Source organism: Hemiscyllium ocellatum, chromosome 19 (genome assembly GCF_020745735.1).
Source record: "Hemiscyllium ocellatum isolate sHemOce1 chromosome 19, sHemOce1.pat.X.cur, whole genome shotgun sequence".
NCBI lineage: Eukaryota > Metazoa > Chordata > Chondrichthyes > Orectolobiformes > Hemiscylliidae > Hemiscyllium > Hemiscyllium ocellatum.
In genome coordinates, this window is record NC_083419.1 from 21,305,622 (window position 1) to 21,449,800 (window position 144,179).

Sequence of the window (144,179 nt, forward strand, 5' to 3'; positions counted from 1 at the left end):
TATTCTATAAGCATTGTTTGTAATTCTGTAGGAGAACTAGACAGCGTGTTGGCTGCAAGAGAGCTAGGTGAAAGGGAGTACTGCAGATGCTGGAGATTAGAGTCAAGTTTAGAGTAGTGCTGGAAAAGCACAGCAGGTCAGGCAGCATCTGAGGAGCAGGAAAATTGACATTTCAGGCAAAAACCCTTCATCAAGAATTTTGACGAAGGGCTTTTGCCCAAAATGTCAATTTTCCTGTTCCTTGATGCTGCCTGACCTGCTGTGCTTTTCCAGCGTTACTCTAATCTTGGCTCCAAGAAAGCTATTCTTTTTGGAATGAAATGAGAAATAAATAATTTCTCATTGTCTTTGACAAAACATTGTTGCCAACAAGATTTATTCATAGCAGGATGTCCAAAGTCAAAACTTGAGAAAGAAGTTGAGAGAATTGAAAGATGTGGGTGCCAGGCCCAGTACACATTGATCTGCTGGATTCGTTTGCTTATTTACAGTAATCAGATTGTGCAAATTCTCACCCCAGAGCCAGCTTGCTAGCCCCTGACCAATGTAACAATGAACATCTTAGGGCAGAAGCACTTGTGTGGGGATGGGGAGTGGTTGAGGTGGGTGGATATAAGGTGCAGGGTCAAATATAGCTGATGGTGTACCACAGTCTTAAAGTATCAGGCAGATAGATCAGGGTATGTTTTTGATTGTATGAAGTTAAATGCAGTGGCTGTCCAAAGAGACTTGGTATTCAGGTGCGTAGATACTTGAAAGATCATGAACAGTGCAGAAGATTTAGATGGTTATGAGGTGATCTGATCAAAGTCTTCAGTATGTTAACAGGAACATAGAACGTGACAGTGCAGGAGCATAAACAAATTTTGCAAAGAGTGTCAGGTAGTGCACTTTTAAAAAGTGTAGCAATAATTTCACGATCCTCAGTTTTTAAAAACAGTCCTTTTCATATTTTAGTCCACATGATTAATAAGACAGAAAAATAAAAAAGATACAATCTTTACGCAGAGATAAGAAAAAGGCATAATAAAGGAAGTGTAATTGTGAAAAGCAGGATGATCATCAACAGCTATCATCGGAAAAAAACAGAGTCAAAGGTTCTGAACTCATGATGAGCTTGGAAGGAAGAGAGGTGGTGGCATAATATGTCACTGGATTTGATTTCCAGGACTCTACGCTAATGATCTGGAAATAAAGCTTCAAATCTCATCAGAGTCATGGAGACGTACAGTACAAAAACAGACCCTTCGGTCCAATTTGTCCATGCCAACCAGATATCCTAACCTAATCTATTCCTACTTGCCAGCACTTGGCCCACATCCCTCCAAACCCTTCTGATTCATATATCCATCCAGGTGCTTTTTAAATGCTGCAATTGCATCAGCCTCCATCATTTCCTCTGGCAGCTCATTCCATATAGGCACCATTCCTCCATGTGAAAAAGTTGCCCCTTAGCCTCTTCAAACCTGCAAACTGTGCTAACTGGAAGAACAAAGAGAGCAGATAAACGGGAACATTACTACTTGCAAGTTCCATTCCAGGTCGCATGACATTTGACTTGCAATTATTTTGCCATTCCTCCATTGTTGCTGGGTGAAACTCCACAAACTCTCTTAATAGCACGGTGGATGCATTGTATAGTCACTGAACCCGACCTTGGCAAAAGTGAGGACTGCAGATGCTGGAAACCAGAGTTTAGATCAGCGTGGCGCTGGAAAAGCACAGCAGGTCAGGCAGCATCCGAGGAGCAGGAAAATCGACGTTTCGGGCAAAAGCCCTTCATCAGGAATACAGCCTCTATTCCTGATGAAGGACTTTTGCCCGAAACGTCGACTTTCCTGCTCTTCGGATGCTGCCTGACCTTGTTGAGAACATGTGTGGTAAACACAGACCTTTTCAGCAATGCTTACATCCCAGTAATGAATGAAAAAACTACTCTGCTATCTGCTTTTCAGGCCAAATCCTTCTTGTGTGTGTTATTTAAATAACACTGGAAGTACCCATATATTGTCCTGTTGCAGACCTTTTTATCTTCAATCGATTTCTTTGCATTGATTCTTTTGTTAAATGGATGCCAGTCCACAATATATATTTTTTTCAAAAATTCTAACACTGCATCAACTGCTACCTTTCATTATTTCTAAGGGTTGATAATTTAGTCCTGGCACTATGTTGGTTGGATGGTTCTCTTTGATCATTGCATGAACTTGCAGTACATTAAGCTTCAGCTCAAGTGTGTAATTTAACTTGTCTCCTGGTACATAGTCCAGGAACTATGTAGAGTGCACTATCCTTCCTGAGCTCTTAAAATGATGCTCAATTTCCCTGGCAGTAATCTGACATTAAGCCAGTCTGTCTGCAACCTCGATATTGCACTTAATCCTCTAATTGATGGCTTTTTTGCACTTCCAATTTTAAATGTGCATCATTAGTGGCCATACCTTAAGTAGCCTGTGTCCCCAAGCTCTGAAATTCCTTCTCTGTCTGTTTACCTTGTATTCCTCCTTTAAGACATTACTTAAAAACTATTTCTTTAACTAAACTTTAGATCTTCTAACTCAATATCTGTTTAAATGGTTTGGTGGTTGTTTTTTGACACCCTGAGATATTTTATTCTGTATCAATATACAATATTATTGTACTTGCTGTCACAGCTGAAGATTCCAGTTGCTGATCAGTCAGAATCATGATTTGGAGATGCTGGTGTTGGACTGGGGTGCACAAAGTTCAAAATCACACAACACCAGGTTATAGTCCAACAGGTTTAATTGAAAGCACTAGCTTTTGGAGCGCCGCTCCTTCATCAGGTGGCTCCTGATGAAGGAGCAATGCTCCGAAAGCTAGTGTGCTTCCAATTAAACCTGTTGGGCTATAACCTGGTGTTGTGTGATTTTTAAATCAGAATCATTGCAGCGAAACCTGAACAAATGAAGCAATGTCGTGCTGCTGCTTCGTGAGGTCCTGCAGAGAAGGGCAAGGGTTTTATGGTTCTGAAAATAAATTGGCCAGTCAAAAGCAGAACTTGGGCAGTATGGATGTGAGAGACATTTATTCGCAGTTGCTGTGTGACCTGAAAGGCCTTTTTTGTATTGACTGGATTAGATCAGTCCAACTCACGTTTCAGGATTCTGTTATACATTACATATGTGTTTGGTGCTGAGCTGGTCTTTATACTTATTTATCCATATGTCGTGTCAGTTCAACCTCCCATCTTACCTCCTAATGCTCATTTAGTAATCAATCGCTGTAGTACTTATTCAGTCCCGTCCACCAAATACTTTTGTATGTGGTGAACCTGGAATTCCTTTATAAACGGAATGCACGAATCTATTATGGAAGTCACAAGGAGTTTCTGACATGCATATAAGCTTTTTAGTCCATTCATCTTTGCTTTTAATTCAATCTCAATTTACTTCTGTAATTCTGTGTACCTGCACCTACAAAAATATATAAAAACTTTAGCCTCCTCTCATCAGCACTCTCCCCTGGCTGTATAAGATTGAATATACACATTACACGTTCCTTACGCTTGCCCATTTAACTCTTCTCCAAACCTCATATTTTAATAAACCTTCTTCCTCCTTAAACTAAATTTGCATTTTGGGTGGACTTATTTTTGGGTGGTTTAATTTAAATAAGAGGAGAAAGTGAGGACTGCAGATGCTGGAGATCAGAGCTGAAAATATGTTGCTGGAAAAGCGCAGCAGGTCAGGCAGCATCCAAGGAGCAGGAGAATCGATGTTTCGGGCATAAGCCCTTCTTCAGGAATCGAAGAGCTCCTTCCTGAAGAAGGGCCCATGCCCGAAACATCGATTCTCCTGCTCCTTGGATGCTACCTGACCTGCTGCGCTTTTCCAGCAACACATTTTCAGCAGCTAATTTAAATAAGAGCAAAGTAAGAGGGTCAGGTGAATTGGCCATGCTAAATTGCCCGTAGTGTTAGGTAATGGGTAATGTAGGGGTATGGGTGGGTTGCGCTTCGGCGGGTCGGTGTGGACTTGTTGGGCCGAAGGGCCTGTTTCCACACTGTAAGTAATCTAATCTAATCTAATCTAATCTACTGTGGATGCTGGAAATCTGAAACAAACACAGATTGCTGGAGAAACTCAGCAGGTTTGGCAGCATCTGTAGAGAGAGAAACAGAATTGACATTTCAAGCCCAGAGTGATTCTACGTCAGAACAGTAAATTAGTTTAATATATCTGGTCTACTTTCCCTAACATTACATGTTCAACTTCCATTGTTTACAGGATTTATATTTACTATGATTTACTATATTTATTGTAAGTTCTGTGACCTATGATCCTGCCCCACTATCTACCTGATGAAGGAGCAGTGCTCTGAAAGTGTGTCCTTCCAAATAAACCTGTTGAACTATAATCTGATGTTGTGTGATTTTTAAACTGGTTTCAAGATAAAAATTGTACCATCCATATTTTGTCCTTTTCATGGCACTTGCCTACTATGGCGTTAATGTACTAAAATGTTATTTTTAAAAAATCTAGTGGCAACAGATTAACAAGTGAATAGTTTCTTCCAAATTAACCAGACTAATACTTCCATTACAAAGTAGGCAAAGCAAATACCTATGAACATTTTAAGAGCTCAGAGCTAATTATTTGTAAAATGCAAGTCTAAAGTCCGTGAGCCATATTGTAGGATCTCAGATTACAAGTTTTGACAAGAGTTTCATGCTTGCAGCTAATGTCATGATATGGACCCTTCGATCATTTCTCTAGGGTGTAGGTTTGCTCGCTGAGCTATAGGTTTGATATCATCAGTGGCGACCTCCAAGTGAAGTGAAGCTATTGTCTCCTGCTTTCTATTTATATCTTTCTCCTGGATGGGGTTCCTTGGGTTTGTGGTGATGTCATTTCCTGTTTGTTTTCTGAGGGGTTGATAGATGGCATCTAGATCTATGTGTTTGTTTATGGCGTTGTGGTTGGAGTGCCAGGCCTCTAGGAATTCTCTGACATGTCTTTGCTTAGCCTGTCCCAAGATAGACATGCCAGAGAATTCCTAGAGGCCTGGCATTCCAACCACAATGCCATAAACAAGCATATAGATCTAGATACCATCTATCAACCCCTCAGAAAATGAACAGGAAATGACATCACCACAAACCCCAGGAACCCCATCCAGGAGAAAGATATAAATAGAAAGCAGGAGACAACAGCTTCACTTCATTTGGAGGTCGCCACTGATGATGTTACCGAGCCAGGTAAAGAAACATCTGGATATCAAACCTATAGCTCAGTGAGCAAACCTGCACCCTAAACCTCGACCTGAGTTCCAAACCTTGCGATCATTTCTCTATTGGCAAACATAGATGAAGGGACAAGATCTGTAAAAAGTTTGGACAAATCTAAGAGTAATTTTGGAAGACAAATCCCAGTCTGCATCATATGCCTTATGTGGCATTGCAAAACCTTGCTGCACCAAGATAAAACAAGAGAATCCCACATAACAATAGTCCCACACTGGAAGCCAACACCATGATAAATATTTAATATTTTGGATTTCTTTTTTGATTCCGAACCATTCGTGTTATTTTTCACTGTCTTGTAGTACAGTAGAATCTACTCAAGGATAATTAAAGTTGGACAGCAGTGCTGCTCACAATGATGTCTTTTTCCAAAAACATGAAGATAATGTAATGGAAAATCTTTCTCTTCTATAACTTCCAAACTTCAATGGGTAGGAGTGGAATATGCTGTATTTCTTTTGAACTTGTTAGTGAATGTTTTGCTAAAAGCAGTCCAAGTGGAACGAGTGGCCTGTACACAGTTTAAGATTTTGTACATTTCACAGACAATTTTCTGCTTCTTTTCCCCTTTTATTAAACAGCTTTGATTTCCACCTCCCTGCACGGCCAAATATCCCACCCTTTTAAAACTGTGTTTGGCGACACTCGGCACTCACCGGGAAGTGTCACTGAAGCGTCATTGACCCTGAACGAGGGCTCGAATGATGCAGCCACAGTATCCCTACTTCTGGGTCAGGAGACCTGGGTTCAAGACCCACCTACTGTAGAGGTCTGTAGTATTAGCTCCGAACAGATTGATTGGGGAAAATATCAGAATAGAAGGGAGATCTCTGAGCACTTGTGTGAAACTGACTCCTATATAAGGTACAGACAAGGAAATTCATAAAGGTATTATCAATGTATAAAAGAGGAAAGCTATAAATGGGTTAGTTTACAAACCCCGGTGTAACTTTGCAGTTCCATCCTCCCTATGTGTTTTGTTAAATATTTTACAACATGGAGACCAATTGCAAACTATAGAAATTGAGTGGCATTAGCAGTTTCTTTTGAAGTCTTTCTCTCGAGAGGCTTTAATTCCCGCTATTGCTGGGAGGTGGCAGTTCTCTGAAGATACACAAGCGGCAGCAGGTTTGTAATTGCAGTAACAAATGGAGCTAGTGGAGAGTGTGGGAGGAAGCGAGGAATGAGCCCTGGCTGCTGAAGGTGGGAGAGGCGGATCAGTGACGCTGCTGGCTCTCAAGTGTTCGGGCAGCAGGCGGCAGCAGCGAGCTCCAGTGAAAACTGAGCGAAGCAGCCGGCACTGCCAGCAGCCAGCGGGAAACTTGCTGTAGCTGTACAGCCTGCTCCATCCAGTCCCTTCACAACCTGGCACACACTCGCTTTCTTCCAATTGTGCGGAGGTCTCCACGCCGCAACGGTGAACCAGTGTGTTTGAGAGTTTTCTAAAAGTATGTACAATGTATATTTTCCATGTATTTTGATTTTTTTTGCCCTCAGGGTTGTTTATAAATCTGTGTTCTGATGTTTGCAAAACAACTGAGGAATTCAGAGACACAGGGAGCAGACTTTGGAATCCCAAGAACACAATCCTGGGACGGTATATCTTGTTTGCTTTGCTACATCTTGGCTGTTTGGTAGGGCCATCTTTCTCACCAGTGTGTTCATGTGCACAGGGCTTAATACTAGCCAGCAGGTTTTTAATGATTTCATTGCTATTATGGTTTATTTTAATGATTTGATGTGCATTTTAATAAGGTACAACAGTCGTATCCATTACAGATGTGTTCACAGAATTGTGATCATGATTATTCATCAACTATTTACTATTTCTCTTCAGTTTTGGTTTAGGAGTCAAGGCTATAGGAGTGCTGATTGAAGTTAAAGTGAGGATCGCTGATTTACTATTAAACATGGGCATGACCAACAAATAGGGTTAGTACCAACCTGTAGCAAGATGACAGTCACGTTTTGTTTGATTATGCCAGATTTTCACAGTCGTGCTCTTAATTGAATCTCCTTTCTCTAACAGGTTGCAGAGACGTGAAAGTTGTTGCTTTGGTGGTCTGCACTTCTCTGCGAGGCTTGTCCAGGACTGTGACATTTTGAGTATTCTCTCCCAAAATGGTGATTTGCCAGTGCCAAGATCTGTCACCTGTATCCACTGGAACAGCCAGATCTTTCCATTTGAAATACTGAGATGGAAATATCAGAAAACATGGACTTGCAGGAGACAAGTGGAATGTAATCTGTTGTCTGACAAACAGCATTTCTTTAAACCCCTTTTCCATTATTGATTTTCAGACCAATATTAGTTGCAATCAAACAAAACCTTCACTGACAGAAGATTGGATTTTTCTCTTCGTCAGTGCAAAGATCTCCTTGCCTTCAGTGCAACTGAATAAGACTGTGAACCAAGGAAGCACTGTTTGCTCCCTTTTCTTCCTTGTAATCTGCACCTTATAAAGACTAGAAGCAGTGAATGTGATGGCATTGGAGGATAAACGAGACAAAAGCATGTCTTTCACACAGATGGTAATTGAAGAAGACTCCATGAGGAATGGACGGGGGCTGTCCGATCAGTGGGCCGACTCTGTGATGGTTCGACCCAGGACCACTGAAAGACACATCACAGTGCATAGGAGGCTTGTACTGGGCTTTGCCATTTCCATCTTGGGTCTCATCATAGTCACAATTATAGCCGTGCTTCTGAGTGTCAAGTTTGAAGAGTGCTCAAATGATGGCAGCACCAAGGTAGGGAATGCTACTATTTACAGTGGGGCCAAGTTCAACCAGACTCGAGAGAGCCTCAGCAATCCCAATCCTAGTAAAATTGCTGAAAAGCCATGGACACAGCTGAGACTGCCCACTTCAATAAAACCCTATCATTATGATCTGAACTTAACTGCTTTCATGGATAACTTTACTTTTACTGGAGAAATCTGCATTTGGATGCACTGTGTGAACCCTACAAAATACATAGTGCTGCATGCAGACAAGCTGCCAGTTGAAGGGGTTGAGGTCACTGTTGCAAATACCTCTGAACACCTTGGGATTAGAAAATATTTCCTATATCCACAGAATCAAGTTTTAGTGATTATGTTGACCAGGGAGCTGAAAGCACAGAAACACTACACTGCGACAATAAAATACAGTGCCAAAATAGCAGATGAATTACTTGGCTTCTTTCGGAGCTCCTACGTGACAAATGGAGAGAGAAGGTATGTTTGCCAAAAGTTAACTAGTTACTGAGCATTTTAGGTGATTAGAAAACATAACATAAATGTGAATTGAAGTGTTGAGCAATTTCATTACTCTTTAGCTTTTACGAAAAAGTGATTATCATACCAGATGATTGTAAAATCACAGAAAAGCTTAAAAGTGCAGATGGAATATAGAAACTAATTGAAATCAGCTTTTGAATATATTATGTAATCTTTAAAAAAAACTTTGGGATGACCCATTTTCTCAGTCATTGAGTTCAAGATTTGAAGGAAAACTGGTGGATTTTTCAATGATCCTAATTAGCACTACTTTGGATGTTTAACTATTATTCTTCAATTATTTAAAAGTTATTGTAATTTTGGATTGTTGTTGTTAATAGCAGGTGTGTTTTTTTAAACTCATTGGCATTTGCTAGATACAGACTCTCAACACATTCCATTAGTTTATCTGCACCAAGGAGAAATATCCCACATTCAGACTTGTTGTGTACCAGTGGTGTTACAACAAGACCATGTGTAGGTCTGTTGAAGATTAATCATTAGAGATTAATGGTTCAGAAACATTTCCATAACCACTGTACCATGCAAATACATTACTATAAAAAGACAAACTAAAAGGACCTGGGATCTCTTGGCTAATAATTCCTGTTAATTTGTTAACATTGTGCCAGTAGGGGCTGCTGTAATCATGTTTGTATATACTAGGGAACGTTGGGAAACCACAGATCCACAGAACTCTGCTATGATGACTTATCCTCCTGGTAATATTTCTAATTGTTGAATAGAATCAATGGGATAATTGAACCACAACATATTTTTTAAAAAACTTTTTTTATCATAATGGATTTATGCTGTGCACTGGCTATGGAGCTAATGAGGCAACAGTGCCTTCTCTGGATGGCCCTGTTGTTGATGCCAGATTCTCGTTTCTACAAAGTAAACAGCAGAGTTCTACTGCATATTTGTCATTAATATTGGTGTGAAAGATCAGGTTACACAAATGCCAAATGTGTATCATAAGGAGAAATGCATTGTTCTGCTTGAGGCTGATTTACAATTAGATTCAGGAATAATCATAGAGCCATAAAAATGTTTTAAAAAGTATTGATAGAAAACATAGTTAAATAAATTGGCAACTAATATATGTAGAATCTTCTGTTTGCACTTCAGATGCAGCAGTGCTGTACAGCAAGAACACAAAGTGTGCAAACAGTCTAGTGTTTATATTAAAAAGTTGCTGAGTTATTAGGTTAGCTTCCATTCAAATGGTTTAAATATGAATTATTACCAAGTTCCAATTTATTCTGCAATTGGTACAGCTGCAAGAGAAGTACAAATTTGGTAAATAATCATCCGAGACAAAGCAGACCACTTGATTGGCACCACACAAACATTCACTCTGTCCACCACCAACATACAGTAGCAACAGTGCGTACCATCTACAAGATGCATTGCGGAAATTCAGCAAGGCAGTGCCTTCCTAATTCATGACCACTAACATCCAGAAGGACAAAAGTAGCAGATACTTGGGGACACCACCACTTGCATATTTCCCTCCAGGTCACTCCCTCCTGACTTGGAAATGTATCACTGCTCCTGCAGTATTACTAGGTCAACATCCTGGAACTCCCTCCATAATGGCATCATGGATGTCCCTATGGCAAATGGATTGCAGTAGTTTAAGAAGGCAGGTCATCACCAGCCTCTCAAGAGTACTACAGATGGGTATTAAATGCTGGCCCAGCCAACAAAATTCACATCTCCAGAATGAATTTAAAAAAGTCCATCCTTTCCAAAAAATACCACAAATCATTTCATGACAGTAAGGAAAGAGAACATTGTAGGTTGAGCTCAATTGTGCTGATTTTTTTCGCAAAGATTGTTCAGATTTTGATTCCTGTTCGGTTTGATAGTCCAATTCTTCTGTCTGGAATTGGGTTTGACAAAATCAACTTTCCTTTGTGGATCATTTCATAAAATTGACCAGAAAGAATTGCTAAGTAATAACAATATTACATTCTAACTCTGACGGTCTGGAGTGTAGACCTGAAGAATTCATACTGACACTTCAAAGGTTTACTTTAAATAAAACGGACTCATCTTAATAACTCATTGTTTGCACTGTAATACTAACACTCAGGAAACCCCACAACCCCACATGGAGTTCTGCTTTAATGAACAGTCTCACGGTAACTTTCCCAAACATGTTAGAAGATAGCAATATTTTTCAACGACGAATAGAATTAAGGGAGTTTTACTAAACATCAGATTACAGCATATTAGACCTGGGAGTAGGTATGATTAATATTAAGGAAATAGTAAGGACTGCCAATGCAGGAAGTCAGAATTGACAAAATGTGAAGCTGGAAAAACACAGCAGCACTGGTGGAGCAGGATAGTTGACATTTCAGGTTTGTTATAATTAATAGGAATGCCGAAAATGAAAAATCCAAGTTTGCTTCCCGACTATTTTATGCAAAAGTTGTCTTACATTAATGCGGTATCTGAGGAGACTTTTTTTGAAGAGGAATTGGCAGTTTGCTCTGCATACTTTAATAAAAGCCAAAATACAGCAGGCGCTGGAAATCTGAAACAAGCACCGAGAATGCTGCAGACATTCATTACATCCGGCAGCTATTCCTGTCTCCACAGATGCTACCAGGCCTGAGTTTCTCCAGCATTCTCTGTGTTTGGGTCAACATAAATCATTCTTGCGGCTACCGGGAGAGATTAACAAATCAACTCATTTACTATTCGTGGGATTTTGCTGTGTACAAATTTGCCACAGCGTGTGATTAGAAAATACCAGTGACCATACTTGTAAAAAATCTGTTTGGTTTTGAAGCACTTTGGGAGGCCTTGAGGGAGTCAAATTCACTTTATATATGGAAACTATTTCTTTTAGCCATGCAGCATTAGCTCCAATTTTCTTCCTTTTCATGGAATGGGCTATTTATTGATCTTCTATATTAGTCATGGAAAAGTGCACTGATGCAATGAAAACAGTACTCTGATCTATGTGACTTTTCTAAATTTGCAAGCATCAAGAGAAGTGAAATATAAAGTATGCAAAACTTAACCGCAAGAGATCTGACTACAGGAGTAATAAAGAGGTGCTTATATATATTAAACTGGCTAAATGTAAGTTGGGTGAGTTAAAAAACTTTGTGAATCTCCTTGTGGAACACGCAGTGCCTGAGTTGTGCAGCAGTGCAGAATGTGCAAAGTTCAGCTAAATGGTTGTTTGATGGAGATCGAGCAGGAGTTACTTGTTGTGTAAGAGTGAATGTAAAACAAATGGCACAACCAGATGCATATATTTTAAAAGCAGAATAATGTGGATGCTGGTAATCTGAAATAGAGAGAAAATGCTAGAAATAATCAACTGGTCAGGCAGGTGAAAAGAAATCGAGTTAATGTTTAAGTAATGAAAGGTCATCAATCTGAAATGTTCCATGGATACTGAATATGCTTGCTGAATATGTCTTGCTGAATAAGTCTTGCTGAATATGTACAGCATTTTAAAAACTGAAGGAATTGCAGATGCTGTAAATCAGAAACAAAAAAACCCAGAAATTGCTGGAAAAGCTCAGCAGAACTGGCAGCATCTGTGGAGAGAAATCAGAGTTAATGTTTCAGGTCAAATGATCCTTCCACATATGCTGGCAGACCTGCTGAGTTTTTCCAGAAATTTCTGTTTTTGTGTATACACAGCATTTTCCTATTTTTGTTTCAGAATACACTTCAATTCTACTCTTTAGATGTAACTTTATTCAGATCTGAGTGTGAGCTGCCTTTAGTGATGAGATTTAAGGTTGCTTTGATCGATTTGGTTAGAGTCTATAATGTCAGCAAAGACTGAGTGGCATCTTCAGTAACAGTGAGGCTGGGTTAGTTTCAACGCATGCTTTTAACAGGAAGTGAGTTACCAATAGAGACATGGCCACAATGCAACCTCTTTCATAGGTCTGCTGTTTGCATCATTTAGTCAAGTTTTGTCATCTTTTGTATCCTCAGCATTGCTCTCAGATCTGCTGTGAGAAAATAGTAGAATTGTCTTTGACAATACATGATGAACTCTTTGTGCTTCTAAGCACGTCTCTACTAGACATGGCAATGATTTCTTTGCCTCCTTTTCTGTAATACCTTGCTTTGGGTTAAAACATCAGTATAGGTCAATAATGACAAAAAAAAAGTTCATTTCTCACTTGGACCAATGCTCATTTATTTAAACGTGTTTATGTTGATGCGGATATGAATTGTTATTGTTGTCTATGGGAAAATGTTAATAAGCAAAAATAACCCATTTAGCATTGAGGGAAAAATTCTATTCTCACTTCGTTTAGAGTCAGACTCAGAGAGATATACAGGATGGAAACAGACCCAACATGTCCATGCTGACCAGATATCCTAAATAAATCTAGTCCCATTTGCCCCATATCCCTCTAAACCCTTGCTATTTATATATCCATCCAGATGCCTTTTAAAAGTTGTAATTGTACCAACCTCCACCACTTCCTCTGGCAGCTCATTCCATACATGCGCCATCCTCTGCATGAAAAAGTTGCCTATTAGATCCTTTTTAAATCTTTGCCGTCTAACCTTAAACCTATGTCCTCTAGTTTTGGATGCCCCCACCCTGTGGAAAAGACTTAGCCTATTTACCTTATCTATGCCCCTCATGATTTTATAAACCTTTATAAGGTCACCCATCAGCCTCTGAAGCTCTGGGGAAAGTAGCCCCAGTCTGTTCAGCCTCTCCCTACAGCTCAAATCCTATAACCCTGGCAACATCCTTGTAAATCTTTTCTGAACCCTTTCAAGGACAAGTTACCAATGTATGCATTCTTACAGCATGTCTTGGTTTCAACCCCTCATTTTATCTTGGTGTGTTAATGATACATTGTCCATGATTTTTTTTGTCTCATGCATTTATCAGATTTTGTAGGGCTGATCACACAAAACAGCATTTACTATCCCTCTATAATTTGAAACAAAGGCCTGAGTCTTTTGATCTATCTAATTTGAAGTTATCCACTTTGTTAGGAAGAACAGATGTGGAGAATACTTTTTCAGTGCTAAGAGGTTGAAGAGAGGAGATGTACAGAGGAATCTGTGTCCTTGTTAGTAAGTGACTGAACGTTTAACATGCAGGTACACAAGCTATTAGGAAAGCTAATGTAACATTAGACTTAACCGCAAGAGGATCTGACTACAGGAGTAGTGAAATCTTGCTTCGATTGTATAGAAGTTAGGTTAGACCACACCTAGTGTAATGTGTGCAATTTTGGTCTCCATATCTCAGGAAGGATATTATTGCCATACAGGCAATGCAGTGAACATGTACCAGACTTGTTGTCCCATAAAGAGATTGAAAAATCTAAGCCTGTATTCTCTAGAGTTTTGAACAGATTATCTCATTGGAACCAATAAATGTTTAAAGGGGTAGACAGGGCAGATCCAGGTAAGATCAGGGAGTCTGAAACCAGGGAGAGCAGTTTGAAAGTATGGCTGATGCCACCTTAGGACTGAGATGAGGAGAAACCATTTAGTTAGAAACCTGTAAATTTTTGGGATTGTTTACCCAAAGAGCTGCGGCAGCTCAGTCTTTGAGAATGTTTGAAGTAGAGATTAAGGAATGCTGATTTATCAGTAGCAGAACAGGTTATGGGGATAGTGTGGATGAAAGGCGTTGAAGTGTTCGATCAACTCTGAGCATCTTAATTTGTGGAGCAGCAATGATGGGCTGAATGGCCTATTTTCCTTTGCTCCTATATGCTCAGCACACCTGAAAGCAGCCAGTCAGCTTACCATGCATTCAGAGTCTGCATGAGGGCATGCTTATTAAAGCACTCTATATTGTCTGTATTTCAGATCCGCAGTTCCTATTTGGAACATGGAAGCCCTATCTATGTAAGGATATTTTTTTCCATAATGGTCTTCCACAAGGGCCAGCTTTTTGTTTATGTTTTTGTGAATTTTAGCCTCAGCGGACAACCTTCTGAAGTTTGCCTCCAAACTTCCTCCCTTCACTCAACCCCAAAAATACGTCTTGCCAAAGTACTTGCAGAAAATGCAAAAGCTGTTTGCTCTGAAAGTCCCACCCTCCCATGAATCTGATTTTCTTTCAGCATGCACTTTGCAATGCGCTGAGATCCAAATGTAAAATGATACAGAGCTGATGGAACGACATTTAATAATTTTTAAGTAGCTTCAATTGAATGAGTATGGAGAAAGGCTCATTGGTCATTGCAAGTGTGTAATTAATGATCAGCTTGACTTCATGTCACCTGAAGATCATCCTTAAAAGGAGAAAAGAGAGGTAACCCAATGAGTGACAAGGATTGGTTGTTAACAATTGTCCTCAATTCTGTGGTTCTCAGGTTGTGTCTGTACCTCTGGACCAGGAGGCAAGAGAACACATTCACCCAGGCAGAGGAAGGTGATAGTAGATGGACTTTTGTTCAAGAAAGTAGCAGTGAACGTACACACTAACCTGGTAAGGAATGGCAGTGTAGAGAGATTGGATAATCATAACGAGGAGGAAGCAGTTTGATTATGGCAAGGAAACCGAAAATTAGTGAAATAACTTAAGTTGTCAGAAGAGTTACAAATATAAGTTGGAAGAGACTGGACAAGGGGAGAAAGAAATACATTCAGTTGGCCTGAAATAGCATTATCCTCGTATAATGCTATTTATGAATTTTAGAAGGAGACAGATATAGGAGGTAAATGCTGATCTTGCTGAAACACCCACATCCCATGGCATAATGAAAACAAGTGTTGGACATTATTGAGGAAGCCATATTTTCTGGTTTTCATCTGCAGGAACTGAAGTTAATACGATTCCAACAGCTCAGTAATTCAATGTCCTGTTTATGCTGTTGGCAAATATTTAAATTGCTCATTGCATTTTTTGTAACTGAACTACTTAAATGGACTATTAAGGACAACACTCAATTGATATGTTCTATTTACTGCAATGGAAAATATTGTGGGTTTAAATCAATTTGCTTACAGTAATTAGTCCAACAGTTCTATTATCATTTTGTTTCACAAATGACATGTGGAATGACAATTGAGGAATTGGTGTGGAATGGTGATGGGCAATTAAGGTATTAACTTTCATCAGAGATCAATATATAGATGTGTTCCTGACTGAAAATATAAACAGAAATTGCTGAAAATATTCAGGTCAGGTGCCACCCGTGGAGAGAGAAATAGTTGATCTTTCAAGTGCAAGTGACTAGTCAGTTACTGAAATAGTCCATGTCCAAGTCTGTGGCCAAACAAATACCAGGTAATGACTGTCTCCAATGTGACAGAATCCTACCTTCAACCCTTGATATTGAATGGCATTACCTTTGTTGAATCCTCATTTATCTATGTCGTAGGGTGGTCACTATTGAAAGGAGACAGAAGTGGGTACTGCAGATGCTGGAGATTAGAGTCAAGATTGGAGTGGTACTGGAAAAGCACAGCAGGTCAGGCAGCATCCGAGGAGCAGGAAAATCACCTTCAGGATCTTTGCCCGAAATGTCAATTTTCCTCGGATACTGCCTGACCTGCTGTGCTTTTCCATACCACTCTAATCTTGACCATTGATAGGAACTGAGCTGGACCAGTCTTAAGTGCTGAAGCTAAGAGAGCAAGTCATAGACTGGAAATTTTGCAACGAGTAACTCACTGCCTGTGTCCACAAAGCCTGTTCGTCACCTGCAGGCGCAAGTCGGAAGTCGGGCATGAGATAGAATAGTTAAGCTGAAGCATTGGAAAGTCAGTCATGATTTAAATTCACTCCCACTTCCCTTTTGTTTGTGGCATTATACAGCATTTTCCAAATCTGTGACCTTTATCAACGAGAAGGACAGAGCAGTAGATGCACAGAATGCCATCACCTGCAGGTTGCAAGTCAAACACCATCCTGTCTTAGAATTCTGTCACTCACTTCACAGTCTATGGGTCAAAATCCTCCCTAATGGCATTACAGGTCTACCTATACCATGTACAGTGACTCAAGAAGGAAGCTCACCATCCCCTTCTCAATGGAAACTAGGGATGGACAATAAATCCTATCTTGGCCAGAGATAACTGATGATGTTTGTGCAAATTTGGCAGAAAAGACTGAGAGGATAAGTGTTTTACATGCTAATGAGTTAAGCTTTGATGGTTGTTTCCACATAAAATATATTCTAATGAAAGGCAATGATGGTAGCAATCAATTTATGCCCACTGTATTGGGATGCGATGATTCTGCTCTTTCAGAGTATGAAAAACCAGAGAAGGAAGTACAGTCAAGCTTTCAACACAGAATTATTAAATATCATTCAGGCTTGGAAGGAGAACGCCAGTAGTTACTTTGTTCAAGAAGACAATCATGATCCAATGCTTATTCTGTGTTTGTACAAAGAGGAGCTCTATTGAATGAGTGTGGTCATATCTAAATATTCACTTGCGATAAAATTAGATGGTTTACTTATTCAGAATCGGCCTTGTCATACTACATTTTTCAGGTAACCACTTAAAAAGTCACCAGGAAGTCAATGGTTACATGTACACATCGCCAGAGTCCGAGGATTGCTCTCTCATTAAGGAGACAGGTGGTGGCTTAACCTGAGGGTTATCATACCTCCGGGGCAGGGAAAAGTTTGAGGAGGAATGCCCTTCTCATCCAGTGCGGAAATTGAATTCACACTGTTGGCATCCATCCAGCCAAACCCATAAGTTACATTATTATTTAATAGAAAGATGAATTATGACATGAGATCTGTCTACAAGCGTGATTGATGTTAAAAATATGCCTATGGAAAGCCTGCATTTGTAAATATGTGAAGATGCATATTACTTGCGCCTATTATTTAACACACAGAGAATAGGGGTTCCAATTACTCTAAGTACAGATACTAACAAATAAATGTTTAAGAAAAAAGATCAATTGTTTATTTTTAAGGACAACAAATAAAACCTGTAGAGCATGAAGAACACATTCTAGGTGTCTCTAATTAATTCCTCTATTCAGCAAACTGAATAGGCATTATAACCTGCCATGTTATTTACTAATTGACATTTTCCATTTTACGAATTCATGAATCAACTATTTATGTTCTTTTAGATCAGTCCAATAAGTGACACAAAATGGATGAAATCGTTATCTCCTCCCCGCTCCATGGCATCTCTTTCTAATAGCATGCAAAGTTAATGTGCAGGCCACATCATAAAGTTTTAAAATTTGCCTTTGTTTTTGATTTTGGCCCCTTATAATCGAGGGACATGCAATAAGTGGTTATGAGTTGCCTTTGATTTGGTCTGGCTCTGTGAGTGTAGCTTTACTACAAGTAATCCGGAGTTCTCGACTATATATGCTGAAAATTAGGTGGTTGGAGACGGGATAGTCATTTGCAAGATCCATTGAGTAGTTTTTTGAGGACAGGGCTGATGGTGACAGATTTAATGAAGGTCAGGATAATACCTGAAGAGAGAGATTACTATTTTGAATATCGACTAATGTTGGGACAAGCAGTGGGAATGGGATCGCAGGATCAGGAGGTGGGTCTTATGAACAAGTTGAGTCAGGGAGGACTTCAGAAGTGAAACAAAGGAAAGATACAAATTGAGGACTAGAGTGAAGGAAGCATTGAAGGAATTTTAGTGATGGATAGAATTCACTCCACCAACCTACTTATGTCTAGTGCCAATTCTCTGGTTCATCCTTTGATGCCATCTTCAATTTTTGTCCCAATTCTTCATTTTGTTCTCAGTCTGAGTAGAGAAACTAACTAATTAATACTGCTGAATTCTTTTCAAAGCATGATTTAGAACTGTTCTTGAGCTCTGTATGATGTCTCAACATCTTTATCATTGCATATTATCCATTTAATTGAGTTTTATAGTATTCATTATTTGTGTGTTACAGAATCTCAGCTAGAACCATTCTCCACTGATTTTTCCTGATAGTCACATTTATCAGGGCCTTGGTTGAGCACCTCACTGAAAGGGAGTGTTTTTTGTTTTAGTGCAGTGTGCCCTCAACATTGTAATAGATTACCAACTTTGATTTTTATGCTTGAGCCCTGGAGTGAGACTTGAACCCAAAACCTGTGTGTCTCAAAGGCAAAAGTGCAACCAACTGAGGTACAATGAGACTAAAAATATCCCAAACATTTGAAGACCTACATTTCAGGTCGTATTAATGGAAGAAGATTTGGGTATAGAGTATTCCCTGGACTTGCTTTTGCACTATCACCATATCTTTGATTTGTGTGTAGCAGAAATCCATTGATACATTTGAGCTTGATTAGTGCTGCACTTCTGACTGAATAACAGCAGCTCCAGCTAAATTCCTGGCCCTGATCATATGCCTATCTCACGAACCCATTTTCAACTGAGGAATAAGGTAGTCTTCCTCATTTTAAATTCTGGTCTTGGAATAATGATGGGAATAAAACATTTAGTGAAGATAGTGGTCATGTTACTGGACTGGTAATCTACATGCTTGAATTTATTAAGATTAGATTACTTACAGTGTGGAAACAGGCCCTTCGGCCCAACAAGTCCACACCGACCCGCCGAAGCGCAACCCACCCATACCCCTACATTTACCCCTTACCTAACACTACGGGCAATTTAGCATGGCCAATTCACCTGACCCGCACATCTTTGGACTGTGGGAGGAAACCGGAGCACCCGGAGGAAACCCACGCAGACACGGGGAGAACGTGCAAACTCCACACAGTCTGTCGCCTGAGGCGGGAATTGAACCCGGGTCTCAGGTGCTGTGAGGCAGCAGTGCTAACCACTGTGCCACCATGCCGCCCACTATGTTCTGGGTACCTTACTTCAAATCCTACCACAGCAGTTGGTGGAATTTAAATTCAATTAACTAATCTGGTTAGAGGGCTTGTTTAAGTAACCCTAACTACTATCATCAACTGTTGGAAAAAAACATTTGTTCAGTAGTTCTCTTTCGGGAAGAAAATCTGCAGTCCTAACCCAGCCTGATCTGCATATGGTTCCAAGGTGCAGACAGACTGGAGCAGCAAGGGATTGTTTCCAAGTGAAGCTGGTTGGTTTGTGGACTAGGGAACAGTTATCCATGACAATGAATCTATATCTGCCAATAGCAACATGATTGGTTGTCAATTAACTGAACACCTTGGGCAGTAAACAAGACAGAGAAAACCAGTCAGATCAAAACAGGTCTGCAGCAGATAGAAATTCTGCTTCTCAGTTCTCAGCAGCAAGCCACTTTAAACTTGAAGAAAACCAGTTTACCTTATTAATAAAAGTTGCAACTTGTGTGTAGGGATAAGGATAGATTAGGATAAACCAGAGATCTTTCAGAAATGAAACAACCAACCTGTGCCAAGACACTGGAAGGTGTGTGTGTGTGTGTGTGTGTATGTAAGGAGGAGTTTATAAAGAGTTTGGCGTTTTAATCTGTAGAGGTTACTTAATTTAGCTTAATATGATTACCTGTAATGACTAGTGATTGTTGCGAAGCACAGAATCCTGGTCCATGTGTTCTATCAATTTGAATCTGAAAATCAGTTTGGGGGTGGGTTTTGCATAATTCTTTTAAAAATGTTAACTTTTAACATGACTCTGACAACAGTGGGACTTGATAACGCTGTGAGTTGTAACAAATAATAGTCAGGATTTTTATCAAACGTTTTTCTGTTTCGCTTGTGAAGGCTGATATTCTGGCTCCGCATTTCTGATACATTTTCTTTTTTTTTGTCTCAAGTGCTAAAATTCTGGGTATTTCTTTTCATCCCTATTGTTAGGGATCATTACCGGCCAACTTCTCACAGATTCCTGGACTGCCAACTTGTATTGAAAGCAATCCCCTCCAGAATAATGCAGCGCTTTAACATGGCTGCATTTTCATGACTAAAGTTACAACGTTTTCTTGTATCTTTTAACTTTGATTAGATTTTAATAATTTATCAATTTGTATGCTGTCTGTCATTGTTCAGACAAAAATGTGTTGGCTTCCAAATGATAAATGCTCAGAAGTGATCAGCTGATGTCCTAAACTAGCCAAATTAGATGTAAATAATGCAATACTCTTGCAAGAATTTTGTTACAGTCATCAATCTTTTCATGCAAATTCCTTAATGCTTAGATAAAGTGGAGCTCAGAGTCCAACAAAGTGTAAGTGAATAGATTAAGTAACAGGGAGCATTATCAAAATTCTAATTCTACTCCAGAATTCAGATGAAAGTTTGTTCTTTTGGATATCAACTGGCAATGTATTCACTGCAGGACTGTGTTTATTCATGTTCATTGCTTTCATGCCTTGTGTGACCCAAGCTTTGAGTATTGTGCTCTTCCATCCTGAGATGTGTGCCCAGATTTGGAAATAACACTGCACTCCAGATGGGGTCTGAACAGGATTCTGTACTACTGAAGCTAAGCTTCCTCTCCATTGTATCTAAGCCCCCCTTGATTAAAAGACCAACCTTTCATTAACCATTTTAATTATATTTTCTACAAGTGCACTAACTTCTAATGAGTTATACCCAAATGCTTTTTCTTCTCTACAGTTCCGAGTTCTTAGTCCCTAAAAATACTATATTTGTCATGTTTTGTCACTTTTTAAATCGTTGTCAAAATTCCCAGTGCTGGTTTGATAATGAATCACAAATAATCAGATTAATTGCCCAATTAGCATCGTGAATCTTTTCTATTCCTGACCTGTAAATTAGATACTTCCTTCTCCTTCTGCTCACTGCAGCCAATATTTCTTTCTTAGTTTGCTTTCTAATTTCTCTGTCTCTTCGTCCAGAATGTTCCCACGGGTTTTGGAACCCCATCATCATTCTGACGTTGCTGGGGTGGATCCTGAGCCAGCAGTTCTTGATAGTGAGGCAGGCTTTGCAACTTTCCGTGACTCGCTCTGCATGGCTGCCTCCAAACTCACCGTCCTAACAAGGACACCAGGTGGATTATTGACTCTGTGAGTTCAATCCGAGTACAAACAGGCCTAGAAACACAGCAGGCCCCATTGCAGCGGCAGGGGATAGGGGATGGCAGTGGGGGACAATTGATACAGGCCCGTGACTGTGTGCCCACATGGTGCCCTTTGCTGGTCTGCCCATTGTACTTAAAAAGCCGAGACATCATCTGGAAGTGATTTCTGGTGGAGTAGAAACCCAGGCAATACCCCATTAGTTTTGGCCATTACTGTAGCCTTTGTTTAGTTCAGGTCCTCTTTGTGGTGCCTGGTCTGTTATACAGTGGCCACCCCCACTCAGCTGGTGGTCTCTGATAGGCACTCTGCTCATGGCGGACAGGCTGAAAAATTGCCCCTACAGAGCTTCTAAGCAAGCTAGGTGCCTCCATAGATCAATAAGCTGACTTGCTTCATGCACTAGGAAAGGTTCCCTTTGTTGGGAGTATGTCAGTGCAGCTCCCTGTTATTTCCCAGTCACCCATCCATAACCTTGGTGCCAGGATAGATCATTCTTTCCCCCTCTATCAGAATGTAGACAATAAGAAAAACTTAAACTTGAGCAGCCATTTATGTACTGTAATGTAAAGGGTGAATGAGAATACATGATGTTTACACCATTGGTCAAGCCAGCAATGCCCATGATGTTTTGAACAATCATTGGGAGGTGATGTCAGATCACTTGACTACTAAGTGATACTTCTGTCTTGCAGCCATGCTGCAAACCTTCAGTCTGTCTGTGACCAGTTATTAACACAACGTTTCTTTTTATAAACAACAAAAAAACAATTTTTTGGTTATTATTAGTGATTTTTGTGGGATTTGTATGGACAATTTGGCTTCTAAGTTCCTTGAGCTGAAACTTTAACTGCAGTTCTAAAGATTTTTGGTGCACCTGAGATCAGGGACAGTTGTTGTGTCTTCTTTCTTTTCTACTTTGTATATTAAAACGAAGGGACAGGATTGATTCTTTTTACAATTTGGGGACTCATGAAAAGTTCTCACTCAGTTAATTGACTGAGAAGAGATGGTGGTGGTTTTACCATTCTCAGCTAGATCGAGGTGAAACATACTCATTCATGGTTGGCATTGTTTACAATAATTGTACAGAGCCACTTCATTTATATTAACCTGTGGTTATTACTCTGAGAATTAATTCTGAGAATGTTCAATTGGGAAGGTATTATTACATTTCAGACAAATCACTTTGACCAGCACTATTATTATTCCTTATTCCTCGTTTGCTATTTTTAGAAGATAGTAAGGGGAATATTTTAGCAAAAACAGGCAGCTTGTAGTTGAGGAAGGGTTTTGGTGGAGCTACAGCCTTAAAAATCAGATTCTCAATCTAAACCCACCTCCAATCTATCCATCACTGGCTTTACCTGAGGCAGGTGACAAGCCAGCTCCAAGAAGGTAGTTCAGGATGTTGTGAAACTCGAAAGGGTTCAGACCAGAGTTACAAGGATGTTGCTGGGATTGGAGGGTTTGAGCTATTGGGAGAGGCAGAATAGGCTAGGGCTGTTTTCCCTATAGCGTCGGAGGCTGAGGGTTGACCTTATCGAGGTTTATAAAATCATGAGGGTCATGGATAGGATAAATAGACAAGGTCTTATCCCTGGAATAGGGGAGTCCAAAACTAGAGGGCATTAGGTTTAAGGTGAGAGGGGAAAGACTTGAAAAGGATCTAAGCGGCAACAGTTTCAAGCAGAGGGTGGTGCGTGTATGGAATGAGCTGCCAGAGGAAATGATGGAAGCTGACACAATTGCAGTATTTACAAGGCATCAAGATGGGTATATGAATAGGAAGGGTTTAGAGAGATATGGGCCAAATACTGGCAAATGGGACTAGATTAATTTAGGATATCCGGTTGGTGTGGACAAGTTGGATTAAAGGATCTGTTTCCGTGTTTTACAGCTCTATGACTCTATAACTCTGGTACTTTAAACACAGTGAGATGGCTGGGACTGATTTCCCATTCGGAATATTTTAGAAATGATGAAGAGTGAAGGCAGGCTGGTGATTTGACATCATATCTGAGTTCTATAATTCAGGACAGCCCTCTGTGATATTGCAGGAAATGATAAATTATATGTGTATGTCATTTTCATATGTTGTCATGCAGAAGGAGGTTCTTTGGCCCATTGTGTCTGCACCAGCTCTCTCAGCATCTTGTCTTAATGCCAAACCCCTACCATTTCCCTGCAGCTGTTTGGTTCTATTTAAGCAAAGCATCAATTTGCCCTCTGAATGCCTCCATTGATTCTGCCTCCAGCACTTTTCCAGGTAGTGCATCCCGTACCCTAATCATTTGTGATGTGTAAAGGTTTTTTTGTCATCTTGCGTTTGCTTCTTTAGCAAAACCCTTTAAATCTGTGCCGTCTGGCACTTAATCTATTTATAAGAAGTAAATAACTCCCTATTCACTGTCCAGACCCTCATGCGTTTGAAAACTTCTGTCACATCTTCTCTTAGTTTGTTCTACTCTAAGGAAAACAGTCTCAGCTTCTCCAATCATTCTGCATTATTGAAGTGTCTCATCTTTGGAAGCATATTTGCAGATCTCTTCTGCACTCTCCCCTGTATAATCACATCCTTTCCAGAAATGTACACAATACTCCAGCTGGGGTCTGACCAGTATCATATAAGTTCATCATAATCTTCCTGCTTTTGAACAAAAGTCTGCTACTTATGAAGCTTAGAATACTGTCTACATTATTAACAGATCTCTCGACCTGTCCTACTAACTTTAATGACTTACAATACATACAGAGTGGAGTGTCTAATGCTGGAAAAGCACAGCAGGTCAGGCAGCATCTGAGGAGCAGGAGAGTCAATGTTGAGGGCATAAACCCTTCATCAGGACCATTCCTGATGAAGGTCTTATGCCCTGAACGCTAATTCTCCTTCTCCTTAGATGCTGCCTGACCTGCTGTGCTTTTCCAGCACCATATTTTCGACTCTGATCTCCAGAATCTGCAATTCTGATGTTCTCCATATAATACATAGATCTAGTCACTCACTCTTACACACCATTTATGATAAAAATCCTTCCTTTTGTACTGTCCATGTTCTTTGTACTAAAGTGCATCACCTTACACTTCTCTGCTTTAAATTTTGCCTGCTATCTAACGACCCACGCCACCAATTTGTCCTTTTGAAGTTTCGCACAGTTTACAGTTCTTCCGTGTCTTCTGTTGACTACAATCTTTTAAACTGTCCTGTGAAAACCAAGTTTCCCAATATGAATCCCTTGGAAAGTCCATTACAAAAATTTCTCCAACCTGAAAATATCCATTAACTATTAAATTCGGTTTCCTATTATTCAGCCAATCTTGTTGCTGTTGTCCATTTTATTCCATGACATGATAAGTTTCCTCACAAATCTGTTGAATGATATTGTCTCAAATATTTTGTATTGGAATTCACTAATACCTTGTCAGAGTCAATGCTTAGTAGCTGTCTTTGCTGCTTTCCATTTCAACCAACCAGAAGGTTTCTGCCAGGTGTCAAAAGAAAACATTTTTAAGTATATAACAATTTGAAGGAAAGAAAATCATGTAAAAGTAAAGGTCACCATAGTGTGTTTTCTCTCTCTCTCTCTCTCTCTCTCTCTCGAGAGAGAGACAGAGAGAGACAGAGAGAGAGAGCTGGTGGAAGGTTTAACCTGAGGGTCACCTTAACTCAGATAAGGGATCCTCATGGTGACCTCAGCTAGCCTGGAAAATGAACTCCATTGTAAGTATTGTCTGCATTGTAAACCAGTTATCCAACTAATCAGCCCTCTGTTAATTCAGGAACAACTTCATGCAGTTTCTCTAAACCTAAATGAAAATAGAATCACCTGAAGAGCATAGAGATGGTGAAAAAGTAAATTTGATCTGAGTATTTCCCCCACTCAACTTCTTCAGAAACTTAGAAGTGTCTGAAAGGATCTCTGAGATTTCAGATTTTTTTATTGGATTTGTAACAGATTTATGTATTAGGTCTAGGTCATCTATTTGAAGTATCTTGTTTTTTCTTTTCCTAATTCTGTGTATCTTTATAACAGGAAAGTAAATCTGTTCAAGTACTTTTTAACCTGTCTTACAGTATATTCATGTTTTTGCTTTTGAATGAGGCAGGAGAATGCGATGATATATTTTTTAAGAAGCAGTAGTAGATGCTAAACTAAATGTGGCATGTGCAAGAGCACTTGGCCTATTTGTGGACGCTGTCTTTCTATTAGAGAACCCAGGTTCTTGTGAGATGGATGATAGAATTAGATGCGGTAATACAAGATAGTTGAAGGCATTGATTGTCTGAAGAAGAGTTAGATTTACCAGATTATAGAATAGTTACTGTGAACAGTGGAGAAGAGAAAAATCAATATTCATCTAATTATTTGTAAGTTGAAGATACTATGCTAGGGTAATCTCAGTGAAGCAAAAGTATATTTATATTGAGAATTTTTGATTTACATAGCTAACCCTAGTTTAATTCTAAGGAGGTCATAAAGGAATCTGGGCAAGGGACATGGTTTGTTAGCATCTATTTCCAAGACTGATTCCGCAGTGAGGTAGCACACTTAATGGTGAATTGCATTGGATATCATGCAGTGCAGACTTGAGTGTGCACATCGTGAGTATGGACCAGTATACAGAGTAGGCAGATCCCAACATCAGTCTGTGTGCAAAGCTCATTTTACAACAGTGATGCCATTTTGAAGTGCAGCCCTTTAGCCAATCCCCCTCTCTTAACCTCGCACAACTGACCAGACATTTAGCAGCAGGAATACCCCTGACAAGTGCTGCTTAAAGTGATCATCATTATTTATTAGTTACTTAGAGTCATAGAGATGTACAGGATGGAAACAGACCCTTCAGTCCAAGTCACTCAGATATCCTAACCTAGTCTAGTCCCATTTGCCTCCACTTGGACCATGTCCCTCTAAACCCTTCCTGTTCATATACCCATCCAGGTGCCTTTTAAATGCTGTGGTTGTACTAGCCGCCACCATTTCCTCTGGCAGCACATTCAATACACACACCAGCCTCTGCGTGAAAAAGTTGCCCCTTAGGGCCCTTTTAAATTTTCCCCCTCTCCCTCTAGTTCTGGACTCACATACCCCAGGGAAAAGACCTTATCTATTTATCCTATCCATGACCCTCATTATTTTATAAAGCCCTTATTATTTATTCCATAAGGTCACCCCTTCAGCATCTAGTGCTCCAGGGAAAATGATCCCTGCCTATGAAGCCTTTCTCTGTATCTCAAACCCTCCAACCCTGTCAACATCCTGGTAAATCTTTTCTGCACCCTTTGAAGTTTCATAACATATTTCCGACAGGAGGGAGACCAGAACTGCACACAACATTCCAAAAGTGGCCTAACCAATGTCCTGTACAGCCGCAACATGACCTCCCAGCTCCTATACTCAATGCTCTGACCAATAAAGGAAAGCATACCAAATGCCTTCTTCACTATCCTATCTACCTGTGACTCTACTTTCAAGGAATTATGAACCTTCACTCCAAGGTCTCATTGTTCAGCAACACTCCTCAGGACCTTACCATTAAGTGTATAAGTCCTGCAGCGATTTGCCTTTCCAAAATGTAGCATCTCACATTTATCTAAATTAACTTTATCTGTTGATTGATTTCTTCTGGCTGTTGATACAATTCAACAGAGGTCTAATGCTTTCTGTGATTGTTCCTATGGGAACTAATAATTTTTACAAGGAATGATGTGGCAGGGGCTGGAAGGACCTTATGCGAGCCACTCCTAGTACTGAACATTGTGCGCAATGGTAGCCGTACAACATGAAGCAGTCCTGCAGTCTGCGTTGTGATCTCTGTGATCCCCTCACCAGATCTTGAAGCTATATGTTTTAGCTCCTTTGTGTTCTGCCAGCAGTAACGTGTACATCCAATTATACAGTCAGTAACCAGAACACAGCGGAATCAATAAAATCTGTACAAGATCACTTATTGAGACAGTACTCTAAATGAACATCGCAAGGCTTTTCTTCAGTTACAGTGAAATAACCTTTACAAATTGAGACACATGATACTTGTGCAACGTACTACAAATTTACATAATCCAGTTAGACTATTTGTCATTTTTTAAGCACCCTGTTTACAGTTATTAATCCTAATATTTTTAATTATTGATCCTAATTATCTTTGAATTTTGGTGCATTAGGCTTTCCAATACTGTCTTCACAGGCTAAAGAGCTAAATCAGCTTCATTCTAAGGGCATTTTTATGCCAGGTTAATCAATCTGTTTGTGATCTCTTGACTTTAGAATCTGAAACTTTGAAAATATCAATTCCTTTTAAAATAAATCTTCAGTTTGGTGGTGCTGTTAAATCCCATGGGAGGTACCTAATAAACTTATTCTACTTTCTTCCAGCTACCTTGCAGTGACACAGTTTTCTCCAACGCATGCCCGTAAGACATTTCCATGTTTGGATGAACCAGTGTACAAAGCCACATTTAAAATCGCCATCAAACACCAAGAATCTTACTTGGCACTATCTAATATGCCAGTCGATGCCATAATTCATGAGGAAGATGGATGGATCACAGAACAATTTTCACCAACACCTCGAATGTCCACGTACTATCTGGCTTGGGCAATTTGCAACTTCACATATAAGGAGACAGTTACCAAAAGTGGCATTACTGTAAGTTTGTGTTAGCATTTTAATAAGAGAGCTCATATCACTATTAAATAACATAATGGTATGATAGAAATCAAAAATGCTGGAAATTTGTAATAAAAACAAATATAAAATGTCATAATATGTGATGGTTTATAGAGATAAACAAGAATTTACTGGAAATCTGTATTAAAACAAATATAAATTATCATACTATGTGATGGTATATAGAGACAAAACAAAAATGCTGAAAATAGAGTCATAAAAACATGGAGAACAGAAAAATTCCCTTTAGCCCATCATTCCGTACCATTCAAAAACAGCTTCCTAACCATTCCAATTCCGTTTTCCAGTGCTTGGCCATAGCCCTGTATGCTGTGGCATCACAATTGTACATCTTAACATTATTTGAATGTTATGAGGGTTTCTGCCTCTCCCACCCTTACAGGCAGTGTGTTCCAGATTTCCACCACCCTCTGAGTAAAAAAAGCTTTTCCTCTAATCTTCTCTCACTGCTTTGCCCCTTACTTTAAATCTGTACCCGCTGGTCATTGATTCCTCTATCAAGGGATATAGTCTCTTCCTGTCTACACCATCTGTACCCCTCAAGACTCTATACATCACAATCATGTCCCCTTTGCAATAAAAACAAAAGGGAAATACTAAAATTATTCAGTATTCCCAACAGCATTGGGAAAACGGGAAACGTTTAAATATTGGCGAGTTGAGTTCTGCTGAAAGTCCTTCACTTAAACCAAAATTATTTGATTGCTAGCTACTGATGAATTGGTTATACATTTCTGTTCATGCCTGTCTTTTGATGGAAAAGAATCCCACTTTACACCATGAACATTGATTGGTTTCATTCCAGTTTTAGTCATTCTCTTTTGCACCTTTTCTTATCATGTTTTGATTTTTTTGGGGGTTATGAATATTGACAGTGAAATTACTTGGACCCAGACTGTCAACATATCAGTGAGTGCAGTTGAGGTCTGTGAGTGTGCCACAATATTGAGGGTCACTGCAGGACCAACAGACAGTCATGTGATGGAGAGGTATCTCTGCCAGTGCTGTTGCAGTGGAAGGGAAACAGCTGCCTTAGATGGGCGATGAGCTTGATTACTAAATACCAATGGATTTGCAGTTAAATGTCTTTAGAGGAAGGCCAGTGGGAGTAATTAGACAGAGAGAAATGGAATTTTCTGCTGAAGTTGATAAATAATGCAGATGGAACAGAAAGTACAGGCACTGTGTGGCATGTTGGTTTCCTGACACCATTCCAAAGCTGGCTGTTCTGGGCAAATTGGGTTTGAGGCCCAGCTGCCCATTTTATGGAGATGTGCAGCAAATTAGGTTTATTAAACATCATTACAGCCACTTAAAGGAGGCGGAATTGGTTTCTCCATCTCCTGTAGATTTGCCTGCGTGAAGGTGCAGCCAAACATCACACTGGAGATGGATTTTGCATTCACCCACTTTAGAGGTGGGCTAGCTTTGTTGCATATTTGATTGTTTAAAGAAGTGAGTGAGTGGGCACCTTAAATGTTGAAGCACCCCCTCTGCGAGTTACCCCCTACTGTAGGCTGTCGGCCAATTAAACTTCATTGGGTTTTAATTCATCGAGGAGAAAGTGAGGTCTGCAGATGCTGGAGATCAGAGCTGAAAATGTGTTGCTGGAAAAGCGCAGCAGGTCAAGCAGCATTCAAGGAACAGGAGATTCGACGTTTTGGGCATAAGCCCTTCTTCAGGAATCGTCGAATCTCCTGTTCCTTGGATGCTGCGTGACCTGCTGCGCTTTTCCAGCAACACATTTTCAGTTGGGTTTTAATTCACCCTTAAATGATTGGGAACACCTGTCACCATACTAATCAAGAGGGAACCCAGACAAAATCGAAATAAGTTACTGCTTCCACTAAGGGTGAAGTTTGGACCCAGATACGCCCCTGGCTCTTATTTCCCAGATCCAAAATGGAGATATTGGTGGCCCCTTGGCTGACCTACAACCCCAGTAGCAGAAATACCAGAATCAAGTACAACTTTAATGTAGGCATTCGTTGCAGCCATTTTTGTCCTGTTGACATGAAGGACCCAATTTGAGTTACTTGTTCCAAACTGTTGTATGAATATGGTGGCCTGGTGCCAGAATTCCAACGTTTCTATGTCTCACAGATTTTTGTCCTTTGTTGGGCCCTTTGTGCCTGACCTTTTCCAGGAATCTGCCATTGAGCTTGAGGAGCTTTAGCTCCATTTTGCATCAGTATAAGTGTCTCGTGTAAAGCATGTGTTTGTGGAGCTCTACATCTTAACAGTGTCATCGTGACTCAAAAGCTTTCACATTCTCACATTTCACATCTACTTTAGACAAAACAGGAGAGAGAAACAAAGATGTTTAATTCATTAATGCTGGCTGGCTGAACTATCCCATTGACCTAATACAAGGTCATTGTCAAGCACTAAATAATAAGAAAAGCTATCCATCAGCAACTAAACGAGCACCACACAGTCTCCCAATCAAATAACTTCCATTTTATTTCCATCATCAATATCTGGAATGAGCAGCCTCCACAAAACTATCTGCTTTTTCAAACTGCTTCCCACTGTTTTGTCAGTGTACAGAGTAATTGAATAAACAATCTAATTCTTTTTAATCATGAGCTGTGATGCCCCAGTGGAATTCTAAAGCTACTGTCACACTCTTCTCAACCAAGTAGGGGATTGCACCAGCTTGATTAAAACACGGAACAGAGTTGTAAAGAACAAGCATACTCAATTATATGTGTGAATTTTCTAAATGAGAAGCAGACAATGAAAAATATGCTCAGGGAGTTAAATGGGAATTTTTCTTGACATTTTTATTACTTTCATTCCCTGTGTCTTTCAGTAACTGGGAATTGTACAAGAAACACCTGAGGTATTTCTCTGCACTGTCTGAGCAGGAGAAAAACCCGACATCAGTCCAATGACAGCTGGGCTTGGACAGACACCAAGGGAAAGTTCTGCTTGGTGTGCGATAGTTTTAGTGAAATATCATAGCCACAACCAAGTTTTCAGAAAGGATATGTCATTGCATAGACATCAACCTTACAGAAAACATAGGTGGTCCAGCATATACTTCAATTTTCTATGATGGTAGTTTGAGTCCACCATGGAGAAAAATAAATGGAAATATCACAATGTGGTAGTTTATTGGAAATCCAGAAAAAAATAAAAAAATAAGACTTTTTGTCTTGGTTTCACTGAAAATTAGAGATTATTTAGATGGGCTGATTGGAGGAACAGATTGAGTTTGGAAATATATGACTCACTTGGTATGAAGTGGCAGGAACTGGAAATGTAACCCATATTGAAATAGTAATGATTGAAGAATTTGAAAGCATTATGCACTTGATCTGTCCCAGTGAAAATGTGAGGCTTTATCATTTCTCTTTATGCCAGTTCATTAGCCAACTTTTTATTTATATTGCTGTTCTCTCCCATGTGTCCTGTTCTGACACAACAAACAGTTGAGTGACACATTAAAGATAAGGTGAAACATTACACGACATACCAGTGCAGGTTCATAGTTCCTTGAAAGTGGAGTCGCTGGTAGATAGGATAGTGAAGAAGGCATTTGGTGGCTTTCCTTTATTGGTCAGAGCATCAAGTAGAGGAATTGGGAGGTCATATTGCGGCTGTACAGGACGTTGGTTAGGCCACTTTTGGAATGTTGTGTGCAGTTCTGGTCTCCCTCCTATCAGAAGGCTGTCATGAAATTTGAAAGGGTTCAGAAACGATTTACTGGGATGTTGCCAGGGTTGGAGGGTTTGAGAAACAGGGAGAGGCTGAATAAGCTGGGGTTATTTTCCCTGGAGCATTGGAGGCTGAGGGATGACCTTATAGAGGTTTATAAAATCATGAGGGGCATGAGTAGGGTAAATGGATAAGGTCTTTTCCCTGGGTCGGGAGAGTCCAGAACTAGAGGGCATAGATTTAGGGTGAGAGGGACCTAAGTGGCAACTTTTTCATGAGGATGGTGCGTGTATGGAATGAGCTGCCAGAAGAAGGGGTGGAGGCTGGTACAATTACAACATTTAAAAGGCATCAGGATGGGTAGATGAATAGGAAGGTTTTCAAAGGATATGGACCAAATGCTGGCAAATGGGATTAGATTAGGTTGGGATATCTGTTCGGCATGGGTGAGTTGGACAGAAGGGTCTGTTTCCCTGCTGTACATCTCTATGACTCTATGCCCATGTTATAGTCAACAGGTTTATTTGAAAACATGAGCTTTTGGAGTTCTGCTCCTTCCTTGGGCCAAGTTTTAGGGTAGCTATCTTTCTGCTTATAAATTTTGTGTCCGTGTTCCTTCCCTCTTCCGTACAACTCCTGAGGAAGGAGCAGAGCTCGGAAAGCTTCCATTTTCAAATAAATCTGTTGGGCTATAGCTTGGTGTTGTGTGGTGCTTGATCCTGTCCAACCCAGTCTAACACTGGCACCTCCACACACAGTATAGACAGAGCAACAGCATCAGTTTTATTCTCTTGTTTGATGTATAAATAATCAGCTATTTTTCACTTATCTATCAGTCTCATGGGATACACTTGTACTTTTCAAGGCAATAACGGTATAGCTGAATACTTCACAGTTTTAAAGGTTAAGCAACACAGAATACATTTAGAATCCTTAATGCTTTTGGGGAAAAAGTGTGCCCTGACTTCAGCAAGGAGGAAAAAACACATTCACCTGACTATTGTTTTGTCCCTACATTATTGTACCTCCCGATCTCTGGGACTGGAGGTGACCCTCAGTTATCTGTGAAGGGTCCGAGAATGTTTTGAATCTGAAATAGCTTTCCATCGCCTGCTTGTTTTGATCCACATTTCTACAGAGTACTGGTTCCAAACGGAATTATAATGATTGCTGATAGAGCTGATTTTTAACTGCAGTATCACTCTTGGTCCTATTTGAATTTGGTGTCAATGCCTCCTGTTTGTGTTCTGACCAGTGCAATGCTGGATGACAGGATTGCAGTCTTTTCTGATCTGCTTAGATCACCTATTTTCAATTGAACTTGAAACACTGAATGATAACCTGACCAGTTAACTGAACATTGGACAGACATACCAATCAGTGATTATGTCCTGTACTTGTTATCTCAAGTATTCACCTAAAACATTCTATCTCAGTCTGTTTCACTATGTATGCATGGATGGATAAGGAACAGTTTTATGTGGATTATCATTTTGTTCAATATTCTTTCAGTATGATTAATTCCGACTACCTTGACTAATTATTGTTCTTCTGTGAAGGTGAGACTGTATGCCAGGCCAGATGCTATTCAAAGAGGATCAGGCGACTATGCTTTGAATATAACAAAGCGGCTGCTGGAATTTTATGAAGATTACTTTAATGTCAGCTACTCTCTGCCAAAATTAGGTATGTTACATAACTACATTTCTTCAATTATAACACTAGTCAGTTGAATATGCTCTGGATCTCTTAAAAGGCTGTCTTCGGTAAAAGCTTCATGTCGTTTGTAATCTGTAGTGATGTAATCTGACTGAAATGTATAATTGTGTCACACAAACATTGGAATAGCACTTATACATTGTGTCATTGTAATAATGTACAAGCCGGTGGTCTTTTCAAGTGCTCAGAATAGTGTTATTTTAATAGGAGAATGGAGCTGTGCCAGGGGTCTGGATTTGACTGTCTGCGTGGAGTTTGCACGTTTACCCTTAACTCTGGGTACTCCAGTTTCCTTTTGTAGTCCAAAGGTGTGTAGGTTAGGTGGATTTGCCAATGCTAAATTGCTCTGGTGGTATCCACCGGTTTGTAGGTTAGATGGATTAACCATGGGAAATGTGAGGTTATGGAGATGTGGTAGGGGTCTGGGTCTGGGTCTGGGTCTGGGTGGGATGCTCTTTGGAGGGTCAGTGTGGACTTGATGGGCTGAACGGTCGGTAGGGATTCTGTGATTTAATTTATTCCCTGACAGAATTTAAGAATCCATAGACAGGGGACGAAACGTCTGCAACACAAATTCCCAGCTCGGCGAACAGAACCACAACAACGAGCACCCGAGCTACAAATCTTCTCACAAACTTTGAAATCCATAGAGCGTTAGCCTCACTTCTGATGTTAGTTCTGCATGGGATATTCACTTAGTTCTGCAGTGGAGATTTTAAATAATTATATCTTTTGTACAATGTTAAGCCTTTACAAACTTCAGTTTGTTGCTGTAGGTATACAGAAGGCCTCAGAGCAGGAGGGTGTGGGAAAAGATGCTGAGAGATGAAGGAATGAGAAAGGGGAGAGAGAGAAGTAAACGAAAATGGGGGGTGGAGAGGTGCAGGAGAAAAGGAAGAATTGAAAAAGATTCCACAAAGTGAAGTGAGATTCTGAGCAATGGAGGAGGATGCGAAGAAAAGTGAGGAGTGAAGGAAGAGAGTGAGAAATATATCAAAACAAAAGAGAGCAGGAAATACAAAGTAGGAGATGGTGAGCAATGAAATCAAGAATAGCCAGAAGTTGAAGAGACAAGAACTAAGTAACTCAGACTTAGAAACAGAGGGAAGTTACCTGGAATAAAAATTGTGTTGATGTAGCACCTTTTATGATCGCGGAATGTTCCAATGTGCTTTGCAGCTGAAGAAGAAACTTGGAATTGAAAGTCCCTTGTTCTGTCATGTAATTCCCAGAAGCCTAAAGTAGTCACATTGTATGACACAACGTGTGAGAGCTTCACTGCGTGGATTTCTTGCTATTCTATGTATGTACCTGGTGGACTTTGTTTGCGGCAACTGGCTGTGGTCTGACATTAAACAATGGCACCCTGAATGCGCATTCTCAAAACGATCAGTTCCTACCTTTTACAAACAATGTAACAAAATAACACCGAGCCTTTTTGAAGGACGGGTGGAGAATTTGGTTGGGATGGAGGCAGTAATTCTGTTTTTCAACCGTGGGTTAAAACTTCCCGTTACATTCTTTTTGACTTTCTCATCCTTCACGATGTTTTGCATGAATCAACAAGTAAAGTATACTCATGAGCACCCCAGTCCACTGTAGTTACTACCATGGAGGCCATTGCTTTTGGCAAAAACAAGAAGCAAGTGTATTGACAAAGCTGACATAGATAAGGCATGTAACTAGTAAGGTAGACGCTTTCCTGTAACATCTTCACTTACTTTGTACTTTCATAATTAAAGTTGCTTACTGTTAGAGGTGAAGCTTCTCCATGTACTTCAGCTCATGAGAGGTTTCAGTTGTGTGCAGTCAGGCTTGTTGTTAAACACTTAGTGTTATGAGCGAAGCCTGACTGGGCCAACAAGCCCAGTGACAGAACTAACATCAGAAGTGAGGCTACCGATCTATGGATTCTTAAATTCTGTCAAGGAATAAACTAATCACCTGATACATGCTCTGGAGGTGTCGACCACACACACCATTTGCAAATGATATTATAAGAAGAATATTAAACAGGGGAGGGTTCAGAAGAGATTTACCAGGATGTTACTGAGAATGGAGGATTTGAGTTATAAGGAGAGGTTGGAAAGGCTAGACTTGTTTCACGGGAGCGTAGGAGGTTGAGGGTGACCTTATAGAGATTTATAAAGCCATATGGGATATAAATAAGGTGAATGGAAGGTGTCTTGTCTCTAGAGTGGTGGATTTCAAGGCTGGCGACATTTTTTAAGGTGAGAGGAGAAAGATTTAAAAGAGACATCAGAGGCAATTTTTTTTAACGCAGAGTGTGGTTTGTGTGTGGAATGAATTTCCAGAAGATGTAGTTGTTGTGGGTACAATTACACTATTAAAAGACATTAAGCTACATACATAGATGAAAAATATTTGGAGGAATGTGAGCCAAGCGCAGACAGATGGGACTAATTTAGATTGGGATTCTGATTGGCATGAACTGGTCCAACTGAAAGGTCTGTTTTCTGTGCTGTATGAGCCTGGCTCTGATTGTAAGTGACATTGTGCAGTGGTGTTAGGGTGATAAAAGCAGGATGAAGATTTGAATATTGATGCATATAATTATCTATTACAAATAGATACGCACTCTTGTTTTATTTACCATTCCTCGTAACGACCGTAACTCTGATCCATTTGTTTACAGTATTGAAAATACTGGAGAAACTCAGCAGTCTGACAGCAACTGAGAAGAGAGAAAAACAGAGTTAAAATTTTGAGTCTGATATCGCTATTTTTCAGCACTCGATACCATAATTCAAAACGTTAACTTTGTTTCTCACTGCAAAGATGTTGCCGTCCCTGCTGAGTTTCTGTGTCTGTTTCAGATTTACAACGTCTGCAGTATTTTGCTTTTGGAACCAAGAATTAAGAAAATTTACAGCTCAGGAACAGGCCCTTCAGCCCTCCAAGCCAGAGCCGATCCAAATCCACTGTCTAATCCTATTGCCCAGTTCCTAAGCATCTGTATCCTTGTGCTCCCCCCGCTACTCATGCATCTGTCCAGACCCACCTTAAATGAATCTACCGTGCCTGTCTCTACTACCTTTGCTGGCAACACGTTCCAGGCACCTATCACCCTCTGCGTAAAGTACTTTCATGTGTATCCCCTTAAACTTTTCTCCTCTCAGCTTGAATGCATGACCTCTCGTTACTAAATTCCTCACCCTGGGAAAAAGCTTTTTCTATTCACCCTGTCCATACCTTTCATGATTTTGTAAACCTCAATCAGCAGCACCCCCCCACCTCCTTTTTGCTAATGGAAACAATCCTAAACTACTCAACCTCTCTTCATAGCTAGCATCTTCCATACTAGACAACATCCTCATAAACCTTCTCTGCACCCTCTCCAAAGTGTTCACATCCTTTTGGTAATGTGGTGACCAGAACTGTACACTGTATTCTAAACATGGTCGAACCAAAGTCTTGTATAATTTTAACATGAATTGCCTGTTTAGATTAGATTACTTACAGTGTGGAAACAGGCCCTTCGGCCCAACAAGTCCACACCGACCTGCCGAAGCGCAACCCACCCATACCCCTTACCTAACACTACGGGCAATTTAGCATGGCCAATTCACCTGACCCGCACATCTTTGGACTGTGGGAGGAAACCGGAGCACCCGGAGGAAACCCACGCAGACACGGGGAGAACGTGCAAACTCCACACAGACAGTCGCCTGAGGCGGGAATTGAACCCAGGTCCCTGGCGCTGTGAGGCAGCAGTGCTAACCACTGTGCCACCGTGCCACCCTTGTTCTTATACTCAATACCCTGTCCGATGAAGGCAAGCATGCCATATGCCTTCTTGACCGCTCTATGCAGCCACCTTCAGGGTACAATAGACCTGACCTCCCAGATCTCTCTGCTCATCAACTTTACCCAAGGCTCTTCTGTTTACAGTATAGTTTGCTCGAGAATTAGACCTTCCAAAATGCATCACCTCACATTTGCTCAGATGGAACTCCATCTGCCAACTCTCCAGTCTATCTATATTCTCCTGTATTCTTTGACAGTCCCCTATGCTTTCTGCTACTCCACCAATCTTCGTGTCATCTGCAAACTTGCTGATCATGCTAACAGTGCCCTCTTCCAGATCATTTATATGTATCACAAACAACAGTGGCCCCAGCACTGACCCCTGTGGAACACCACTGGTCACCTTTCTCCATTTCAAGAAACTCCCTTCAACTACTACCCTCTGTCTCCTGTTGCTTAACTAGTTCTTTATCCACCTAGCTAGAACATCCTGCACACCATGTGACTTCACTTTCTCTATTAGTTTACTGTGGGGAATCTTATCAAATGCCTTACTAAAGCCCATGTATATGACATCAATAGCCCTTCCTTCATCTATCAACTTGGTCATTTCCTCAAAGAACTCTATTAAGTTGGTAAGGCATGATCTCCCCTGCACAAACCCATGTTGCCTATCACTGATAACCCCATTTTCTTCCAAATATAAATTGATCATATCCCTCAGTACCTTCTCCAGCAACTTTCCCACCACTGACGTCAGGCTCACTGGTCTGTAGTTACCTGGAATATCCCTACTACCCTTCTTGAACAGGGGACAACATTAGCAACTCTCCAGTCCTCTGGCACCTCACTTGTGTTTACGGATGCAACAGAGATATCTGTCAGGGCCCCAGTTATTTTCTCTGTCTTTTATTCCTCTTGTTTAATTTGATTACTAGTTTGGGACATGGCATCTTTGGAACATAATTGCGATGTCATTGTGTAGGCCAGTTCACTACATTGTCATCTGTTTGGGTACTTCTGCTGTACACAGTTCCTGGAACAGGTCGGAACAATCTGTGCAACGGATTCCATCATACTGGCTGGCAAAGTGTGAATGTGTGAATAGACCAAAATCAGAGCCAATTTTCAATGGTGTGATAAAACATGGAACAGTAAAGTCAGTCATTAATATTGACTGCTGTAAATATGAAAAAATGCTTGCTGAAACAAAATCAACAGTTAAGTGCATCTGTACCAATGTTTTGCACTGAATGATGAAGAAATTTCAAAAACAGACTTCCAGGTTTCTGTATGTGTTACAAACTCCTAAATGTGAATAGATATTGAGGGAACTTCCCAGGCTGTTTTGCATGCGCCTGGAGAGTTAAAACCCCTCAAAATTAGGTCGAGGTCAGAATTTCAAAAACATGCCATCTTTTTCTGGCTCTAATTAGGCAAGTTTGAAGGTGAACGGAAATCAGCTCCATAAGTCTGTTGGGTAAGCAATTAAATATTCAGAAGTACATTAAGTTGTGTTTTAAAGAACCCAGTATTGATTCACCAGGGTAACGGCAGTGCGTGCACGGCAGTGAATGCTTTCTGAGTGAATAGGACAGACGGGGGAGCCTTTAAATAGTGAAACCGAAAAGTGGTGACAACGGCTAGGTAGGTAAGAGGTTGCTGTTCGTTGCACTCATTATTAGAGAATGTTTCTTGAAGTCATTTTTCCATTTTTTGATTTAGGTGTTGGACATTTATCTGTTGGTGAAAGAGTGTTGAAGTTTATTGTTGAATCATAGGTATCAATAACGTTCCACCATATGCCATGATACGAAATATTAACTGAAATCTTCTGGGCAAGTTAATAAATTGGAGCTAATTAAGATACTCACTCAAAACTAATATTTTTGTCACATGACATGCATTTTATTAGTTAACCAAGAGTAACTTATAGCTGTTACGTTAGCATATGTACATTTTGAATCCATTCAATCTGGCCTAAGATGAATATTTTCTCTTCTTAACAAAGGGAAATTAATTTGAGTGAGATTTTGCTGCCAAGGTTATCTAGAACCAGAAGAACTTTATGACAAATCAGACAATGTAATGGAAGAAGTTTTGATCAAGATTAAATTGACATAAAGTTCCAACTTAAAATTATGTCTTTTTACCCCATGATGTTCAGTTTTTGGGCACTTATAATGGCCAGTTTCCATCAATTCAATGTTTGCCCAAGCCCACTCATATCCTCATCTGTGGCTGGTATCCATGATGTGCAAGAGCTGATGTTGGACTGGAGTGGATAAAGTCATAAGTCACATGACATCAGGTTATAGTTCAACAGGTTTAGTGACTTCACCTGACAGAGGAGCAGCGCTCCGAAAGCTTGTGATTTCAAATAAATTTGGACTATAACTTGGTGTCATGTGACTTCTGACTGTGGCTGGGATGGAACAGCAAGTGTGTCAGTCGAGATTTTCTTGCTCAGATTTCTCACTTTCCTATTTATTATGTAGCAATCTTAAAATAATAAGGTGCTTACAAAGTAAGGGGCATATGTTGAAAATGAAGACCCAGTCAAACCGATTGAAGTAATATTTTCATGAGTATATTGGAGCAGGTGGTAAAGTTTGGGTCTGAGGATGTACTTTTTGCTACTTTTGTTTGATGAATTCAGGGATGCAGACGCTTTTAATATTTTCAATCAACCTGTTTTAGCAGGCAAATTATGCGAATCAATTTGAGGAAACAGGTGCAGCAAAATGTCTGTCCCTTTAATTCATGTTTAACTCTGTGACAAATCCTTAAGCTTAAAAAGAAATTCAGATTAAACTTGTAAAAATTAAATGAAAAGTGAAGAGTTCTTAATTCTTCCTGTTGAAGGGCTTTTGCAGAAAACGTTGATTCTCCTGTTCATCGGATGCTGCCTGATCTGCTGTGCTTTTCCAGCACCACACTCTCGACTCTAATCTCTAGCATCTGCAGTCTCACTTTCGCCTAGTTCTTAATTCTTCTCTCAGTTTGTAATGAGATTCAGATTTTTGTTCGATCTGCTTGTTTGGCTTCAACAAGCATCTGAAAATGTTATTAGAATGTTGTTTTCAAGCTCATTGAAAATGTGCTTAAAAAATGAAATTTCTTATATTCATAGTAAGTGTTTCAACAAAATCTTATAAGAAATTTAAAACTTAGACATTCAGCAATACATGATCAAATTTACTCATAATATTCACTCCTTAAACAGTCTTTTGTATCTTTGATGTCTTCCGATCTTTGCTTAAAGATCTTTGCCTCTCCCAAAAGCTCGGGCTTATGTCACTTGAGGCATTACTGTTGAGCCAAGCTTTAGTACAGTCGGTAGAGTGGGGCAATGTTAGGAGTGGGAGGGTTGGGGGAGTAGGTGTGTAATGGTTGGTGAGGGGAATTTAGGAGAGAGATGTTGGGAAACTGAAAAGGACATGAAGGGAGAGAGGGCTGAGGTTAACAACAACCGCATTCGAATTGAATTGAATTGAATTCATTGTCACGTGTACTGAGACACAGTGAAAAGCTTTGTCTTGCGAGCAATACAGGCAGATCACAGAGTTAAGCAGATGGATAAATAAATAATAGGTAAGCAGCGGCAAAAACAAAAACACAGGTACAGACGAATGTTAAGAGTTTGTGAATCCATTCAGTATTTTAACAACAGTAGGGTAAAAACTATTCGAAACCGGCTGGTGCGTGTGTTCAGGCTTCTGTACCTTCTCCCCTATGGTAGAGGTTGTAGAAAAACATTGCCAGGGTGGGATAAATCTTTGAGAATGCAGGCAGCTTTTCCTTGACAGCGGGTCTGGTAGATGTATTCTGTAGTTGGGAAGTTGGCCTTTGTGATTGTCCAGGCCAAGTTCACCACTCTCTGTAACCATCTCCAATCTTGAATGGTACAGTTGCCATACCAGGGAGTGATACATCCAGACAGAATGCTTTCAATGGCACACCTATAAAAGTTGGCAAGGGTATTCACTGTCATATTAAATTTTCTCAGCTGCCTGAGGAAGAAGAGCTGTTGTTGGGCCTTTGTAACCAGTGCGGCCACATGAAGAGTCCAAGAAAGCTTATTGTGGATGACCACTCCCAGGAGCTTGACAGTCTCCACTCGTTCCACCTCTGTGCTGTTAATGTGTAAGGAGGCATGAGTAACATCCTACTGAAAGTCAATAATGAGTTCCTTGGTTTTGTCTACGTTGAGAGCTAAGTTGTTCTCAGTGCGCCAATCTTCCAGGTCTTTCACCTCCCCTGTTTCATTGCCATCTGAGATTCGACAGACTATAGTGGTGTCATCAGCGAACTTGTAAATGGCATTAGTCTGGTATTTGGCGACGCAGTCATGTGTATTCAGTGAGTACAGTAGGGGCTGAGTATGCACCCTTGGGGGGCTCTCGTATTGAGTGTTACTTCTCTGCCAAAATTCTGCTCGAAGCAAGTGTAGAAGGTGTTGAGACAATCTGAGGGGGAATGTGTCATCACCTGCTATCTTGCACTGTCTCTTTTTAGAACCTGTCTTGTCATTCAGTCCTTGCCATCGTTGCTGGGTGTCTGTCTGGGTCTCTAGTTTGTGTCGGTATTGGTCCTTGGCTGTCTTAATGGCTCTGTGAAGGTCATACTTGGATTCTAATATTTGAGTGGGTCCCCTGATCTGAACGCCTCACGCCTGGTTTTTAGCAGGTTGTGATGTCCTGATTCATCCACGGTTTCCTGTTGGGGAACACCCGGATTGACTTCCTTGGTTTGCAGTCCTCCACACACTTGCTGATAAAGTCTGTGACGGTAGTGGTGTACTCGTCCAAGGTACCTGCAGACTGTTTGAACATGGCCCAGTCAGCCGATTCCCGGCAGCATTGGAGTAGATCCTCTGCCTCCTCTGACCAGTACTGGACCTGTATCCACGAGGGGGTCTCCTGCTTGAGCTTTTGCCTGTGAGCTGGGAGTAGAAGCACAGCATTGTGGTCGCAGTTCCCGAATTTAGAGCACAGCATTACCCCAAAGGCAGCCACTGCGCTGGTGGCTCTTTTCTCTGCTTTGTCATGTTATACCAAATCCCCAAAAATGAGACAAGGGAGAATATATGTGGGGAGAGCAGCCCAAGAGAATGGAATGATAGATAGGAAAGTGGAAAGGTGAAACAAATGGCAACACAAAGCCATCAGAGACTTTTAAGAGAATGATCATACACTCAGATTTACCAGGTGCAACATCATAGGAGATCAATAAACAGATGATAATTTATTCTCAAATACGCCTTCATTGTTCTATAAATAAAATAAACGTTGCTTAGAAATAGCTCTGTTTCATTACTGATGACAGTGCGTTGCACTTTGATCATCTCTTTTAACTATGAATCTGTATTGTCTCAGTAACTCGAGGGGCTCATACATTACTGCACTTGTTTTTATTTTATTCCCTGCATTACGATTTGGCAATCTCACAAAGCAGTGTTGATGATTATTCTCATGGTGCAGATTAATGATACTCTTGAGTGCTTCATGCTCTTGTGAGTTCAGGAGACCTGGTTGCAAGCTGCTGTGTAATCTGTGGGCTCCATGGGATATTTTATGCTGGCTTGTTTACATTTTAAATAGTGTTCCTGCTGTAGGTTGAATTAGCCTCTCGGGAAAACCGTACTTTCAAAGCAAATTGATGAACCCAAGAGCACATGGTGTTAACACAGTCTCTCTTGATTGCATTTTTATCAATTCATTAATAATTAAAAATATTCTACAGCTCCAGAGCTATGAGAAATATAAGCATGACTGTTCACTAAATTAAGGTGTCTTTTAAACTAAGCTATCCATTGTAGCCTCATCCAATTTTTTTTACCTCACACTATTGATTTGAGGGAAATATATCAATTTGTGTATGGGCAGATAGCAAGTTGCATTATTGTAGATTAACACAGTATGTATTAATTCACCAAAGAATGTATAACACTCGGAGTTGACTAAAGATTAAATTAGATTCCCTACAGTGTGTTAAATGATAGTTCCATAAGGAGTTAGTGGGTTTCAGTTTCACTTAAGCTTTTTGCTCAGTATGAAAGAGGTCACAAAGAGATCACCTCAGTCCTTGATAAAGCAAATGTGCGAACAACCAAGAACAACTTGCTGTTAAAATACAAGACATCTTACAATAGGAACTACATTTGCTGCTGGGTCACCGGCAGAATTAGCTCTAACATGTCATCTTCTTTTCCTCCAGAAATTAAATAGGTAGCTGCAGATCAGCGCGATGATATAACAATGTGATCACACAATGTACTGTCAATGGACTGTCCTTTCCTTTCCAACTCATGTCTCAGTTGATACTTTTACTCCTTTAAGGGAACTTCATGGAACTGACAGAACTTGTTTGATGGTGGGGTGAGGGAGAGGTGCATCTAATATACGAAGAGACAAACACAGAGCAGGACTAGGCCATTCAGCCCTTCAGATCTCCTCCACATGGCTGATCTGATAGTAACCTCAAATGCACATTCTTGATTATCCCAGTAACCTTGATCTTGTTGCTTATCAAGATTCTGTCTACTTCTGCCAGAAAACTACTAGGCTCTGCTTTCACTGCCTTTTTTAGGAAGAGCGTTCCAATGTCTCATGACCCTCTGAGAGAAAGAAAATCGCCTCATCTCTGATTTATTTTTGAGTAGTGACCACTAGTTGTAGAGAAGAGGAAATATCTTTTCCACAGGAGAGCCCAGAGGACATTTACATGCTTCAGTCAAGTCATTTATTAGACTTCTAAACTCTAACAAGTTGTAAGCCTAGTCTGTCTGACCTTTCCTCATAAGGCAACTTACCTATTTCCAGATATTAGTTTGATAAACCTTCTCTGAACTGCATCCAATGCATTTGCTTTGTTCCTTAAATAAGGTGACCAGTATTGTTCACAGAGTACCAGATGTCCTAGGGAGTGTTGCTGAACAAAGAGACCTTGGAGTACAGATTCATAGCTTCTTGAAAATGGAGTCATAGGTAGTAAGGATAGTGAAGAAGGTGTTTGGTATGCTTTCCTTTATTGGTCAGAGTATTGAGTACAGGAGTTGGGAGGTCATGTTGCAGCTGTACAGGACATTGGTTAGGCCAGCTTTGGAATATTACATGCAATTTTAGTCTCCTTCCTATTGGAAAGATTTTGTGAAACCTGAAAGAATTCAGAAAAGATTTACAAGGATGTTGCCAGGGTTGGAGGATTTGAGCTATATGGAGAGGTTGAATAGGCAGGGGCTGTTTTCCCTGGAACATTGGAGGCTGAGGGGTGACTTTATAGAGGTTTATAACATCATGAGGGGCATGGATAGGATAAATAGACAAAATATTTTCCCTGGGGTGGGGAGTCCAGGACTAGAGGGTATAAGTTTAGGGTGAGTGGGGAAAGACATAAAAGAGACCTAAGGGGCAACGTTTTCACGCAGAGGGTAGTATATGTATGGAATGAGCTGCCACAGGAAGTGGTGGAGGCTGGTACAATTGCAACATTTCAAAAGTATCTGGATAGGAATATGAATAGAAAAGGTTGAGAGAGATATGGGGTGGATGCTGGCAGGTGGGACTAAATTGGGTTGGGATATCTGGTCACCATGGATGAGTTGAACTGAAGCGTCTGTTTTCATGCTGTACAACCCTATGACTCTATATGGTCTCAGTAGTGACCTGATGGGAAGGTGCATGGATAGACTTCCCAGCTCCCTGCAAATTAAAGCATTGGACAGCACAAGCCTTCTCTAGGACCTCAGACTCCAGGTGGTAGCCCTGCTCACTGAGGGCCTCCAGTCATTCAGAGGATAGGTATTCCTTCCCGTTGTCAAGTCCACCTGTCAGACAACAAGTGCTGCTCCTGGCATGCCATCCTGCACTTTGCATTGAACCAGCAGTATCATTTGACAGAAATTGTCAAATGAGGTTACATTAGGTAATGAGGTTTCAGATTGTGATTGAATACATTTCTATGCTGCTGATGGCCCTGAATGACATGACTGTACAGCTTTGATTTACTAGATCTGTTCCCATTTAATACTGTCACTCAAGATGAAGTTAGGACTTTATCTCCACAGGACTGTGCAGTGGTTATTCCTTTTGATACAGTCATGGACAGTTGCATCTGTGACAGATAAATTAATGAAGATGACATCAAGGAAGTTATTCTCTCTTGTTGCCTCCCCCCTCCCACCTGTTGCAGGTCCATTCTAGCAGCAGTGCTCATTAGGGCTTAGTCAGTAGTGGTGCTCCTGAGCCAGTCTTAGTGATGGACATTGAAGTTGCCCAACTAGCCTACTTTTCCTCAGTGCTTCGTCCAAGTAGTTTTCAATATTGAGGAGAAGTGACGTCAGTGGGTTGTAGGGGAAGTGGGGATCAGCAGGGCAAGTTTCATTGTCGTGTTTGATTTGGTACGATGAGAGTTCTTGGGATCCAGAGACACTGGGGCAGCTCCCTCCTGACTATACCACTGTGCCGCCACCGCTGTTGGGTCTGTCCTGCTGAGGGGACCGGACTTAGAGCGGGCTAGTGATGGGATGGAGATGTTGTATTTAAGGTATGATTCCAGGACTATGTTGATGTTGAGCTGTTACTTTATTAGTCCTTGGTACAGCTTTCCACTTCTGGCAATAGCCCTCCAGATGGTTGTAAGGATGATTTGACAGGGTTGGGCCTGACATTGTTATTTCTGGTGCCTAGCTCAAAGGCAGGTGGTTTGTTTAGTTTCATTCCTTTCTTTAGACTATGCAGTAATTTTCAAACAAATTAGTGGCTTGCTACACCATTTTAGGGGCCAATTGAGTGTAATCCACATTGCTGTGAGTCTGGACTCACAGGTAGGTCAGACCAAGTAAGGATCGACGTAGGGGGAAACTAAGTGGATTTTTATGACAATGAACAATGATTACATGTTTGTCATTAACTGGTTTGAATTCCAGATTTTATTAAATTCAAATTTCACCATCTGCTCTGGTGGATTTCAAAACCCATGCCTCCAGACATTAGCTTGGGGTTCTGGATGACTAGCCTAGTGCTTTACCACAATGCCACATTGGTTATTCTTTAAAGTAAAACCCCTCACACTGTATTTCTAAACACTGCTGTTGCTGCTATTCTGTTCATTTGAAACCCATGACCTTTGCTGCAAATTGTCCAGCTCAAGAGTGTTTCAAGAATGCTGAAGTTCAAGCAGACAATTTGCACCTTGCGTCTGGAAAATTCCTTCATAGAAACCATTATCAAAGTATAAATCGCAAGGGAGTTAATTTTACTGATCAATGGCTGTAAAATGCTGTGGATTTGTTAGAAATGCCAGTCGTATAGTTTGACCTTCGGTGGCACTTCTGAGCAGCTTAATAAAGAATAATTCTACAGTCCTCGCATTTGTGAACTTATGCTTTTGGTCTATGCTTCACAGACAACATATGTTTTACTCAAGGAACTTCATTCTGCTATAGAGTCATAGCATAGCAACAGGCCCACCATGTCAGTGCCAACCAACGAACACTAAACTACGCTGATCCCATTTATGTGCACTTGGTCCATAGCCTGCAATATCCGAGCATTTTAAATGCTCATCCAGATGCTTCTTAACAGTGATGAGAGTACTTGCCTCCAACCCCCTGTCAGGCAGCACGTTCCATTTTTCTGCCACTCTCTGGTCCTAGAAATGTCTGCAACTGGGAAGAGATTCTCATGATCTATTTACATTAAACCTGTACCATGTGATTTCATATGCCACAGAGTGCTTTCATCAGCAGAATCCCCAAGACCAAATTGATATCGAATAGTTCCTGCTTTAGACTTTATTCTAAGTTTTTTTTGGACAGTAATGGTGTACAGAGATATTGGGAAAAGGCAGGATATTAGCACTATACAATAAAGCTAGTACAGGCAAGATGGACCAAATGGCCTCCTCCTCCATCTTAATAATTTTTGCAAATTCTGTGAATTTTTCCTACCAACCTGTCCCAGCAATGTTTACTACTTGCTCCGATAGTCAGTCATCTGTAAGGTTGTGGTTCCATTCCCCCTCTGAGTTACTGCCTCTCATTAACCAAGGGGCAGCACAGTGGCTCAGTGGTTAGCACTGCTGCCTCACAGCGCCAGGGACCCGGGTTTGATTCCTGCCTTGGGCGACTGTCTGTGTGGAGTTTGCACATTCTCCCTGTGTCTATGTGGGTTTCCTCCAGGTGCTCCGGTTTCCTCCCACAGTCCAAGATGTGCAAGTCAGGTGAATTGGCCATGATAAATTGTCCATAGTGTTAGATGCATTAGTCAGGGGTAAATATAGGGTAGGTAAATGGGCCTGGGTGGGTTACGTTTCGGAGGGTTGATGTGGACTTGTTGGGCCAAAGGGCCTGATTCCATCTAATCTAATCTAACCATCCTTCTCCTGTGCCTGTGTGCCATTGCCCAGCTGTTACAAGTGCTTCCATACAACATTACTCCTTTACCTCTTCTTTTAAAGCAGCAACATCAAAGGAATCATATTCATCATGCCCATCACAGACTCTGCACTGAGGTGAAAAGGCTTTTATTAATTATGTTGGTGCAATTTTATCAAAACCTCTGATTCTTGATTTCAGAGACCTTGGGAATTCAACTCAAGTTGAATTAGAGAGGAAAATAATAAAGGCTGTTCAGTACATCTTTTGTACTTTTTATTGAAAGTCCTTACCCATCAGCCAAGGAAACTTCACCTTCTTTGTCAAATCTATAAATTCAAATGGCTAAAATCATTCAATCAATTACTTCTCATGTATGCGATGCTCAGTTGTCATATCACTGTGCTGGTTCTTACAATAGGACCCATACTCCAGGCTAATGTCCTAGGGAATGTTGTCGAGCAAAGAAACTTTGGGGTGCAGGTTCATAGTTCCTTGAAAGTGAAATTGCAGGTAAACAGGGTGGTGAAAAAGGCATTTGGTATGCTTGCCTTTATTGGTCAGTGCATTGAGTATCGGAGTTGGGTGGTCATGTTGTAGCTCGACAGGACATTGTTTAGGCCACTTTTGGAATACGGTTTCCCTGCTATAGAAAAGATGATGTGAAACTTGAAAGGGTTTAGAAAAGATCGACAAATTTGTTGCCAGTGTTGGAGGGTTTGAGTTATAAGGAGAGGCTGGATAGGCTGAGTGGTAACCTTCAATAAATTTATAAAACCACGAGGGGGATGGATAGGATGAATATCCAAGGTCTTTTCCTCAGAGCAGGGGAATCCAAAACTAGAGAGGATAGGTCTAAGGTGAAAGGGGGAAGTTTTAAAAGGGACCTGGAGGGCGACTTTTTCACACAGGGGGTGGATACACACAATACATTGCCAGAGGAGGTGATGAAGGCTGGTGCAATTACAACATTTAAAAGGCATCTGGATGGGTACATGAATAGGAAGGGTTTCGAGGGATATGAGCCAACTGCTAGCAAATGGGACTAGATTAATTTAGGATATCTGGTTAGTGTGGACAAGTTTGACCAAAGGTCGGTTTCGTGCTGTACATTTCTATAACTCTATAACTGGAATCATACGGTGTCTGAAATGGGTGCTGTGCACAGATTGCAAGATGGGTGAGTCTGACCAACAGTTGATCCTTGGGGCTAATACTAACATTATTTGGGTGGGCCTCAGTCATCTATTGTGGGCTCGCCATTTTATAAGATGCTTGTTGGGTGGTTTGTTGTGTTGGTAGCAGGGTTAAAAGTGAGTTCAGAAGTGGAGCCAGGGTAACAGTGACCCTTGAAAATGCTATGGTTCATGATGCAGCTTTCCTGTTCCTGCTGGCTCCACACTCAACTTTTTTCAAAAAAAGAGTCACAGATTTGGTGGCAGTCACATGGCATGTTTAGGAAAGCTGAGTGGAACAGCTTAAGGACAGCTAATTTCCTGTAAGATTCTAAAGCCAGAGTTAGGCCCTTCTTAGCATATGTATGGGCTTGAACTGTGTAGAAAACTTGACAAATAGGACAATCCAGCACTGAGTTGATTGCTCTCATATGTTAGTATGTGAAATTCGTGTCCTTTTACACCAATTTTCTACTTGTAAAACAGCTGAACTGCTGTCTATAATTTTCCTGACTTCCTTAATACAACAAAGAGAGTCTCTCTTACTCGCAAAAGAATGCAAAGGCTATAAATGTAAAGTGCAAACAGAAAATGCTGGAAGTATTTAATGTGTATTTGCCTGCAGTAGCATATCTTTACCTGATGTGGCATTGTTTATGTTATCCTTTGTAACATAAGAAATTGGACATGGCCACGGCCACATGGAATTGAAAGATCCAAACAATGTTTAGTACAGCTCACTAATATAAGTAAATATTGCACCCATAGGCATTTCCGTGTCTGAGCTAATATCAAGTTACTTGTTACAAAGAGTAGCATGTTTTCATCAGCATGTCATGTTTCAAATGAGCCACCGTAAGATGGTGTTTGAGACCCTTACACCTTAGATCGTCATGTTATGACACAGTGATGATATGAGCATATCCACTAAAGTTATACTGATACATTAACTGGGCTTTGAGTCTATACTTAGCAAATCAAGTCCTCTAGTGAATAGAAAAGCATCATTGATATTTCAGCGCAATGACCTTCAATAATACTCCTGAAAAGATGCCAGTCTGAAACATCAATGCTGTTTCTATCCACACATGCTGCCTGACTTGCAGAGTATTTCCAGCATGTTCTCTCTCCAGTTCAATTTCTCTTGATTGTCCTCTGAGTTGTTACCACACTATATTCATAGAGAGTGGAGGGTAATCATTTGAAAACTCAGCTAGCAGTTGCTATGCCTTTATGCCCACATGAGACATTATTCTGGCTGTAGGTTGAGCTGTTCGATCTTTCTCTGGTGCAGTGAACCACTTTGCTTCGTGCATCCTACTTTATAGTCCCACTTAGAATTGGTTAAAATATTAACGCATCTGACAAGAAACCCGAACTCTCAGCTCGTGCCAGAATGCATGTTGAGTGCCAGGTCGATAGCAAGCAGCTGTAGAAGAGACCTGGAATATTGGTTGCTCCCTTGTCCAATCAGAACAATAGCATTCTCTTGTGAGGTACTGGCCTGCCTCATCCACTAGTTCCTGAATCCAAAAATGATGCTTCTTCCTATCACTGAAGGTTATTTTATTTTATATAGAGGCCAAGTCTTTTTGTTGCCTCTCAACTGTGCACCCAGGGTGTAAAATTCACTGGCTTTTTGCACTAAGTGGCATTCATTTGTCAGTCTTGCTCTCAGATGTTGGAAAATAAAAAGCATTATAAATGCACTGACATCCTGCTAAGAGTACTGAGGTACCATTTGCTTGTTAATGTTGTGTGCTGACAAGTGGGGCTATATTTGGATTTCCAGATGTATTTTAATAAACTCCTAAAGTATAATGCCTTCCCTTGAAAATAGTCAGTTCTAATTTACTGTAAAATAAAACTCTTTGACGTATCATCCACTACAGTGCTTGTAAATTATTTCTCCTTGTCTTTTCTTCTCCCTTACCTCACTTTTTGTCTCATTTTTTAAAAAAAAATTATTTGATGTGACATTAGGTGGTTTATGATTTTTCTGATAAAGGTGTTAGGTGACTGTGAAGTTAAATAAAAATTCAACTATTTTCTACTTATTTTTCTTCTGTACCTTATACCAAAAGTACTGAGAAAGCTTGAGGGCACATTTGATAATTTCATGATATTTAACACAACAGCAATTGATTTTTGTTATTGAACTTGATAGATCGATTCCAGGATATTATTTGCTGAATTTGCTATTCTTGCTGTTTAGACAATGTTCATCTGGATAAATATGCTTAGGGCTCAGCATATTATATTCACCCATTGAATAATTTGCTGACTCCACTATAATCAGAAACCAACAAGATCTACAAATTCCAAATGCATATTTTAATTTAATTTTAATCTGTTAATTCCTGTTTATTGGAATGTTCACTGGCTGCCTTAATTTTCTCAACAAAAACACTTTGAAAGATCTTTGCACTGATTTTGACCAAGGTATCTTAGCGGATGCTGGTCATGTATTTATACTACATAGACTCCACTGGTGGGAAGACTAGAATGCCACACTACCAGGCCATTTGCTTCATTCTTTCATCAGATGGGGGTTTGCTGGCTAGTCCAGCATTTGTTACCCATCGCTAATTGTTGTTGAGAAGGTGGTGGCAAATTACCTACTTGAGCTGCTGCAGTCCATGTGGTAAAAGTGCATGCACCGTACTGTTCAGAAGGAGAGATTCAGGATTTTGATCCAGTGACAATGAAGGATTGGCAATAGATCCATGACTGGATGGTTGGAGAGGAACTAGTCAAAGTTGGTTGCCTTGCATCTGCTGCTCTTGTCCTTCTAGGTAGTGGGTTTGGAAGGTGCTTTTGAAGGATATATTGTGAGTTGCTGCAGTGTAACATTGGTGTCACTATGTTGTGTTGGTGTTGGACGGAGTGAATGTCGGTTTGGAACTGATCAGGTGGACTGCTTGCCCTGGTTGGTGTTGAGCTTTATGAGTGTTGCTAGAGTTGCACTCAGTTAGACAAGCGGATTCTGACTGGTGCCTTGTAGATGGTGGATAAGTCTTGGGAATCAGGAACCAAATTACTTGCCGCAGAATTCCTAGCCTCTCACCTGCTCTTGTTTAGTACTGGCCCAGTTCAGTTTCTGGTCAATGGTAATCCGCTGGATATTTATGAGGGAGGAAATCAACATTGAATGTCAATGTTTGATTACTTTAAGGTGGCTTACTGCTTGGCATTTGTCTGGTGAGAATGTGCCTTGCCAGTTATCAGCCCCAGCCTGAATATTGTACAGGTCTTGCTGTATGTGGACATTGACATCATCAGTATCAGAAGAATCACAAGTGGTTCTGAATTCTGTGCAGTCATCAGAGGACAGTCTCACTTATGACTTTACATCGTTAGGAATGTTGTTGCTGAAATAGCTAAAGTTTTCTGAGGGACTATCATAAGGGATTCTGCAATAATGCCCTGAGACTGAGGTGATTAGCCTCCAATAACGACAACCATCTTATTTTATGCTGGGTATGACCCTGAACAGTAGTTATTTTCCCCTTGATATCAATTGATTTCAATTTAGCTAGGGCTCTGTGGTATCAAACTTGGTCAAATGTTGTCATGATGTTAAGGGCTGTCACTCTCACCTCATGTCTGGAGTTCACTTTTGTTGACCGTGTTTTCATGAAGGCTATAATGACGTCAGGAGCTGTGTGGCCCTGGCAGAACCTAAATTGAGCTTCAGTGAGCTGGTTATTGCCAAGCAAGTGCTGCTTGGTAGCTTTGTTGATGGCATTTTCCATCACTTTACTATTGATCAAGAGTAAACCAATGAGACAGTAATTGACTGGGTTTCGCCTGGGAGAAAGTGAGGATTGCAGACGCTGGAGATCAGAGTCGAAAATGTGGCACTGGAAAAGCACAGCAGGTCAGGCCATATTCAAGGAGCAGGAGAATCAACATTTCAAGTGTAAGCCTGCATGTCTGTCCTGCTTTTTATGGACAAGATATACTTGGGCAATTTTCCACATTGTCAGGTATATGCCAGTGTTATAGCTGTACTGGAGCAGCTTGGCTCTATCAAATACTCTTCCTGAGAGCACTGCAGCATAATTCCAAATGGCATGAAAATTCCCTTGGGAAAGCTGAGGGGTTAAGTGGTAAGAGCAGAAGAGATACATGGCACAGGCTGAGGGGCAACTGCGGAAGTATGAATCTTGGTCCTGAGACAAGTGCTGAAAACACTTAACTATTTGAGTTTGAAATGTTAGCATGCATGAGAAAAGGTTTGAATCTGAATTTGTTCTGATGGTGAACTCCTATTTCACCTGAAGCTGTGTGACAAAGCAGGATATGCAGGTGCTCAGGTACAATAAAACTAACAATATGGCATACTCTGGTGATCTATTGAGATAGGGTCCATGGAAGTAGGCCTTTGATTTGTGTGGGATACAAGTGGATATATTGACTTCTCTTTATTAATACTTAACCTTAAAGTACTGAACACTGATTATGATTCCTTCAGTTAGCTGCTTCAGTATCATAAAAGAGGAAGGGCTAGTACAAAACTGGACAGCAGCCTTGAAGCTGTTCATATGAGTGGACAAACATTCAAAACTATTTATTGATGATTGAAAGAAATGTTCAGTGAAAACATTTGTGATGCGTTGCCAGCACAAACAGTCATTAATATACCTGGTGCCAAAATTAAGCAGTTACCTTTTGGTTCATCTGTGGCACTTGAAGCCATTAATTCTGCTTGTACCTTGTAGAAAGGCAGTTTATTTATGAACATATTCTTGATGCGTTCCATGATGTCTCTGATCAGAATAACATTTCCATGTACACCTTATAAATTGTTTGTCAAACTCTAAACATTGTTTGTATTAATATTTAGGGAGTTGCAAATCAATTAATCCCACTCATTGAAAAGTGAACAGCAGATATTTTAATTGAAGAATGCTGACGCAGGGACTCTGAGAACTAGCGCTGTCCTAATTACCTAATTAGGACAGTAATAGAGTGACATTTTCAGTGGAAGGAATGGATAGATTGTCATTTAATAAACATCAATACAAGCATCAGCCAAGGCTGGGTGTTATTGCTTCAGTTTTATCATTAGAATTTATTATCCAAATGAGTGCTGAACATTTTTTTAAAAATTGGGTTAAATTTGGAGTGGAGGAGTTGTTTGACATTTTATATAGGAGTCAAAACAACTGATTCATTTGTGAGTAGTGCTATGTTCATTATAATGTGGTGTTTAAAAATGTGTTTTCTGTTTAAAAGCTTTAAATGGTTACATCATTGGAGGGTAGAAGAGTTGAGGTGTAAATTATCAAAAGCTAAAGACTTGTCTTCAAATTGTTGATGAGAAAATTCTTGTGCAATCTCTTTTCTGAGTTTTGGAAGGGAGAACTTGGTGCTGAGGGTTGCAAACCATGAACTTGGATTCATCCTTGTCCTGTGCTGAACGGGTTATGGGAAAAGGTGGGGAGCTGCTGTTGTTGGCCTCTGTCTCCTGTGGCCCAAGACTTCATCGCTGTTCAGTGAACCACTTGGAAAATGGAAAATGCATATGGCAGTGTCAAAGTTGAGATGTTAGAAACAGAGGAGAATCATGCTATTCCTGCCCATTAATGAACAATGCATAGACTCACTATCCATGGCTCACATTTTAAGAATAATCATCTAACTCTTGCTTCTGTGCCCCTGACGTTTGTCATGACACCAGTTGTGATGATGCCTGCAACTGCTTACAATTTAAGGCTTTGAAATTCTCTCCCCAAAAATTTACACCTCTTTTCCTTTTTCTTCCTTTTAGACCACTGTCTAAAGCCTATGTTTTTTGACCAGGCTTTTTGTACTTGGCCCTGATATTGCCTTCTATGAGTATTGTGCCAAATTTTGTTTCATAATACTCCTGAGAATGTACCCTGAGATATCTTATTACTGTAAAACTGCTATATAAATGCAAATTCATGTTGATGATATTGTGTTGTGAAACTACTTTCCCATGTGTAACTGTACTGCAATGTGTGTCACATAATTTTGCAAGTGTTAGAGATGAATGGAGCAGATGCGGAGAACACTGAACGTTTTGAACCTGGCAATGGAACCTTTGATAATTGAAGAAAAGCTGGAGGACTAAGGGGAAAATGTTGGAGCAGTTGGATTAATTAGATAGTTCTTACAAAGAGTCACAGAGACTGGGCGGTGAAGAAGGTGTTTGGCACACTTGCCTTCATCAGTCAGAGCATTGAGTACAGAAGTTGGGAAGTCATGTTATGTTTGTACAGGGCGCTGAGGAGGCCACATCTGGAGTACTGCATACAATTCAGGTCACCCTACTGCAGGAAGGATGTTATTAAACTGGAAAGGGTACAGAAAAGATTTACAAAGTTGTAACTGAGACTGGAGGGTTTGAGTTATAATGAGAGGCTGGATAGGCTTTTTCTGCATGGACCGTTGGAGGCTGAAGGGTGACGTTATAGAAGTTTATAAAATCATGAGGGGCATGGATAAGATGAATAGCATACGTCTTTCCCCCAGGTTCGGGGAGTCCAAAACTAGAGTGTAGAGGCTTAAGGTAAGAGGAGAGAGATTTAAATGGGACCTGAGGGCCACCTTTTTCATATAGAGTGTGGTGTGTATAGGAATGAACTTCCAGAGGAAGTGGGGGATGTGGGCACAGTTACAATGTTTAAAAGGAAATGGATAAGAAATATTTGGAGGGATATGGGCCAAGTGCAGACAGGTGGGACTAGTTTAGTTTTGGACTATGCTTGGCATGGATTGTTTGGGCTGAAAAGTCTGTTTCTGACTTTATAATTCAGTGTCCTGGCACAAGGCACAAGGGAATGCATGACCCAAAAATCAGGGGTCATCCATTTAAGACAAAGGCAAGGAGAAATTCTTTTCTCACAGAGGATTGTGAGCCCTTGCACCTCATCTTCCTCAAGACATGGTGGAAGATTTTTAATGATGAGGAGGTGCCGGTGTGGGACTGGGGTGGACAAAGTTTAAAAATCACACAACACCAGGTTACAGTCCAACAGGTTTATTTGGAAGCACTAGCTTTCGAAGCGCTGCTCCTTCATTAGGTAGCTAGGTGGGGCAGGATCATAAGAGACAGAATGTATAGCACAAGATCATAGCGTTATCCAACCGATACGATGTATCATATAAGTTGCATGAAACTATGATCCTTTGATGTAAGTTCTGTGTCTTATGATCCTGCCCCACTAGCTACCTGATGAAAGAGCAGAGCTGCGAAAGCGAGTGCTTCCAAATAAACCTGTTGGACTATAACCTGGTGTTGTGTGATTTTTAACCAGATTCTTGATAATGGACAGGTGAAAGGCTATCAGCGAGAGAGCAGGAATGTGGAACAATCAAATCAATTATGATCTTATTGAATGGCAGATTGGATTTGTGAGGCCAAGTTGCCTACTTCTCCTTCTAACTCATATGTTTGTATGTATTCCACATAAGGGTGAGTCCTGTAAAGGTGGAAATAACATCAGAATGGCTCACTTTTCATATTTCGAAATGTCAACATTTATGTGAAATCAGTGAAGAAATCCAACAAATGCCATTTGCCTTGTCTTTCATCAAATAGAAATGCAGGCAACATGTCCATATATAATGGAGTACACCAGAGAGGAGTGTTTCCTGATAGCCTTTGTAACTGTGATGTACTGATATATCAATGACATTGGCATCAAAATGCTCTAACAGCAAATTGACTATACTACTCAGTGTTAATATTACAGGATCTGTGGGATGGAAGCCCTGATAATAACATTAAGCACTATGCAAATTTCAGCACAACAGTAAATCCGCTGATTAATAATGCAACAACAGCAGTCAGTTGTCAGATGCTTCAGTGACCGTGAAACATTTTGCACTCACTGGGCTGAATTTTCCCAAAAATTGATGAAGTGTCAATTTCAGTGAGTTTCAAGGAGGGTTTCAGTCAGTAAGCTTCAGTGGGTTATCACAATTCATTTCGCACGCCTCATGCCCTAACTGCGTCATGTTCACGCCATTGAACATGCACCAGCGGCAAAGCTACTCTAGGCTTTGTGCTGCTGGTGTTCTATTTAAAGCCTGGCCATGTACCGGGTGTGGGGCGCTGGGGTGGGGGTGGGGGGGCGGGGGGGGGGGGGGGGGGGGGGGCGGGGGCGGGGGGGGGGGGGGGGGGGTGGGGGGGAATGGGGTGCAGTAGCGCTTTGGAAATGCCACTGGGCTAGGTTACCGAGCTTAATGTTCTTGGGACATGGGTTCAAATCCCTACGTGGCAGATTTCAATAAAAATTGTGAATAAAAACCATGCAAACACTGTCAATTGTTTGACTGCTTCACTAATGTCCTGTAGGAAAGGAAATCTGCCATCCTCACCTAGTCTGGATTACAATGTGACTCCAGATCCACAGTAATGTGGCTGATTCTTAACTGCCCTCTGGGCGATTAGGAATGGGCAATAAATGCTGTCCTGGCCAGGGATGCCTATGCCCGGTGAATGAATGAAAAAACATATAGCCAGGAATTACCATTCACCGTAAATGAAACGATGAAGAACAGCTTCTTGAGGAACTTATGTTGCACAGATGGCACTACATTGGGAATTGAGCCTGGATTTCCAATGACCGGATTTTTGCAGAGTAGATGTGAGGGTGACACACAGACCCAGATTTGTAGCAGACTCCGAAGATATTGCCAGTAAATTGAAGATTCTGTTTGCCAATTCTCCTTTGCCTGGCACCCTCCAAAAGCATCCATTTGTTAGATTATTACAAATCTCATGTAACTCCAGGGTAACTGTCAAACTAACCCCCAAATAACCACATACCCTCAACTATATCTTATCCAGACCACAGTCCCTGACCTTACCTCATTCCTTCACAACCCCTGAACTCCCAGTGCATCGACACCCACCACCAATCCAACACCCTTCTCTTGTCAATTACTAAGACCTGACACCTGTTCCCATACCTGTGACCTAACATCCCTGCCCCCTCCACTGGACCCAACCCACCTGCCCCACTCCAGGTCCCGCTTTCCCTTCCCTGCCATTAGACCTGACCCCTTTTCCATGCCACCAGAGCCTCGATACATTTATGGATTGAGGATTGAGAGATTCCATACACATCCCCAGTGGATCCTCAAGAAACAGCCAATTGCATAAGTGTTTAGCACAGCTGTAACCCTAGTGACAGCCCCTGGGATAGGATGGTCACCCACCCTTTCAGTTTGCTCCACCCAAGGACACAGTTCTGTGACAGTGTTTTGGGACATTGTCATTCAATGCTGGCAAACTGCCTCGCTCACCTGAATGACAGACTCTGGGCCTCCTGTATGTCTTTTGCATCCCATCCTGAGGGAGCCTTTCACTGCAGCCTCTCCATGTATAGGCTGCTCAATAGCCACTGGAGATTGCGTCTGGTTTTCTGATTGTCCTCCATTTCTCTGCGTACAGCAGCCACATGGAAGATAAACTGCTGCTGCATTGGATTCACGGTTTCATTTGGCAAATAATATGGGAATGTCAGAAACAAAACAACTCTTAATATAATGAGCATTCGGCATTCACATCAAATACATCATGATAGTTTAGTGTAGTTTTCCATACATTGGGCATGGAGGACTCCATTGAGTCTGTGTGGACCTTTGAAACAGTAGGCCCTTATTTTGATGTATGCAGCACAAATCACGTAGCGCAAACACAGTAGGAGACTGTAAGTAGGGTCTGATTGCTGAAACATTCGCAGCATCCCACCCCAACCTGTGTGCTCTTGCACTTTACGAATATTACGAATTGTTCAAGGTGAGAGGAAATCAGCCATACGCCCTTGAATAGTCTATGGATTTTGGATTGCCTTTATGAATTGGAGTCATCTTTGATTACCTCTGCTTCATAGAGATGACTGTCATCAATCTGTGTTGACCAATGACATAGTCAAGATTGCTTGTGACCAGGATTTTTATTTAATACAATAGGTCACAGCAAGTATTTCACATGAAGAATCCTCTGCTTACTTATGTCTTTAACCTGTACCATGTAAGTGGCTAATTAGTGCAACTAATGGGCCTCCCATTGTGGACAAGTATAGCCCCGTCCTTGGACAGAAAAGAAACACTCAGTCTCAGTCTGGGCGAGGTGGCAGTCATTTTCATCTCCATTGTGTCTGTGCATTATCCCCCTGATATGGAGGTACTGGTGTTGGACTGGGGTGGACAAAGTCAAAAATCACATGGCACTGGACTGTAGTCCAACAAGTTAAAATGAAGCCACAAACTCTCGCAGCCTCACTCCTTCTTTGGGCAGCTGAAGAAGAAGCGGGGCTCCAAAAGCTTGTGGCTTCAAATAAACCTGCCGGACTATAATCCGATGTAATGTGGTTTTTGACTTTGCAGTTTAGTTGAGGGTGAAAGGCAACACAGGAAGCATTTTGCAGATTAAGTTACAGTCTCAACGTGACCACCAAAATGTTTATGTTGCTTTCTTCCTTGCACTCCTATCAACCCCATCAATTCTGAGCTTCCCCATCCTCTCACCCTCTTCTTTCATTTAAATCTTCATATCTCCCCACATTACTCCTGAGTCCTAGGCCTACAGCTTAGTTATGTGAGTCATCCTGAAGCCCTGTCCCATGTTGAAGCCAATGTGATGGTGACTATTGCTAATTACCCTTCAAACCCCTTATACACATGATGTAATCCATGTCCTCCAATGCATTGTTATCTCTTGTATTTTGATGTTTCACCCCTTCATCGTTACTGTCCTCTTTGTATCCAGCATGCGGCTTCCAATTCCCACAATTTTAACTTCTTACACCACAGCAGTGGCGCCTGATAAGCCTTCTCATACAGAACACGAGAACTGACTGTGGTCCATCCTTGACTGACTTGGAACGACAGTCTCCACTGATGACTGACTGGTGCCCTGACTGGTCTCTGTGCAGCACGTGGGCTGACTTAACACCAAACCTGATGCACTGGACCTGAGGATTGCCCTGACCCACTCCAGCAACTGCAGTGATACAGATCCTCTAACCATAAACATCCTGAGCAGCTGATTGAATGTGTTCAAACTTCTGTACTGGGTTCAGACAATGCTCTTGATTGGCTGCGGTGGGACCCTCTGATGGACAACCGTCAGCTTGACTTGGCTGTGGACTGCTCCCCTTAGATTTTGAAACATAGTTGTTTGTTTTCTATGCGCTTGCCATGTAAGGTGCTGGTACGTGCTGCAGGCATGAGACTGACATAGCATGGTGATGTCAAACACCTTGACTGACCATTGATGGAAACCAGGACAAGCTGTCTGTGAATGCTTAAAAGCAAGGAGTGATATAAATACTAAGATAAAGTGAGGTCTGCAGATGCTGGACATCAAATTCGAGAGTGTGTTGCTGGAAAAATACAGCGGGTCAGGCAGCATGCGAGGAGCAGGAGAATCAACCAGGCCAGAGCACTTCATCAGGAATGAGGCTGGGAGCCTCAGGGGTGGAGAGATAAATGGGAGAGGGTTGGGGGTGGAGAGAAGGTGACTAAGTGTGCAATAGGTGGATGGAGGTGGGAGTGAAGGTGATAGGAAGGTGGAGCAGATAGGTGGGAAAGAAGATTGACAGATGGGACAGGTCATGAGGACGGTGCTGAGCTGGAAGGTTGGAACTGGGGTAAGGTTTGGGGAGGGGAAATGAGGAAAGTGGTGAAGTCCACATTGATGCCCTGGTTTTGAAAGGTCCCGAGATGGAAGATGAGGCGTTCTTCCTCCAGGCATCAGGTGGTGAGGGAGTGGCGATAGAGGAGACCCAGAACCTGCATGTCATCGGCAGAGTGGGAGGGGTAGTTGAACCATTTGGCCACGGGACATTGGGGGTGATTGGTCAGGAGATGTTCCCTCAAGCGCTCTGTGAGAAGGTGTCCAGTCTCTCCAGTGTAGAGGAACTGGGGAGAGCAAATGGGATAGCATTTTTGCAGGAGGTGGGGTGTGTGGAGGTGTGGGAGTCAGTGGTTTTGTAAAAAAATGTCAGTGCTGAGTCCGTCCTTGTGGATGGAGCTGGAACCTACCTCTGCAAAAATGCAATCCCTTATTCCCAATTCCTCCGCCTCTACAGCATGGCTCCCAGGAGGACCAATTCCACCACAGAACACACCAGATGGCCTCCTTTAAAGACTGAAATTTCCCCTCCCACGTGGTTGAAGATGCCCTCCAACACATCTCATCCATGTCCCACATCCCTGCCCTCGAATCCCACATCCCTGCCCTCGAACCCCACCTCTCCAACCTCAACAAGGACAGAACACCCCTAGCACTTACCTTCCACCCCACCAACCTCCACATAAATTGCATCATCTGCTGACATTTCCACCACCTACAAATGGACCCCACCACCAGGCATATGTTTCCCTCTCCAACCCTTTCTGCTTTCCGCAAAGACTGTTCCCCCCATGACTACCTGGTCAGGTCCATGTCTCCTAACAAACCACCCTCTCCTCCTGGCACCTTTTCCTGCCACTGCAGGCATAGCAAAACTTGCGTCCACACCTCCCACCTCACCTCCATCCAAGGCTCCAAAGGAGCCTTCCACATCCATCAAAGTTTCACCTGCGCTTCCACACATGTCATTTATAGTATCCATTGCTCCCGATGTGGTCTCCTCGATATTGAGGAGACTGGACACCTTCTCGCAGAGCGCTTTAGGGAACTTCCCCGGGACACCTGCACCAATCAACCTCAATGCCCCATGGTTGAACATTTCAACTCCCCTTCCCACTCTGCCAAGGACATGCAGGTCCTGGGTCTCCTCAATCGTTACTCCCTCACTACCTGATGCCTCATTTTCCATCTCAGGACCCTTCAACCCCAGGGCATCAATGTAGACTTCACCACTTTCCTAATTTTCCCTCCCCCCACCTTACCCCAGTTCCAACCTTCCAGTTCAGCACCGCCCTCATGACCTGTCCCACCTGTCAATCTCTTCGAGTAAAAAATGAGGTCTGCAGATGCTGGAGATCACAGCTGCAAACGTGTTGCTGGTCAAAGCACAGCAGGTTAGGCAGCATCTCGGGAATAGAGAATTCGACGTTTCGAGCATAAGCCCTTCATCAGGATTCCTGATGAAGGGCTTATGCTTGAAACGTCGAATTCTCTAATCCTGAGATGCTGCCTAACCTGCTGTGCTTTGACCAGCAACACATTTCCACCTGTCAATCTTCCTTCCCACCTATATGCTCCACTCTCCTCTCTGACTTATCACCTTTACCCCCACCTCCACCCACCTATTGCACTCTCAGCTACCTTCCCCCCAGCCCCTCCACCCTTCCTTTTATTTCTCCACCCCTGATGCTCCCCAGCCTCATTCCTGATGAAGGGCTCTGGCTCGAAACGTCAATTCTCCTGCTCCTCGCCTGTTGCTAACCTGCTGTGCTCTTCCAGCAACATACTCTCGATAAATACTAAGGTGGCAGTTCCTTTTTAATGAGGTAGGAATATGCAAAAAGGCAAAGGAAGGCAGGGATGCTTTGAGCATTCAAGTCGGTGAATGAGCATGAAGACAACAAGCTAAGAGCTCTGAGATGCATCCTCTTTCAATGCATGGGGTTGGTGTCTTGTCCCTGTGAGCAAAGTGGCTAACAGCAACAGCACACTGAAAGGCTTTGGTGCACTCTACAGTGGAATGAAAAGGTGAACTCTATTACAAGTGGATTGGAGTTGTGCCAAGATGGTGAGGCAGATGCTTGTTTGATATTCATGGCTGAAGAATACATACAGTCCCACCCATGGAGGATTCCTGGAATATTGGGAAATACTGACCAAGATGGAGGCCTGGGTGAGCAAGCAACAAGCTGGAGCTGCCAGGTACCCTCTCGGCAATTGATGCTGTGTAGATTCCACTGCATGGAGACTAGCAAGCTCTTTATAAATGAGGTGAGATTAGGTAGTAATGAGATGTCAGTAGGCGTCTCGCCACTTACGAGTGTGATTCTCATCTCTTCATTAAAACCTTGAATGGAAAACCAAACCTTCTGCCTTGATGTTCAGAATTTCATTTTTCAATTCTTGCCATTGCTCACATTGTTCAGGGACTGCACAGCTGCTGCCCACTGTCTTTCTAATTGCTAAATGAGAAAGTAAAATGTTAGTGGGATGGTGGAGGGGAAGTGGGTTTTGTGGGTGTAGAATAGACATTGAACCAGTCTTTAATGTAAGCATCCATCCCTGGCCTTCTGGAAGGAGGCATATGCTAAAATTTAAAAGAAAAGTCAACATGCTTATTCAGCCAATATTTGAATACTTCAAATTGTGAATGTAAGCTTTATGTCATTGCAATATAATAACATCAATTTGAATAAGTCACAAACGCAATGAAGACTCGATACTCAGCCAACATAATGCTGTCGCCCTTCCAAAGAGCCCAATGGCTGTTATACTTGAATGCTCCTCCATTTGTTTATCATAAGATACCTTCAGGCTGTTTTCTACAATGACAGTTTTTTGAGAGTTTGCCATGCTCCAGCTTTGAAGGCAAATATTAACACTTAAATACATTGCAGCTGCACAGTGTATACTTTAGCATCTTTTCTACCCAGTCGCATCTTAGTGCTAAGTAATGACCTTTCAGTTTATTTCCCAGTTGATATGGCAACCACTGCCACACTCATTGATTCATCTATACTTAGCTGCTTTTTTATTAAAGGGTGACGTACAGCATTATAAATTTATGACACCAACTATTGCCGCCAGAATACTAAATCTACGCATCAAATTGCTATGTATATGACTGTTGAAGTTTTTGTAAATCTATGCCCCATGGTGTAGACCCTGGTAAAGCAGACTGCAGAATCTACTCCCTAGTATTGTGGACTTCTCTCTTATTTGAGGATTCCAGTCCTTTGAGTCCCAATGCTGTAAATGTGACCTGAGGTAAAATGTCCTCTTTTCTTCAGTGATGTTCGAAGGTATCAGATCTTGCAACTTTGCAAGGTGGACTTTTTCGGACTGCCTGCCTGCCTTTTATGTGACTGACTGACTGACATTAGAAGAAACATGCAGTGAGGCATATCTCGTATTGCCAATCTGATAGTTTCAAATTGGAAACTCAGGTGATCATCATACTTTCTGGAAAGTAATGTGTCTGCTTGGTCGTTTTTTTTGATTCAATGTAAATGCTTGAATAGACAACAATGAAAACATGCCAGGTAGTACTGACAAATAGTTAACACATTTGTCAAAAATCTCTCTCTGTGCTGTTTTAGCTAGGGTGAGGCATTAACCTGTTTTAATAGAGTGATTTAAATTTTCTACATTAAACGAATATATTTCAGATGAATATGAAAGAAGTGCATTGATTATAATCAATCTGAGTTGTAGGGAGAGTTTGGACAAGTTTGAACATTTTTCTTTAGAGCGTAGGAGACTGAGGGGGAACATAATAGAGATATATGAGATTATGAGAGGCATGGGTAGGGTGAATGCACTCAGTCTTTTTCCCAGGGTTCGGGATCAAGGAAAGAGGACACCATTTTGAGGTTAGAGGGGAAAGAATAAAAGGGAAACAGAGGGGCAACCTTTTTACACAGAGCGTAGTATTCATATGGAATGAGTTGCTGTCAGAAGTGGTTGAGGCAGGTACATTAACAACATTTAAAAGGCATTTGGACAAATACATGGATAGGAAAGGATTAGAAGGATATGGGTAAAGTGCAGGGAAATGTGGTTAGCGTGGACAGATATTTTGGTCGGCATAGACCAGTTTGGGCCAAAGGGCCTGTCTCTGTGCTGTAGGACTCCATGACTCTTTCTGTAATAGTGTGATTTTAGGGACAATTTACTTCTTTCAGCCTTGATTCTACTTCAGTTCCTTAGCCATATCAGTGTTTTATACAACAAGATCCATTTGTCAAATGAGTCAGCAAAAGATTTTCAGAGATTTGTGGATGTTTTATTGTAAATTTATAGTAAAGTACTGTTATGATCCCAGCAGATGTTACTACTGAAATCTGCTTTGATAAATCCTTTTTAAAAATTTAATGTGAAATTCTTTCAATGAAACACAATTATGCAATGTTGCCGGTTGGTTTTAATAATAGAGCATTTTTTATGCAAAAGAAATGAAGACAAAATAGAATATACAAAGCCACTTAATACATAACATAGTCTGAAAGATTTCAAAATCAATATAATCCCATCTATCTCTACAACATCACTTTGCAATTCAAACACTGGGGAGAGTTGTCTTCTCTATTACATCTACCAGTTTGACTTATCTGTTTCTTCAAATTCCCAGTCTTGAGAGTTAGACGGCCTTTTTCTTGATTGGTCACACAATTGACCTTAGACTTTCTCAACTTCAAGTAACCCCTTCAAGGTTCTAACCAGCCACTTCTGATCTGGAACTTCCATATAAAATCTTTACACTGAGGTAATCTATTATTTTCTGACCTTTCTAAACTAAATCCTTACTCCAGGAGGAGGAATAGTTTTCCTATCAATTGTGTGTGTGAATGTAAGTGTAAAGCAGTCATATATTACTGCACCCTCGGTCTGCTTTCAAAACTTGATAGCACTGTGCATTAAGAACTCAGCATTATTGCAAATCAGCCTTTTTAGATTACGTACAGTGTGGAAACAGGCCCTTCAGCCCAACAAGTCCACACCGATCCGCCAAAGCGTAACCCACCCATACCCCTACATTTACCCCTTACCTAATACTAGGGGCAATTTAGCATGGCCAATTCACCTGACCTGCACATCTTTGGACTGTGGGAGGAAACCGGAGCACCCGGAGGAAACCCACGCAGACACGGGGAGAACGTGCAAACTCCACACAGTCAGTCACCTGAGGTGGGAATTGAACCCGGGTCTCTGGCGCTGTGAGGCAGCAGTGCTAACCACTGTGCCACCGTGCCGCCCGTATAATATGTAAGGTTCCACCGAGATTTGAACTCGGATCGCTGGATTCAGAGTCCAGAGTCCAGATTACATCATGGAACCCCCGTTAACAGCCTGTTCAGAAATGCTGAAATACACTTCTAGAACAGGTGGGACACAAATCCAGACCTAGTCCACAGTGGGGATATGACCACAGCACCACAAGAGCTGATACTTTGTACTTCCAATCACCCTGTTCAAACATGTTCTTATGTGGTATGTCATTTGGCTGACATCAGTATTTATGAAATTTCACAGAGGAGAAAATGGTAATGAATTATCATCCCTGAATCAAAGGTAAGTAACACTTTCATTTACATGGCCTTACTTTTGTCTGCTTTGACCAGGACACTGAAATGTCCAGTTCAGCCAATCGATGATCTACATTGCTGTGATAGATCACTATCTGGCAGGTCATAATTGAATGTATCTAAAACGAAGATACTGGAGGACTGACTTAAGTCTCTGTAGCTTACACAATATTTTCTTGCTATCACCCTTGTCATATTTGCCCTCAAATCCATCTGTTTCATGAGGATTTTCACATTGTTGACTCTTTAACATTGATCATTTCCTAATATTTGGAGTCACACTGGAATCGTCCTGGAATTAAACCCTCTGAATTTCTGAAAGTAACTTGTCAGTTTTCATCAGAGTCCTGCATTCACATTGGCTTGGAACTCAATTAAAACTGCCCCTCCCCACTCATATCATCTTGCAGCAATTTTACTCTTATATGTGTCCCTGAAACAAAACCTCTTTGACTTGAGAGTCTTCCATGGAGAAAGTGAGGACTGCCGATGCTGGAGGTCAGAGCTGAAAACTGTATTGCTGGAAAAGCGCAACAGGTCAGGCAGCATCAAGGAAGCAGGAGAATTGACGTTTCGGGCATAAAGCCCTTCTTCAGGAATGAGGAGGGCGTGCTAAGCAGGCTAAGATAAAAGGTCTTTTTTAAGAGCTTCAGGGTAGAGGAGATGACCTGAGGGTGCAGTGAGAGAGGGACTCACTGAGATACTTGTAGAGGGAGGAGGAGAGCTTCTTCAAGGAAAGCATTCTTGCAAGAGGATTCGCAGTAGGTTTTATCTTAGCCTGCTTGGCGCATCCTCCTCATTCCTGAAGAAGGGCTTATGCCCAAAATGTCGATTCTCCTGCTCCTTTGATGCTGATAGAGTCTTCCATCCAAAGTCCCATTCATTTCTGGTTTCTCTAGTCCCTGCTGCAGAAGGATCTTAGATGTCTGTAAGGCAGATGGAAAAATGAGAAGAAGTGTGGTTTTCCACCCACCATATTACTACAGAACTCCCAACATATCCTGCAAAGGTAGCTAGAAACAATGGTCTCCCGAAATGTTTTTTCAGTGCAATAGCCATTGGTTCAAAAAGAAAAACTAAACACCCATCAAAACCAAAAGTCTGGCTGTGTGCATGATCCAATAGTTTAAATGGCAACACAGACTCTGGAGTTACTATTAACCTTTTATGTAACCAATTCCACATTTTTCTTAGTATTTTGAAGAAGGGTCTCTGCACCCAAAACGTTAACTCTGTTTCTCTCTCTACAGATGCTGCCAGAACTGCTGAGTTTCTCAAACAATTTCTGTTTATGTTTTAGACTTCCAGTATACACCATTATTTGGACTTTAAAAAATATTTTTACTATGTACTGATTGTCCATCTCATTAAATGTATCGTACATTGGCCATGCCTTGTAGGCCTCCAGCAAGTTATTCTTTTTGTAAACTCTGCCCATAAATTAGATTAGAATCTGTCCTTTTCGGTATCCATGCCTTTTACATTGACTTTGAAAGATAGTTTATTCATAATTTTACTCCTTCCTAATAAGAATAAAACCAAACTCCCACCTTCCTGCTTTTTGGACAGGGTCCATATCTCTGCCTCATTCCTCCACGGTTCATATGGTTCTAATTCTGAAAATGCAAAGTGGATTATCATAATTCATGATCCTGCAGTATGACTCATATTAAAAAGCCATCCGGAGCTTTGCTTCTGCTGGAAACAGGAATAACCTTCTACTTTCTATTTCTTCCAACCTGAACAGATCACTGTTAATCCTCTGCTACCATGGTTTACACTGCAATATTGATAATGTTGAATTAGGCAGCAGAAGGCATTTAGACATTTACAAAAGTTTCAGTGTAAATCTGCAGTGTATTACAAACATGAATTTTCAGCTTTATCTTCCAGACCCTTTCCCGGACTTAATATCAAGGCACTGTCCCTAATCCTAATGCTAACTCTAACCCCTCTTCACTTTACATTTATTGTTCATATTTGAAGTCAGGTGCTGAGTAACCAAAGTGAGCATCAGTGAGTAGTTTATTGCTGAACAAATGCAGTAGCCATTAGTTCGCAAAGAGCAATCAAACACCTGTCAAAACCAAATGCGTGTCTTTGTACATGATCTAGCAGTTTAAATGGCAGCGCAAACTCTGGAATTATCAAGTGCAGCTTGATAACACTGTCACTGACAGCTTCCATCACCTTGTTAATGATCGGGATTAGACTGATGGGGCAGTGATTGGCCGGGTCGGATTTATTCTACTTGATGTGTACAGCCCTCACCTGGGTAGATGCCTGTGGTGTGGTTGCTCTGGGAAAGCCTGGCTAGGGGTGAGGCTAATTCTGGAGCTCAGGTCTTCAGTACTGTGACTGCAATGTGCTCAGGGCATATCGGCTTTCCAGTTTGCAGTGTTTTCGACTGTTTATTGATAGCACTTGGTCTGAATCGAATCGGCTGAAGACTGGAAACTGAGATGCTGGAGAGCTCAAGAGGCAGCTGCATAACAAGGAACAGTGAAAGCGCCTGCCATACTGTCTTTCATTATCACTCAATGGTGTTACTTACCCTGTCAGTATAAAGCTGGCTTGAGGGGCCTTTTGGGCTGCTTTGGCAGTGTCCCTAAACCCGGACTGGGAGGCCTGGGTTCAAGTCCCATCAGTTCCAGAACCGTGTATTAACATTGCTCAACACGTTGGTTAGAAAATACATAGTGCTAGCTAAATACCATCCTTAATTCTCCACAATTAATATGCAAATGCAAATTACCCTGGAATTCTGAAATAGAAACAGGAAATGTGAGAAATGTTCAGGCACTCTGGCAGCATCTGTGATGGGAGAGACAGATTATCACTGGATATTACTGTGGGGTGAATCTTATAATTATCATCTCTTGCATCACCACAAGCAATGTTAGTTCCAAGTAGAGCAATATTAAACAAGGAAGCTCTGCAATGACAATTTGCCCTGGGCAGCTTAGACAATATGGGAGTTGGACTTGTGTTAAACCCGTCCCCCCAATCTAGGAAGAAATGTAGCCACCAACCACCCCCCCCCCCCCCCCCCCCCCCCCCCCGCAACAAAAAATGCAATTACCCAGTAGCTTGAGCTGTTCTGGTAGCACCAATACTCAGTAGTGGCTACTGCTGAGACTGCCAGGAGGCCCACAGAGATTGAGAATAGATGCCGGAGCTAGGCACCTAGTGGTGGGCATCTTATGCCATGGGGATAAGAGGCACCAGGTTTTCAATGCCAGATGGGGAGACACAAACATGTTGGTTAAGGAGCCCTTAATTAACAGGATTCCTGTGCCTCCACGTCCTCCACATACTTCTGACCTTTTGGATATAGTTGTTTTAAAAAAAAAGGCCTTGCCTTTCTCACCTGTCTGCCACTAGTCAATGTATTATGCCATTTGAGGCACTCTATAGGCCTAAAGGTTGGCAAGCTTGTGGGTGCCTTACCAACTAAAATCTCCTGTTATGGTAACTGGGTTGTGCTCCTGTACTCAAAATATGCCCCCTGTGGGGAGGGGCACACATCATAAAGCCCGACTTTCCAGGTCAACAGCAGGTCTTTGTGATCATGCTGACTTTCGTTTCAACATCTACATTCACCACAAAGTGCATGTAAAATGCAATCTCCTTGTTTTTGTCACTTGTTATCACTGTTCCCTTTGTGCCAATACTTTGCTCTGAGTCTGAGTCTGATACTCCCAGAAGGTGCTCTCTGAGTGAGGTGGAGATGTATAGTTGGTGGCTGGAGTGGCAGACTCCGAGTTTTTAAGCCTGAGACTTCTCTTGGTCCATGAAAGCACCTTCTATCAATCCGTCTCTTGCAATATACATGGACTCAAATCCAATCTGAACCAAACACATGCAAAAACTTAAACATGACAAGCTAAGCACTACCCACTAGAAAAATAGTGACATCTATCATCCCACAAGGACCAAGATTACATCAACTGACAGGCCATTAACATTCTGTAGAAATCTTGGTTTCTCTCTTCCTGAAATAGCTGTCAGATTTGATTTTGATCGATTTTAGTTCGGCAAGGGTTATGAGTAACATGGGTAGATGGAGTTAAGAATTGGATCTGTCATGATCTCCTTGCATAACAGAGCTGACTCAAGGAGCTGAAGAACTTCCACCTGTTCCTGTTTTTCAATCAGACTTGTATCATGAAAGAGTGAACTGAGTGCAGTTTGAAAAGAATTCTAAGAAAGTTTCTTGTATAATTTGTGAAAAGCAATCGATAAGTATGTAGATAAGTAAGCATTTCTCTCTCTTCCTAACACTATTCATGCCTCATTTTATAATATTTTAAGTCATGTTTTGTAATATTTTGTGTCATGTAAACTCAATTGCATTTTTAATTTTATTGTTGACATCAGCTCTGAGGTGCGCTGAGACTATATTGGAGAATGTGGGTGGATTAGCAAATTATCTACCCTCTGCCTCAGCAATTAGAACATTTGCTGAAACAAAATTGCAGTTAGAAGTAGCATATGGGCTTAAAACTCCCTTATTAACTGAAAAGTAGGAGAATGTGACCTACTAATTTTAAAAGAAAAGTATATGGCTGTGATGTTTGTAACTTTTAGAATTTCATAAACTCATAGTTATCGAGTCATACACAGCAGAAACAAACCCGTTGATCCAACCAGTTCATGCCAAACATTATCCCAAACAAAATTAGTCCTGCCTGCCTGCTCCTGACCCATATCCCATCAAACATTTCCTAATCATGTATTTATCCAAATGTTGTAATTTTACCCACGTCCACCACTTCCTCAGGAAGTTCATTCTGCATCCAAACCACCCCCTGTATAATCAATTTACCCCTCATGTTTTTTTTTAACTCTCTCTCCTCTCACCTTAAGAATGTACTCCCTAATCTTAAAATCCCCCATCCTAGGGAAAATACAACTGCCATTAACTCTACCCAAACTTCTCGTTATTTTATAAACTTCTGTAAGATTATTTCTCAACCTCCTACGCTCCAGTGAAAAACGTCCATGCCTATTCAGCCTTTCTTTATAACTCAAACGTTCAACACTCAGCAACATCATGAAAGATTTCTAACAACAATTGCCAAGTTTTAAGATCATACTTTCACAAATTGTGTAGAATGTATTCGCTGCTGAATTCTGCATATTGAGAGAATGGAGTTAGCTCTGTCTAAGTGACTAATAAATGCTTTTCTGGCAATTTTTCACCATGGCAACAGGATGTTGAAGTTTATCAATCAAATCTGTTTCTGTCTGCACAAATGCTGCCACACCCGCTGAGTTTCTCCAGCACTTTCTGTTGTTTTACCAAGGCACCTGTAAGTGTGTGGAAATCTCTGTTTTCACTAAACACTTGTTATTTACAGATAATGGGAGATTTCCTTCTATCAGCTGAGTCTGTAGTTAGAGTAAACTTGGTACAAGACCAGATGGTAGAATAGGGTGTTAGAGTACCAACTCTCACAATTCTTTATAAGTCTTGATCGTGCTGCTATGAGATGGAACAAATAGGGAGTACTTTACCTTGGGGAGGAAACAATGGTCACAAAGCTGAGTGAAGTCATATGGCTCATAAATATCACCCCCGCCCAACAGAAGACCATGCTAACCCTTCCTTACCATCACAACACGTTGCTGCTCCTTATTTATGCACTGTATTAATGCCCTCTACAGCTGTAATCAGAGGTCTTCTCCAGTTCTTGATCATTCTTTGTTTAGCAATCTTCTTCTTGATCTCTGCATTGAACTTATCTGTTGTTAATGTTTACCTGTGTTCTTTTGCTGTACAATCACAGGGAAAATTGTAATAATGCTCAGGATTAACATTTTCTGTTCTAATTGACATCTCATATATCTTCATAAAGTTCCTTCTTATTTGGCTACTTACAAGGCTGAAGAGTTAATTGATTGAATTTTTAACTGAATGTGATGGGGAGGGATTGGCAGGATGGAAGTGAATGCTATTTTATCAATCCTGTCCAATGTTACATTAAAGTTCATTGACAACACTCATTTACCTCCCTGTAGCTGGTTTTGCAACTGAGCTGGTGGAGAGACAGAACTGAGTTTTCCACCCTGTCAGGTAGAGTTGGTAGGTAAACTCAAGGAAGGCAAACAGAGGAAACTAACCTGAGAAGGAGAGGAATTTCAAAACAAGGAAATTTGTTACTGTAACTGAGTAGTGACATTTGATAAGAAGAGTGAGAAAATAGATTGAGGTCCTTTAGTGCTTACAGTTATCCACTGGATAATGCATCATCACAGACGGTGCATTTCAACCTCCTGTCATGCTAATTCCTGAGAGAGGTACCATTCCTGCCTTAAATCCGATACATTTGACGTGTGTCAATGTTGTTCCTACCAATGTACTGGAAACAACTTTTAAGAACATAGACATTAATAATTCCTGGCAAAATGTAGTTCAATTGAAAGAAAACAAATTACTTGTTTTTTTTTGTCACAGATCTGTTAGCAGTACCGAAATATCCATATGCTGCTATGGAAAACTGGGGACTGAGTGTGTTTGTAGAACAAAGGATATTACTGGATCCTGGAGTTTCCTCCATTCCCTATTTACTGGATGTCACCATGGTTGTCGTACATGAAATCTGTCATCAGGTATATAAGCTGAGTCAAAACAAAAATGGCTTACAATTTTGTTATCACAGTATTAAGTCCTCTTTCCAACCTTGTGGAGAATTTTGAACACCCTGATGTTCTGATTTTGTGCCTAAATACCTTTTGTTTACTCCCAGTGGTTCGGTGACCTTGTGACTCCGATTTGGTGGGAAGATGTATGGTTAAAGGAAGGATTTGCTCACTATTTCGAATATGTTGGCACTGATTACCTTTACCCAGACTTCAACATGGTAAGTTCATAGCCAATATTTTTGCGAGCTAATACACACCTCACTGACTAGCTGCAATTCTGTCAGAATCAAAGGGCAGTCTATTTATAACAATACTCCAATACTCTATTTATAACAATGCACCAATCTGCTGTGCATGTAAGTGTTACTACCTATTATACGATAATCACTTGAATCAAGTATGAAATTTGTTCAGAAAGACATTGCGTTAATGTGTGTTTTTTTTTGTTGGAGCAAGTATGATGTTCAAAAGATGCCTTTTTTTTAAATCCAAAAGCAATTTTTAGTACCAGCATTTATCCTGAAATCTGTATTTACAGCCAATAATTAAAAGTTTTAAAAAATATGATAAATATGTTAAAATATAAATGAAACCTTTGGACTGTATATAAAAATTGGATGGGATGGGTTTGTAATGCTTGCACTAGATTCAGTTTGACATAAAATTGATGAAGAAGATCAGTCACCTGTTAAGATCTTGTGGTGCTGCACCACTTGGCCACAAGGTATGAGTTCATGTCACCTGCTGTGGAAGTATGTTATAACATTCCCAAAAAGGTTGATTAGGAAGACTACCTTTGGTCAGAAAAGGCATTTAAGTACTTGTTAGTGAGTTGTTGCATATTTTTAAAATCACCTGCTTACAATCAGCTTTTTTCAGTACTCCTGAAAGATGACTAACCTGAAATGTTAACTCAGTTCTTCGACCACAGATGCTGCCAGACCTGCTGGGTATGTCCAGCATTTATTTTTTGGCTATGAACTGTGGTAACAGTGTTTAATGAACATTGATACCATTTGGAAATTTGTATTCTTAAAATAAAGACCGATGGATTTTCATTTAAGTCTGTGAAGATCATTTTTTTAACAGGTCAGAAAGTCATTTGGTACAGTGCTCTAAAACATTGTTTGCATGAAAGCATGCAATTCAGTCAAGTGCATAGCAGGATATCTGTAGTGTTAATTGATGAAAGATTTACACTCCTGACTTTTTGTGATGTACAGAGAAAACAGACCAGGAGCCCTGAGGTTTAGCTCTGATTTCAGTTCTGAAGAATCATATCTATGGTTCAGGGAAACAGTTTTTGCTCTAGCAAGAGGACTTTTTTTTTACAGTGAAATTTCCAATTGGTGAGAGTTTTTTGTATAGATGTTTTCAAGTTGTTGAAATGAAAAAGATGTTTAGGTCAGCAGAACAGAAAAGAGATTCTGCCCAGCAGACTTGGAAATAAGTCAAAGCTGTTTCAGTTACTGTAGAAGGGGAACTAGAATGAGTCAGTTTGTTAAGGAATTGAGTGTTGCAATCAAAATGATAATTCTCTGGGATTGAGTATCTGGAAAGGATATTGCTGAGAAAAAGATTCAAATCTTGATTTCTTTATGATTATATCTTTCTGAACTGTCATATATATTTGATTTTTGTTTATTTTTTGTGCAATAAACTTGCGTTCTTGTGTTAAAGAACATTGGCAGCCTCTTGTGAATATGTCCAAACACTAACCATCATGGTAACCAATTGTAGAAATTAAATTTATAATCCCTCAAACCAGGTTTCATTCTGGGATATGAATTATGCAGTATTATAATCAGCTAGGGTCATAACAAGATGTTATGTTGTTGGTTTGTTGGAACTGTTAACCTTGAAATAAATCTTCATTACATTTTTGCAATAAGATTTGCAATCTTCTCCTCAGTATTCATTTCTTAATTTTGGTTTTTTACATGATCAAGATAGAGAGTTTCTTATTGTGTAATTTATGGTTAACTTGATAATGATCTTTGAGTCAGTGTAACAAATTTGTGCACTTGTAATCCACTAAGGGTATTTATTGCCAACTTTTAAATGTTGCTGTTTCTACTTCAACAATATAAATAAATTTGACAAGGACCTTCACGTGTTTTTAAAAGCTGCTAAGTCTCGTTCAATTGACTGTGAATGCACAGAGAGTTAATCTTGTATTTGTGTGAAAATCTCAGGAGAAACAGCGATTTCTGACGGACGACCTTCATGAAGTGATGCTGCTTGATGGCCTAGCAAGCTCTCACCCAATATCCCAGGAGGTCCTGCAAGCAACAGACATTGACAGAGTTTTTGATCGGATCGCTTACAAGAAGGTGCTGTGGCTGACTCTGTTTGAGCAGAAGACTATTTCATTTTTTTTTACAGATTAATATTTCTTGTCAATTTGGAGTTGTCTTTTCTGAATGTTGAAACTTAACTTTGTATTATTTTGTACTCAGTTTCTGTTGAATGGGTGGAGATATGGAGGACAGGGTCAGGAAATTGTGCAAACCCTATTTAAGTTTCAGCTGCCGTACTATGTCCATTTCTGGACACCCCATGACATAGTGTCATTGGATAGGATAAAGAAGAGATGTACTAGAAAGGATCTAGAGGTGACTGATCGCAATAGCTGATGTCTTGATATCCAAAAAAGTGCAAATTTAATATGATTGAAGGGAGAACTAAAAGTGTCATAATAATTTTTTCCCTCTCTATTACTGTTTAAGATTTGCAAGGAGGGCATTCCTAATAAGCTGGTGGGTAAGCTGGTAGATTCCTTGAAAAAGGAAATTAGAAAATACTTGAGGGAGAGCAAAAAACATGCAGGATTCTGGAAAGAGAGGGGGAGTGGGGCTAATGGAACAGTCCTTCAAAACAGCTAGCAGAGGATTAATGGGCCAAACAGCCTCTCTGTAGTGTTTGATGTAATGGATTTTACATAGCAGCCCGGTTCCTATCAGTTGCTAGTTGCACACGTTGGGGGCAACCGACTCAATATCCTAACGGCTGTCCTGCAGCAACATGTGGGCGGCATGGTGGCACAGTGGTTAGCACTGCTGCCTCACAGCGCCTGAGACCCGGGTTCAATTCCCGACTCAGGCGACTGACTGTGTAGAGTTTGCACGTTCTCCCTGTGTCTGCGTGGGTTTCCTAAGGATGCTCCGGTTTCCTCCTACAGTCCGTAGTGTTAGATAAGGGGTAATGGGTGGGTTGCGCTTCGGCGGGTCGGTGTGGACTTGTTGGGCCGAAGGGCCTGTTTCCACACTGTAAGTAATCTAATCTAATCTAATAATGTGGGGAGAGCATTAATTTAAGGTGAGACTTCCGCCCATTTCTCGGGAGCAAGTCCCACTTTCGAGAGGCTGCTGGCCAGCTGGGAGATTGGCAGCTCTGAAGCTTCAGCTGTTCACCTGGAGAATATTACTTAAAAGGATGATGGCGGATAGGCAAAGACAAACATTTAAGGAGCACTTGGAGGAACTGCAATCATTGTTCATTCCTCTCTGGTACAAAAATGAAACGGGAAAGGTGGCCTTACCATGGATAACAAGGGAAATTAGAGATCGTATAAGATCCAAGGAAGTATGAACAATTTGTTTAAAAAAACTGTAGTGGACCTGAGGATTGGGAGCATTTTAGATTTCAGCAAAGGAGAACAAAGGGATGATTAAAAGGGTTGTACAAGGGTGAACTTGTGAAGAAATACCTATAGAAGCTTTTACAATCAGTTTTATTCATGAAGAGAAAAAGATTATTGATGATAAATGTAGATCCCTTTTGGTCAGAATTAGGGCAAGTTATATTGGGAAACAGAGAGGTGGCAGACCAACTAAATACATACTTTGGTTCTGGTTTCACACAGGATGATACAAATAAAACTTTGGGGTACTCAGGGTCTAATGAGAGGGAGGAATTGAAGGAAATCAGTAATGGATGGGAAATTGATGGGATTAAAGGCTGATAAATCCCTAGGGCCCAATAATTGATATTCCAGAGGAATCAGTGCAGTGATCTTAGAAATGATGAATGCATTGATAGTCATCTTTCAAATCCTCTAGACACGGGAACAGTTTTCATTGATTGGAGGGTAGTAAGTTTAACTCCACGAATTAAAGAAAAGGGAGATAGAGGGAAAAGAAGGAAATACAGACGAGTTAGCCTGACATTGGCAGTTGGGAAAATGCTAATCAAAACTAGCCACGAAATGACACGACCAGCTATCCCTAGTAGGCACACACGCAGACAACAAGCAACATGAATTCGACTGGGAAAACACTACTATCATAGGGCAAGCCAGACAGAGAACAGCCAGGGAATTCCTAGAGGCATGGCATTCATCCACAAACTCCATCAACAAACACATCGACCTGGACCCAATATACCAACCACTACAGCGGACAGCTGAAACTGACACCCGGAAGCGGCAAGGACAGACCACTATAAATGCCAGAAGAAACATCAAAGAAGCGCTTCGCAGGAGGCTCCAAAGCACTGATGTCGTCGCCTAGCCAGGGGATGAAATGTTTGCAACAAAAACTTCCAGCTCGGCGAACAGAACCACAACAACGAGCACCCGAGCTACAAATCTTCGCACAAAATGCTAAAATCTATTATAAAAGAGTCTGTAGCCAAGCACTTGGAAAATAGTGGCAGGATTGGACAGAATCGGCAAAAGGGAAACCATGCCTGACAAATCTATTGGAATATTTGGAAGATTTAAGTTTTGGCATTGATAAGGGGGAGGAAGTGGATGTGGTTTACTCTGATTTTGAGAAGGATTTTGATAAGGTCTCAGATACGAGGTTAGCATGTAAAATTGAAGTGCATAGGATGGATTGGGAGTAGTGTAGTGACATAGATTGAAAACTCATTGACAGACAGGAAACAAAGACAAATAGGGCAGTATGGTAGCTCAGTGACTAGCACTGCTGCCTCACAGCACCAGGGACCCAGGTTCGATTCCAGCCTTGGGCAACATTCTGTGTGGTGTCTACACATTCTCCCCATGTCTCCATCTGGTTTCCTCCCACAGTCAAAGGATGTGCAGGTTAGGTGAATTGGCCATGCAAAATTGTCCGTAGTGTCTAGAGATGGGTAGGTTAGGTTAATTAGCCATGGGAAATGCAGTTTTATAGATTCAGAGGTGGGTCTGGGAGGGATATTCTTTGGAGGGTTGGTGTGGACTTATTGGGCCAAATGGCCTGTTTGTACACTGTAGGGGTGTTCTATGTTCTAAATGCATCTTTTACTAAGTGGGAGAAGGTGACTAGTGGGGTGTTGCATGGATCAGCATGTGGACCCCAGCTATTTACCCATACCAGGGGCAAGACACTGCCGGGTGGGACCCTTGAGCAGCTGATAATTAGTGTGTATTGTCTAGGGGGATTTGAAACCATGATTTCTCAAAAATGTGATTGCTATGAAGTTGTTGAGCATGGGTGTCCTCTTGAGGCAACATCATCAGGCAGGTGTGCATCAGTGAGGAAGCCAGCAAAAGCATTGGCTGCAGGAAGAAGACTGTGGGTCTTCAGAAATAGAGGGTGACAAACATTTACTTGTGCCACCTGGTGGAGTGAGAATTCGAGCCCAAGCACGGGTTGTTTGCTGGTGATTAAGGTTAACAACACTCTTATCTCCTTTGCCTCTGCCTTATTGACTGCTTCTGTTGACATCAGTAACCTCAGTCAGTTTTCTGCATGCACACTGATTTGGCAGGTCACTATTACACTGATGCATTTTTCATGAGGAGTCATCAGGCCATTAGCTTCCACATAGACGCCAATGAACAGGAAGACAGATCACTAGGTCTTGTTCTTGTTGCTGGATCCTCACAGATACAGGGTAGCACAGATTGATCATATATACTGTTGTTTCCTCTGAGCCGTAAAACTGGATCAGTCAGTGGTCTAAGAACAAATGGAAATTTACAGTGAAAGAGGGTAGAGCAAAATATTAAAGAACTTTTATGTTCAAGTATCAGGCAGTTGCTTTTCACTTAAAGAACACATGTTTAAAAACACACTTGAAATAGTCTCTGTTTGAACTCATTATTTATTTCAAAGAAAATCATCTTTGTTTTAAATCCTAGGGTGCGGCATTGATTCGAATGGTAGCTAACTTTATGGGACAGCATGTATTTCAAGTAGGATTACAGGTGAGTAAAGTCTTGAAAAGGTATATTGTTATGTCTGGCTACCGATGCACACCTTGCAATTTTATGGATATATTGCTAATATACGCGTCCACTGTTTAAGATTCTCACTGTTTAATGAACTCTCCGTCACACTCTCACTGTCTAATGAACTCCACATTACACTCACACTGTTTAATTAACTCTCTACCATGTACACTGTTCATTTAATTCTGTTACTCTAACACATTTTAAAGAAACAACCGTCACTCTCTCACTGTTTAATGTGCTCTCTGTTACTAACACACTGTTTAATGAACACTATCACTCTTACACTATTTAGTGAACTCTCTGTCACTGTAACGCTGTTTAAAGATCTCTGTCACTCTCACACTATTTAATGCGCTCTCTGTCACTCTCGCACTGATTAACGGGCTCTCTGTCACTCTCTGTGTTCAATGAGCTCCTTGTCACACTCAATGTTTACAGAACTCTCTACACACGCAATGTTTATTTAACTCTGTTATTCTAACACTGTTTAATGAACCACCGGTCACTCTTACATTGTTTAATGAACTCTGTAACTCTCACACTGTTTAATAAATTCACTGTCACTCTCACGCTGTTTCATGAACTCCCTGTCACTCTCTCACTGTTTAATGAACTCCCTGTCACTCTCTCACAGTTTAATGAACTCACAGTCATACTCTCTCACAGTTTAATGAACTCTGTCACTCCTTCTGTTTAATGAACACTGTAACTCTCACACTGTTTAATGAACTCTCTGTCACTCTCACATTGTTTAATTAACACTCTGTAACTCGCACACGGTTTAATGAACTCCCTGTCACTCTCTCACTGTTTCATGAACTCTCGGTAACTCTCACACGTTTAATGAACTCTCTGTCACTCTCACACTGTTTAATGAACTCTGTCTCTCACACGTTTAATGAACTCTCTGTCACTCTCTCACTGTTTAATGAACTCACTGTCACTCTCACACTGTTTAATGAAATCTGTAACTCTCACACTGTTTAATGAACTCAGTGACAGTCTCTCGCTGTTTAATGAACTCCCTGCCACTCTCACACTGTCTAAAGAACTCTCTGTCACTCTCACACTGTTTAATGAACTCTCTGCAACTCTCACACTGTTTAATGCACTCACTGTCACTCTCACACCATTTAATGAACTCTCTGCCACTCTCGCATTGTTTAATGAACATTGTTTAATGAACTCCCTGTCACTCTCTCACTGTTTAATGAACTCTCTGCCACTGCCACATTGTTTAATGAACTCTCTGTCACTTTCTCATTGTTTAATGAACACTCTGTCACTCTCACACTGTTTAATGAACTCTCTGTCGCTCTCACACTGTTTAATGAACTCCCTGTCATACTCTCTCACAGTTTAATGAACTCTGTCACTCCTTCTGTTTAATGAACACTGTAACTCTCACACTGTTTAATGAACTCTCTGTCACTCTCACATTGTTTAATTAACACTCTGTCACTCTCACACTGTTTCATGAACTCCCTGTCACTCTCACTGTTTAATGAACTCTCTGTCACTCTCACATTGTTTAATAAACACTCTGTAACTCTCACGTTGTTTAATGAATTCTCTGTCACACTTTCACTGTCTGATGAACTCCCATGATCTTTGGTTAGCATGTTTAATTAAATCTATCATTCTCCCATTGTTTAATTAACTCTCTGTCACTCTCACACTGTTTACTGAACTTTCTAACACACACGCACACACTGTGTTTAATGAATTCTGCACTACTCTTGCACTGCTTATAAACTCTCTGGTGTTTCCAAACTGATCTTGAAGTACACATGTATTCATGGAGAGATGGTGGCTAAAACCTATCATATGTTTGATTGTAGTCAGCTGCTTTTCAGAAATATCCTGAAGCACCCCACTATCTTTAAGTATCTCCAACCAAATGAGTGAGGAAACCAATAATATTTCCTTTTTCACTCTGCCACTGATGGTGCATGGAGGTCATGTTTTCAGTAGTTAAATTGCTTATCTGTCATAACAAATACATTTTAAAAGCTAATTGGTGGATTTCAACGATACGTGAAACACAAATAGGTAATGGCCCAAAGAAGAACTGATTGTTTTTGGCAAAGTTGCAGAACCTCATTTGGATGTTTGAATTAGGGAGTCATAGAGATATACAGTGTGGAAACAGACTCTTTGGTCCAACTCATCTATGCTGATCAGATATCCTAAATTAATTTTTAGATTAGATTAGATTAGATTACTTACAGTGTGGAAACAGGCCCTTCAGCCCATCAAGTCCACACCGACCCGCCAAAGCGCAACCCACCCATACCCCTACATTTACCCCTTACCTAACACTACGGGCAATTTAGCATGGACAATTCACCTGACCCGCACATCTTTGGACTGTGGGAGGAAACTGGAGGAAACCCACGCAGACACGGGGAGAACATGCAAACTCCACACAGTCTGTCGCCTGAGTCGGGAATTGAACCCAGGTCTCAGGCACTGTGAGGCAGCAGTGCTAACCACTGTGCCACCGTGCCGCCCACACTCCTATTTGTCAGCACTTGGCCCATATCTTCCTGAAACCTTTCCTATTCATATATCCCATCCAAATGCCTTTTAAATGTTGTAATTGTACCAGACTCCATCACTTCCTCTGGCAGTTCATTCCATACACGTACCACCCTCTGTGTGGAAAGATTGTCCCTTCGGTCCCTTTTAAATCTTTCCCTTCTCACTTTAAACCTACGCCCTCTAGTTCTGGATTCCCCCACCCTAGGAAAAAGACCTTGTCTATTTCCGTAATTCATGCCCCTCTTGATTTAATAAGCTTCTATAAAGTCACCTGTCAGCTTCTGACACTGCAGCGAAAACAGCCCCAGTCAACTCAGTCTTTCCCTATAGCTTAAACACTCCAATCCTTGTAAATCTTTTCTGAACCCTTTTGAAATTGTCCAAATTACCATTAACGTTGGGAGACAGGATGTTTTTAGAATTTTCTGAGTTTTATTTATAATGTTAATTATTTAGTATTTCTTGGATTGTTCTCTGTTTAGCGTTTTTGATAATGTTAGTATGTCGGCCGTCTTGGCTGCTGTGGTTGCATTTGGCACAGCTGTCAAATTATGAGCAGAGTGTTTGAAGCAGATTGTTTGGACATGGATTGGACTGAGCCGTCTCAGTGGGATGGAAAGTCTTGTCGAAAAAAGTTTAGTTTTCACTTTTGTAGTTAAACAGCAGATGGAAATGTCTCAAGGCAGAGCCGCATGATTATAATAATTTTGAATTAACAAAATGTGGCACTCAACTGAGTACCCTGTTTACTTGAAATATACGCTCTTTGTTTGCCAGAGACATACATGGCATTTGCCTAAGTCAAGAAAATTGAATGAGAGATGATAAAAGGATGTTGCAGGACCACTGGAGATTAAATTGCTAATACCTTGTTTAGAATATTTTATTGTTTACCAATACATTGCACTGTTGAACATCTCTATCCTTGCAAGGTCATTTGGAGGTAAGTAAAGAGGATGTCGCTCCCCAATGATAAGCCCATGATGCCATCAGTAAGCTGGTCACTGGATGAGCAAGTTTGCTTCAGATGGTTGAGTTACTTTGAATTTCCCACTGCTGGACATGCAGATCTTTAAGTCAACTCAAGCATGACTACAACTTAACTTTTAATAAGAAACCTGGTTATCTTCCCCTCAAACCTGGGACATATGAACATATGTTCAGAAACCATGACCTCAAGACAGTGCCTTCTGCTAGATCCAAGAACTCATAGATATCACGTCAAATAAGGGCAAATTCAAACTAAGTCTGCAGCACACTTTAGCCAGGTGGGTGTGCAACATTCTAAGGTATTTAAGTGAGCCTCAGTATCAGCTTATTGATGATTGTTGGCATCCTGCACCTGTCGCCGGGGATGTGGGATCATTTTGAGCTAGCTCCAAACAACTTTGCAAAGATTGACATGTTCACCAGTGTACAGTTCTGGTAAATGGTGCTGTTAGGGTGTTCCAGGATTTTGATCCAGTAACAAATAAGGAATGGCAATATAATTTCAAGTCAATATGATGTATGCATTGGATGGGAATCTGCAGGTTGTGTTATTCTCTTGCATTTGTCGGTGCCTTTGTCCTTCTAGTTGGGAGAGATTGTGGGTTTGGTAGGTGCCTTTAATGAAACTTGGTAAGTTGCTGCAGTGTAGTTGGTACACTTTGACAGCGATGGAGGGACTGAATATCTAAGCTGGTGGATGGTGTACCAATCTCTCTTGCAACTTTGTCCTCGGTGTTGTCAAGGGCTTTTCAAATATTGTCATCCAAGCAACTGAAGAGTACTCCATCACATTCAACTTGTACCTTATAGAGGGTGGGCCAGTTCCTACCTTGCTGATAGCTGCCTTTGGACCTATTGCTTGTTTATCAAAGGTAGCCTCCTCTAATCCCTAATCTTCTCATCTCTACAGTACATCTGTGATGGAAACAAGGCAAATAATAATCATGTTCTTTAATCAAATTGAAGATTGTTTACTTTAACACAAAGATGGGAAGTTTAAACAGGCAACAAAAATAAAACTTAAATGATGTACAAAAAACAAAATAAAGATTGGGAAAGACAAATGGGATTAAGGAAGAGAGATAAGAAATGAACAGAAAATATTTTAAAATTACGTATATTATTAAAAGTCTCCAATATTAATTTGTTCTGAATAAAGAAGACTCCACAGTTATAAATTTAAATTCTCAAGGCCAGAGAGGTTGTTCATCAATAATTATCACTCACTACTGTAGTTCAAAATTCATTCAAATCCTGAATGTATCAACCCTAACTTGTTCAGCCATGCTTAGAGTGGAATGAGTGGAAATGTAAAGCAAGTTCATGGTGGTGCAGCAATTTCAATGCGGAGTGTATAAGGTCCAAACTATCCTTCAGAGCAACTTCTTAATTTGTCCATTTAGCCACACTCACTGAAACATCAGAAGTTACTGTCAGACTTTACTCAGTAAAGTGGGGAGTGCTGTCAGCCTCATTGTTACTCATATTGCAAGTTTGGGCATGATTAATATTGCCGATAGCACGTAAGTGTTAACATGGGTCTGTCTAATCTATTCTGAATGTAATTTATAAATTGTTAATCTTTCCCAAATGCGTAATAATCAGTCAGAGTAAATTGTTGCTCACCTGTAGTGTGAGCATAATAGTGGCAAGCAATTTGCTTCTTTTCTCTTAGCACTGCAGGGATTGTTTTAATAAAATAAAAACCGTGTGCCCAGCATAAAATCATACACACAAAGAACTACTGAGTTGTTAATTAAAATGCATTAATGAATATGTTCTGTGCATGATAAAGATGTGTCAACTAAAATTAAGGAACAGAACTATGCATAGTTACAGATTTCCCCTATCAATTTTATTTCATGTTAGCCATACAGACATTTACTTGAAGCAGACTAAAGCTGCTTTGAACAGTCACCTATGCTCATTACACCATTGACTGTGAAATTCTGCTTTGTGGTGCTTATTTCTTTGCAGCTGCGGATGCAAAAATGGAGTCTGCTGAACATGAATGTGCTTTTGGTTTTATCTGTGCAAATTGGCATTTTAGTGAGACTTGTAGCATGCTTGCAAAGAACATCCACTGGGACTATAAAGAGTAGAAAACAGCATATTTAACATTGGCAACCTGAAGTTCACATTTTCTGCAACTGTTGAAGTTTGTTAAAAGATAATATTTCCCCAGTGCCTGCTGTTCTGTAATCCTCTTTATTGTCAAAGTTTTTTTTTACACAAAATTAGCTCATTTACTATTTACATTCATGACAAACTGATACCCGGAAGCATGAATCTCCAAGTGGACAACTTAGTTTGAGAAGTAATTGTAACAACTTGCAAAATTCATTGTGAAGTTTGCTTCCACTTGGTATTTATTGCAATATCACTGACATGGTTACGAATAGGTTTTCAGTTTTTGACAGACACAGTGACCAGAGCAGTTCTTAGCTAAGTGTAGATTTAATGATTGCATTTTCTTGCAGGCAGTGACAGCTGAGAGAAAGTGACAGCAATTATCCCCAGAGAAACTGTGCTGTTACCTGTTGTCAGTGCTTGTGGAGGTTGGTGTTAAAAGTCAGATCAGATTTGAGGAATTAAGATGGTAGAAGCCTGATACTTGCAAAGATGTCTCAGCGCTTATTTGTTGCACCAATTAAAATTTGGAGTATACACTATTGCAGAGTACTGCCTTTTCTTTGCTTTCCTGACCATCATGGATTTGGAAAGACCAACCTACTTTTCGATCACACCAAGTATTTTCAAATTGTCATTTTCAGTAGAATTGGCTTATCTTTAGCTCTTCTGTGCCATATATTTCACAGAACCACATTCCTCAAAGTGCCCTTTCCCTTTGAGGTTTTGCATCAATTAGTTAATTAAGGTATAAGAGATATTTAATGGAGGAGGTAATGGTTTTATTGCTAGACCATTAATCCGGAGATCCAGGTAATTTTCTAGAGACCTGAGTTCAAATCCTGCCAGGACAAGTTGAATTCAATAAAAATCATTTGGAATTAAGAGTTAAATGTAACTCTTTGAAATCATTGCTAATTGTCAGTAAAAACCTGTCTGTTTCACCAATGTCCTTTTGGGAAAGAAACTGCCATTCTTGTCTGATGCAGTCTACATTTGGCTTTACCCCATAGAAATGAGGTTGACTCTTAACTACCCTCGGGCAATTAGGGATAAACAATAGATGTTGGCACGCTAGATTTGTCTTCATTCTGTGAATGAATGAAAAAAAGGTTATGAGTTTTTAGGATTAGCCAAATCCAGTCATAGAATCATACAGAACGCAAAGAGAACCTTTGGTCCAACTCGTCCATGCTGACCACGTTTCCCAAACTAAACTAGTCCCACCTGCCTGCATTTGGCCCTTATCCCTCTAAACCTTTCCTATTCATGTACTTATCCAAATATCTTGTAAATGTTGTAACTGTATTTGCATCTACCACTTCCTCTGGCAGTTCATTCGATATATGAACCACCCACTTTGCGAAAAAGTTGCCCCTCAGGTCCCTTTTAAATCATTTTCCTCTCACCTTAAAAAGTATGCCGTCCTAGTTTTGAACTCCCCAACCCTTGGGAAAGATCTTGGCCATTCACCTTATTAGTGCCCCTCATAATTTCATAAACCGCTATATGGTCACTCCTCAACCTCCTACGCTTCAGTGAAATATGTGCCAGACTATCCAGCCACTCCCCACAACTCAAACCTTCCAGACCCAGCAACATTCTGGTAAATCTTTTCTGAACCCCACTCCAATTTAATACTATCCTTCCTATAGCAGGGTGACCAGAACTGTACACAACTTTTAATGGGTAAATGTAGTTAAATATTTCTAGTGTAAGATTTAATGTGTAAGAGTTTCAGTGTCAAACTACATGATGATTTGGTTGAATGATTTTGAAGTATTTGTGACAATGAGTAAACTGAATTCCCAACTCTGCATGATTTAACTCGCTGTTTTTTTAGTAGAGTAAATTACTTGTTCAGCCGTGCCTCAAGAATTTTTATAATTCCGATTTTTCTTTGTCCAATCTAGGATTTTTTGATGGAACACATGTTTAGTAATGCAGGAAGAAATGACCTTTGGAACAAACTTACAGAGGTAACTTTTTAAAGGAAAAGTATTGTGGTTTGAGGGAATTTTCTGAAGTATGTATTATAGTGACATCAAAATGTCCTACTTTTTATTTTGAAAATATACTTTATTCATTTAAAAAATCTTAATATACATAGTCACCAGAACAGTTCAATTCTGTACAGTCTTTGCATGATGTTGAGAACATACAAAAGTCCAAGACATTTCTTGTTTAAGATGATATTTACATGCATTTGAGGAACTGGGAGAGTCCAAAACCTGATTGGAACCTATTTAAATTCAGCTGAAAGACCTTAGATGGTTGTTTTCCTCCACCATGCCTTGGTGACAGCTGTCCCAAGCTTTCGTCTGTCCCAGCACCTAGTCCTGGATCTTGGGATGTGTCAGTCTGCAACACTCCATCAAAGTCAACTCCTTACTCTGAAAGACCAACAAGTTTCAGGCAGACCAAAGAGCATCGTTCACCGATTGATGGTCTGCTGAGCACAGTCAATGTCTGTCTTGGCGTGTGTCCTAGGGACCAGAAAATAGAGCACAGAGTCATTCGTCATGGAGATGCTCGGATAAACCTTAACAAAAATCAGGAGGAGATGTATGACAGTCTCTAACCCCCTGCTGCCGCTTCAAGGATGGCTTGCAGGGAGTCCAGGTACATGAAGGATCTCCCAGGTAGTACCCACTCACCACCAGTCAAGTGATATCTTGGTGCTTGTTGGAAAGCTCTGGTGATGAGGCATCCTGCCAAATATTTTGCTCAGGGAACCAAGCGACAGGATCCATCTTATCCTTTTCCCGCAGGATCTCGAGGATACTATATACTAACCACAGCCCACTTTCTACCTAACCTTGACAATATGCTTCAGCCAAGTTTTGGTACACACCCTCGTCTCTCAGAAACATATTCCCAGTACTTGAGGTAATCTGTCCCGACGGTGATGGGAATAAAGGTTAGGTTGGCCCAGTTCCCAAAGAATATGGCCTTGCTCTTGCCTCGATTTAACTTGGTTCCCAAGGCAAGCTTCTGTAACCAGTTTGAACTTATGAGTCTGTGCACTGACAGCAGATCTGAGCAGGAAACAACGATGTCATCTATGTAAGGGAGGCTTTGACTTTCAGACCTCCACTGCCTGGAATAGTCACCACTCTCAGGGTCATATCCTTCCTGATGGGTTTGGCAATCCTCCACCACTACCCTCTTATCTTTTACCTTGTAGCCTGTTCTGTATCCAAATAGTTAGTTCTCCCTCTATTCTGTGTGATCTAACGTTGCTAACTGGTCTACCATGAAGAACCTTGATGAACATCTTACTGGAGTCAATATAGAACATGACCACCGTTCTGCCCTCATCAGTTCCTCTTTGTTATTTCTTCAAAAAACTCAATCTAGTTAGTGAGACATGAATTTTCACACATAGAGCCATATTGAGTATCTCTAATCAGTCCTTGCCTTTCCAAATATATGTAAATCCTGTCTCTCAGGATTCTGTCCAACAATTTGCCTACCACCAATGTCAGGCTCACCGGTCTATAGTTTCCTGGCTTTTCCTTACCACTTTTACTAAATAATGGCATCACGTTAGCCAACCTCCAGTTTTCTGGCACCTCACCTGTACCTATAGATGATACAAATATCTCAGCAAGGGGCCCAGCAATCACTTTCCTAGCTTCCCACAGAATTCTAGGGTACACCTATCAGTTACTAGGTAGTTACCCACTTTTACGTGTTTTAGGATGTCCAACATCACCACCTCTGTAATATGGATGTTTTACAAGGTGACGCTGTTTATTTCCCCACATTCTATATCTTCCATATCCTTCTCCAGAGTAAACACTGATGCAAAATATTCATTTAGTATCTCCCCCATCTCCTGCGGCTCCACACATAGGCAGTCTTGCTGATCTTTAAGGGACCCTCTCCCTCCTTACCCTTTTGTCCTTTATTTATAAAATCCTTTGTGATTCTCCTTAACCCCATTTGCCAAACTGTCTCATGCCCTCTTTTTGCCCTCCTGATTTCCTTTGAGTATGCTCCTACTGCCTTTATACTGTCTGAGGAATTTACTTGATCTCTGCTGTCTACACCTGATATCTGCTTCCTTTCTTTTCTTGACCAAAACCTCAATTTTTCTACTCATCCAGCATTCCCTACACATGCCAGCCTTGCCCTTCACCCTAACAGGAACCTACTGGCTGTGGACTCTCACTTTCTTAAGGCTTCCCATTTTCCAACCATCCCTGTACCTGCCAACATCCACCCTGATCAACTTTTGAAAGCTCTTGCCTAATACTGTCAAAATTAGCCTTCCTCCAATTTAGAACTTTTAGATCCAGTCCATCCTTTTCCATAACTTTTCATAAGAGAAAAGTAAAACTCTGGACTGAATTTTTTCTCGACGTCTGAATATCATTGATTATTCTTTTTGGAGGGTTTTTGTTGTGTGACATAGTGAGCCCTCTCACCGTATCTTACCAAACTCCTGCATTAAAGACCTATTCTGCCACTCTGTCCCTCATGTCCAATTCTAGTTTCATCTTAACACACACCATTCTGAAATAGCTTACTACCCAGCGGATATCCACTGAAAGATGACATTCCATTTTAAAACACCATTGTGAGCCTGGGCAACCACTGTCATTCCAAAGGTGTCGGCTCATTGAACCTGAACCTGGCAGAGAAAAGGACAATGGCACCACAATTTCCCATCAGGGACCTGAAGACCCTTGTGAACGGGGGGTGAAAAGGAGAGAAGATCTCTTCCTGAAAGACGAGCAGAGGAGGCCATGCCACCAGAGCCTGCCAGTTTGCTCCAAGGTCTCCACCCAGGTCAGTACAGTCTCCAGGATTCAGAGAAATGGCCAGCACATGTCAAAAGAAGCTAAAGACCTTCTCCAGTGCCACATTCTTCTATCATCTACCTCACATTCGCCATTTCCCTGCTCCTGCACCAACCTCCCATCAAGCCTCATGCTCTGCCCCTCTCACTATTGCTTCAAGGTCTTCCCTTACTCACTGTGACCACCCTCGTCCCATTTCCCACACGACTAATCCTGTGTGACCTCCTGATGTGCGGCTCCTCACCCCCTACAAGACAGAATCTTCACCCTTGCGGGAAAACAGCAGGATTGCAGCTGTGGGGGTGAAGACGTCCAGATCTGACAATCAGGTATGAACTGCTCTTTGTTGCACTCCTGCACTGACATTAATCCTGCTGCCAGGCTTAATCTCTACTCACCTCTTCTAACCACTGGCTATGATATCTGTCTCTTGCGTCTTGCAGGAACACACTGCACCTCCATGATGTTTTCAGGACCACCTCCTTGACCTTCGAGAATGAGAGGATTGAGGCCTCCTGCACCCTCCCTATCACCAGCAGCTCAGATACTGACACCTTGCCGGGAATGTTAGGCTGAGAGAGTGTGGTAGCACAGTCTGGTGTGCAGTTCTTTGCTGTCTCCATTCTGGCTGAGGAAGAAACTTGGAGGGCTGCAAGAGACTGGGCACTTGCCTAGCCCCGGGCTGGAGAGGATCCTGTGCTGTAGGTAACTGGGAATGTCATCCACATGCACAGGGAGGACTGGGTGCAGCAGATGGGTATGCTGGATGCCCAGAAGCTGCAACCATGCAGTGAATCCTGCATCTGTCTGCCTCCCATGGGCATGCTGGCATCTGCCATGGAGAACCAGGGCCCAGCTCCCTTGGAGTCTGATGGAGAGGCACCTGGACTCACCCCAACCCAGACACAGGCCCTCAGGATTGAAGGCATGGTGATCGGGGCACGGGGAACCTGACCCACGCTCCAGGTGGCCCAGCCTCACAAGGAGACAGGGTGATGCCAAGGGCCACCTATCTAGAGGAGGATGCACACACACACAGGCCCCTCTGAAATGTCCTCCAGAAGTGGCTAGGCCCTCTACCTCTACCCTACCTGCCTCCCTCTGTCGCTTGGAAGTTACAAACCAAGGAGAGGCAACTTGCCTCTGGCAAGGAGACCAATGGCAGGTCTGGCCTGTCCAGACACTCTGCACTTGGAGGTAATCTGATCAGACCTCCAGGACCAGTGAGCTACATTGTCAAGTGGTCTCTCTCCAGTCCAGCTGTGGGGCAGTGGGTTAGGCATTCAATAAAGAGCAGGGATGCCATATTGGCACGGTATAACACACTGGTCAGACTACCAGCAGGAGATGTGTTACAGTTCTGATCATCACATTCCAGGAAAGATATAATTGTGCTAAAGAGAGTTGCAGAGGAAATGTTCCCAGCGACTGGAAACTGTAGCTCTGACAAAAGATTGGAGTGGCCAGGGATTGTTTCCTGAGAGGTAAAGGTAAAGTCACCATAGTCTTAATGAATTATCGGGCTGCTCTCTCATCAGAGAGAGATGGTGGTTTACATCGTGCCTCGGATATGGGAAAAAGTTGAGAAGGAAAGCCCTTCATGGTAACCTTAGCTGGTGCAGGAATTGAATCCACACTGTTGGTATCACTCTGTATCACAAACCAGCCATCCATTCTACTGAGGTAACCAACAACCTTGTCTTAGAACAGTGAAGGCTAAGGGATGATTCAATTGAGTTGCTTGGACAGGGAATATCCAGAGAAGAGGTCAGTTAGCAGAACTAAGGGCCATAACGAAAAGCCATTTCATCTAGAGGGTGGTTGGTTTGAATGTGTTGCCTCATTTGTTGGTTGAGACAACTTAATGCAAAGCCACAGCTGAAAACTGTGATTACAATGAGTGGCTTGATGCAGACATGATGGGCTGAACAGCCTCTTTCTGTGCTGCAACGTTTCTTTTATTGTAAACCTTCTCGTCTGTACCTGTCTCTTTCTGTAGCGTGCATTGTAGAAACTTCCACGTTTTCGGCTATCTCACCTAATATCCTTTGTGCTTCATAATGCTCCTGTGAACCATTTTCAGTTGTTCAAGGTGTTATATGAATGCAATGAGTGTTTATTGCTGTAAAACCAGGTAAGGTTGATTCAAACACAATCTGGTTATTAAACCTTGCTGTCAATGTATCATATTTCAGTGTAGTGTGACAGATTTCTTTTTTTTTGCATTCAACCAGGCAGAAAGTTTAATAATTATACAAGCCCAGCTGTAATGGATATTGACTGACGCATTGAAGTTGAGATTACTTTCAGCTGAAAGCGTGTGGCGTTTCAGAAACCAGTTTCTTTTTATGTTTATATAGACATTGCAGAAAATTGGGAAAACCATAAATATCAGAGAAGTGATGGACCGTTGGACATTACAGATGGGCTATCCTGTTGTCACCATTGGTAGGAATGAGAGCAGTGGTGATACTTTAACAATCAGCCAAGAACATTTCATCTATGATCACACTGTGAAATCTGTCAATCCAGCTTTTTCAAATAACAGGTAAAAGTTTTCAATTCCACTTGACAAAGCACAGAGAGCTATAAAGAACGCAGTGAATGTTGATAACTGCACAATATAAACAGTCCCCATTTGAGTCACGAGTCGAACATCAGGCTGATGTTTGGGTCATGGACCTAAGCATGCAAGTGGCAGGACGTTGGGTCGAGTCTTCCCAGTGTTGGGCAGTTCATGAGCCATTTCCAGGAATACCAATCGTATAGGGGTGGCCATTGGCCTGAGGTTATGTGAGTTGCCAATCAGAGTGCCTGAAGTGACTAATGTCGGGCAAAGCCATGGCAAATGATTGCGTGTTACTGAGGCAGATGTAGGAGTTCCACAAAGGGGAGGCGCCAGACCAGCTAATTCCTCATGCCCTTCAGGTGACAGACCAAACAATTGCCATAGAGACTGCTGTGAGGAAAGATTGTGGCATTCTAACCTATCTAACCGAACAGCAGGGTTCCCATGTACCTCCAGCAAAATTCTGTACAAACAGAATAGGCTACATATATAATCTTTCACAATTATTTACAATCTTTTGACATGCTATTACATATCTCTGTTAAAAGGACAAATAAGTATTGACATTTCCATCACAAATGTGTCTTTCTCATGAATATTAGGTTTTCTAATATCGTGGAAGGCTAGCATGTATAATTCACACCAGAATTCAATGATCTGAAACAAAGACAAAACTAGTAAAATGTTATTAATTCACCTTCAATTCAGCATGTGCTCTGTTTAATGTTCGAAAGTGATTCAATTCTTTTTGCATTCTGCTACAGAAAATGATCAATAGCACTTGCAGCTCAGTTAACATTTTCAGTTTTACCAGCGGATAATGTGTTGTATTGCTGTGTACATGTCTTGTAAAATCCGCAGCAAGATCACAAATTATCTTGTGTTGTGATGGAATTGAAAATTGATTGGAATTTTACAGTTGGCATTTAGAGTTTGGAATAGTGTGGTTTTCCTGGATTCCCAGCAAAAATGACAGTACACTGTGAAGGAAAACACATGTCTCCCATTCCTAGTGACTACTGTGAGGTGTTCTATCTGCCTAGGCTCCTGAATGACTATAGAAAGTAGCAATCAGATAGTGAACAAATTTGAAGTAAGTTAACTGAAGCTATGATTTAGAATATATGTTGATTTGCTGTGTGAGATTATTATGAATCAAGCTGCAGAATCTTCAATTTGTTTTGTTTACACAGCCAGCAGTTGAGCATTGCTTGCCTCATTTGAAGGGTGTCATCAAATTAACCACAGCATATTTGATTTGAAGGTTGAAACTAGCCTTTGTCTTGCACTCCAGTTTTATATATTTGATCTGAGGAGAGGAATATTGTCAGTGGTATTGCTGTGTGAACAGGACAATATCTCTATACACAACTGAGATACGAATTTGGCATGAGTTGTTCAAGTGTTTGTATAATAACATTGTCAACATTTCTACCCTCTTCTGTTTTATTTTTCCAGCTATTTTTGGGAAATCCCACTAACTGTTGCTGTAGGAAATTTAAGCCATATTTTATCAGAAACAATGGTTTGGATTAAAAACAAAACAGGTATTGCTACAATTTACTAATGTATTATACAACTGCATAAATCTGTATTTTGAGCTTTCAGAATTTCAGGCTTGCATCTTGTCAACTGTTGCTAAGGAATTTTGATGATGAAATTGAGTATTTTATGTCTTTGTTATGCAAATAATCCATCATCCTTGGATTTGCATGTGATCCTTTTCTTCAGTGTGTTTCTGTCACATTGTAAAGCTCTTAACTCTTAAGTAAATCCTGACATGACTATCTACATGACTGTAATTTATTGAGTTACTCAACATAATCACAAATCAAGTTATTTAATACGTGCATTGATTAACCTTGTGTTGGAAGCAAGTAAGGTTAAGCAATATTTACTTAAACCCTGGAGGCTATCTAATCTGATTCTTGCTGATGAGCTACTACATTTAATTGTGAGAGACCTAATTCAATAATTCATATGGACAGCAAGTTAGGTTGATGGAGCATATTTTTGTCCTTCTCTCTTTCCCGCAAGTGCTGTGAATGGAGCATGTTTTTACGATGGTGGCGCGATGTATTGAAATCTTGATCCGTACGCAAACCACCATCATAGCTTGGCCAAGAGCAAGCAGTGAACAAGCTTGTTTTATAGTGAAAAGTTTGATGGCTTGCAAATTGACCATGGCAGAGCTGGCAGAGTGGTGTCAGAAGAGGTTGTGGTGAGTTCCAAAAAGATCAGCCCTCTGCAGAATCTTTGGAAATGAAGAGGAAGAGGCATATCCGCCATAGGGCCTGCAAGTGATCTCCAAGCTTGTACAACCCTGGTCTTGACTCCTCTTCTCATTGCAAACTCAGTCAAGCCCCCAACTCTAAGTTGACATCTGACAAAAGTTGTTTCCTCTATGCCTGGCTACCTTCAGGCTCTCAATTTCTTTTATATTTTCAGTCCGTCAGCCTTGATATTTGTGCTGATGGATTAAGGTAGGTGAATATGGTGAAGATTGGGTGTTAAAGTGGCTTGGGTGTCACTGTGAATGCCCCATATTTCCACCCATTTTGAACATTTAAAAATAACATCATGTGAAGACATGTTATTTATATCTAGTAAGTTCTTACTTCCTGTCTCTTAGATACTTCATCATCTTTTAACAGTTTATGAAATTACTACTAATTTATTTGTTGATTATGCAATCTATGTTCAATCTCCTATTCCATTACACTCCGCCATTATCGTAGGGAATCCTTTCATTTGGGTTCAGGTGAAAATGTTCTCGTTAGTAAAACCCATAGGTTAACATTGCAGTGGTAAAAACTCTTTAACCATGTCCAAATCAGTCCAAAAATACAGCTGAAAAGTGGAGATGAATGTTCAAATCATTTTACTCAAGGTATCTGTGAGTTATAACAATTGGAATTTTGACTATACTGCATGATGAATTATAAGTCATATTCTTTCAGACCTTTAACTCGTTTAGTCCAGAGCCAATCTGCTAAGTAGCTCTAGATCCTAAAGAACAACAATGGAAGACTATGTGTTCCGTCTTTACACTCTATATATCAAGTCATGGCTAGCTGGTTGCACTCTTACCTACGAGTTAAGACATTTGTTCCAGACCCACTTGAGCACACAAATTAGGGCTGATATTCTAATTTAGTGCTGCAGTGTCAAAGGTTCAATATTTCAGAGGAGATGTTAAATCAAGGCCCTGTTTGCTTTCTCAGGTGAATGCAAAAGAACCCCTGACACTAATGTGAAGGAGAGCAATGGAGTTATCCCTAATGCCTTGGACAATATGTATGCACCAACTAACATCTGATAAACAGATAGCCCTGCCATTATCACGGTTTCTTGAGGGACCTTGCTCTTTACAAATTGGTAGCTACATTTCCTAAATTGCAAGTGACCAGACTTTACAAGTTTGTTTTTTTTTGCTTCCTTTTTCATTGAAAGTACCAAGATTGCAGAAACTATTCAATATCAATTGGAGGATATCTGAATACTACTTTTGAATTAGTTGATTTTGAGTCTCATTTTCTATTTGGCAGAGCATCACAGAATCCACTTCTTAGACAACAGCAGTTGGCTTTTAGGAAACCTTAATCAAACTGGCTACTTTCGGGTTAACTATGATTTGAGGAACTGGAAGTTGTTAATTGGCCAGCTGATGACCAATCCTGAGGTAACTCAAAATGAATTCCGATCCGACTTATATTGTTTCTGGTGTGGTTTTCGGTGCTAAATCGTTTCTTCATCTGGTTGACCCTGACAGGTGATCTCTGTTGGCAACCGAGCAGGTCTGATTGATGATGCTTTCAACTTAGCTAGGTATGTTTTGTGTTTAATGTAAAACTAAGAACTCTGTAAACTCCACAATTACAAATACTAATCTAACACTACACAAACACGGGATAAATTGAAATCTGTTAATGGGGGTTTGAAAAGCAACTTGCCAGTCTAGTATGAATTGCATTGGTGTTGTTTGTTGTGCTATGCGATATGGATTATTAGTATTTTACTTTCCACTGATTTAAGACAAATGGTTTTGCTGCAGGAACTTTGTGCTGTATTTGTCTGTGCATTAAGCACTGTGATTATTTAGAATGTGAGAAGCTTTTGCTCTTCCTAATATATAAAACTCAATTTTGGCTACACTGGTTCATTTCTCCTGTGGAACATATCTTTTATTTTGTTTTTAAATCAGCCTATTGTTACAAAACGGCATGAACCCTTCTGTTAATTAAACCAAACACCCAGGAAAGCTCACCTTGCTTTGTAATCTCTTAATATATGAGGAACAGACAACTCCCAAATTCTACTACTTAAAAAAAATCAATGTATCCCTTAATTTTAAACTTGAACATTAAACACCAACTAAGACCCCCTTTCTCTTAACTGCTTATTATCTGCCTCCAACTCTATAACAATATACTGTTCCAATAAAAATACTTATTAAAATTACAGCAACTTAATTTCAAAACCATACAGCAGCTGTCGTCATCAGTGTCTCTCTTCTTCCAGCTGAAGATCTCCCTTGTTCATCATCATTCTTTCACTGCAAATATTTTTTATATTAAAAGGTACCTTTGATAGAGAGTGTTTCATTGGCAGTTACTCTGTTTGACTTTCAAATGCCTGCCTTTTTTATCTCCCCAACATTAGATCATTGGTTCAATGTTGGAAAAACAATAAATTCAAACTTGATTGGGTCTTAGTATCCTGAGGTAAAATTTAAACTGATTGGTTAAATCAAATTGTTGTCAAAACAGCAACCAACTCAGGTATCTATTTCACAGCTAAACATCGCAAATTTTCAATTTTCCAGTACACTCTAAGACTGCTAGTTAGTAATATTACAGGTGCTTATGAGGTCTCAGTGTAAAACAGCATTCACTCTCTTAAAGGCAGAACACACCTTCAACTTCATAACATTATTCAGAGTTCGTATTACACATCTCTGGTGCAGGTGAGACCTGAACCCATGGTTACTACCACTGCACCAGGAGTACAATTTTTACCCTGCAGCTACAGCTTTGACCATGAATATTGTATATAGTATCTCAATCAGCTTTTAAAAGCTTTTTTGTTTTGCTATTTCTAATTCTGTCTGTGTAACTGATCAATTAGTTAGCCTAAGGTTTACTTTGTAGGTAACCCTTTCAAGGAGTAACTTAAATTAAAGATGGGTTATATAGCAAGTAAGTATAATTCAGTATGATGTTGTCATTGGCAATGCTGTTGTCACATTAATTGTAAATCGGAGGAAAACTGCAGTTCAACTGCAGAGTCACTTTGCAATCCTGAATTTATGCCATCTGATATACGAATACTAAATGCATTTGTTTGACATTTCTCGACTGTTTGAGTCTTCACTAAAGTTCAAATGGTGGTGTTGAGTGTTCCTGCATTTGTTGTCCACTAATCTAATTGCAGGGCCTCTTTGAATTGGCACCCTCCATGTACAGAACATTAATCTTGCCAAGGCTATGTTAAGAAAATGGCTTCAGGTCTCAATCTTTCTCACTTTGGAATTTGTTATGCAGATCTTAGAATCATAGAATCATACATTGAGTTTGCACCCAACACAGGAGAAACACCTGACCTTCAACCTAATACCATTTACCAGCACTTGGCCCATAGCCTTATGTTGTAATGATTTACTAAGTGTTCATTCGTGATCTTTTCAAAAGATGTGAGGCAATTTGCCTCCACCACCCTCCCCAGCAGTGCATTCCAGACCATCACCACCCTCTGGGGAAAAAGGTTTTTCCTCACCTGCCCCCTAAACCTTCTACCTCTCACTTTGAACCTGTGTCCCCTTGTGACTGACCTTTCAACTAGAGCAACGACAGCTCCTTATCATCTTTGTCCATGCCCCTCATAATCTTGTACACCTCAATCAGATCATCCCTTAGTCTTCTCTGCTCCAATGAAAACAACCTAAGCCTATTCAACGTTTCCTCATAACTTAAATTTTCCATCCCTGGCAGCATCCTGATGAATCTCCTTTGCAGCCCCTCCAGTGCAATCATGTGCTTCCTGTAATGTAGTACCTCAACTGTACACAATACTCTAGCTGTGGTCTCCACTGCTTTTGTAATCTAAGCCTCGATTGACAAAGACAAGTGTCACATATACACTATTCACCATCCTACAGTCGTCTGCCTTCATAGATGTATGGACAAAGATTCCAAGGTCCCTTTTTCCACAGAATATCTTAGTGTAATGCCATTTATTAAATACTTCCTTGTCAAATTATTCCTAATGTGTATCAACTCTCACTTTTCAGGGTTAAATCCCGTCTGCTGCTTATCTGCCCATTTGGCCATCCCGTTCTTGTAGCCCAAGACACTCAACCTCACTGTTAACCACCTGACCAATCTTTGTCTCATCCCCAAACTTACTAATCCAATTCCTCACAGTCATTTATGTCATTTATGTGTGTCTCAACTTTAAAAGTTGCAGAGTTTATAGTCAATATAGAAAAGGTTGGATGAACAGAGCTGACTACAGATTTAGTTAGCTGCATCCAAAGAATTTTAGTTGCTCAGGCTGCTAGCATCTTATCAGTACATGTGAACTTCTAGTCAGGCACCTTCTAGTCAGACAAACAACAGTGTATCCAGCATTGATCCATGTGGAAGACCACTGGTCACTGGCCTCCAGTCTGAAAAACCATCCTCTACCACCACCGTCTGTCTTCTACCATCAAGCCAACTTTGTATCCAATTGGTTAGCACTCATTTGATCTAACTTTACTGACCAGTCTACCATGTGGAACCCAGTCTTGTTCAATGGTATATACCTATCCCTTTCCATTGCTAACGTATACATAACTGAATTGTGGTCACTATCACCAAAGTGCTCACCTACCTCTAAATCTAATACCTGGCCTGGTTCATTACCCAGTACCAAATCTCATGTGGCCTTGCCTCTTGTTGGCCTATCTACAATTTTATGAACCTTCACTGTACCATCTCCATTGTAATGTATCCTTTCTTAAATATGGACACCTAAATGGCACACAGTATTCCACAAACATTGATGCATTGAGATCAGGTAACAGCAATGTAAGCAAATTGGGTCATGGTTGACAGAGAGGAGAAGGATGAGTTATGGTGAACCTGTGAAGGCTCAGGCATAGAGGAAGGAAGCTAATCTACACAGATAAGGGGTCAAGGTAAACTGAAGGTCAGTGAGCTCTTTACAGTTGAGGGTAACATAAGTAATGTCAGTGGTTTGATAATGATGAATGGCAAGTCAAGGGGTAGGGTGGGAAACAAGTCCAGGGTGCAGCTCAATGGAGATGACTTGCAGCTTTAGGATGAATGGAAGTTGAGCAAAGAGGATAGAAACACAGTAATTGGGACAAATGTAGGCTATTTGTCCCTTTGAGCCACTTCCAACAGGGCTGATCATCCATCTCCGTACCCGGTTTCCTCTTTCTCCTCAGACTCTCTGATCCCTTTAGCCCTAAGAACTATATCTAACTCCTTTTTGAAAATGGTCATGTGGTAAGAATGTTAACAGGTGATTGAAGGTTGTAAGAGTCTTACCCACTCAGATAGCTAGACTAACGCTGCTGGCTTGCATTGAACAAACACCTATTGGGTGCCCATTTTAAATGGCAGGCCTTTGACATTTGACTGTGTGAGGTAATTAGATTAGATTAGACTTACAGTGTGGAAACAGGCCCTTCGGCCCAACAAGTCCACACCGACCCGCCGAAGCGCAACCCACCCATACCCCTACATTTACCCCTTACCTAACACTACGGGCAATTTAGCTTGGCCAATTCACCTGACCCGCACATCTTTGGACTGTGGGAGGAAACCAGAGCACCCGGAGGAAACCCACGCAGACACGGGGAGAACGTGCAAACTCCACACAGTCAGTCGCCTGAGTCGGGAATTGAACCCGGGTCTACAGGCGCTGTGAGGCAGCAGTGCTAACCACTGTGCCACCGTGCCGCCCAAATGGCAAGGCTCTCATTCTATAATCATCCTTGTTGCATAACTGGTGGCCACTGCATGAATATTTGGATAGCCTGCCAACTTAAGCCTTCCTGCTCCATTGTCAGGGCACTCAATGCTTTGAGATTCCAACTTACATCCCGGGGTGAGAAATGAAAAGGTGTAGCCTGTATACACGCAAGAGAGGCAGAAGATTCATTGGCTGATTGTGCAGTTCGAAGGGATTTGAGATTGATGCAGTTTCCTCATTTTATGAGATTAGTATTTTACCATGCTCTCTGCCTGAGAATGATTCAGAACACACGGTGGTTTAATACAATTAGTATCCTTAGAAAAACATTGCTCAGGTTTTCATGAGCTCTTCCTAATTTGTCCCTGACTGATCTTCTGTGTTTGCCTTAGAGCTGGTTATTTACCACAGAATATTCCCCTCGAGATTATACAATACCTTTCTAAGGAAAAAGAGTTTCTTCCATGGCATGCTGCAAGTAATGTGCTACTTCATCTGGACAAGTTGGTGGATCGGAACAAGGAATACAACATTTTTAGTGTAAGAGTTTAATCTTTGATTTTAAGATAGATTCATGTCTTTGTTGGAAAAATATCTGCAATGTAGTTTGGCAGTTAGAGCCATGACTAAATGATAATTTCAAAATGGAATGTTAAATGACAATTATAAATTGAACAATTTAATTCTTTTGCCAAGTGATTAACAATCCTAACTTGAAAGGCTGTGTTTTATAGGAAGCGCCACCTCTAGGTGGTGCAAGGAGCATGCAGGCTCAGGAACTCCACCTGGTAGTGCCACATCACTGCCTACTGATAGATGTAGTTGCCTCCTGCCCAGAAGGACATTTCTACTGAGCCAGCCCTTGGCCGTTCAGTGGCAGGTGGGAGTAAAATCCCATCAGTGGTCCTTGTAGCTTGTGTTGAGGAATGGGCCTGAATATCTTTAACATCAAATATATGACAGTCTGACTTGGAAAGGTGTATGCATGTAATTATCTTATGACCTCAACAGGATATTGTACCTTTCAGATAGCTCCTCATGTGCATTTCTCTAATCCTTTAAACATAGGCTGAGGAAGAGGTCAAAAGCTGACACACAAACTAGTTTGTCTAAATTGCAGTTGTTTCGTTAACAGAATTATATTGTAGTAACTGCCACTCACTTTGCACATATAATTTGTTTCTATATCATGTCTCACAACAAATAATGTGATAAAATATGCCATTTTGCCAGTGTTTGGTCATTCATTTTGCTGTTTCTGGTTGGATCTCGTACTGAATTAAACCATCTCTCCCTCACCCCAGTTAATCCATTCTTAGTGAGGAAGTTCATTCTATTTGCTTTCTCCTGTATCCAAAATATGTCAAATTGGATTACACATGCTCTTGTTTCTTGTTAGCTCTGACCACTGGGGAGAGATCATCCTCAGGTTTATTCCCCAGTGCAGTGATGCACCAGTGAGACTGCAACTAAGTTCAACTGTAGTCATGTATACATTCTTGGCAAACATCCTTTATCAAGTTCAGCTGATTAGGAGCATCTCACAATAACAGATATGGAGGCTTGAGATTTAAGTAGTTGTGGATTAACAATACCTTTTTTATTAACATTATAAACTCTACTTTGTCTTGACACCTGCAGTATATGATCGTAGTTACAACCTTTAAACTACAAAACCCACTTTCATGTAAAAATACTAAATATAACTCCTTTTCAAATCCAACACTGATGAATGCATCTTGTGTAGAATTCCTAGGGTAGCTCAGGAATCCACTTATCTGCCATCAACTGACAGAAGATGCATGACTTCCTCCCCTTCCAGACAATGGTATTACACTGAATAAAATGCTGGACCAAATCCTAGATTTAGCTCCAATTCCAACCCCACCAGGAATTTTGCTGAGTTTTTTAACCTTGGGCCTGACCAGAATTGCTAAAAATAAATGTCTGCATGCGACACATAAAAATGTGGGCGATTTCAGATGCAGGATTTGGATGCCAAACAAGTGAATTTGTCCAATAACTGTTTAAGATACTAAGCCCTAGGGATATGCCATTTATAAAATGCGATACAATCTTGCACATTACTGATATTTGGCATTATTTCTAGTATTGGATAAATTACAAAATTACTTTGACGAAATCTTACAAACCTTCTCATTCTGTTTTTCTTCCTTTAGCAATATGTTCTTCAGCAAGTTGCACCAGCATACAACCTATTGGGATGGCCTGAGGATGCAGTGAATAGTACTGTCGTTCAAGCATCATACCAGACTGAGTTAAATCATTTACTTGACTAGTTTATAGCTGGTTCTAGATATATTAGCTTTTCAGCATTTGGTGACCTCATGGCAGTAAATTCAACAGTGCATGCTGCTCAATCATTTTCACTGCTGTTGATGGAACATTACTAACACGTCACTGTTCAACTGCAATATACAATGTCTGAGAGCTATTAACACTTAGTGATTGAGTTACAAAACTGAAATTGAAGGACATAATTTATATTGAACAGGTTAGTCAAACGTTACGCATCATTTCGCAGATTGGTTCCACGTTGGATTGATCTTGCTGGCAGTGGTTTTAGCTTCCTTTGTCAATAATGGAATTATTTCCTGGAATCACCAAGTACAAAATGAAGTGACTATTTGCTAATATGATAAGTGTGAACATTTTCAAATGGGTGGCGTTTCTGTACCAGTATGTTACCAATAGGAAATGGTTCACTTTGTACTCAGAAATAAAACAAAGAACTGTGGATGCTGGAGATCTGAAACAAAGAGAAGCAGAAACTGCTGGAGAAACTTTTAAATTCAGTGACCGAGTTCAGTTCTGAAGAGGGGTCACTGGACTCAAAACTCTGTTTCTCTTTTCATGGATTCTGCTAAAACTACTATAGTTCAAGTACTTTAGTTGAGTCAGTTTTTGACCATTGTGTGCAGGAGGGTTTTCTTGCCCCTTGTTGGCCTGTGTCAGAACACATTAGATTTGGTACTGGGTAATGAACCTGGCCAGATGTTAGATTTGGAGGTAAGTGAGCACTTTGGTGATAGGGATCACAATTCAGTTATGTTTACTTTAGCGATGGAAAGGGATAGGTATATACTGGAGGGCAAGAGTTATAGCCGGGGGAAAGGCAATTACAATACGATTAGACAAGATTTGGGATGCATGGGATGGGGAAGGAAACTGCAGGGAATGGGCACAATTGAAATGTGGAGCTTATTCAAGGAACAGCTACTGTGTGTCCTTGATAAGTATGTACCTGTCAGACAGGAAGGAAGTTGTCGAGCGCAGGAGCTGTGGTTTAATAAGGAAGATGAATTTCTTGTCAAGACGAAGAAGAAGGCTTATGTTAAGATGGGATGTGAAGGTTCAGTTAGGGCAATTGAGAAGTAGCCAGAAAAGACCTGAAGATAGAGCTAAGATGATTGAGGAGGGGACATGAGACATTGTTGGTGGATAGGATCAGGGAAAACCAGAAATTGGCTAGCTGAAAGAATATAGAGGGTGGTGATTGATGGGAAATGTTCATCCTGGAGTTCAGTTACTAGTGATGTAACGTAACGATCTGTTTTGGGTCACTGCTGTTTGTCATTTTTATAAATGACCTGGATGAGGGTGTAGAAAGATGGGTTAGTAAATTTGAAAATGACACTAAGATCAGTAAAGATGTGAATAGTGACGAAGGATATTGTAGGTTACAGAGGGACATAGATAAGCTGCAGAGCTGGGCTGAAAGGTGGCAAATGGAGTTTAATGCAGAAAAGTGTGAGGTGATTCACTTTGGAAGGAGTAACAGGAATGCAGAGGACTGGGCGAGTGGTAAAATTCTTGGTTGTGTAGATGAGCAGAGAGATTTCAGTGTCCATATACTTAGATCCCTGAAAGTTGCCACCCAGGTTGATAGGACCATTAAGAAGGCATCTAGTTCGCTTTTATTAGTAGAAGGATTGAGTTTTGGAACCATGAGGTTATGCTGTAGCTGTACAAAACTCTGGTGCGACCGCATTTTGAGTATTGCGTGCAGCTGTGGTCACCACATTATAGGAAGGATGTGGAAACGACTCAGAGGAGATTTACGAGGATATTGACTAGTATGGAGGGAAGATCTTAAGAGGAAAGGGTGAGGCACTTGAGGTTTTTCATTAGAAGAAGGTTGAGAGGTGACTTAATTGAGACATATAAGGTAATCAGAAGGTTAGATCGGGTGGACAGTGAGAGCCTTTTTCTTAGGATGGTGATGGATAGCAAGAGGAGGCATAGCTTCAAATTGAGGTGTGATAAATATAGGACAGATGTCAGAGGTAATTTCTTTACTCAGAGTATTAGGGGTGTGGAATTCTCTGCCTGCAACAGTTGTAGACTCACCAACTTTAGGGGCATTTAAATGATCATTGGCCAGGCATATGGACGAGGATGTAATAGTGTAGGTTAGATGGACTTCAAATTGGTTTCACAGGGTGGTGCGACATTGAGGGCCGAAGGGTCTGTACTGTCCTGTATTTCTAACTGTTAAGTTTATCTAGCAATATCTGTTTTTGTTTGTTTTACTTTGTACTGAACCTGAAATGAAACCTTTTGAGTTTGCTTGCAGTGATTTTAATGTATTCAATCAGAATCTGTTCAGGTTTGGATATCTTTGTATTGATTGCCATGTTGTAATTTCCCATAAATCTCCAATATCTGTAACTGAAGGCAGGTAAGCTTGAGGTCAAATGTCTTGGTTTTTGCTTACTCCATTTAAAAGAGATGATTTTGCTTTTAACTATTTGTAATGCTTTCCAAGAGACTGGGAGAAAGGTGTTAACCTTATCACTGACAGTTTAGTTTAGAACTGCAAGATTTGGAAAGCTCCTGATGTAGATTGCCCTTGCCTGGTTACTGACAAATACATGCATATCAGCCCTGTCCATCTGATGGCAGAGTGGACATCAAAATATTCGCTGTCAGTTACATATAGATATCAGAGTGACATTGCAAAATTCTCGTCAATAGAGGAGGCATTCACATTTTAAAGTACAGCCGGGATTTACACCATTTTTTCCCCCACATTTCCTAACGAGCGTGTGGCAGAGATTGTACAAAGAGCCACGGGATGCATAGTCTGTTATGGGGGGGTAGGGGAGAGGAGGGGGGGGGGGGGGTGGTTATGGTGGTGGGAGTGCAGGGGTGGTGTTGCTAAGACTTTGTTCACTTCCCTTTAAAAGGTCCCCTCATCCAGACTATGGTTCAGGTATTGAGAACCAGAGGCTTCACAAAAATACTCTCACTCCAACTGCTTTCCTGCTGCATCTTACTTGCTCTAAGCAGGATTGTTCCACACTGAAAGCAATGAACTCCCATCTTTCCCCACTCCAAAGAAAATTATCAACAGTCTGCCGGTGGGAATCCTCAAGAGGTTCAGTGGTGCAAATTAGTCAAGTGTCAGACTGTTTCCTGACAAGACCAAATGGGTGAAAGCCTCCCGTAGTCTCTGAAAATTTCCCCGAACTCATTAGATTTGCCTGGGACCTTCCTTTATGTTTTCCTCTTCTATTGATCCAGGGTCAGTAAAGATTATGTAATAAGCTATTGTCGAGAAGTTTTATTATGGGCTACCACTGATCAATGAATGAATCCTTGTCAATTCTAGGAAGACAAAGCTTATATAGATGGTACAGCTAGTTTGCTTGAATCTTTAATAAAAAAGAAAATAAATAAAATTGCTGACAGCACTCATATTTTATCTTTAAAATAAACAGACTTGTCATGTGCAGTGTGCAGATGACAGCACAAGCATTCCAGTAAAGACATTGCCCGAGTATGTTTGGCAGCACAAATTGATGTCTCCGTGGCAAAAGCAAACTTACCATTGGTTAAAATCTCAGGATTTCTGTCTGACATCTCTCATCTGTCAAATGATCCACTGAAAATTCATCAGCACTGTGCACTAGTGGAAAACATTTTCATTGAGTCCTGTTTTTCTTTTCAAACAGGGAACTGCGTCGTAAGGTCATTATCTTGGCTTGTAAATTTGGTATTGCCCTCTGCCACGAGAAAGCTGTGTCGCTTCTTTCAGAATGGATGGCAAGTGATCATAACAGGTGCACATCTCAAAACTGGGACTATCACCTTCATTTGAAATGAATCTACACATGTCTTTGCACAGAATACTTATTCTTGTAGAAGCATGAAATCAAAACATTTGATTCTGTTTCAGGTGAAATATCATCTGAATTGTAATTGTGTAAGACCATAGGTAACAGGGGCAGAAGTAGGTCATATGTCCCTTTGAACGTTTGATTTGATCTATCATTGTCACATGTACTGAGATACAGAGAAAAGTATTGTTTTGCATGCTATCCAGGCAAATAATAGCTTACATAAGTATACCAGGGTAATAGAACAGAATGCAGAATGTCACAATTACAGAGAAGGTGCAGAGAAAGATTAACTCTAATATATGAGAGACCTGTTCAAAAGTCTGATAACAGTGGGGAAGAAGTTGTTCTTGAATTTGTTAACGTCTTTTCAAACTTTTACATTTTCTGCTTGATGGAAGAGGGTGGAAAAGAGTATGACCAGGGTGGGAGGGGTCTCAGATTATATTAGCTGCTTTCTTGAGGCACAGGAAAGTGTAGAAGGAATCAATGGCAGGAAGGCTGGTTTGGATGATAGACCGGGCTGTGTTCACAATTCACTGTAATCTCTTGGGGTCCTGGGCAGAGCAGTTGCCAGACCACGCTGTAGTGTATCCGGTTAGAATGTTTTCTCTGGTGGATCTATAAAAATTAGGTAAGAGTCATTGTGGGCCTGCCAAATTACCTTAGCTTTCTGAGGAAGTAGAGACATTGGTTGGTGTGTTTTCTTGATTGTAGCATTGATGTGGATGGATCAGGACAGATCGTTGGTGATACTTACTCTTAGAGATTTGAAGCTTTCGACCATCACTTCCTCAACACCATTGATACAGACAGGGGTGTCCTCCACTCCATGTCCTGATGTCAATGACCAACTCCTTTATTTTGCTGACATTGAGGGAGAGACTGTTGTCTTTACACCATGCCAGTAAGCTCTCTATCTATTGTTTAAGATCCAACTCACTATGGTGGTGTTATCAACAAATTTTTTAATGGGGTTACAGCCGAATTTGGCCACATGGCCATGAGCTTATGAGAAGTACAGTAAAGGGTACAGTACAGTAACATTGTCTGTAAATCAATAAAATTATGGTAACTCCATATTTCTCCACTATCCCCATATTCCTTGATTCTAATCCAAGGCCAATCACAATGTTCCTAACGATGTGAAATGTCTACTAATTGCAGAAACTTGAACAAAGTGACAATAGTGATTCAGACCGTAATACACTTATGGAATATTAGTGTCAGAGAAACCAAAATGAAATAAAGATGAAAGTGAGCCATTTCTCTGTTGCTTCAAAAAAAGTAATTCAATTAAAGACAGTTCCTAACTTTGCTTGTAAATGTTCTGTAAAGAAGTCTATCTCTTAAAGGTTTTCTATTCAAAGCAATGGAAGGTATTGGGCAAAGAAGAGCTGGCAAAAGCAGTACAGGGCAATTGAATGACAATAAATCAGAATGGAATTTTGTATGAGCAGCTTTATCCAGTACAACTCTCTCAGATTCGTATATTAGCATCAATGTGCTTAATTATAATTGTGGAGATCAGAATTATGAGCTTTTTTGAGTGTGTCTGTATATACTACAGGTGGACAAATAGCCATGCAAGTACTAGGAGGGTATAATGCAACGCTGATTGTGGATGGAGAAATTGGCTTGGAAGGAGTGAGGGCTTTTGGGTATGAGAGGATGTCAAGGATTGCTATGGGGACTTTGAGATACCTTTGGGAGTGGGTTGGGGGCATACGTCGGCTGGAGGGACATGGGAAAAATCTTTTGAAGGTTTCGTTCACTAGGTTCCAGCGTCAGACTATAGGTTTCTGAGAGGCCATGAACTATAATTTCTTGAGAATATTGCCTCACTCAGGGAGGGGGTGAAGGAGCTACCTACCTCCACAATGGACATGGCTAAATCAGGAATGCAAGTTGTGGGCTCACTTCCTCTGCCAGCAAAAACTGCTGGGGATGGAGGCACAATATCAGAATTGGGTCCTATTCACCACTTTTCTTAAGGTCAATGGAAATCTGTCCCATGTCTATCTCTAATTTCAATAAGTTACCTCATATTGAGCACTTGTAGCAACATCAGTACACCCTGCATAAGTAATAAAAGGGAAAGTGACTGAAACATAGAATGCATAACTTGCTCCTTGCTAGTTGCAGCTTTAAGTTGATAAAGTCATAGAATCATACAGCACAGAAACAGATCCTTCAGTCCAACCAGTCCATGCCGACTATAATCCCAAACTAAACTAATCCCACTTGCCTGTGCTTGACCCATATCCCTCCAAACATTTCTTATTCATGTACTTATCTAAGTGCCTTCTAAATGTTGTAACTGTACCTGCATCCACCAATTCCTCTGAAAGTTCATTCTGTACGTGAACTACTCTCTGTGTCAAAAAACATTGCCCCATATATCTTTTTGATACCTTTCTCCTCTCACCTTAAACACATGCCCCCCCCCGACTCGAAATCCCCAAACCTTAAGGAAAAAACAACAGCCATTAATTTTATCTGTACCCCTCATGATCTTGTAAACCAAGCTTACCCCTCAACCTCCTACACACCAGGAAAAGAAGTCCGGCCTCTCCTTGTAACTGAAACCCTCCATTCCCAGCAGCATCCTGGTCAATCTCTTCTGAAACCTCTTCAGTGTAATCATATTCTTCCTATAGCAGGAAGACCAGAAGGGGATACAACACTCTAGAAGAGAACGTCAACATAATGTCTCAACTCCTATACATAAAGGTCTGAGCAATTTAAGCATGTGTGCTGAATACCTTCTCGATCTCTGTATATAATGCAACTTGGATGAATTGTGTACCTGAATCCTGAGGCTTCTCTGCTCAACAACACTATGTTTCATTGGGCCTTGCCATCTCCAGACATTTGTTTCTAGGCTGCAACGTCTTCCCCCAAGGTGTTGTGAGAGATGGGTGAGGATCCCTATAGGTTCATGTTTGAATTTGAAATGGATGATGTGAATATTCCCAAACAGGAAACTCAAGGCCAGTCCCAGTTGAGCTGATGTCTCAGTGACATTATTCGGAGAAGCTGCTGGCATTATGCAAAGCTTCTTGTATGTTATGCATTTGTCAAAATAATCTTGAACTCTAGATAGTTTTATAAAACTTGACGCTCTTCCAGACCTCCAGATATTAATGTGCATTAGTATGAATTGTATTTCATTCTTAACCTTGCATGAATGAATTATTAGCTTGTAGGCCCAGCAGTCTCCTCATGACAGCGGGGTATCAGAAACTCAAGGTATTGAACAAGATACTGTACAAATACTAACACTTTGTAATGGTGCATTTCAGAATACCACCAAACGTCAGGGACATTGCCTATTGCACTGGGATTTCCCTCATGGATGACAACGTCTGGGATTTTATCTGGACCAAATACCAATCTTCAACTGCTGTTTCAGAGAAGAAAATTTTACTGGAGGCTTTAGCATGCAGCAAAAATACCGTTCTGCTGAACAGGTTAATAAAAAAAATTTTTAAAAATCCTTTTATAAAATGCAAATATTTAAAGGATCAATCTGACTGATTTCTCTTTTCAGACTTCTGAATCTGTCATTAAACTCTCAAATGGTTCCAGACCAGACTACCATAGATGTTATAATTCATGTGGCAAAATATCCAAATGGACGCGACTTAGCCTGGAAATTTTTCCAGGATAAATGGAATGTTTTTAAATCAAGGTAAACAGAACAAAAACAATTCAATAGAACAAGCAAAAATATAAGATGTGTTCTGAAGAATGGAGCCAAAATAAAAGTCTGATTTAGGCACCGAACATATGTTGTTGAGTAAGCTTTGTAATATTTTTTTAACAGATATGGAGAAGCTTTGTTTATGAACTCCAAGCTCATCAAAGGTGTGACTGACTTTCTGAGTACTGAAGCTGAACTAAAGGAGGTACGTGGTTCCAACAACGCACAAGAAATGTCTCTGTTAGAACTTGATTCTAGTTATAATCCTTAAGAATGTGACTTTCAAAAAGGGAACAAACCCATAGAACAACAGCTCTTAACAAAACCTCACTTTAATTTGACCATGTATACTGAACACAGGGTTTAGTAGTAAATTACATGCATGTTATTTATTTTAGTGTGAATATATCAGAGGAGGAAAATCTTTCACACAAGTCAGTTGGGGTGGAAATTCGTTTAGACCAATTTTGGAGCCTTCTAAGTAGATGCCACATACCCCAAAGGAGAGGCTAAAGCATGTTCTCAAATTAGGCTCAAGCCTCATTGGTATTATTTGTATGAGCCATCTGCCATACCTCCATAGGCAGCTCAGCCATTTTAAGAAAACTTAGCATCAGTGCACCTCGATGAATTACCACATGACTTGTGCCATCGATAGTGATCTGAACTTAATAAGTGCCAGCAGAGCAAGTGGATTGATAATAGGGAAGAATGGTGATGGTGGAAAGCAGCAGATTTGTATTCTGTGAAAGCAAAGATTGTCTTTATACAATTCACAGTAGTTATTATTGGATAAGATGAATGGATCTGTCCCTAAGGAGGAGTTCACAGACTAGACCTAGCATCTACTCTGTACCGTCCACTTACCTTAACACCAATGTTAACATACACAAACATTAAAACATAATTGAGAATGTGGGTGGGAGAGAGAAATGGTAAGTAAGTTTGCAGATGACATGAAGATGGGCGGGGTGGTTGACAATGAGGAAGCAAGTCTTAGGTTTCTGGAGACTGGGGCTGGCTTGGTCAGATGGGCAGATCAGCGACAGATGGAATTTAAACCTGGTAAATGTGAGGTAATGCACTTTTGAAGAAATAAGAAGACGAGGGAGTACTCAATGAATGGCAGGACATTAGGACGTTTAGACTCATAGAGGGATCTTGGGGTGCTTGTCCAAAGATCCTTGAAGGTGGCAGAACAGGCTGGTAGGGTGAAGAAGGCATCACAGGATGCCCGAAACGTTGATTCTCCTGCTCCTGATCAGTCATGGTATAGATTATAAATTATAGACATAAATCAAAGGTTATGTTGGAACTTTACAAACCTTCGCTTAGGCCTCAGCTAGGGACTGTGTGTAGTTCTGGTTGCCACATTATAGGAAGGATGTGATTGCACTGAGGAGATTCACCAAGGTGTTGTCTGGTTTGAGTTTTTTCACTATAAAGAGGCTGAATAGGCTCGGTTTGTTTTCTTTAGAACAAAGAAAGCTGAGAAGGGACCTGATTGGTATGTATGAGATTGAGGGGCATGCACAGGGTGAATAGAATGCAGCTGTGCCCTTAGCTGAAGGGTCAGTAATGAGGGAACAAAATGTTAAGAAGAAAAGCAGGAGGTTTAGAAGTGAGTTGAGGACTTCCTTATCACTCAGGTGGTGGTGGGAATCTGGAAAGCAATGTCCAGGAGGGTGGGAGAGGCAGGAAACCAAACAAGCTTTTACATGGATGTGAACCTGAAATGTTATAACATTCAAGGCTATGGACCAACTGCTAGAAAGTGGGATTAGTATAGATAGGCCAGCGCTAACTTTGTTGTGCTTTATGACTCTTTGCTGGCCTCTGGTTTACGTATGAAAGATGGTTAACATATATCCCAGGAACTTATTAGAGACTCCGAAATTATGGCCTGATCTGATGTCAAGTTGGAATTCTTTCCTAGGAGAAAGTGAGGACTGCAGATGCTGGAGATCCGAGTCGAGAGTGTGGTGCTGGAAAAGCACAGCAGCTCAGGCAGCATCCAAGGAACAGGAGAATCAATGTTTCGGGCATCAACCTTTCATCAGGAAGGGCTTACGCCTGAAACGTCAACTCTCCTGCTCCTCAGATGCTACCTGAGCTGCTGTGCTTTCCCAACAACACACACTCGACACTAGAATGCTTCCCTGCATTATTTAGGTACCTTCTGGCCATATGGATTGTTGCACCAAGATTCAATTTCTATATTATTGAGTTCGTCAAACAATGCTACATTCTGAATTTTAAGTTTCTAAGTGCAAGATCAAGGCACATGTATAGTTAGAAAGATTTATCAAGATCATCTGACTACAACAACGTAATTAACACCAACCATTTAAAGATTAAAATTATAGTTTATTTTATCATTTTCAAATAGACAATTATATCAAGGCCTCCTCTCAAGTTTTGTTTTTCTCCAAGGGTTCACCTTGAGTACATAAGGAGTTGAGAGAGACAACTATTTTGCCTGAATCATTATTATAGTTTTACCAATTATTGGCCAAAGCATGACAAATTTAAATATTCCTTGGCATTGATTGTTATGACCTTTGGAGAGAACATATTAGAGGTTCTATACTCTGGGCAGCTCTTAACCCATGGAGTCCCTTTGAAATATAAATGAAGGTTTCCAGTTGATCCAAAATGCGACTATGATGTTGTAGTGCGGCACCTTTTTGATATGTCAGCATAAAATAGCAATAAACTTTTTCCAGTAGCAGTGTGTTCAGCAATAAACAACTCCCATATTGTGATTAAATTCCTAAGAATACTCCCTCAGCATTTCATTAAACACAGGACAGTTACTGACTCATTGAAATGTAAAAGTTGTTGATGTATTTTAAAAAGAAATTTAATGTAATTATACAGTTCTGAAGCAATGCAACCGCCAAACATCCTGAGCAATTTTAAGGTTTGGACAGTTTTAGAAGGATTTTTAAAAATCCATCTTGATAAGATTTTGCACTCCTGAAGCTAGTAGAACCTTGAACTTTATTATATTATGTCGGCTTAGCTAGACTGATGTACATGAAAATTCTTAAGCTGTGATATTATGCACCTGGTAAAAGGTCATATGGTTCACCATACAAAAGGGATCTTACCATAAACAGAAAATTAAATGCTTAACAGGACATTTGTAGTTTAGAAATTCCGTGTAGAACGTAAAATACAAGTTATATTATAATTATATCTGCCTTTATCATTTGTTTTAATTGAATGCTCCTTCCAGTGCTTGGTGATCAGCAGGTTCACACAACCAAAGAGAGAAAAGGCCAGATAAATTAATTTTAAATGACCATGGATGCCTGGCCATATTTCTAGAGGGGCAACCTTTCTAGGAGATAGTGGTTGGCAGTGGCTGTGCCCCAACAGCTGTTTTGGATTTGGGGGGTTTGCGTGATCCATCAACACCCCAGGCCCTCAACCTCTTCACCTCTGACCTTGAATCCATCATGATGTCATCGTCGTCGTCATCATCAGTCATTGACACGACCAATTCAAAATCCTAATTTGTGCTTAATTGGCCTGAATTAGCTACCTGCCAGAAAACTGACCTGATACTGAGCCATCCTCACCAATGTGGGAGTGTAGTTCCCCCATTCATCTCCCTCCAATCTGGACCCCACTCTCTGCTTTAAAAAAAACCTTGTGCCTCAACTTAAGTAAAAATGGATCAAACAAACTTTGCAAGCTATAAACAAGACAAATGGTGCTTTTTATCTGATCTGTCTGGTCTGTAAAGGACATCACACCAGCTGTACTCTCCTACCACAGCAAGCATTTGGCAGTTCCAAATTACTTATAAAAAAATGTATTTTTTTTTCATAATTTTACAGCTGAAGGAGTTTATAAAGAATGTCAGAGCAGGAGCAGATGCCTCATTCACACAAGCCATCGAAATTGTGGAAGCAAATGTTCGATGGCATGGTCTCTTTGAAGACGAGCTGTTCCAGTGGCTCAGAAAATCCCTGAGCAGTTAATTTGTGGCACGTCTCAATATTTATAGCATGAAGTACTTTTATGCATTTGTATTATTTAAAAAATTCTCTACTTTTATGAGAAAGGGAAAGAAGAAATGCACTGCAGATTTTGCGTTGGTTTTGCATCTTTCTACAGATTATACCGTTCCTTCCTGCCAGGAGGATTTTGAAAAGAAGATCTGCTATTAACATTGGAAATGGCTATGTGGGACAAAGAATGTTTTTACAACTAGTGCATGTTATTAATACTCTGTGAAGAAAGGAATGGTTTGAAATGTATTTTCTGCATGAATATTTTGTCCCTTCTGCATTCCAGCATGCTAGCTTTCGAAATTTCCAATTTTGTGTATTTGCAGTGTTCTTATTCTGAAACAAAATGGTAATCTTATGCAAATGTTTTAAAGCACGACAACTGTTATGGACAATCAATGTGGAAAACTGGACATGGGAATCAGTTCTTGCAACCTACTGATATAAATGTGTGCTTAAAACGATGATAATTGGAAGTTAAGCCCAATTTTAATTTTCTTCTCAATAAAAAGTACAGCTTGAGAAGTATTCCACAGAATGCTGACAGAAATAAAAATAAAATGTTAATTTAGCCCTTTTCATGTTATTAATAATGTAGATTTTCTAAATGAAAACCTATAGCTTATGTATTTTAAACAAAAAAATGGCATTTTAAGTCTGATAAAATTTTGTACAGTAACCAAATACAGAAATGTCTGTTTATTTTTCAAAATGTATTTTTCCACACGTCACTCTTCAAACTGTCTTCGGTTTCCACACAAATAAGTCTGCCTTCACAACAGCTTCCAGTTCACCATGTCAGATGTGGAAACCTTGACAAGTGTCTTTTTGACTCCATTCTAGCTCAGACCAACCATGTTCTTACTCCATATCCAAATTGGCGAACTCCCATGTGGAATTATTGAGTAATAATTGAAATCACCCTCTTGACTTTTTTTTGTGTATTCATCCATGGGGTGAAGATGTCACTGTCAGTATTTATTGCCCAATGGAGAGGACAGTTAAAAGTCAACCACATTGCTGTGGGTCACATGGAGGCCAGATCAGGTAAGAATGGCAGTTTCCTTCCCTTAAGGACATTCATGAACCAGGTGCGTTTTCCCAACATTCATCAATGGATTCATGGTCATTATTAGACTCTTTAATTCCAGATTTTTTTTTTACTTAAGTCAAATTCTACCATCTGTCATGGTGGGATTTGAACCTGGATCCCCAGAACATTATACAGGTCTCTGAATTAAAAGTCCAGTAGTATAACTACTTGGTATTTGGAAATATATTCCTGTTCCTGCACTATCGCTGGGTTAAAATCCTGGAACTCCCTCCCTAAGGGCACTGTGACTCAACCTACAGCAGTTGACTGCAGTGGTTCAAGAAGGCAGCTCATCATCACCTTCTCAAGGACAACTAGGGATTGGTAATAAATGCTGGCCAGCCAGAAATGCTCATGCCCGGTGAGAGAAATTTTAAAAAATCAACAATAATCTGAGTGCTAGAATTCTGAAGGGAAAAAAAGCAAAAGTGCTGAAAAAGTACAACAGGTCTGTTTGCATCTATAAAGAGAAAAGATAGCCTAACATTTCTGATAGAAACATTTTATTAAAACACTGACAGTGAAATTCATCACAAGCTGCCTTCTTAAACCACAAACGCTAAAGTTATTTGTAACATCCTTCATCATGGTTCAAATCAGCCAACTCAACAAATACTATCATGTTGAAACTGTCCATTTCTCGGGTGTCAAATGTGTGCAATACTTTCAGATTTAGCAGCAAGTCAGCTCTCAGTTTGCATGTTGCTAAGTTTGTCAAGCAACTGTCCTGCTCAGAAAGATGTTTTGTTCTAATGTTGCTGTGAACGGAGGGGAAACAAATGGTTCCCAGTCATCTGGCTTACTTTATCCCTACCTAATCCCCATCCCTCACTGTTGCTTGCTCCAACTCCTCTCCTGGGGCTTAACTGCAGGTCACTGCTAACAAGTATTGACAATTGACATACTGAATGCATGAGCTACTTTTGACCCACTGGGGTAGCAATAGCTGACACAGAGAGTGCTTATCAGGCCTAAAGCCTAACATTCAACATGCTTCAGGCCTGTGTAGTGTCAGAAATAGGCCCAAGCAAGTTTCTACCCATAAAGTTTGGAAGTGGTGTAATCCTGATCTGTGAAATTCATTGACCAAATTTTTTCAAGTTTCTACTATACGACTGACAAAACTAAAATGGTGTTTTGATGAAAATGGTGTGCAAGGTAAGAAGCCATTTAATGTTGTTAGATTCATCTTCGGGCAGCGGAGAGCAATAGAAAATTGAATAAGTTGTGCATATTGATGTTATTCAGATCCATCCATTGTTGTAAATGTGAAGAGGAAAAGCATTAAAGAATCCCTTTAGATAATTTAATTTGGAGCGAAATGAGATTTTTTTCAATCAGTCTGTTACTATGCTTAAAGCATACTTTTCTTTTCAAGAAACAAAAATAATGAGCTGTAATTTGTTAGTCCTATGGGGACAGTTTGAAGATGAGCAGCTGGGACCAGGATTAGGTGCTTGTCAATGAGATGGCATGGTGGCTCAATGGGTAGCACTGCTGCCTCTCAGTGCCAGGGACCTGGAGTTGTTTCCAGGCTGTGTGACGTTTGCACATTCTCCCTGCATCTGAATGGGTTTCCTCCAGGTGCTCCAGCTTCCTCCCACAGTCCAAAGATGTGCACGTTCAGTGGATTGGCCATGCTGAATTATCCATAGTGTCCAAGGATATGCAGGCTTGGTGGATTAGCCACAGGAAACACAGGATTACAGGGATAAGATGATGGTGGGGGTGGGATGCTCTTTGGAGGGTCGGTGTGGATTCGATGGGTTGAAAGCCTTGCTTTGATATTGTAGGCATTCCATAATTCTCAGAAGATTGCAAATGACTGGGCAGCCAGTTAGGGGCTCCCAGTCATTTGCAATGGAGCCACTATTTTGTCACCATCTAAAGTTGGCAAAACCCTCCCGCTGACTCCTCAGAGTAAGACACGCTAGATCTTCCTTGAATGAGATAGTTTGGAGAGCAACGATGGGCCTTTCTCTGAAATCAAGTCTCCAAGAGCATAAGTGCCGCCATGCAGTCCAAGCTGGCATCTCTTACCCTCCAGTGCCAGCAAGAAAATGGGGGGGGGGCTGCCAGGAGGACGAAAATCACAGGGAACAAAGTGCTTTACTGAGGCTGGGAAATGCATGAAGTGGTGGGAGATGGATTGTAATCAAGGGGCAGCAGGGGTGCTCTCTGTGGCCAAACCCTGCACAATGTCTGTAACTTCAATCAGCCAGAAATTAGTGTAGATTGAGGCACACCCTACACATCAGTGACACGTGGCCTATGTTGCTTTACCAGTTGGGTACATTGCCTCCTCTTTGTCTCAAACGGAGCTGAGGAAATTGCTGCTCAGATCGGAGCAGGCCCTTACTTGTTCCTTAATTGATAGTTAATTGATCATGTTTGGCATCTTAAGTGGAGTGGGCCTTCCCACTCAGAACTTACTTGAATAGAGGCTGGACAGAGTAAGGTGTCCGTCCTGCTAACAATTCATCTATTTTCTCAGCTGCCTGTCTCCTGCCTCCTTCCCAGCTTCAAATAGGTCTGAAAGGTTCTGCTCCATCAGAATCAAAACCTGCATATGGTCCTGTCACAATGTCAAGCTCCTGACTCCTGCGCCAAAACATTCACCCCAAAACCTTTTCATTGTTTTCTCAGCACACAGTAAGAATTCCATGTGCTTTGTTCACTTATACTGACAAAAGCCGAGTTAAGATTGAATTTAACTAAGGCATCTGTCATTGGGAAGTTTGGATCTTATTTGGTATTTCATGAACATAAGTAAAACTGTACTTACTGTCAAAGAGTTGAAATCTAGATCGATTTCCCATAATGTAATCAAAGTGCTGATTAATAAATTAAAACACTTGTTCACCTGGGAGCTGTGAAACAAAGAGCAAATGGACATTTAATTGCAATGTTGCAGACAATTCCCAGCTTTGTAAAATCATCCATCCACTATGCCATGGTCAATATTATGAAGTTAAGGGTTTCTTAATCAATCACAAATTCACCAAGACAATGGAATAACAAATATCTTGGCAGGAACACTAACCCTCAAGAGGTTTTCAGAACTGCCTCAAAAGATACAATAAGACAAGGCTTCTTAAAAAAAAAATTGCATCTTGAATGAACTACCTGTTAAGAACAATGGTAAGGGTAGTGACGGCATGACAGAGAGCTGATATGGCAATTCCCGCTTTGAAACACCATAAAGTTGAATTTCAGTCTTGAAGATGAAGGTAATGAAACAGGTTCGAGGATATTTAATCCCAGTTTAATTGTTTCACATATCTGAATCCTGAAGAAAAAAACATAGATAGTCTTTTGTGGCATTTCATGTGGAGAAGGTGGGGATGTAAATTGAGACAGATTTAATTGTCCTGTGCAGCTGAATTGGGGCATAGAAGAGTGATCTGTCCAGGATAGGTGTAATCCTGTCCCCACTTTAAATCATCTGTTTTGCTAGAATATTTTTTCTTGAATTGGTTTGAAAATTTGCAGCCAGTTTTGAGTCACTTGAATCTTAAGGGTTTATCTGCAGTGGAAACTATGGAACTAGAGAAACAGAATTGAGGCGTAATTACTTTGTGATGAGTGCCTACTGTGAATGTGGACATTGCAATTTATAATAGGTCAAGTTGTCACAGAAGTGCACTCAGTGCTTAATATATTACCAGGCAATATTCCACGTCAAGCTACACAGACAAGCAACAGATTTTAACTCTGAGTTCATTACTGAATGGAAATCACTCTGACAAGTTGATTTTTCACTTGACCACTGCTTTCCTGGTTTCATTTAGATTCCACTGCTGCATCTCCTGCTCAGTACAGGGGTGACAAGAGTCAAGTGCAGCTGCTGACAGATGAAATCATACACCTGCTTCCATGTTAGTGGTCTTGAAAATACTTCGGGAGGATTTCACAGGGAAAAGCAGGAGTTTGGGAGGCTTTGACTTTCCATGTGTGGTGTCCTGGACAAACACTCATGCTAACCCTAGCTGACTCACAAAGGAACAGTTCCGATTCAGAGGAAATACACTTTTCTCTTCAGAATAGCTGCAGACATTCCCATATGCAGTGCAACAGCAATGGCAACCTCTCCACTCAAGCTTTGGTTAAAACCGCATCAATGTCCAACTGCAAAATAGGGACCTTAATTCTATTAAACACACAGGACTACTCTCTACTGAATTGGGCACCCCTTCAAGGGAGGCAGTAGTGTAGTGGAGATGTCACTGGACCAGGAGCCCAGACTAATGTTCTGGGGATATGGGTTTGAATCCCATCATGGAAGATGGTGAAATTTGAATGAAAAGCTGATGACCACTTGTCATTAAAAACCCATTTGGTTCCCAGTAACCTTTTGGCAACATGAGATCATATAATATTCAAATTGATATGCTTCAGGATGATTTTGTTTTTCGAAGTTGTTTTTTTCCTAATTCTGTGTCTATTTTCCTGTCAGATTTTAAATCTGTTTATAACTGACAAATCCAGAATTCATCAGATATTTGAAGCCTTCCCTTATATTAAATGTGACCCACTTCTACTTATCAAAAGCATGCTCAAATATGTATTAGAGAATGTGCAGCAATTTAGCTGACAACGATATTGATATCAAGCTAGCAAGATTCTCTGATTTCAAACTCCAAATTAAATGTTCCACTCCTTCCTTAGTTACTGTTTTGTTAAAATTTTACTTATGTGGAATACCATAAAATGTGTAGTGTTCCTAAAAAACCTATTTTTGAAAGCTTTTTTTGTGCAAATATTCCAATCGCTTATATTGACAAAAAAAACATGCATATAGTCTGTATCCCAAAGGGTAAGACAAGAAATGAAATACTGCTGAAGCATAGTCACTGTTGTTAAATGTAGGAAATGCAGTAGCTAATTCAGGGAAACACGCACAGATGTGTCTTGTAAATAACAATGTGATATTGACCAGAATATCCACTGAATTAGAGAATTCAGTGTGGAAATAACCCATTCAGCCCATTAAGTCCATCACCCATACCTGCGTTCCCTCCCCCCGTCCCCCCATTCCCATCGCTAAGCCACCCAGCCTGCACATCTTTGCGTAATATGGGGCAATTTGACATAGATAATACATCTAACCTGCACATCTTTGGACAGTGGGATGAAACCAGCATACCCAGAGGGAACTTATGCAGACGAAGGGAGAATGTGCAACCTCCACCCAGATAATCACCCAAGGTTGGAATCGAACCCTGATGCTGTGAGGCAGCAGTGCTACTCACTGAGCCAATGTGCCACTCTTAATCAATATTGGTTGAGCCATGTCTGTTGGCCAGGACATAGGTGACACCTCTCCTCCCCTGTGAAGTAAAGTCAACAAGTTCTTTTACAGCCACCCATATGATTTTACCTTTCATCTGGAAGATGGCATCTTTGACAGTACAGCACTCTTTTGGTCCTGCACCAGAGTGTCATACTAATTTTTGTGCTTGGCTCACTGGAGAGGACCTGTCGCCACACGAGTGTATCAACTGAGCCAAAGCTAACATTATTGCTTCATATTGATATAGCCTGTTCTACTCTATCTTTAGAGACAGAAAAATTGCAGATGCTGGAATCCAAAGTAGACAGGCAGGAGGCTGGAAGAACACAGCAAGCCACACAGCATCAGGAGGTGCAGAGCTTGACGATTCGGGTGTAATCCTTCTTCAGGTCGACTTCTGCCACTACTCTATCTTTAGACAAGCAATACCCATATTAACTAAATGCCAAGCTAAAATCAACCCAGTAAAATGGATTAAATTTTGCTACTGTTCACCAAACAGTAAGTTTACTGTTCAGAATGAAACCAAGAGGAAAAACTCTCTTACATGAATGCAGCATTTCCCATTGTCACAAGGTCCATTTTGTAGCCTCTTTGGCTGATGCAGCCAATTAAAATTGCTTTCAAGGAGGTTTACTGCTGTGGGCCTAGTGGGTGATGTTTTGAGATTCAATCAATTTTATTCCCAAAAGCCAAAAAAACACAGAAGGATTCTATATTGTCACTCTGGGTAGGATTCAAATACTGCTATCATACAATCCTCTCAGGAACTGAAATGTAATCATTTAGAACTTTATGCAGTTACAAAATGTTTCGCTGTATATTGTCCATCTCATACAACAGTGACTGTTCCAAATTGAACAGAAAATGCCAAAATACCACCCAAGAGGGAATGCTACACCAACTCAGTTCAATCTGTTTCATGTTGGAATGAGCTTGCAGAGACAGACTTTGTTTTATATTTTTAACCAATATCTTGGCAAAGCAGATCTTTTTCTTGGCACTTCAGTAAGGATGAAATCAGTCAATGTGAAATAGAAGACAATAGAATGAGGTATTGTAACAAGAGATCATCAACTGTAACTATAGATGTATAAGATAGTGTTGCTATGGTTGCAGGCTGTACTGGAGGTTTGATTATGTGATGTTCTGACCAAATCTGATATTTGATTATCTAATGTCACTTCTTTGGCTCATAACACTTAATAGTGTCTGTACAGAGATGTATCCTCAATTCTTACCAATCCTTGCTGTATGATTGCTACATTTATATCAAACAAGAGAAGTTTGTCCCAATCATCAGTCAATTAGTGGAGAATAAAAAGACAGGATCCTGAAACTTTGATAGTGTTACAACGCGGGGTAAACCTTTCTACTAATTTAATCCTGACACATAGAGAAGCTCACTTTGCGCCTGTTAAATTTCGAGAGGCAAAGAACTATCCCAGATTTCACTATTTAAAGTAAAAATTAACAATTTTAATCTTTAAGTCCACCAGAGAACATTAAAACCACAACTATTTACAACTCATTTCTCTTAAACTAATTTTTTACCTCTCACTCTGCAACATTGGTCGGATAAAAAACCCCGATTAAGGTTTACAAGAAAAAATCATATTTCAAAGCCAGCTAACTTTGTGGATTATTCTTTGTAGAATTCTCTCTGTACATTTTCCTCTGTATTTTCCTGGGTCACCATTTCTTCGGTCTTCTGCACAACTTTTCTTATGGACAGGTACCTTTCACAGAGCTATTCGGCTAGCCGTCTGTACTTGTTGGTGCTGTTTGCTGTTGTCCTCCTAACTGTTCAAAATGTCTGGTTTTATACCCCAAAACATTGGATCATTTCATTGGTTTGATGTCATCAAAACACTAAATTCAACTTCGTTTGGATTTTGGTCTCTGGGGCATAATTTGAACTGATTGGCTGAATTTGAATGTGTTTTTGTACTGTGGCAACACAATATCAGCTATTTGTGTCAACCAAATGTTACATTTTATTCAGCACACCCTGTGCTTTCAGTCCTTGCTAGCTTCCTCTCTCTATATAAGATACAGTGCACACCTACACCTTCATAACAATAGTCAAGAGGAAAAGATCATTTAGTCACTAGAGTCAAGCACAATCCTCTGTAGGGATGGCAGTTTGCCAGTACCTCAACCATATGATGAAGCAGAAGGTACAAAATGAGGCCAGAAGTGCAAATGGTTTCAGTGCTGTTGAAGTGCATCAGAGTTGTATGCCAAGGAACAGTGCCATTAAGCCAACACTTTTTTACATGCTTTAAGTTCAATATCTCATGATGTTCTGGGAAGACAAAGTGTGGAAGACAGTATTACCATGGATTATGCATTGGTTAACATAGTTGCTGTTTACTTTAGCTCAAAATAAATTTAGTACAGAATGGCAAGAATTATTCAGTCATCTGAGCATTTGGGAGAATCAGTAGAAGTTTTTGACAGATTTTTATCATCTTGCAGAATGTTATAAGTATGGAGCTTTGAAGAATAAATTAATTAGAGTATCTAATCATGGGTGTGAGGGGTGAAACATTGTCAGGCCTTCTTCAATCCAAAGAGGATTTTGCACTGAATCCAATTCACTACAGGAGCAGAAATCGGTCAGTACTGTAAGGGATCATCCCGGATTCTTCTGACATGATTGGATGGTTAGGCCTCAGGAAGATGTCATCATCCTTCTACGAACCCACTAAAAGAGAGCAAACAAACATCATCAACCATATTAGATTGGACAAGATGTATTTCCAAACAGAACCACAAGTGCAATAAATGTTCACCACAATGAGTTGAGTGCTCTAAGGGTGACTAGAGGGACACTTGGGAAAATATTGTAAATTAGCAGCAGTTTCATCACTTGAAAAAGAAAACAAAAGATCCTGAGAAAGGAAAATGTCCAGATGAACTGAAATCATGCAGTGCAGAAAAATGTGAAGAAACTAAATACACAGAATAAAATAAGAAATCAACATTCCTAGAGTCAAAATAAATTCTGGAACATCATTGTGAAGGTGTAAACCTTTGAAATAGCAAATGAACTAAACAACTGAGCACCTGTTTCAATACAGACAGACAGATTGCCGACATTTTGTGAAAGTCAGACCAGCTAACATAAAACTGAGGAATGTTCAATTGACCCAAAACATTAACTTTGATTTCTGTCAACAGATGCTGTCAGACATGCTGAGCCTTTTCAGCAATTTCTGTTTTTGTAACATAAATTTCCACCATCCAGGAGGCACAGATTTGTGAACAAACCACCATAAGCTCAGTCACAGACAATGAAATATCAGTGAAACATGATACCTGCTGAAAATGCTGAATATCGCATTGTTGAGCAGAAATGCATTTATTCATCTAGGTCTCTGAGCGTGGATAAAGTACTTCAGAATGAAGATGGGAGAACATTTCAAAAAGAATTTCTAAAAGCTATTTAAAGGTTTAGAGAAATTGAAATATGAATATTACATTAGTCTTCAAGAAGATGCTAAACTTAACTGTCTATATACTCCCCAGAATATTTCTATTCTTTGATGGAAAAATGTGAAATCTCAGTAAAACAGCATCATTGAAAATTGGGATATAACATCAGTGACAGAACTGACACCATGATGACCAGGGTTAATAACTGTGCTCAAGACAAATAGCAGACATGCACTGTTCTTGTTTCAATAAAATAAGTGACAACCATTCATTTCTCAGTACATTGCCTTGACCAATCAGAGTCAACATCCCGGCTTTTAAATAAATACAAAACCCGGCAGTTAACTGCCAATTATCATTAACTGCTGTATAATCCATGGGGCTGGCTTTATCAATCATACCATTTGCCATCCAAACAACACTCTCCTATTATGCAGTATAAATGTCAACTATCCCTTAAATTATTTTTGCAAAATGTCCTTATGAGTCCAAAAGACAAAAACCTTTGACAAAAATGTGTCTTTTTTCAGCAGTACAAAAATGGAGTGCCATCATTGTATGGATCTCACTCTGTTAAGCAAAAGAGTTAGGGGAAATAATTTATTCCATCTATTTTGTCTGTTGGTGATAGTTTACCAAAATTGGCTCCAAGCAATTTTTTTTCCCAAAAACTGGGTTTTGACTTGAGATCTAGAGTGACGATTGCTGACTACGTTCATGACACAAGCTGGGGGAGAGGGGGGGAGGGGGGAGGAGGGTGCGTGGAGTCTAATTGGAAGCAACCATAAGACCAGAGGATGTGGAAGCCGAAGTAGACTAGTCAGCTCATCAAGTTCAATCCACTCTTCAATGAAACCATATCTGATCTGACAATCTGCAACCACAATTCCTGCCTTTTCCCTGTAACCCTTGATTCTCCAACTGATTAAAATTCTATCTCAGTCTTCAATTTATTTAACCACCCAGCTTTGACGGTCTTTTGCAGTAAAGAATTCCACTTATCCACCATTCTCTGAGAGAGAAAAATAAAATCCTCTTCATCTGTCTTAAATGGGTGACTTCTTATTCTTAGATTATGCCCCTTGAATCTAAACTCTCCCACAATGCAAACAACCTAATTGCATCTATCCTATCAATATCTTTAAGAATTCAATGGATTTCAATAGGGCCATACTTCATTCTTCTTAACTCCAGTGAATAACCTACATATCCTGTCCTCTTAAGAGGATTCCATGCCTGGAATCAATTTAGTGAACCTTTTATGGAATCTTTCCAATGCCAGTATACCTTTTCTTAGAGAAGGGGACCAAAAACATTCATAGTATCCAAGACTGAAAGGGTGGATTCAGTGGTCAGCACTGATACCTCATAGTGCTAGGGACCCAAGCTCGATTTCACATTCAGGTGACTGTGTGGAGTTTGCATGTTCTCCCCGTGTCTGCTTAGGTTTTTGCTGGGTGCTCCAGTTTCCTTTCACTGTTCAAAGGTGTGCAGGCTAGGTGAATTGGCCCTGGTAATTCAGGGTTATAAGGTGGGTCTGAGTGGGATGCTCTTTGGATGGTCAGTAAGGACTCAATTGGTGGAATGTGGCTTGAGAGTGTGGTGCTAGAAAAGCACAGCAGGTCAGGCAGCATCTGAGGAGCAGGAGAATCGACATTTCAGGCATAAGCCCTTCATCAGGAATGAGGCTTCTGGGCCAGGGATACTGAAAGATAAGTGGGAGGGGGAGGGGGAGGGGAATGGAGCTGAGAATGCAATAGGTAAATGAAGGTAGGGGTAATGGTGATAGGTCGGAGAGGAGGGTGGAGCGCTAGATGGGAAAGATGTTGCTCATGTCAAGAGGGCGGTGCCGAGTTGGAGGCTTGGGACTAGGATAAGGTAGGGGAGGGAAAATGAGGAAACTGGTGAAATCCTCATTAATCCTGTGTGGTTTCAGGACCCAAGGCAGAAGATGAGGCGTTCTTCCTGCAGGCGTCGGGTGGTTAGGGTGTGGCAATGAAGGAGGCCCAGGAACTGCATGTCCTTGGTGGAGTAGGAGAGGGTGTTGAAGTGTTTGGCCATGGGGTGGTGGGGTTGGTTGGTATGGGTGTCCCAGAGATGTTCTCTGAAACGATCCGCAAGTTGGAGTTATGCCTGCTTCCACATTGTAGGGATTCTATGATTTTGTGTGACTAGCACCTTGTATAGGTTTGGTGAAAACTCCCTGTTTTTATACTCCATTTGATTTGAAATAAAGACTAACATGCGCAACAAGATGATTCCAGGCTAGGGTTTATCTCCACTCAGTTACTGAGCAATACCAATAAATAAAGGCACTTTTCAGCTGAATAGTTAATGAGGAAGAGATTATGGCTGGATTTACCAGTTGTATATCACTAACTGAAGCCAAACATCACCTTTCAAGAAAGTAAAGCAAAGAGAGAAAAGCAGTAGCAAAGAGCATCTGATGTGGAACAATGTAGACACAATGAAAAATCTGTTAACCTTAAAGCTAATGCAGGAAGTCTGGTAAGGAACAGGAAAGCAAAAAACATAGTTATTAGACAAACAGATGATTTGAGATTTTATATTGTCAGAATGCCTCAAGGAACATTCAGAAGGAACAGGCAAGTATTGAGCTTATTCGAGTTAAGAAATGAATATGATTATCACAGGATGTAGGACAGCTGTACCTACACTACCTATCAGGCAGTGTACAGAGTGGTACAGTTATACCAGACACCATCATTCTCCTGTTGAATTCAAGAGAGTCAGATTGAAATGTCCAGTCAGTTCCAGCTTATCTTTACCAGTGAGATTTGGACTTTGAGGGATGAGTGATAACAGTGAAAACAGTAATAATGGTAATGATAATAATGCAGTAATGCTGGTATTTATACCTATTATTTCTTTCCCAAGAACTTGGAACAGTAAGGATTATATAAATAAGTAAAAATAAATTTCAGGAATAATGTAGACCAAGTACCTGGAAACTTGGGGGTGTGTGGTGTAGTTAAGATCTGATCAACTGGGATTCATGGTAATCATAATGATGTAACAGATCACATGACTGATATCAATAAGACAGGAGACCCCAGTATGTGAAGAGAGAAATGTTATACATTTCACTTAGGAGCTATATTTGGGGACTTGTATATGCTGATGCTGATGCAGATGTAGATGTAGGTAAAGGAGTCGATAAGACATTGAAGAAACCTAAATGTGATGAGAAGCAAGCAACCATAGGGACAGAGTGTGTGTTGAGTTACTCATCTAGAGTATCACAACTTGCAGATCTCATAAGGTACAGTAGTTTGCACTATCATCCTCTGAGCTTATTGGGAATTATTGAACTGATTGTAAGAATTGTGGAGGCAATTTTTGGTAATAATCACATGTATGTTAACCATTGACACGAAGCAAGCAGCATTTCACCTGGTGTCAATTTCTTCATGTTTTAAAAGAAAACTCAACGTTTTCACCATGATCAAAGGCTACTAGTATTAAACAAGATGGTTGGATGTGAAACGTGAGGCTGTCAGAGATAATTAATCAGATGTTTCTTTCACCCAATGTCAGTTGCAGATAAAAATGACAGAGAATGAGATGGGCTGGTATTTTGGGATATTTAAACCTATTATATCTTTCCCAAGAATTTGGAACAGCAAATAAGGTACAAAATGTCACTTTGAAAAAAGAAAATCCTGCTTTCCTCCAGGCTTCTTATGGGAGATGCCCAAATGCTGTCCAATAGGAGTGTGTGTTTTCTTTGAGCATGTTGCAGCCTTTGTTTGACAAAGGAAGGTGTTCCCTGGGGGTTTAGTTAGCCAGCTTCATATAAACAATCTTGGCACTGCAGTTTTGTAATTATCAGGATTTGAGAACTAAACAAGGAGAATGAAGTTGGAATATAGCTGAACTTAGCTTAATTCTAAAAGTGACATTGCCAGACTCGTGGGTCACTGGTTTATTATGCCTGAGTACATTGCAAATATTTTGATAATTATTTTCACTTTGTACTCCTTTTGTTAGTAGAATAAAGCAATAGCTCCAGAGCTTTCAGCCTTTCTAGCCTGCTCTACTATTCAATTCGATCATTAATATTTATCTCAAATCTGTCTGTCCATCAGGTTACAATTACCCTTACCAAGCAAATATCTACGTCATAGTTCAGAAGTTTTCAGATGATGATGTGACTTACCTAAGGCCTCTTGATGGGCCACTTTTCTACTCCCCTTTGTGATATTATTCTTGAATAATCTAAGTGTCAGATGTACAGTATAGAAATAAACTCCTCAGTCCAACTTAGCTGTGGCAACCAGATATCCTAAATTAATCTAGTCCTATTTGCCAGCATTTAACCCATATCCTTCTGAAATTCTTCCACTTCATATTCTTCCATCCAGATGTCTTTTAAATGTTGTAATTGTACCAGCTCCATCACCTTCTCTAGCAGTTTATTCCATATACTTACTACCCTCTGCATGAGAGCATTGTCCTTTAAATCTTTCCCTTCTCATCTTAAACCTATGCATTCTAGTTTTGGACTCCCCCATCCTGGGGAAAAGTACTTGGCTGTTCACTCTATCCACACCCCTCATGATTTTATAAATCTCTACAAGGTCATCCCTCAGTCTTCAATGCTGCACAGAAAATAGCCCCAACCCATTCAGCTCAAACCCTGACAACATCCTGGTAAATCTTTTCTGGACCCTTACACATTTCACAACATCTTTCTTACAGCAGGAAGACCAGAATTGAATGCAGAATACCAAAAGTGGCCTAACCCAATGTCCTGTACAGACACAACATGACCTCCCAACTCTTGTACTCAATGTACTGACAATAAAGGCAAGCATACCAAACACTGCCTTTATCACATTGCCTACTTGTAACTGCATATTCGAAGAACTATGAACCTATCGCCCAAGGTCTCTTTGTTCAGCAACACTCCCCAGGAGCCTACCATTAAGTGTATAAGTCCTGCCCTGATTTGCCTTACCAAACTGCTGCACCTCACATTTATCTAATTGTTTGAATTTTAAGACTATTTCCACTTGTTAGCTCTGGACTCCACCCATTGCAGGAAATAGGGTATATATTTTCTCTCTCATAGTTCATTTAATTGTCTTTAAATACCTCAATTAGATCTTTGCTAAAGTGCTCTAAAGTAATTAGACAGAGCTCACACTATCGTTATTAGAGCAATTGGTAATGTATGGAGAAATCTAAAGACTGATACTAACTCGTAGGAGTGTAATAGGGCATTAATCCCAGACGAGAAGCAATTTTGTGAGAACATAAATTTCAGCTCCCTGTGTTGGTTATGTGTGAAGCACTTTGTTTTTGTTTTAATGATGTAGTATGTAATGATTTAAGCATCTTTGACAGCCAATTGAGCATCATAGGCTGCAATTACTGTTAGTGAAAAAGCAGATTAAGGCTTCAAGTCTATACAATGACATGTCTCTATTTTTAAATGGGTTAACAATGTCTTTGCAAAAAAGCATATCATTCAAATGAGAAGAAAGCATATACTCAATGGAAAAATTCTCCAGTTTTTGGATGGAAAAGACGTCAAGGACTTTGACAACATTTTGAATATGAGTGCCTGTAGGTTAAACCAATAGAAGACTTCAACATTTGAGGCTTTATGAATAGAAAGACTGAGTACAAAAACAAAACAGTCGTTCTAAACAGGTACAAAGCAATGGCTAAATATCATTTACCTGTATTCCGGATGAAGGATTTTTGCCCGAAACGTCAATTTTACTGCTCCTCGGATGCTGCCTGAACTGCTCTGCTTTCCCAGCATCACTAATCCAGAATCTGGTTTCCAGCATCTGCAGTCATTGTTTAAACCTCAGCTACAGTATAGTGTAGAGTTTGACTACTTCATTGTTTCTAACCTCTCTGCTACAGTTTAGATCACAATGCCTTTGTAACCAAGTTTAACAATCTGGGCTGTTCTCAATTTTCCATGTTTCTTGAAGTTATTCCTCAGTTTTTGTTAAGTTTTTTTTTCCATTGATCAGGACTCTATGTTTTAAAATTATGATGTGGTTCTAGGTTTCAAAATTTTACTTTTTAAAGTGGTCTGGGATTATCAGTATATAAAATCCTCCATTGTGTTGTCTTTCCTGATGCATTGTGCTAGAGTGCAGTTTTTTGGTGTTTCTTTTCTTATCAAGAATTCTCTTTGCTGTAAAAGATGAGGATTACTACATGTGGTAGTGATTATAATGGTAGACCTCATAGAATATGAGTCAGCCAGATGGACCTCATAGAATGTGAGTTCCCTGATTGAAGCTGTTATTCTGCTCCAATCAGAAAGCCCTGGCTTACTATTCGCTCTGACAGCTGGCTCTGAGGGAGCTGGATCAGTGTCAAAAGTTCTCCATGTATAAATAAAGGGTGACTTGGTGATGGGATACCTGCCTTTGTGGAGTTATTTCACATAGGTGAAAGTGAGGACTGCAGATGCTGGAGATCAGAGTCGAGATTGTGGTGCTGGAAAAGCACAGCAGGTCAGGCAGCATCCAAGGAGCAGGAGCATCGATGTTTTGGGCATAAGCCCTTCATCAGGACCATTCCTGATGAAGGGCATATGCCTGAAATGTCAATTCACCTGCTTCTCAGATGCTGCCTGAGCTGCTGTGTTTTTCCAGCACCACAATCTCGCCTCTTATTTCACATGTCAGGATGTACAATTAAGCATTGTGAATGGTATTTGTTCCTTTTTAAGAGATGTATCCTTTTAAATTCTTTAATGCGGGAGAACATATTACTTAGGTGTGGTCTGGACCTGAGTAAGATAATGGTGAAATGTACCTAATCCAAACCCAATGCATTGCTTCCTTTTAAAATCACTCATTGTTCCAATAGAGGTTTTTTTTGTCTGTCTCTGGTTCTAATTTTATACTGGCTACATACCTTCGTATCATATGGAAATTATGTTTTTCTTCAATCCAGAAGTTCTATATATGGAGATGTTTTTGAAAGAATGTTGCCGACTCCAGCAAACCTTTGGTTAGAGCCATAGATTCATAGAGCTTTACAGCATGGAAACACATCCTTCGGTCTGACTCGTCCATGCTAACCAGATCTCCTAAATTAACCAAGTCCCACTTGCCAGCATTTGGCCCATATCTTTCTAAATCCTTCCTATTCATACATCTATCCAGATGCCTTTTAAATGTTGTAACCGTACCAGCCTCCACCCCACATCACCCTCTGCATGACAACATTGCCCCTTAGGTCCCTTTTAAATCTTTAGTTTCTCACCTTAAACCTATGCCCTCTAGTTTTGGACTCTGCTACTCTTGGTTCTCTAGGCTATTCACTCTACCTATGATTTTCTAAACCTCTATAAGGTCACCCCTCAGCCTCCGACACTCTAGGGAAAATAGCTCCAGCTTCATTAGCCTCTCCTGATAGCACAAACCCTCCAGCCCTGGCAACATCTTTGTAAATCTCTTCTGAACCCTTTCAACTTTCACACCATCCTTCCTATAGGGAGACCAGACCAGAATTGCATGCAGTATTCCAAAAGTGGCCAAACCAATGTCCTGTACAGTGGCAACGTGACCTCCCAATTTCTACGCTCAATGCACTGACCAATAAAGGTAATCATTCCAATTGCCTTCTTCACTATCCTGTCTACCCGTGACACCATTTTCAAGGAACTACGAACCTGGAGCTTGGGCCTTTATTCTAGAAGTTCTATTTTTATAGATGTCTTCAAAAGTATATTGCATTGCCTAAGGCCAAAGTCTCTTTGTTCATCAACACTCCCAGGACCTTACCATTAAATATAAAAGTCCTGCCTTGATTTACGTTTCTGAAATGCAGCACCTCACATTTATCTAAGTTAAACTCCAACTGCCACCTGCCCATCTACACAAGGTCCTGTTGTACTCTAAGGTAACCTTCTTGGCTGTCCATTTCACCACCAATATTAGTGCCATCTGCAAATTTACTCACCATACTTGCTATGTTCACATCCAAATCATTTACATAAATGACAAAAAGCAACGGACCTGGCACTGATCCATTGGTCACAGGTCTCCAATCTGAAAAGCAACCCTCCACCACCACCTTCTTGTATCACAGTAACTCCTAGGCAGACTTTTTAACATACCATATGTCTTAATAGTGCTTTTTTTCCCAAAGTTTTGGTTCTTGACATCATCACATTGTTTTCCATGGCAAAAAAATGGGGTTGAGCTTCCACTCCAGTGAACTGTCACTGAGACTATCCGTTTTAGTACCTCCTGCTCAGATGTTGGTGCCTAACCGTGTGAAGATTCCTCCAGTTATGAAGAAAAGTCATGTGGACTTGAAAGGTTTCTCTCTCCACAGATACTGCCTGACCTAATGAGTAACTCCAGTATTTTTGGCATTTGTTTCAGATTTCCATCATCTATAGTATTTTCCTTTACTGTTGAAGATTCTTCTAGCTTCCTGTGTAACCCACCAAGGGTGCCAGTCTCTGTAAAGTTACCTGACTATGAACCTTTGAAGATAGTCCTTGTCTAGAGTGTCCAGGAGCTGAACAGAGTCTACAGAAAGGTAAAAATGTCAGCATGACACAAATATGCAAGACAGTAACAGACGTCAGATTTCACCATACAGCACAACATTTTCAAATGTGTTGAATATATTATTCTTTGAGGAAAATGAAATGGGATGAGCAATGTACAGATAGCCTGCTCAATTCAGCTTCCAGTCAGGTCATTTCTAAAAGACTGCACAGTCACTAAATATGCCAAGCTGCCTACTCTCTGACATTTAGAACTGGAATGGCATTTGGGTCCCCGTTAAATATCATGAGCTGCTTTCATTTACAGACAGAAAGTGAGAGTATTAATAAACAACTGTTGAGAAGAATTGTGTAAGCCTGGTCTTTTTCACATTTGGATACATTTGGGAATGAGAAGTAGCAAGTTGCAAACAGGACCAGAGTTATGTATTTGCAGAACATGATTGCCATGTAAAATTGAGGAAGGAGTCATTGAAGGAGTTCCTTATTTTCTGATTGTTCCCTTCTATTAACTCAGATTGCTATTTCTGCATGTTGTGAAAATCACAAGCCAGAGGTGAGTGTGTGCTTAGTGTAAAAATGAGATGACTGAGCATGGCCTTGTGTTTAATAAAGAGGGAAAGATTTAGAGGTGTGAAGAGAGTAAACAAGGATATTTTCCTGGTGAAAAAATGGAAACTGTTCACACCATTGATACTTATTCAACTCATTGAACCATATCATGGATTGAACTCAAGACCCTGGATGTGATGCTCCTGGAACTGACCATCTCTTGCATTTGTACATTGATTTTTGAATCTGTATTCTCTTTTGAGGCAATGGAGAACATTTTTCCTCACCATCACCTCTTCCATCCAAGCAGGGCAATAGACAAAATTTAGCTAAAATAAAACAAAACTTTCGAAATCTGAAGCCAAAGCCAAAATTGCTTAGCAGGTCTGACAATATCTGTAGAGTGGAAACAGTTCTCTGTTTTCTCTACACAGATGCTGTCAGATATGCTGAGATTCTCCAGCAATTTCTGTTTTCTTTCAGGGAAAATTTGGTGTATGCCTTGCAATTTAATATTCCTTTGTAGCAGTGTCAGAAACCAGGAACTGAGTTCTGAGGAAGGGTCACTGGACCTGAAACGTTAACTCTGATTTCTCTCCATGGATGCTGGCAGACCTGCTGAGATTTTCCAGCAGTTTCTGTTTTTGGATCTGATTTACAGCATACATAGTTCTTTCAGTTTTTACTCCTTTTAAGAGGTGCAGTCATATTTTAAATATATTTCTGGCATTCCTTTCGAAATCCTAATCTGAGGCCGCCCACACCAGATTCAATTACTGAACAAACAGATGCACTTAAAGCACTGGAGTTAAAATTGATTGGGCTTCACTCTGATGAAATCAGAGGAGTTTGATTCTTGCTGCACCCAATATATGCCTGAAAACCGCTCCTGGTTAAATTCCTCCTGCAGAAACAGTTCAATATTCTTGTCAGATGGGTTGCGAAAGTGATCACAAAGTGACGTGGTGCATTTTCAATTTCCTAATTTTCCCAATCTCTCCATATGAAAATATGCATTCAGTGAGTCACTTATTTTTCCCAAATATTCACTTTAACTCTGTTTTTGTTAGATATAAGTTGTACCGTAACATTTAAGCGAGCCAAGCGAGTGCATCTAGCTTGAAAATGATTTTCTAAAAAAAATCGGTTGTGAATGTGTTCTGGCAGAAGATGTTACAACATGTTTAAAAATTCAGTGATGGAAACTGAGCAGCTTTTTGGGAGACATTTATAACTAGCCCCCATTTGCATTTTTAAAGTAATGCTTCCTTTTGTTAAAAAAAATACACAGTACCCAAGACAGAAGTTTTTTTGAAAAATATCATGTTTTGCATTTGTCAATAATGAAGCATCTTCATTTCCAGATATTTGTCAAGGAAAGGAACCCTGATCACAAATGCATTTTTTTTTTCACCCCGTTTGCTTATTTGCACATTTTCATTCAATACTTGCCTCTGGGTGAATTCATCTAAAATTAGTCTCAAGTAAGTCAGACAGCCATATCCTACATGCACAAATCTCCAGCAATCTTTAAATCACCCTGACATCTATAAAAGCCTGTCAGAATTAAATCTCATGACTTCTGAATGTTTGATTTAGCTCAAAAATATGAAAGAATGATATGTTGATTATTTGCATATGCAAAATGTATTAATCTAAATATTTTATTAAAATTGATGCACTTTTGCATTTATCTTATGATTTTCCATAAAATATACATCAAAGAAGTTAAAATGAAACAAAATGTTTTGATTCAATCTCAAAGCTCTAATTTTTTGGAATTTTCTGATCTTTTCATTCATTAAAATATGTTAGTATCAATCCCTGAAAGAGTGAAACACTTTAAAATTAATAATATTTTATTGCACATTGCAAACCAATTCTTGCTCCTTACTTTGTACTGCATTCCTTCTCCATCCTTACATAGACACAACAGCCACCATTGTGGAATCAATAGCAAAAGAAACCTCCTTGGTTTAAACTTACACCCACAATTATACATGGTGTTTGCTCATTAAGCTGTGCTGAAATCTATTCATCAATTTTCATAGGACTGACTCCAAGATTTTTGCTCTTCCATGTCTTTCACAATTTTGCCTTACGGTCTTTGCCTTTTGACAAGTTCAGCTAGGTACAGTTTGCAGGATATTATCAAAGTAATTAAACACATTGTTCTTGGAGAAACTCTTCACTTCATGTTTAACGTTTTGCGAAGAGTTGACATTTTTTATTGTTAGATGTTTCACATTGGTGATGTATGAAGGCTATTGTTTTTATATACATGTATATTTATACAAAGTTCTGAGCAATTTACTACATGTTGAATGAAATGCAAGTGCAAAACAAATGTCAAAAAAATGTCACAACTTAGATGAAGACTAGGAAAAACAACAACTCATTTTTGCTTGGACACCCGACAGCCTTTGGATTCAATGTTGAGTTCAACAATTTTAGGGTTTGAGACATCTTCTCTCATGTCCTTACTCCAATTGCCACACACCATGTCCTGTCATCACGTGGACTATTAATACAAACAAGCCATTCTGCTCCCCCCCCTTTTTCCCGAACTGAAGCATTAACTCTGCATTCTCTCCACAGATGATGCTGGACCAGCTGAGTTTTTCCAGCAATTTCTGGTTTTGTTTCTGATTTCCAGCATTCAAAGTTCTTTTTGCTCTGGTTTCATGTTTAACTCACTGCTGTATCTAATCCAGGTATGCCCACCTTGAAGACATTCTGCTCCTCTGTCTGACAGGATTTCTGTTCTAATCTTTTCTTTTTACTCATCACCATTAATTTTGTTGTCACTCCTGGTGTTTGACAAGATATCTGCAAAAACTTGCTTCCACGGCCACACCACATTCCTCCGTGACTGACTCCAGTTCAGTCTCACCCCACGTCCATGCCAACTCAAGTGTCAGCCTCCACGGCTTGAATCCACCCAGGATCACAGATCTCTGTGATTGTCAATGGTCCTCAGACAGCCATTCTCGCCGCATCATGAGATCCACACTCAGTGCTTTGCATTGGCATATGCACATGGTCAATGTCTCTCTGTCTCTCTCTCTCTCTCTCTCTTGCCTCCCCCAACCTTCCTGCACCCCCTCCCCCACAACCTTCCCAAATTCCCCTTCATCCTCTGGCATGTTCACCATTCTCAGAAGAAACTTTTTTTGTTTTCCTTTTGAGGTATTAAGGAACTTAGAGATACCACGCTCCTCCAGAACCATCCTCCCCTCTCGTTCCCTCTGACTCTATCCCCTCTCCCAAACCCACCACCTCATCATGTATGACCAATTTGTTTTTTTCACTCTGGGCTCAATCTCGACCTATCACTTACTTCTCCTCTCCCCCCTCCCTGAACCCAATCCCTTCTTTAGCATATATAACCTTTTCCTACCTGCAATCAGTTCTGAAGAATAACTTGCTTTCTCTCCGCAGATGCTGCCAGATGTGTTGAGCTTTTCTGGCAATTTCTGCTTCCGTCACTGAAATAACTGCACAGAGGTTAATATCTTGTCACCAAAGCATCTATTTATACATGCACCATACTGGACTCTGACCAGCCAGCTCAGAGGCTGTCCCTAGATTGTGGAGACTCTCTGAGACTCCTGCTCATATCTGTCAGTCAGTGCTCCCTGTTGGGACTGTTAACTTGGGCCAATCAGGGATCTCTTATTCAATGAGATCCATCTGTCCCTTGTACCAATCTCTACAGTCACAACCTAGATAATTGTTGATAAATAATCCTAATGTGGAGCCAGAAACAGCAGGCATGAAGTAGAATGAAAGGCTTCCACTTTGATGTTAAATCAGGCCTTGACTCTAGTTTCAGGCTGTTTTATTCTTCAGCTATTACATTGATGTGAAACACACTTGGCACCAATTCTCACACCCAGCTGTAATTCCAAGACATTGAAGTTGTAGTTGAGTATTCAACAACTTACATACAGGGTGTAGATTTGAAATTACATTAAGTATTAGTGTGCAAATGCTAAACCATTAATGCTTTAAATGGGCAGATTAAAGACTCCGATCTGTTAGTCCTAATGTAAATTAATTAGAATTAGGTAACTATTGTTATAAAGGTAATATATGGTATTGGAGTTGGCTGTCAAAATGCAAATAATTCCAGATTAAAGGTTAAGTGGCAGTTTTTTTTCCAGTTCTTTAAAGGAATTAAAAAGGAAAGAACTCTCCCGATTTGTTCCCTTGACGTAAACTCACACTTGGAGAGACTGATACTTTGGAACTGAGGTTGTATAAGTGACTATTTAAGAGTGAGATTTTCTTTCCTTCTGCTGTAAAGAATGATTCACATCAACTTGTAATATACATAAAGTAAAAATAAACCAAAAAAATATAAAACATCCAAATAAGGACTAAAGAACAAATATTCCAAATATGCCTTATGCCACTGTTCAACCACCAACACCCAAAAGCAGCTAACAACAGAGTAATCAATACTCAATTATATATGCTGGAAAACATTTATAATTGAACAAAGCTTTCTGACCAGGAGAAAAGGTCACTTGCTAAAAGTTAATGAAAATGTCACATTCCCAAGAACCAGCTGGATCTCATAACCACCTCCAACATTTTCAATGATAAAGTCTTTGGCAGTTTAACTATGTCTAAAGTTCCTTAATTAAGTCTTTCCATAAAGAGGAGTACCTTTATGAATTTACACTTTCCAGTGCAAAGCAATTAGCATTCATGTGTGGCATGAGCAGTTTGCACTTGTTTCAAATTGCCAGTATAGTGCTTAATTTCAAGGTGTTTAATTTGGTCTTGTTATCTGCATCAAAATTCTATGGTATACAATGACAGTCTCAAAATTAAAAGATGATTACTTTTGTTATTTTAACATATCTTAAGCAAGCAAATTTTTGTGTGAGTTTGTCTTCAGTTTATTTCCCTTACTCCTGTGTCTGTTGTTATTTTCCATCAGACACATTTTCTCTCAAACTGGCACCGTCCCTTTTAAAAGCTACATCTCAGCTCTGGCGGTGTTCCTGAAATTTATCTGAAACCTTCAAGTTGCCATTTGATTGAAGATGTGTACAAATAGGCAGCCAAAGTTATAATGTACAAACAGTTTGCCAAGATTATTGTGGACAAGACTGCCCAGGCTGACATGTTGCTGTAAACAGTATTTTAATTGGTAGATTTAATTTTGTTACATAGCTGTCCATGGATTTACGTGCATTAAATTATCTTTCATTTAATAATACAGATATTTGTTGAGATTAGGCATCTCATAGCATGAAATAAGAAATATTTCAAAGCACAAAGTACTTTTCTTTAATAAATGACACATTGTTCTTGTTTCACCTCAGCAAATAAGTGTCTGCCCATTCTCTGATTTAATTCTCAGGGCAATGCCTTAAGAAATTGGGGTAAACTTGCCTAGTTTAATTTGTTTTTGAAAAACCTGCCAGTTAACTAAGCCATCATTAGCTGGTGCATTCTTCATGGTAATCCACTTGCCAACCAAGGGGTCTCCTCTTACACAGTAATGTTGTTTTTCCAATGCCTTTGATGCTTCTTGTGAATAGTAGTGATGAGTATAAAATGAAAAGATTTAACAAAATGTGTTTTTATTCAGCAATACTCAACTTTGAAAGTATAGATTTAATTATGTTACTTTGTAGTCTGTACCTATAGCAACTGCAGTTGCAATATATTACTTCCAAATGCAAGCTAATATTGTTTCTATTTGTTATGAATTTCTTGAGCTTTTAAATTTTAATGTGGGTGAAAGTGATATCAACATGTCTATTCCATATCCCCTTGGTTAACCTGACGTTATTGAGCTTACTGGGTTGCAAACATGATTACCATAATTTATCATTTGTCAGAAATAATTACATCTGTAATATGTTTTTTGTGAATAACTAAAGGACTATTAAAATTTGACTCTGGGTAATACTCATTAGAGTTGCAGGAACCCTCAATAAGAATTTTGTCCAACATATTATTATATGGTAAAAGAACCAGTTTCAACAGGATTTTGTTTTGTTTTGGCTGTGAAGCATTTTCATTCTGAATTATTTGAATGACATGATTGTGTCGATTATTCTAAAGGCTGCAGTTATACTCTGCTGGCTCCTCATCTATTTGTTGTTATAAGTTTCCAGTCACTGTTTTGTTTTTCCCCGCATTTAATGGCCTATATAAATGATATATTTGGACCTTGAAAGATATTAAAGCAGTTGAATAAAATTGCCGAATTGTGTAAGGTGTTTATTAAAAAGTTATTTATCTTTTAACTTTTTAATCAGACTTTCCACATTTTATAGTCAAAATGTGAACTGAGATTTTTTTGCTCGTAGTGAAAGTCTCTGCGGATGTGCCGCAGTGTTTGAAGCTCAGATTTCAGGTCATCAACTCTGAGCTGGAGTTCTTCTAGCAACCAACACTTGCTGCAGATGTGGCCACTACCATTAACAATGGGATCAGCCAGCTCCCACATCATACAGCTACAGCATACCACCTGCCCAGCCATCTCTGCTTAGTTAATTACTCTATTACTTTGTATAGGTTTGAGTTAAAATACTTTCTGATACCTCTCTGCTAGAGTCTTTTTCTAAAAATCAATTAATAGATAAACCATAAAAAGTAAATTTTTAACCATTCACTGATAAAGAAATAGAAAATCCTTACCTAACAAACCAGAGTCCTATTTTTGGTTAGAGGACGGGGGTGGGGTGGGGGTTTGAGGTGGGGGGGCGGCGGGGAGGGCGAGGTGTGGGGTGGGAGACACAACACGCATAGTGTCTCAGGTTCAGCCACTGCCCAGATATATTACCGGCAGTCCCCTGGTCATCGCTCCTGCTCTTCCTACTTATTAACTAGGTTAGAGGAGGAGGGTGGGTGGGAGACACTCCAGTAGTAGAGTCTTGGGTTTAGCTGCCTTGCTGATATATATGGTCACTGCTTTCCTTCCCGGTTGCCTGTCACTTCCTCCGCTGCTCCTGCTCCTTTTCCACTGCTGCTCGCACTTAAAAATCTCTAATGATAAGAATGTTAGCATTGAGGCACTTTACCTGAATGCTCGTAGCATTCGTAACAAAGTAGATGAACTAACAGCACAGATCATCGTGAATGATTATGATGTGGTAGGCATCACAGAGACATGGTTACATTGGGGTCAGGACTGGCAGTTAAACATCCAAGGATTTACAACTTATTGCAAAGTCAAGGAGGTGGGCAGAGGGGTGGGGTGGCCTTGTTAGTTAAGAACAAACTTAAATCTATGGCACTGAATGACAGCGTCGGATGATGTGGAGTCTGTGTGGATGGAATTGAGGAACCACAAAGGCAAAAAAAAACATAATGGGAGTCATGTACAGACCTCCTAACAGTGGTCAGGACCAGAGGTGCAACATGTACCTGGAAATCGAGAAGGCATGTCAGAAAGGCAAGGTCACGGTGATCATGGGAGACTTCAATATGCAGGTGGACTGGGTAAATAATGTTGCCAGTGGATCAAAAGAAAGGGAATTCTTGGAATGCTTACAGGATGGCCTTTTGGAACAGCTTGTCATGGAGCCCACAAGGGAGCAGGCTCTTTTGGACCTAGTGCTATGTAATGAACCAGACTTTATAAAAAATCTTAAAGTAAGGGAACACTTAGGAAGCAGCGATCATAATATGGTAGAGTTCAGTCTGCAGTTTGAAAGGGAGAAGGCAAAATCGGATGTAATGGTGTTACAGTTAAATGAAGGTAATTATGAGAGCATGAGAGAGGAACTGACGAAAATCGACTGGAAGCAGAGCCTAGCAGGGAAGACAGTAGAGCAAAAATGGCAGAAGTTTGTGGGTATAATTGAGGACACAGTACAGAGGTTCATCCCCAAGAAAAGAAAGATTATCTGGGGAGGGATTAGACAGCCATGGCTGACAAAGGAAGTCAGGAAATGTATCAAAGAAAAAGAGAGATCCTATAAAGTGGCCAAGAGCAGTGGGAAATCAGAAGTTTGGGAAGGCTACAAAAACAAACGGAGGATAACAAAGAGAGAAATAAGGAAGGAGAGGATCAAATATGAAGGTAGGCTAGCCAGTAATATTAGAAATTATAGTAAAAAATTCTTTCAATACATAAGAAACAAACGACAGGCAAAAGTAGACATTGGGCCACTTCAAACTGATGCTGGAAGGCTAGTGATGGGAGATAAGGAAATAGCTGCAGAACTTAATAAGTACTTTGCGTCAGTCTTCACAGTGGAAGACATGAGTAATATCCCAATAATTAAAGGGAGTCAGGGGGTTGAGTTGAGTATGGTTGCCATTACAAAAGAGATAGTGCTAGAAAAGCTAAAAAGTCTTAAAATTGACAAATCTCCTGGCCCTGATGGGCTACATCCTAGAGTTTTGAGGGAGGTGGCTGAGGAAATAGTGGAGGCATTAGTTGAGATCTTTCAAAAGTCACTGGAGTCAGGGAAAGTCCCGGATGATTGGAAGACCACTGCTGTAGCCCCATTGTTCAAGAAAGGATCAAGACAAAAGATGGAAAAAGTTTAGGCCAATTAGCCTAACCTCGGTTGTTGGTAAAATTCTAAAATCCATCGTTAAGGATGAGGTTCCTAAATTCTTGGAAGAACAGGGTCAGATTAGAACAAGTCAACATGGATTTAGTAAGGGGAGGTCGTGCCTAACAAACCTGTTAGAATTCTTTGAAGAGGTGACAAGTAGGTTAGACCAGGGAAACCCAGTGGATGTCATCTATCTAGACTTCCAAAAAGCCTTTGATAAGGTGCCACATGGGAGGCTGCTGATAAGGTGAGGGCCCATTGTGTTCAAGGTGAGCTACTGGCATGGATTAAGGATTGGCTGTCTGACAGAAGGCAGAGAGTTGGGATAAGAGGTTCTTTTTCGGAATGGCAGCCAGTGACAAGCGGTGTCCCACAGGGTCCAGTGTTCACGTTATATATTAATGATCTGGATGAAGGGACTGGGGGCATTCTCGTGAAGTTTGCCAATGATATGAAGACAGGTGGACAGGCAGGTAGTACTGAGGATGTGGGGAGGCTGCAGAAGGATCTAGACAGTTTGGGAGAGCGGTCCAGGAAATGGCTGATGAAGTTCAATGTGAGCAAATGCGAGGTCTTGCATTTTGGAAAAAAGAATACAAGCATGGATTACTTTCTAAATGGTGAGAAAATTCATAAAGCCAAAGTACAAAGGGATCAGGGAGTGTTAATCGAGGATTCTCTAAAGGTAAACATGCAGGTTGAATCCGTGATTAAGAAAGCGAATGCAATGTTGTAACTTATCTCAAGAGGGTTGGAATCTAAAAGCACCGTTGTGCTATTGAGACTTTATAAAGCTCTGGTTAGGCCCCATTTGGAGTACTGTGTCCAGTTTTGGTCCCCACACCTCAGGAGGGACAAACTGGCACTGGAGTATATCTAGAGGAGATTCACACGGATGATCCCTGGAATGGTAGGTCTAACATACGAGGAATGGCTGAGGATCCTGGGATTGTATTCATTGGAGTTTAGAAGGTTAAGGGGAGATCTAATAGAAACTTACAAGATAATACATGGCTTGGAAAGGGTGGACGCTAAGAAATTGTTTCCGTTAGGCGGGGAGACTAGGACACAGCCTTAAAATTAGAGGGGTCAATTCAGAACAGAAATGTGTAGATATTTCTTCAGCCAGAGAGTGGTGGGCCTGTGGAATTCATTGCCGTGGAGTGCAGTGGAGGCCGGGATGCTAAATGTCTTCAAGGCAGAGATTGATAAATTCTTGATGTCACAAGGAATTAAGGGCTACGGGGAGAATGCTGGTAAGTGGAGTTGAAATGCCCATCAGCCGTGATTAAATGGCGGAATGGACTTGATGGGCCGAATGGCCTTATTTCCACTTATATGTCTTATGGTCTTATGGTCTTTGATGAAAAAACAGTTAATATAATTTGGGGGTGAGGGGATGTGGAGGCTGTTGAATTTTATCATGGGAGGTTGGTGTCCAACACAAAATGGGTGATGGCAAATAATTGAATGGTTGTTTGCTGATGGGTTTGCACTCATTTACTCTGGAGCTAAGTTTCATCATTCCATATCTGGGATGCTGCAAATATATTGGTGAACAGTTTCACTGTACCATGTGCGTAGGGTATTGGTCAAAGATCATTTTAAACCCCAAGTCTAGTGCTGACTGACCAGTCATATACAAACCAAGAGGAAATTGGACATTGATGTCTTCACACAGCACAGGCTTCTACATCTGGCCACCTGTCTTGCATGCTTTGGATAAGTTGCAAGAGGGAAGATTGGAATGGCTGTGATGGTCTGGGATTGGACAATGGGAAGAAATTCAACTCCACCAGAGCAGTTTTTAATCATAACCTTTCTCATGGTGGTGAGGGTGGGAGGTGTGGTTAGTGGGAGGTGAGGAGTGTGATTGTGGTGGGGTTTGGTGGGCTGAGGGAGAGTAGAAGGCTGCTGAATAACTCTGAGTTGGACAGGCCCAAAACCTAACCTAATCGTTGGCATTATAAACTAATTTCACATAGGGAAGAGGTTGGCTAAAAGTGTACCTGGGAATCTTAAGCAGTGGAGAACATCTTTGGCAAAATCTTTGGTGCTAAGAAGGCAATTTTTCAATATTATATCGAATAAACAGCATTTCTTATTTTGATTCAGGGGAGGTGGCCAATACCTCTTCTTGATTTTTTCTCAGTGTAGGAAGCTGTAAGGTCTATGTGTGGCAGCCACTTCCAAAACATGAAGCAATGTCTTTATCTGATGTTCAACAGCACGCAACCTTGGGGGAACCTCAGAGCAGCCATAGCTTCGATGGAACTTTGGATATGGGCATTATTTGCTGGGCCAGCATTAACTGCCCATTCCTAATTATCCTTGACAAGGTGGTGGTAAGCTGTCTTTGTGAACTGCTGCAATCCATTTGATGTTGGTAACCACACAATGCATTAGGAACCCATTGATAATGAAGGAAGAGCAGTGTAGTTCAACATCATGATGGCAAATGGCAGATCCACTGGGAAAGTGTACTATAATTCTCACTATTCCTGGAGTCAAATCAAATGTTGAAACTTTTTTTTGAAGGTACGCGCCTGACTTTCAGACTAAGGTTGATTTAAAAAAAACACAGACCAGGTTTCTATACTACACAAGAATTAATGTTTATAAGTTATTAGACTACAACTGCAAGTAATCAGATCTAAACCATTGGCCGATAATGCTACTAACTAAAATAATAATCCCCTTATAAACTTTATGTTTTTCTCACACATGCAATTATATATAGATAGATAAACCAACAGGGAAAATAAAAGTATTGCTGGAGGTAGAAAATCTGAAAAGTTAATTTGGTAGTCCTTGCTTTCCAATTCTGATGTTGAGATGATCCTTCTTTTGCTAACCAGACCCCTTGGTGTTCAGTTGTCTTTCTCGAGAAAGTCCCACAGGTTTGTAAAAAGTACAGAATGATTCTTACGATTAGAAAATGTCTTAGCTCTCTGCAG

At 40.5% G+C, this 144,179-nt stretch overlaps 1 protein-coding gene across 1 annotated transcript; it reads left to right on the forward strand.

The window, feature by feature from the left end:
* The first annotated feature begins 7,611 nt into the window (after window positions 1–7,611).
* On the forward strand, window positions 7,612–114,377 carry LOC132824658 (thyrotropin-releasing hormone-degrading ectoenzyme-like). The gene is made up of 19 exons (XM_060839293.1): window positions 7,612–8,484; window positions 27,835–28,108; window positions 33,373–33,499; window positions 72,519–72,673; window positions 72,811–72,924; window positions 74,902–75,039; window positions 78,798–78,863; window positions 86,468–86,533; window positions 91,723–91,910; window positions 93,390–93,478; window positions 95,480–95,613; window positions 95,704–95,759; window positions 100,307–100,454; window positions 102,095–102,192; window positions 105,893–106,000; window positions 109,363–109,530; window positions 109,611–109,751; window positions 109,887–109,968; window positions 113,612–114,377. The coding sequence occupies exons 1-19, from the start codon at window positions 7,751–7,753 to the stop codon at window positions 113,753–113,755; spliced, it is 3,030 nt and encodes a 1,009-aa protein (XP_060695276.1). The 5' UTR covers window positions 7,612–7,750; the 3' UTR covers window positions 113,756–114,377.
* The last annotated feature ends 29,802 nt before the right edge of the window (window positions 114,378–144,179 follow it).

What these genes read in the sequence shown, in the direction of transcription:
- LOC132824658 (XM_060839293.1), top strand. Translation starts at nt 7,751, where the DNA reads ATGGCATTGGAGGATAAACGAGACAAAAGCATGTCTTTCACACAGATG. An exon ending in TTTGGAACAAACTTACAGAG is followed by an intron (nt 86,534 to 91,722) that starts GTAACTTTTTAA and finishes ATGTTTATATAG; the next exon opens with ACATTGCAGAAAATTGGGAA. An exon ending in CTGAAGCTGAACTAAAGGAG is followed by an intron (nt 109,969 to 113,611) that starts GTACGTGGTTCC and finishes ATAATTTTACAG; the next exon opens with CTGAAGGAGTTTATAAAGAA.